The sequence below is a fragment of the Sminthopsis crassicaudata genome, chromosome X (assembly GCF_048593235.1).
Source record: "Sminthopsis crassicaudata isolate SCR6 chromosome X, ASM4859323v1, whole genome shotgun sequence".
In the NCBI taxonomy this organism is placed as follows: Eukaryota; Metazoa; Chordata; class Mammalia; order Dasyuromorphia; family Dasyuridae; genus Sminthopsis; species Sminthopsis crassicaudata.
In genome coordinates, this window is record NC_133623.1 from 36,245,403 (window position 1) to 36,352,931 (window position 107,529).

Below are 107,529 nucleotides of genomic sequence, written 5' to 3' on the forward strand. Positions count from 1 at the left end.
TTCCTTCTTTCTTTCTTTCTTTCTTTCTTTCTTTCTTTCTTTCTTTCTTTCTTTCTTTCTTCTTCTTTCTTTCTTTCTTTCTTTCTTTCTTTCTTTCTTTCTTTCTTCTTTCTTTCTTTCTTCTTCCTTCCTTCCTTCTTCCTTCCTTCCTTCCTTCTTCCTTCCTTCCTTCCTTCCTTCCTTCCTTCCTTCCTTCCTTCCTTCCTTCCTTCCTTCCTTCCTTCCTTCCTTCCTTCCTTCCTTCCTTTCTTCCTTCCTTCCTTTTTCTTTCTTTCTGGCTCTCTTTCTTAAAAACTGAAACAAATTAAATAGTGACATAATAAAATCAGAATTATTGGGTCATGTCTTATAGTGTCTTTGTGGATTTCTGTCTTCACTTGGTCCCCAGTAATACAGTGTCTTCCTAACCTTACAACATAGAATTCAGTGTCATTGGCCCATAGTGTGTATAATGCATGCTCCTTCTCAAATTAGGCAAAAAAAGAGTCTTTTATACTATTCTACCCCATTTTTGTTAATTTTCAGGGAGGACACTGATTAATCAACAGTTGGCTTTGGCTTGTTCTTATCCTTCATCTGAGATGTCAGTTAATTCAGGTCAGTTGATATCAATTCGTGAATTCTTTCAAGTTTTGTTTTTCTTTCTCTCTGTTTTCTCTCTTTCTGCCTCTCTTTCATTGTGAAATCCTTGAATAAATTGATGATCTACCCATGAGGATATTTACTTACCCGAACTGATAAAGTTCAGGACTCATAGTTTAAGAAAATGGGCCTTAGATAAGAAGACATGTCTTATAGGATGGTGGAGTGTATTTAAAGGCATAGGAGTAATGATTACTAAGGCCGATCTGCATTGACTCTTTATAGAATCGTTAAGTGCTCTTGGTATCCAACAACATTTTGTGCCCTAGAATTTTGGGACACAGAATTCAGGATCATTGGTTGGTAATGTGCACGATCTGAGCTTCTTCCCTCATTAAGAAAAGTGGACCTTTACCTGTATTCTACCCAAGGGGTAGGCCTTGCCACTCCCCGGGGGGTCCTCTGGGAGATCTCAGCCTGCCATTCACAGAACCACTGACCTGTCCTATCCTGGATGTGAGATGGCAGTGTATTCAACCAGATGATGTTGATTCTTCTGGTTCCCTGAAGTTCTTTTCTTGTTTTTATTCTGGTCTTTCTTTCTTTCTTTCTTTCTTTCTTTCTTTCTTTCTTTCTTTCTTTCTTTCTTTCTTTCTTCTTTCTTTCTTTCTTTTCTTTCTTTCTTTCTTCTTTCCTCCTTCTTCTCCTTCCTTCCTTCCTTCCTTCCTTCCTTCTTCCTTTCCTTCCTTTCCTTCTTTCCTTCCTTTCCTTCCTTTCCTTCCTTTCCTTCCTTCCTTCCTTTCCTTCCTTTCTTCCTTTCCTTCCTTTCCTTCCTTTCCTTCCTTTCCTTCCTTTCCTTCCTTTCCTTCCTTTCCTTCCTTTCCTTCCTTTCCTTCCTTTCCTTCCTTTCCTTCCTTTCCTTCCTTTCCTTCCTTTCCTTCCTTTCCTTCTCTTCCTTCCTTCCCTTCTTCCTTCCTTCCTTCCTTCCTTCCTGCCTTCCTGCCTTCTGCCTTCCTGCCTTCCTTCCTCTTCTTTCTTTCTTTCTTTCTTTCTTTCTTTCTTTCTTTCTTTCTTTCTTTCTTTCTTTCTTTCTTTCTTTCTTTCTTTCTTTCTTTCTTTCTTTCTTTCTTTCTTTCTTTCTTTCTTTCTTTCTTTCTTTCTTTCTTTCTTTCTTTCTTTCTTTCTTTCTTCCTTCTTCCTTCCTTCCTTCCTTCCTTCCTTCCTTCCTTCCTTCCTTCTTCCTTCCTTCCTTCCTTCCTTCCTTCCTTCCTTCCTTCCTTCCTTCCTTCCTTCCTTCCTTCCTTCCTTCCTTCCTTCCTTTCTTCCTTTCTTCCTTTTTCTTTCTTTCTGGCTCTCTTTCTTAAAAACTGAAACAAATTAAATAGTGACATAATAAAATCAGAATTATTGGGTCATGTCTTATAGTGTCTTTGTGGATTTCTGTCTTCACTTGGTCCCCAGTAATACAGTGTCTTCCTAAACCTTACAACATAGAATTCAGTGTCATTGGCCCATAGTGTGTATAATGCATGCTCCTTCTCAAATTAGGCAAAAAAGAGTCTTTTATACTATTCTACCCCATTTTTGTTAATTTTCAGGGAGGACACTGATTAATCAACAGTTGGCTTTGGCTTGTTCTTATCCTTCATTTGAGATGTCAGTTAATTCAGGTCAGTTGATATCAATTCAGTGAATTCTTTCAAGTTTTGTTTTTCTTTCTCTCTGTTTTCTCTCTTTCTGCCTCTCTTTCATTGTGAAATCCTTGAATAAATTGATGATCTACCCATGAGGATATTTACTTACCCGAACTGATAAAGTTCAGGACTCATAGTTTAAGAAAATGGGCCTTAGATAAGAAGACATGTCTTATAGGATGGTGGAGTGTATTTAAAGGCATAGGAGTAATGATTACTAAGGCCGATCTGCATTGACTCTTTATAGGAATCGTTAAGTGCTCTTGGTATCCAACAACATTTTGTGCCCTAGAATTTTGGGACACAGAATTCAGGATCATTGGTTGGTAATGTGCACGATCTGAGCTTCTTCCCTCATTAAGAAAAGTGGACCTTTACCTGTATTCTACCCAAGGGGTAGGCCTGCCACTCCCCGGGGGGTCCTCTGGGAGATCTCAGCCTGCCATTGGCTTTGCAGAACCACTAATCTGTCCCGTCCTAGATATGAGATGGGAGTTCATTCAGCCTGATGATATTGATTCTTCTAGTTCACTGAAGTTGTTTTCTTGTCTTTATTCTGGTCTTTCTTTCGTTCTATCTTTCTTTCTTAAAAACTGAAAGGAATTGCAGATTCACAGAATAAAATCAGAATTATTAGATTAGGAACCATACTATCTGTGTATTTCTGTCTTCACTTGGTGCCCAGTAATACAATATCTTCCTGAACCTTACGAAATAGAATCCAGGGTCATGGCCCATAATGTGAAGAATCCATGCTCCTTGTTAAATTAGGAAAAATGGGTCTTTTCCATTATTCTAACCCATTTTTTTCACTTTTGAGGTAGCGAGAAATTAGAGGCTCCCATTGACTTGTTGGAAACATTGGCCTATCCTATCCTTGACCTGAGATACCAGTTAATTCAGGCCTGTTGTTATCAGTTCCATGAATCCTTTCAAGTTCTTTCTTTCTGTCTCTCCTTTTTCTATCTGTCTCTCTTTCATTGTATGATTTAAAAAAATAATTATACAAATGAGGAATGATAGTTTCATGAGCATTTGTTTACTTGCCTGAACATATATGAATTAAAGACTCACAGTTTAAGACCCTGGGCCACAGACAAAGTATTTCTTACAATCACAGGAATACTGATCACTAAGGCATGATCCACATTGACTGTTTATAGGGATCCTTAACTGGCTCGGTATCCAACAACTTTTTGTGCTCTAGAATCTTGGGACACAGAATTCAAGATCATTAGCTGGTAATGTGCAGAATCTGAGTTTTTTCTCATCTTAATAAAAGTGTACTTTTACCTGCATTCTACCCAAGGGGCAGGTCTGCCACTCCCTGGGGGGTCCTCTGGGACATCTCAGGCTGCCATTGGCTTCACAGAACCACTGGCGTGTCCTATCCTGGATGTGAGATAGCAGTTAATTCAGTTAATGATATTGATTCTATGAGCTCCCTGATGTTCTTTTCTTGTCTTTATTTTAATCTTTCCTTCTTCCTTTCTTTTTCTGTCTCACTTTCTTAAAATCTGAAACAAATTAAAGTTTGACAAAATAAAATCAGAATTCCTAGGTCCGGACCCATACCCTCTATATGGATTCCTGTCTTCACTTGGTGCTCAATAATGCCACACCCTACGTGGTTCTCAAGGAGATTTTCAGGCTGGCACTTACTTGGATGAACCATTGGCCTGTCCTATCATTGACTAAGATAGCAGTTAAATCAAGCCAGATGATATTGATTCTGTGAGTTCCCTAAAGTTCTTTTCTTCTACATATGTTGGTCTTTCTGTTTCTCTCTCATTCCTTGTTAAAAATAAAAAAAAAATTAAAGATTGACAGAAAATATTATTTCATATCACATTTCTTTCCAGTACTCTTGAGGATTCAATTCTTACAATATGAAATATACAGTTATAGATCATGCCAACTACCATAGAGAAGGATGGAATATGTTTTATACACAAAAATCAGATGTACTTGGTCAGGACCAATTATAAGTGTCTATATGGATTTCTGTCTTCACTTTGTGGGCAATAATACAATGTCTTCCTGAACTTTAGGAAATAGAATTCAGCATCATTTGCTGAAAGTGTACAGAACCCATGCTCCTCCTACAATTCGCTAAAATGGGTCCATAACGTTATTCTAGCCGAGATACACTTTTGCAACTTATCATAGGTCCACTGAGAAATCACAAGCTAACTTTGGTTTTGGTTGAATCAGTAGCCAGTTTTTATCCTTCAACTGAGACAGCAGTTAATTCAGCTCAGTTGATATGCATTCAAGGAATTCTGTCAAGTTTTGTCTTTGCCTCCCTTTTTTCTCTCTTTCTGTCTCTTTTTCTTTCATTCTCAAATACTGGAACAAATTGGTGATTCACAGATAAGGAATGATAGTTTCCTGATCCTATATTTACTTACCTGAAGTGATATGTGTTCAAGACTCACAGTTTAAGACACTGGGCCACAGACAAGAAGACAATTCTTATAGGATATTGGACTATATCTTATAGCCACAGGAATGCTGATCACTAAGGCATGATCCACATTGTCTGTTCATAGGGATCCTTAAGTGCTCTTGGTATCCAACACCATATTGTGCTCTAAAATCTTGGGACACAGAATTCAAGTTCCTTGGCTGGTAATGTGCAGAATCTGAGCTTCTTCTCATATTAAGAAAACTGGACAAACCTTACCTGTATTCTAACATAGGGGTATCCTTGCCACTCCCCAGGAAATACTCTGAGAGATCTCATATTGGCATTGGCTTGGCTGAATCATTGGCCTGGCCTGTCCTTGACCTGAGATAGCAGTTAATTCAGCCTGATGATATTGATTCTATGAGTTCCCTGAAGTTCTTTTCTTGTCTTTATTCTAGTATGTCTTTCTTTCTCTCTCTCTCTCTCTCTCTCTCTCTCTCTCTCTCTCTCTCTCTTCTTTTTCTTCCTTCCTTCCTTCCTTCCTTCCTTCCTTCCTTCCTTCCTTCTTCCTCCTTCCTTCCTTCCTTCCTTCCCTCCCTCCCTCCCTCCCTCCCTCCCTCCTTCCTTCCTTCCTTCCTTCCTTCCTTCCTTCCTTCCTTCCTTCCTTCCTTCCTTCCTTCCTTCCTTCCTTCCTTCCTTCCTTCCTTCCTATCTATCTATCTTTCTTTCTCATTGGCCCCTTTGGGAGCACCATAAGTCTGGTGAAGTCTATAGGATGGATTCATCAGAATCAGTTTTATTGCTTTCAGTGATAATAGTATAACATGCTAAATTAATGGCAGAGGTAGTAAAAATAAAGATACAATTTTGTTACTCTCTCTCAATTCATGGACTCCTTGAAATTTGTCCACAAACTTTTTGGAAGGGTATCCTAAAGGGTTAAAAGCTCCTTCTTTTGTCTATCTCAGAGAAAGAATCAAGATGTTTGTTATAAAAGTCAGTTTTTATTAAAATTCTCAAGATTTCAGTAACTTTCTTTTATAAAAAAAAAGTTTTGTCATTACATTTATAGATCATTTTAGCATTTCTACTTTGAGAACTTATAATTTCTCTAGAGCCATTGTTCCTTTGGTGATAAATAAACCTTAAGTCTTTAATGATAGAATTATTTTTTATTATTTTTTTATTCATTTTTCCAAATTATCCCCTCCCTCCCTCCACTCCCTCCCCCCGATGGCAGGTAATCCCATACATTTTACATGTGTTACAATATAACCTAGATACAATATATGTGTGTAAATACCATTTTCTTGTTGCACGTTAAGTATTAGATTCCGAAGGTATAAGTAACCTGGGTAGATAGACAGTAGTGCTAACAATTTACATTGGCTTCCCAGTGTTCCTTCTCTGGGTATAGTTATCTCTGTCCATCATTGATCAACTGGAAGTGAGTTGGATCTTCTTTATGTTGAAGATTGATAGAATTATTTTTAAATTTTAAAACTAACTACTCATTACATTTTAATTAAATATGCATTAACCTGTTTAAATATATGTTTAATAAGACAAGACATTTAAATTGCTGTTAGTGGTTTGCTACCTATAGAAAGAATCCTCATATAGACATCTAAGAACAATCAAAGAATAATTTTATTAAATGGTCCAGGTTGCCCATTTAAAGCATGAGATATCGTTTGCTAAACAAAAAAGATGAAATTTTGGTGAAAATAACTCTAAAATCTCTTGTTTTATCCCATAATTTAAGTAACATTTATTAATAAAAAGTACCTTAGTGCTTATAAAAATGAAAAGCTACAAAATGAGATAGATGCAAGAGGGACTACAAATGACTATTATAAGAATCAAATCTTCTGAATTATTGTCACGACAAGAAAGCTGTTGAATGCACACATGATCAGATGCTGGAAAATTACAGTAATGATATGAGTCACTGGGTTTTCAACATGATGGCTGACAGATAATCTTATATTTGAAGAGAATAAAGAGAACTGGTGAAAATATTCCTTTAAACTTAGTTTGGAAGCATTATACTAAATACAGGTGAAAAGCATGACTTCTTAGGCCCTACTTAGAGAGCCAGTTTAATAACTGGATTGCTATTGGGGAGGATCTAATTCTATTAATTCACATCTTTCAGAAATTATTTCAATATAAGTGTGTTCACTGATACTAGAGCAAATTTACTAGGCTGGGGATGGTAAATGAATTGGTATGGGAGAATGGCTCAAATGAGACCAGTTACATCTATGCCAGTCACAACTAACTGGGGTTTTGGAAAGTTCAGAACAGAGAAGGAGGAAGGAGTGGGATAGAGAGAAGGAGAGATAGAACTTGGCAGTCTGGCATTGAACAGGTTTGAGCCATTTGTTACTTGCTCAAGATTATCAAGCAACATAAGGACTCTTCAAGGGGGAAGTTGTAACTTGTAATGGATTACATTTTATGGGTCAACCCTTCGATCTTATGTGAACAATTAAAAGAATATAAAAGTTTAGAGATTTTGTAGAAATTTATTTTAGAGAAAGGGAAACTAAGGCCTACAGCTCTGCATTCTGAAATGTTAACAATCATATAGGTAGAACTTATGTGGTATAGTGAATAGAAACTGGACCTAGAATCAAGAAGACCTGAGTTAAGACCTGCAGCCTTAGATACTTAACTACTTATGTGTCCCTGGGCATGTAATTTAATTTCTGCTTGCCTCAGTTTCCTGAACTATAAAATAGGGATCATATTCTAGTTCCCAGAGTTGTTGTAAGGATCAAATGAGATAATATTTGGAAAGTGTTTAGCAGAGAGCCTGGAGACATTATAGAAATGTTTTTGTTACTGTGTATCAACATATTTTCTTAATAGTAACTTTGGAGACAGAGAAGGTGTAGGTTGGAATAGAGGACTCTTGATGAAAGATACCTCTAAAGGTTTGTTGAATTTGATTACTAATCTTTTACTGCTTGCTTCCCAAAGAACAAGCAAAACCCTCTTTTCATGACAGCCTTTTGAATACTTCACCTGTCCAACTTTTACTTCTTTGACCACTTTCATAAATGGATTGTTTAGAGCTGGAAGGGACCTCAGAGGTCATTTGACAGGTTGAGTGACTAGGCCAAAGCCTCATAAATTGTTCAGAATCAAGTTGGAATTCAAACCCAATTCTTCTAATTTCACATTCACTGTTCTTTCTGCTACTTGTCTTCCTTTTACCCCATCTACCATTTTGTTCATTCCCCTCTGACGTCACTTCATGCTTGCTATTATTTATGCCTGGATTCTTTTGGGACACTGAATTTTAGAGAGTGCACTTTTTTCCTGAATGCAGTCTTCCATATGAAGTCTCCTCAGGGCAGTCCCAGTCCCTCCCTATTCCTAGACATAAGATCTAAAATTAGATTAGCTGTTTGGGCTGCCATGTTACATTGTTAACTCCCACTGAGTCATTGATTTAAAACCACAGATTCTTTTTCATTTACCTGACAGTCACGTCTCTCCTTAGAGATCAACTAATCAAATTTTATTATTTATTTTATTTTGCCAACAATCAGGAAACTGAGGCTTAGGAAGGAACTGAGTCATCTGATTTAACCAGAGGTATACAAAAGGCAGTAATCAGGATCCTTCGGATCTCTTTGGTCATGATGCCTGATTAATTACCAACCTAAGTTGCTTATTAAAGAGATATCACTTTTCTTCATTTATTTAGAAAATGTATTTATTTAAGTATGATCAGTAGAAATGAAACTCAAGGAAGAATAATGTATATGACACATCCAATGCTGGTTTTGGATGGGCTCAAACCATATATCTCTGAGGGTACAAGTATGATCCTAGTCATACCTTTCTGAACCTCAGTTTCTTCATTTATAAAATAGAAGTTAATTTTACTTCTGTTCCCTTCCTCCTGGACTTGTCCTGTGAAAATGATTATAAATGTGACTTATTAGCATTATTTCTACTAGATGCCATTTTGGAGAGTTACAAATTGCAAGGACATTTAGAGATGCTCAATGATGAAAAATATACAAACATAACAAAAGGAGAAGGGATATGAAAGGAGGATGGTAGGCGGGGAGGATGAAGATAGATTCCATAGGATCAGTAAGGGAAGTGACCACTCTTCCGTGGGCTAATGCAGCGTGTGAGAAGAAACACCAGAAAACCATGTTTTTAAATGAATGACATCCTAGAGAAAACTGCCTTCCTTCCTAAAAAAAAAAGAGTGCAATTCTGTGAGTTTGTGATTGCCAAAATACTCAGGCTAAATAGATGTACCCTCCACACACAATACAGTTTTTCTGCCGTAATGGAAAGTGACTCTACATTAAAATGTGCCCCCCCAAAAAATGTCACTTTATTTTGGAATAGTGGATTTTTCCCCTTCTGTTTAAAAAAAAATGAAAAAAATATAACCTTTGCAGCTATTTCTTCCATTCAGCAGGATGGTCAGGGACATGGGTGTGTAGAGTGTTTGGTGTGAAGTACCCTATTTACATAGATTTTGCTTCAGCCCAAGGAAAAGGCACCAAGGGAAGTGCTGAGAGCATCAATAACAGAAAATAGGCCAATCCAGCCTTCTGAGGGATAACTGTCATTCCCTGACTGGCTTATCAAAGAAGTGAAGTAATCACATCATAACTGCTGTACAGGCTTGACACATGAGTGACATCCATTTCATGATTTATTTTGCAGGAAATTAGGGATCGTATGCTGTTGTTTGGCCTTTGTTTTCAAAGAGAACTGATGAGATCACAGGTGATGTTTTGACTCGTGGGTGCACAAAGTCATCAGCCTTACCCTCTCTTCCCAAGTTGTTGAAATCCACTGGCAAGACAAAAAGACTGGTGATGGCCCAGAATGCAGTGTGAGACCTTAGCCTCTTCCATGTCTGATCAAGCTCTAAGTGCTTCATGGCATTTGCTTCAGGTATTTTTATGGCCCTTGGAACAAATTGTCCATTCCCCTAGGGGAAGTCTTTACATACTTGGGATAGACATCTCTTTAAATCACTGAGGGTTTGAGGCTTGTCAAATACTCTCAACCTAGTTTAGCCTGTCTGCCAAGACAGTTTGCCAGGGTGTGGATCCTGCATATGCAAAAGGTCTTTGAGGGCAGGGAGTATAGTGTAGGCACTAACACCTCATTTTTTTACAGAGGAGAAAATAAAACATAAGGCTCACAGATGTTGAGTTTGCATTAGTCATGGGGAAAAGGAGGGCTGGGCTTGCATGGTTTCCATGTCAGTGATATCGAATATGTTTTCTAAACTTTTTTTTTTTCCTGAGGCAATTGGAGTTGTGACTTGTCCAGGGTCACACAGCTAGGAAGTGTTAAATATCTGAGATCAGTTTCATGCTCAGGTCTTCCTGACTTCAGAGCTGGTGCTCTATCCACTGCACCACCTAGCTGCCCCTTAACTTAACTTTTTTTAAACCAAAGTAGAAAAGGACAGCTTCCTTCCCATCTGTCCTTCTTCCTGAAAGCTCTCTGAGCCCTTGCATACACATGTGCATTTAATACCTCTCAAACAAATATTTAATAATGACTACCTGTCATGCTAAATATCCACTTGAATTAAACTGGTGGGTTGTCCAGAGTTGATGAAGAGGTGAAGAGAAGGTAGAAGAGGGCATATCACATGACAAAGGAGAAATCTGTCCTCAGAGAAATGTATAATTGGAGAGCCATACTCTTGCAGTCTCTGGTAACCCTAAGTGTTACCATGGTGTTACCAGAGGTTACCTGAATGATTGTTGGTGATGGGTTGGCTTTGTTTGACCCTCTCATTTTTTGTTACATGAAAATTGTTTTTTTTAAATCATAAAATTTAGAGTAGGATAGTGGATGAACAATGGATTGAGGAAGACTTGTGGGAGAACATGGGCATTAATTGCCCAGGTTGGGCAGATATGGCTAAGTTACAATTATATTATTAGAGGGAATGTCTGCATCAGTGAGGTCACAAATTCATTAGAGTAATGAAATGAAATGAAATGAAATATATTATGGCATTAAAGGATCTTAAAGGTCATCTCAGTCAATTCTTTCATTTTACAGAGGAGGAAACTGAGGCACAGAAGAGGAAAGGGACTTAACAAACAGAATAAATGCAATAAATAATAGAGGAAGCAATCATACTCAGGTTCTTTGACTCATTATCACTTTGCTTCATTATAGCCTCACTAGCTAGGTTCTCAGTGTTCAAGCTGATTCCTCCTTATCCTTAAGGCTCCATTTGCTGCCAAGTATTTATCCCAGGCCACTGAATATTAGATTTTTTAAAAAGTTAAATTTTCTTATGAGTCAATTTCCTTGGCAACAAATTTGGCTTTTCTTGTAGGACAGGGAGCAATATGGGACAACAGACCAACTCCATGATGAAAGTCTACTTCAGCAAGTAGGGACTGAGTTTATCAGGGACAAGCACATTGAAAAATCTCAACTCCCTGTTAGCAAACCTATACTGTATATATTCAGCACTATTTTTAGCAGGTGAAACTTGTTCTTATGTAAAATAAAATTGGTAATCTCGTAATGAAGCTGTATTTATGTACATCCACAAAATGGAAAATGATTTGAGCATTAGAATGCAATTTGTCATGTATTTTAGTGTCTCATTTGCAGTAATATATTCATTCCCAAGAAAGTAAATTGCATATAAATATATTATTGCATTATGTATAAAGAAAATAAACTCTCTAATTGAAAATGTACTATATTTATTATTAATCATAAAATGAAGATGAAGTCATTTTTTACTTAGTGGGAATCAGATTTTTAAAACATATACATATATATGGAAGTTTTCTATTTGACCACCAGATAGATCTTTTAAAGAGAACCACCTCATTTGGTCCCTACAGTCCAATGGCAATTTCCTAGGTAGTAGGAGGTGGGTGGGAAATTTGGAGGGGTTCATTAGAGGTGAGATTTTCCTTAGGGATAATGGTTTTCAGAACGTTACATTAAATTTTGACAAAACTTATCTTCTCAATAGTTTTTCTGTCCCTTTCCATGGTGCTTTTTATCTGTTATCTCCATGGTTCATTGCTTCAGTATGGTACGGCAAACAACAAAGAACACTGTGCTATGACTAAATAGGAGAAAGAGGAGAATGAGCTGTACAGTGCTGCACATTCAACAAATTCATATGAGAAATGCCCTCTTTCGCCAGCCCCCATGGAGTGAAAAGAGCAATGGCCAGAGATTTAGTAGACCTTGGTTAGAAGGCTCATGTCTTGCCAGTAACTTATCCTCCTCATAAAACTCCCTTCTTCAGATGACCCTGTTTTTCTCATTGTCAACACCATCCTTTCAGTCACTCAGATTAGTAACCTTGGAGTTGGCCTTGATTTCTCCTCCCTCACTACCCATATTCCATCACTTGCCAAACAAATGTCATTTCTGTCCAAAGGCATGCTGGGAAATATTTAATAAAAAGCACTCCAAAAATAAATATATGTATTTTGGGACACTCTTATGTTTAATCTGCCTCATTAACATTTTCTTCATTATTTTATTAAGTCCAGACAATCAACAAAACAATAAATAAAGCTTGATTGGTAGCCTCTGGTGATTACAAAGTATAAATGCCTATGCTAAAAATTTAACAGTTGGCTCTCATGAACAGTTTTGAGCTGGCTCCAGCACACTCTAAATTCTCCCACAAAGTGTCTTTCATCTCTTCCCTTATTTCCATTTCCACGGCTATCCCTAAATCAGCTCCTCATCACAACTCACCTGGACTACTAAAGAGTTCCTTAATCCTTTTCCCCATCTTCCAAACAGTTGTCAAAATAATCTTTCTAAGGCTGTAAGTCTATTCATAACCTTCTTCTGCTCAAAAACCTCTAGGTTACAATGACACTTCCTTAAGCTCTCCACAGTTACATTAATCTTCACAAACCCCATTCCATCCTAACTAGACATGGGTTGTAGCACAATGGAAATAGGGCTGAATTTAGAGTCAAACGACCTGGGTTCAAATCTCAGCTCCATCACTAACTGTTTCTCTACATCTCAGTTTTCTCATCTCTAAAATGGAGAGGTCAGATCAGATGGCCCCTAAGGTCCATTGCAGTTCTACATTCCCCCACTTTTAAACCAGTTCCAATGCCCTTCTAATGTCTGTATTTCAAAAATTTCTCTTTTCAATGTCCAGCTCAGGTGCTTCATCTTTTATCACCCTTTCAATTTTTCCTAAAGCATTTTGCTCTCTCCCATGTCCTGTCACTCCCTTCCCTTGTATTTGCTGCCCTCTCTCCCATAGAAACTTAACTGTAGATGGAAGGGTCTAATTCACATTTATCTCTTTATCTCCCCAGGACTTGAAGATTGCCTTATTGAATTGAGCTTGCTGTGTGTCATTTCCCATCCATGGGTCCAAGTTTCCTCCTCTACAAAACGGGGAAGATGGTATGTTAGATTACCTATGCAGAGCCAGAGCATGATTCTGAGTATTTATTTAATGATTCTATATATAAATTTGGTTTTATGTAAGGAGTTCAGTTGGGCCCTTGGTTTTCTCCAAATGCAAACTAGTATGTATATAGCAAACAAACAAACAAAAAAGGCTTCCTCACCCTGAGTTTTAGAGGTCTTCACTTCTTGGTTTACCTCACTTGCCCAAAGCATGTGAGGCAACTCAGTTTTCAGTAAGTATTCCCCATGAGGAATCTCGAACCTAACTGTGACTATTACAGACTCCAGAACCCTGAATTGTTTCCAAATATGATTTAATATGTTCTTTTCCCAAATCACCAATTCCACATAGCAGAAATTGGTCCCTACTTGGGGTGGAGATGGCAAGAAGAGTCCAATGATGCCTTTTTAGGCTTAGGAATCAGTCGTTTACTGAGGTTTTGAAACTCTGGTCAGAGTAGTGACTTCCCTCTTTTATCCTCCCAGAGAATGGGCCTGGGATAATGCAAGGGCTTCTGGGAAAAATTACTTCAACCAATGAACTTGCTCCTCCTAAGCATGCAAGCTCTTCTCCAGAAATTCACAAGTAAAACTCCCAGTCATGGCTGGAACTAGAGAATTGTCAAGTACCGACTTAGCACTTAGTAAGAACCTAATATCTCATTATCTCATTAGCACTTAGTAAGAAACTAACAGAAGGGAATAAGCATTTATAGAGTACTATGTTCCAGGTACTGTGCTAAGCATTTTACAGATATTATTATATCATTTGATCTTCTTAACAACCTTGTGACATAAGTTCCATTACTATCTATATTTGATAGATGACTAAACTCAGGCAGATAGAAGTTGGTTGACTTAACAACAGTCACATAGCTAACAAGTGTGTGAGACTGGATTTGAACTTAGGTTTTCCTGAGTCCAAGCCCAACAGTGTCTACTAGACTGGGGCTTCTTGAATTTTTACACTTGTAACTCCTTTTTGCCTGAGAAAATTTTACACATTGGGTATTTAGGAATATAATATAGGTATACAAATCAAACACTTACTAATAAGAAATCATCATTTTGAGACCCCTACATTTATTGATGTGCCCCCATATGGAGGAGAGATGCACAATTTAAGAAGCTTTTTACTATACCACCTAGCTGTCTTTCATAGGAGTATACTTGTCTATGGTCCAATAAAAATATCATCAGCCTTCTCAACTCAAGGAAAAGTTAAATTGGGGATAGTGTAATAGGGATTCCTGATGAGATATGAGTTGGACTATGTGACCTTTGTAACAAAGAGGTGATAGAATAGAAGGAATTCTGAATTTAAAGGGAGATGTCTTAGTTTCAAATATTACCTCTGCTAGTTCTTATTTGTGTGACCTTTCAGAAATCACAGCCTTTCTGGATGTCAACTTCTTTGTCTGCAAAGTAAGGAGTTTATACTAGTGAGTTTATACTAGTTGACTTCTCTGACTACTTCTAGATCTAAATTGTATGATTGTAGAGGCCTCTCCTATGTCCCTTGACATATGAAAATAAGACTCAACCTGCAATATCTATTGGTGTGTTAATTGAAGTTACAAGAATTACAAAGATCAGTAAGATAACCTCTTCTTCTCTTCAAATTTAAGGCACTTATTCATAAAAAGTTGGTTGTTAATGACCAGACAAACAATTAGACTACCTCACTGATTTATGAGGCCAAGTCAGGCATCTTTGTTGTTTATTTTGCAAAGAGAATAGGGTTATTGCCTTGGAAAACAAGAGTGCTAGGAGGTCATCAGTCATTCAAAGTGAATTCAAAATAAATGTTTTGTACAGATAATCTTTCCTTATGAAATTCCTCAGAGGAGACACAGCCTTATAGACCACAGTAATCCTGTGCCTTTTTATGCTGTTATGGTTTATTAGATAAGATAATGGCTGTGTTCCTATATTTGTCACGATTTGAATCTCTCTATATTTTTTTGGTTAGGAATATCTCGGGAGATGCAAGCTATGAAGCAGTCAAAGCATTTGAAAGCCTAACTAACCTTTTTTCCTTGGCATCATCTCTACTCTTCCCACTCCTTTGCCAATAGAGAGTTGCCCCCTTCCCATTGAATTGGAAACAGTCTGTGTTTTCCTTTCTCCTGCTCACAGTTTGTCATTTTCTCTTTACTACTGCTAAATATGCTCTTCCAAAAAGGGGAGCCCAGTGTGGAGAGCCAATGTGGCCGGTCATCCCAGATGGCCTTGGCTGCTTCCTTTCACAGACCCCAACTAGCCATCAACTCTCTAGAGAGCTTTGGACCAGCTCTGCATGTGCATTTCTCTTTCTGGACCTGGGATCTCCTCTATATTGGCCACTCCCAGTATTAGTCAACCTCAAATGCAGATCAGCCAACAGCTTTGTAATATATAGTTAAAGACAATTGTCTTGGGGCATTGAGGGGCTAAGAAATCTTTTCAAGGTTACACAGAAGTAGGATTTGCATCAGGTCTTCTTGACTGCAAAACTGTTCTCACATATCTTCGTATATACGTATATATTCGTATATATGGTATTTCTCATATAAATGATATATATAAAGTAGTTAACATTTAGTACCACTAGGTGGTGCTGCAGTAGATAAAGTGCTGGATCTAGAGTCAGGAAGATCTGAGTTCAAATCCAGCCTCAGACACTTCCTAGCTGGGTGACCCTGGGCAAGTTACTTCACCCTGTTTGCCTCGGTTTCCCCATCTGTAAAATAAGTTGGAGAAGAAAATGGCAAATCACGCAAGTATTTTTTGCCAAGAGACCCTCACAAAGAGGCAAACATTACTAAAATGACTAAACAACAAAAATATGGTGTTTTATATGCAAGGCATTGTACTAAGCACTTTACAATGATTATTTCATTTTATCTTCACAACAATCCTGGGAGGTAGATGCTATTATTATCTCCATTTCATAGATGAGAAAACTGAGACAAACAAAAGTTAAATGACTCCCCTGCCTCCCAGAGTCACACAGTTAGTATCTGAGACCATATTTGACTCCAAGCCTTCCATTTATCAATCTCTTTCTCTCCACATGCATATACAGATATATCTATGGGTTTATGGGTAACCATGTGCTTAGTCCTAAGACTCTATGCCATGTTACTCTTATTAGACATTCATTTACAGGTAGATAACAAAACTGTTGTGAATCATGTCATCATAAAAGGAATAGATATTGACCCAATTCCCACCCATATCTACTGTCTCAAAGCTGTCAGTGACATTGTCACTTAACCAGACTCGAATCCTTAGGATCATTCTTGATACTTCTTTCCTCAAAGACTGACTGGATAGAAGGGCCATATCCTATCTAACCTCTCCAAGATGGTCTCCCGTAACACCCAAACCACTAGAATTTTAGTGTTTCCATTTCATATTAGTCCATAACCTAACACTTGAATTAGTACAACAACTGTGTACATATGATTGATTATTTTTAGTTGATTGGTTTTTGATGATGTTTTTATCTCCAGCCAACTCTACCAAATTTATCTTCTTAAAATACTACTTTCTCTAAGTCATCTGTTCAAAAATCTGCAGTGGCACACTCTTGTCTACAAGCCTAAACATATTTGACTGTTACTCTGCAGCCTTATTCTCCTGCTATCCCTTTATACAAAACTAAACTGGAGTCCTGACTAGCTATGTACACTGCTTCTTCTATTCCTTTGGTAAGCAAACCAAGTCTTGTCCCCTGCCTGAAAGACTTTGGTCACTTTCTACATTGGTCTGAGCCCTTGCCAATTTCAAGGCCCATTTCAAAATCTTCTTCATACAACCTTTTCTCATTTGTCCCATAAATTGGTGCTCTTCCTCCCTTGGGGTTCCTCAAGCACTTGTCTATTTGATTTGTTGCATATTTTAACCATGGTATGCCTTATCACTGTTGTTCATTCTGTTAGATTGTAAGGCCAGAAAAACCAAGTCATATACAGTCCCACTGCATAGACTCTAGGTAAGGCCCATACTTCTTCCTTCTGGAAAAGAGCATCTAGAACAAAGCTTCTTAAACTGTGTCATGACCCCATATGGGGTCTTGTAACTGAATGTGGGTGTTCACAAAATTATGACTTATTATTAGTAAATGTTTTATTTGTATATCTATTTTATATACCTGTATATCTGGGGTCACATAAAAATTTCTTGGGTGAAAAGGGGTCATTAATGGGAAAAGTTTAAGAAGACCTGGTCCAGAATAAGAAGAAGAATTAATTGCCTGATAAATTCAGACAGTACTCCCAGAATGCTTAGGAGGGGCAAAACGAGGGAATCCATATCTAGCACTCTGGATTACTGCGAATATCAATTCAGTTTCAGAATGGACAAGATAAGGAGGAGTGGGCTAGACACTAGTAGTTAGATGGATAAAGAGTTAGTTAATGTCCAAACAAAAAAGTCTCTAATTATTTGATGACAATTTTGAATTCTATAGTGCTGTACTTCAGAAACCTTTGCTAGGTCCTGTGCTATTTTTATCTTAGATAAAAGCAAGGCTAACTTGCTTGATAAATCGGAAGATTACACAGATCTAGGATTTGATGACGGAATCTAAAAAGAACTTGATATGATAGAATATTGAGCCATATTGAGCCTGATCTAATAATACGAAATTTAATAAAGGTCAATGTACATTATAAACTGGAGATTTTAAGAAAAAGCCTTTACAAGATAGGAGAGGTATAGATTGACAACAATTTGTCTGAAAAAAGATTGGAGGCTCTTAATGACCTCCAAGCTCAATATGAGTTAACTGTATGATGTGGCAGTCAGACAGATGAATGTGATTTTGGATCATATTTAAGAGTGGCATTGTACCCAGGTAATGGTTCTGTTGTGTTCTATCCTGGTTAGGCTACATCTGTGTGTTGCATTTCAAGATCACTGACAGGCTAGACAGAAGTCAGAGGAAGGAAATGGATGGGGGCAGGCTATGATATGCCATATTAAGGTCACACCTTGTAATGTTTTGCTTGGGCAAGGCTTATATTTAATGTGATTTGAGGGGCTCTCATGTGGATAAAAATTTGACTTGTTTTTCTTGGCTGTCCTGGGGAGAATGGGGGGCAGTGGATAGATGTAGAAGGGAAGATTAAAACTTGTTAATAGGAAAAATTTCCTAGTGGAGTTAACCAGAGTATAATTGGCTGCTGCCCCTCCTCCTCAACCTGCAAGTCTTCATGTCAAGGCTTTGTGACCATTTTTAGGTACATCATAGAAGAGATTCTTGTTCAAGTTTGGGTTGAGCAACGTGACTTCTGGGATTCCTTCCAATTCTGCATTTCTGTGATTATAACAGGAAAGGAGTATTGATTTCATACTACAGAATCCTTTTTTGTTAGAAGGGCGAATGTGCCCCTATTGCCATAATTAGTTCTAAAGCCAAGGTAAGCAGCCAATGGTAAATGCCAAAAGTAGCCATGGTGGATGGTGTAAGGAATGAATCAGTAGTATATAGTAGCATATGATTCTCATAGGGCATGCTTCCCCTATCTTCATCATGGGTACCATATGGTTTTCATTCTCACCTCTCATTCTTATCTGAACCCATTAGAAGGTTGACTAGCATTTCATTTTTATAATCAACTGCTCTGATTCTAGATTCATAAAGAAAATAAAATATGTTATCAGATGCTGAAATGTCTCTAGAGTATGCAACACAAGGACAGGGAGAAGGCACCAGGGATTTTTGGCTCAGAAAACTGAACATAAAGGAGAGACAAGAGAGGGTATCTTTAATTATTTGAAAGGCTGACACTTAGAAGAGGGATTAGATTTATTCCACTTGATTCCAGATTGTATAACCAGGAACAATAAGTGGAAGTTAGAAGCAAAATTGCCCTCATATTCTTAACACTTGAGTCAGGGATACTTATCTCATATATGCCATGGACTCCTTTGGCTGCCAGTCTGAGGAAGCCTATGGACTTTCTTCTCAGAATTGGATTTTTAAATGAATAAAACCAAATACATGGGATTACAAATGAAAGCAAGGGTTGGTGAAAATCAAAATCAAAATTCTGCCATTCAAATTCCCAGACTCCCAGAAATTTATCCACAGATACTGACTTAGAAAGAACTTCCTCAGAATAAAGTGCCTCTCTCCCTAGGAGATCTCCAAGCACTTGTCTGACCATGTTCTAGAATGAGTTTTAAATCAGGGAAGGGCCAGACTAGGTGGCCTCTGAGTATTCTTCCATTTCTTCTATTCTGGTATAGGGAAAATGAAGTGGGCTAATTACTCAGCTGGAAGGACAGCTGAATAAAGTGTTGTATTTGATATAACCAGAAGAGTGCAACAAATCTAAAAGGAAACTGGGTGGCTAGGATGGGGATGGGGAGGATGGACAGAATTCAGTTATACAAATAAGCACCTCTGGGCTTCACTTTAATTGGGGATTAGATATGGATGAAACAGCCTCACAAAAAGTACATCTCCAACATTATAAGTTACTTCATAACATCAGTGATTTCATGCATGGAATTATTGTTTGTACATTATAGACTAGATCTGTACAGTCCCCTTCTATTCATCATTTTGATTTCCCAATCACTCAGGAAGCCAAGCTCTCTCATGTGGGTTCCAAGATGGGCAGGCCTATTACATAGCCGCTTTTCCCCCCACCTCCCACCCTCCACCACCACTTTTCACCTGTAGTCTTATGCTGAAAACATGTGACTACATCCATCTCTTTGGTATCCCATAGTAACAGGAAGAGATTGGAGTTCTCAGCTGATTGGCTAAAGCTAGAAAAGTTCTTGCTCTGTAAGCTCAGTCCTTCCTAAAAGGGAGAGTCAAAAATAGACGCTGATGGAGTCTTAACTACATTGCAGCAGTGCATCCATCAGGATTATTCACTGAAATTATCCTTCATTGCCTGGGCAGTAAAGTTTGAAACTATGATAATTTTGATTTCCAGCTGCCTTGAGATATGGCAAATCATGCAGAGGAAAATAAGCATCATTTCCTCTCAATCTACAGTTGTAGTGAAAGCCACAGTAAAAATCGAGAGGAGCAAGGGAAAAGTACACTAATAATACATCCGGGGTGTCATTTTCGATGGCTCCTGTAAGACCTGAACTCTAGAAGCCAATTCTACAGAGCTGAGGGGCTCTTATGGTTTCCTGAATGTCTTCTTTGGCTGCAGCGACCCCTACAGGAAAATAGGAGAAACTTCTTTAACTAGCCCTATCAAATCAGTTACAAGGGTTTTGGCTTCCTTCACCCCCTTTTTTAGGGGGATTGGAAGTTTGAGAGCAAGAGCATTAATGCTTGATAGTTGGAAAAAATATTTAAGGAATATCACAGTATGATTTGTTTCTAGTTCCTCTATGGGGTATTCTGTTTTCTTGCAAGCAGTTCAGGCTAACAAGTCATCAGGTACACAAACTGGGCAAAAAGCATGGAGGATTCTGTGATGTATCTCCAAGAATTTTTTTTGAGCGTTTGTCTTCTGAGAGGGCATCTCAGTGTTAAGCAACTCATTCATTGCAGGAACTGCACTTTCTTAATTCATGAATACCTTCTCAAGGACCTTACATTCACCTTTTCCCTATACAACAGTATGCCAAGTGTTTCAAGGATGCCCTCTTCCCAGGGCATTCATTCACCAATGAACAGTCCTTGCTGATAATCTAGCGATTCATCACTGGGAACATGACCTCCTATATGTTGGCAACCCCTCCATCATCATCATTCCCTGACACAGTCATAGGACATCCCCACTTTGTTGGCATTTGGGGGATCTAGCACTCACTGTGGGTCAAGCAACAGCAAAATCAGACCCAATAAGATCTCAAAATGTCAATAGTGATCTATTATTGAAGCTCCAGACTCACACAAAGCAAGTGTTGTCTTGGCTTTCAGGCTCAGAAACAACTCAGTGAGCCATTTTGCCCTGCCCAACTCCCACCCCTCGCCCCCAGCTTCTCCCTGCCTTGAAGTCTCTCAGGGAACTTCAGATTCTTAATTGTTTCTATGCTCTCCTAGTCCTGTAGTACTTCTGCAAGTACTCCAGGCCAAAAAGACCCAGGATCCAGATGGGAAGGGGGATGATTATAGCCCATCTTTTGGTGAGTATTATCCCTTCTTCAACTTAAGGATCCAGTCACAAAGTCTCTACCTAACCCATGATACCAACTAGTTAAGGCCTTGCAAATGGCCATTGTAGCTCCCAGAACTACAGCTTATTTCTGCTCTTGACTTACAAACATCAATGGGACAAAACACATCAAAATCATATGCAACTAGGAAAGTAGATAGGCTGGTTAAAAGTGAGCAATGACTAGATAGCTGCAGTACAATGCCCTCCTTTGAGGTAGGGCTGATAGATTTTATTTATAATGGGAAAAAAGCATGCATGATGTAGCCAAGAGGCTTGCCCATAAGACACTGCCAATAAATGTCAGGAACAAAATCTGAACCCAAGTCTCTCTCAAGGTCTGTTTTCTCTCTGTAATCTACTACCTAAGAAATGAAATTCTAAGGACACAGGAAAATAATTACCATGAGCAAGGGAAAGGGCAAGGTCTTTGAAGGGATCTAGTTAGCTGCACAGAGAAATTATCATGGTTTTCCTATTTAGAACTGGAAGGACCCTCATTAAGTCCAATTTTCCATTTTATGAGAAAACTGAAGAGAGAACTAGTAAGTGGCTTGCCTAATGCCCCACAGATAGTAATAGCTGGGTCTCTGCAAATTCTGAGCTCTTTTCACATATCCCAAACAAATCACGACTGAATTGAGATTTTAAAGGGACTTGTGCAAAAGATGGAAGCATGGGCAAAAGAAAAAAATAAATACAAAAGTATATAAGAATGATGACAAAAGGGCTGCAGCTCAAAATAAACTGAAGCTAGAAAAAAGGTATTTTTTATTTGTTTTTAAACCATACTGGGGACAAAAGGAGAGTCAATGAAGGGATAGACCTATTGCTCAGAGTGTGCAGAATTGATAACAGATGATAAAGAGAAGAAAGAAGGGTTTAACTTTTATTTTGATTCTGTTTTCTCTGCCAGAGAGAATGATCTATCAACTGGAAAGTATATAATGAAAATGCTAATAGGGAGATGAAACCTAAGACAAATAAGAAGATAGTAAACACATACCTAGATACTCTTGATGAGTTCAATTTTCCAGACTCAGATAAACTTCAGCCTGGGGAACTGAAAGAACCAATAGACATAATTCCTAAGTCACTGTTAGTGATCTTAGAAAGGATGTGGAGAAGAGGAGAGGCACCACAGAACTGGGAAAAGACAAGGATGGTTCCAACTTTCAACAAAGAGAAGGGAGTGAAGTCTTCAAATCAGAAGTAAATGAAACTTTGGCTATAAGGGGAAAGTTTCTGATTGTTACAAGAGAGATAATGGTTAACAATTAAAAATGGAAGCAGGGTTGTCATATATACATATATGACATATATATGTCAACCCTGCTTCCATTTTAATTTATATTATATATAATATATATTTATGTATATGTAATCAACTCTGTTTCTGCTTTTCATTGTTCACCTGATTTGTACACACACACACACACATATGTATATATATATATATATAATGTGTGTATGTGCTTTCATCAAAAGAGAGGTTTTGTGACTTCTGCTTAGCATAAAGAAATGAAAGGTCATAAGGAACAACCTGGCTCTCTCACAAAATTCTATAAAGGGTACCAGATTAAATAATGATAAAAAATCCAAAGAAAAATGTCCACAGACTCCTCCATTCAAGCCAGTAAAACAACAATAGCCAGATGCCTGAAGACCCTAAGAAAAAGTTACTAGCTAGGAAGCTTAGGTAACTCTAGAAACCTGCCAGTGTTCTGACTGGGGACATTTCAAAGGGCAAGAGGTGGGAACAGAAGGCCACAGCATGCTCTGAGAAGGGTTGTTACAGAGGCACTGAAGCTTGTAGCCCTCTGACCAGAATGCTCATGGGATCCCTGAAGCTACAACATAACTGGCTAGGGTAGGTCTAAGGTTTTCCAGCAAAATAAGCACAAATACTCTAGGGGAAGTGGAAACCAGCTACAGCAGTGTCACAAATCATGAATGAGGTAAAAAAAAATTCATGGACAGGGTCAAACAGGGGCCTGACCAGTCAATCTAAGGATGTGAGGAAGGGGATTGGGAGCTGCCCTGGCACAAAGTCCTAGAACAGGAGCTGAGGCTAAAGTTATAAGTAAAGAGAAGAAAGCTTAAACACAATGAAAAAAATATTAAGAATCACTTGGATGTTAACCTCCAAAAATACAAGTAGAGCCTGACAATGGTATGGTCACCCGGAGATGATCTGGACAAAAGGAATCCAAAACTAAGAAGTCAAATTAAAAACTAAGTTCAGAAGGAGAATAGATAGTTTACAACAGGAGGCTGAAAATGTTAAGCAAACAATGAAGTCTCTGAAAACAAGGAAGAAACAAACAGAATGCAATGACTCTAGGGGACAAGAAACATTAGAACAAAAATCAAAGGATTGCAAAAAAAAAAAAAGAAAGAAATACAAGAAAATATATGGGTGTAAAGGTCCGGAATTGTAAAGGTCTGGTCGTCTTTAAGTTATCCTTGGGGACTGCCGTCTCAACTCAATCTCCCAGCCAGACTCTCTCTTTCCAGCCTGCCATCCCAACTCTGTCCCAGACTCGACTAACTCCTTGCCCTCCTGCCCTCCTCTTTTATCCTCACAGAGATTGTAGTGAGAATTCAGAGGCTTGTTGGAAAATTACTTCAACCAATGAACTTGCTCCTTTCAAAGGTTGTGTAAACTCCTTTTCAGAAGTTCAAAGGTGTAAACTCCCCCTAAAGGCCAGAACTAAAGGTGTGAATTCTGAGCTAGAGGATTGCCCAGACAATCTGAGTTCTCACCTTGTAATCCTAACATATGGGTACCTAATATTTTTTAAAGAATGACTTGGAAAACAGATTGAGGAGAGAAAATATAAGAATCAATAGATTCTCTGAAAACAAAGACCAAAAAACAACCATGAAAAAGACAACCTAGACAACATGTTTCCAGATATCATAAAAGAAAACTGCCCAGCTTTAATGGAACCAAAGGGCCTAGTGAAAATAGAAAGAATCTACCCTTCATCTCCTTAAAAAAAGCCCTACAAAATAAAAACTTCCAGGAATGGTGGAGCCTAAATCCAGAGTTTTCAGGTCAAAAAAGGAATACTACCTTCAGCTAAAAACCAGAGGGGATTCCAATCCTAGAGAACTGTAGTCAAAATAACAAAATGTTAGCTTGCATTTTCCATGAAGGGAAGAAATATTTGAATATGGTATTCCAAAAGGCAAAAACCAAACCCTTATATTCATGAGTAACTTACCTTTGTGAGACTGAGTATGATCCAACACAAAAAAGGATAGATAATAGAGAATCTTCAAACATTCCTGATAAAGAGATCAAAACTGAGTAGAAACTTTGACAGCTAAACATCAGAGTCAAGAACGATCCAGAAAGAGAAATACTTCTGAGCAATAGAGGAGGACAAAATGTTGATGAACTCTTTATATTTTAAAAGGGGGGAAGAGGCAGGTGTCCCTTCAGAGCTCCACTGTTCTCAAGGATCACAGAGGGAATAAAGAAAGACAAAGATAGTACCTTGGGGGAGCTTTTGTTCTGTTTTGATAGTTTTAAGAGAGGAAGGAAAAGAGACAGAAAAAAGAGACCAAAAAGGAAGAATTTTTTTATTTCACACAATTGAGATATTAGAGAACAATATACAAACATGGAAGAAGGGGTTAAAGTAGCAGTCATCTCATGAACCTTAGTTTTCTCTTATCTGAACAAAGGAGGGTTGAATACATGGATGTGCACTTATACAGACACATAGTGTAATATAGAAATACATGAGACTCAGTAAGTGTACACAAGAGCATAGGAAGGGGGAAGAAGATGATTCAAGAGGAATGGCAGAATCAATGAAGGAGTATCCGTAAATGTAACAACTTTTAAACTTAGGAGAGATCATAAGGAGATGATTAAAAGGAAATTAAAGTCTAAAAACAAGTTAATGGGGTCAAAAGAAGGTGGAGAGATGATGGAGTGGGAGTAAAAAATATCAATTACAGATTTCTAGTAATGGAATACTATTCTTCCTGCTTGGGGGATAGGGGTAGAGAGGAGAAGAGAGCAAATAAATGCTTACTAATTAGAAGAAAAAGAAAATTTAATTTAAAATTATGGATTACTAGAGTAGCTCATCTTTCCTTTATTGTGCCATCTTCCACTTCTTTGTAAAGAATGGAGCAGGGCAGCTAGGTGGCGCAGTGGATAGAGCACCAGTCCTGAAGTTAGGAGGACCTGAGTTCAAATTTGACCTCAGACGCTAAACACTTCCTAGCTGTGTGACCCTTAACCCCAATTGCCTCAGCAAAAAAAAAAAAAAAAAAAAAAAAAGTAAAGAAGGGAGTAGTAGGAAGACATAAATATATGAAGTACTGTGAAAGTGAATAGGATAAAGTCACCTATAAGACAAAAGAGGGCAGATAATAGATGAAAAGAAGAATACAACACTGTATTGTTTATAAGAAACACACTTGAAATACTAATAGTCACACATGTTGTGAATGAAGAGGTAGTGCAGAATTTGTTATGAAAAAAAAGCAGGAATAGCAACTGTGATCTTAGATAAGGCAAAAGTAAAAATGAATGAAATTGAGTAAAAGAAATAAACACAGAAATAAGATCATGCTTCAAATTAGCATAGATAAGAAGATAATATAAATATTTAATGTGTGAAAAAATATATATAACATACACACACACACCCATACACCAAATAACATAAGATCTAAGTAGTTAAAGGAAAAGCTGATCAAAGGAGAAATAAATAGTAAAACTGTAACAGGGATCTCAAAGTTCCTCTGTTAGTATAGGCAGTGGTCCTCAAACTTTTTAAATAGGGGGCAAGGTCACTGTCCCTCAGACTGTGGGAGGGCGGAACTATAGTAAAAACAAAAACTCACACTCTGTCTCCGCCCCTCAGCACATTTGCCATAGGGGGGAGGGGGGAGTTGTGCATAAACATTCTCAGGCCCCATGTGGCCCGCAGGCCTAGTTCGAGAACCCCTGGATAGTGGATATAGCTGGGTCTGGAGTCAAGAGAACCTGGATTCAAATCTAGCCTAAGACACTAACTACACAGCTAGGTAATCCTGGTAAGTCACTTAACTTCTGTCTACCTTGGTTTCTTCATCTGTATTATAAGGATAATAAAGCTACCTATCTCCCAGGGGCACTGTGAGGATAAAGTGAGACATTTGTAAAGTACTTTGAAAACCTTAAAGAGCTGTAAAAATGGTAGCTATTGATAGTATACCAGGCCTGGAGTCAGGTGGACTGGAGTTCAAATCTGGATTGACACTAGCTGTTTGCCTCAGTTTCCTCATTTGTAAAATGAGCTAGAGAAGAAAGTAGAAAACCATTCCAGTATCTTTGCCAAGGAAACTCCAAATAGGGTCATGAACAGTCAGACATCGCTGACCCACCACATTGTAAAATCACCACACTATTATTTCCTAGACAGCTGTCCTGGAGCAGAGAAGTACTAGGTCTGCTGCTCTTTGCCTCTTTCAGACAATGTCTACAGTACTGTATTCATTTCTGAGCATCATATTATAGGAAGAATATTGATAAGCCATACAGCATCCAGTGAAAAATGGGTATTTAAGAGACTGAAATAGAAGGATCATTTAAAGAAATCAGGATGGGTAGAGTGTGTTTTAGCCTGAAAGAGAGAAATGAAGGTTGGTTAATGATAGCTATCTTCAAATATGTGATGGGCTTTCATGGACAAGAGAGTTTCAACTCCTGCTTATTAGTAGAAGGAAGAGCTAAGAATGAAAAGCAAAAGTTCCACATACAGTTTAGTTATCATGGCACAAAAATACTCTCACAATTAAAATACTCCTAAAATGAATTGGGCTGCCTCAGGAGGTAGCGCATTTCCTTTTCCTACTAGGAGCCTTTAAGCAAAGTTTGCATTACTGCTTTTCAGGAATCCTGCAGAAGGGTATTCTTGTTCAGTTATGGGTTGAACTAGAAGGTTGTTTTTATTCTGGAACCTATTCTATAGGAAGGTATAAAATATGCTTCAATAGCCTAATGATTTTGGGTATCAACAGCATTTTTTTTCTAAAATGGAATTTGAAAAAGAGGAGACAAATCGTTCCTATTTGAGTATAGAATGTCATTTTAGTCAGTCATTTTTTTTTCCTTGCTCAGTCTGATACTGTTTTGTTGAAGTTTTTGGCAAGGTAGTCAGGATTAAGTGACTTGACAAGGGTCACACAGCTAATAAGTGTCAAATGTCTGAGGTTGGATTTGAAATCTGGTCCTCCTGACTCCAGGGCTGTTGCTCTCTATCCATTGCTGCACCTAGCTTCCCCTGACACTTGTTATAAAGGAGCTGGATATCCAGTCTTAGGCTTAACATTCTCTTTGATCTTTAGACTGAAAAGTTTGAATTCTCCAGCTAAGTGCTTTTCTATCACACAACAATTATACATAGGCTAAGCATGGTGATGAGCCTAAAAACATGGTGCCCTCATTGCAAGTATGATGTAATCAGGAAAAACACATTTATAGCCATTTTTCATTAAGGGACAAAGAAATAATAGGCCCAAACATTATTGCTTTTGAAGAAATCATCAGATTTCTCATACATAGTAGGTGCTCAAATAAATGTGTTGAACCATTCATATGACTGATTGACATTTATATAACACTTTATGGTATACAAGGTATGAGAAATTTAGAGAAATTGAGTTGAAAAGTCTCATAGCTAGTAAGTGATAGAGCTGTGATTCACAGCCAGTCAAAGGCAAAGACGCTTAAAGACCAGCACCCTTTATACAATCCAAAGGAAGGATAAATAAATATTTCTTTAGGACTTTAAAGTTTACAAAGCACTGTGCACATATTATCTCATCTGAGACTCAGAACAATCTTATCTGAGAGGTCAGATACTACAGGCATTATCATAATTATAATAAGGAAACAGGCTCAGATGGATTAATTTCCTTGTTTTTGGTTAAGTGGTTACTAATATTTAAGGCAGGATAGAACTCACTCTTCCTCAGTCCAAGTCCAGTGCTCTATCCATGGTGCTATGCTGGCTCTCAATAAGAAAAGTGAAGTTATTTACTTCTGGAGTCTGAACACTTGGGTGTGGCTAATATCCTGTTATAGGATATAGCCATCATTCTGTCTGGCTCTATCTCTCTTTTTAATTCTCACTGCTATCCCAGTTTTATCATTAATGTTTAAGTAAAATTGAAAAGATCAGTTCACACTAGTTATCATAGGAATGTATGAGGAATGTATGATCATACACTAGAGTCAAAGGGATATGAGAAGTTATACGTTCACTTTAAGTTTTAAATCTATTATCTAACCCTATTCTTATTTTTAGATGAGGAAACAGAGACCTAGAGTACTTAAGCAACTTGCCCAAGATCACACAAGTAGTAAAAGATTACTAAGTTAGAGCAAAGCTTCTTAAACTGTGGCGCATGACTCCATATGGGATTGTGTAACTGAATGTGGGAGTTACAAAATTATAATTTATTATCATTATATCTTTGATTTATATCTATTTTATATAGCTATATATCTGGGGTCATATAAAACTTTCTCAGGATAAAAGGGATCACAAGCGGAAAAAGTTTAATAAGCCCTGAATTAGAGGGCCACTATTTTAACCCAAATCCTCTCACTGCAAATCCAGCACCATTTCAATCACACCAAGCTCCTTTTTCAAACAGCATATTTGCCAGTCATTTGGTGCAGGGGCAGCAATATTCCTGTGTATATGACTCACACTCAGTTTGACATGCTTTTTTAAAAATAGCTTTTTATTTTTCCAAATACATGCAAAGATAGTTTTCAACATCACCCTTGCAAAACCTTGAGTTCCATATTTTCCCCTCTCTCCCTCTTTTTCCCCCTCCCCTAGACAGCAAACAATCCAATATAGATTAATCATTGATGTGTCTTTTGATATTTTTCTCATCACATTAGATGCCTCCACTACCTACCCTCTCTCACCTCTCATGTAAAAATAATAGCACATGGGCTGATAGATGATGTCTCTCTGGCCATAGTATCTGACCATAACCTCATTAATTTAGCCCAATACTCAAGTGAGGTAACCATCCACAAATGTTCATAGCGGGATAATATAAAGGGATGGCCCTAAGTCAATCTGTGTTCCAATATCTGAGAGTCTGAGTTAAAACTATCAGATTAAATAAATAATATATCCCTCAAAAACCTCTTGTTAAACATTTTGAAATGAATAGTAACACTTTTTATTTGTGTAATGGGTATTCATTTTATAGATAAAGAACTTAGGGTCCAGTAAGATTAATTTGCTTCAAGTCTAGTGACAGAATTGGGATTAGAACTTAGATTTTGAGATTCCTAATTGATATGATTACTTTTAAAAGGAAAAAAAAAGGTGTGTTTTCTCCTATACTAAGATAATGAGTAATTTAGTCTCCTTTGATAGAGAAGATTTCACAGACCAACCAATGCTGTATTTCAGATCCCTTGATACAGTTTTTATAATTCTACTTTCGTCAACAGGGGACCCTATAGCAATAAAGCGTATTAACTTAGCTAGGAAAGATGGCATGACTCACCTTATCGTGAATACTGAAAATACTTAATTTTTATTTGGAAGTACTAGGGACAAGTTAGGGAAGGGATGAGCACTTTTTCCAAGCTATGTTTACAAACAGAAAAATTGCTTTGTTTCCCCAATATGGGACTGTTTAAACTACATAGAAACAATAGTAATGGACATCTGGGAAGCATTTAATATTCATGGAAAGCACTGACATTTATCATTTTATGGACAGAGACAGAGACATCTGATCAGAAATATTCCCTGGGGAACAGAAAATACTAGTAGAGTATAATTTTTCACCTTATTCCTTTGGCCTGAAAATTCTAATACCTGGAGCCTAAATATTGATACCTACCATAAGGGAACAAGCACTATTCATTGTTTGGCCTACCAAGCTCCATAAGATGTATTGCTAAATATCAATTAGCTATGTAAAAACATGTCAGGTGAAACACCATTACAAGGGGCAATTAGTTCTTTAGGAATAATGCTTATTCAATGAATGATATAGAGACAACATTTTCTCTTCTGGCTCTCAGTTTGCTCCCTTTCCCTGGCTTCTTTTTCCATAATGTGGGGATAAATATAGGACAAAGACTCCAAAACTGAGTTCAAATGAAACTTCTTTCTTGTTGCAAGTTTTTTTTTTTTTTGCATCTCCATTATCCCTTCTCTCTTAACTATTATTCTGCCACAATTCCTCATCCTGTTTCCATTGACTTTTGGCTTCCTTTTTTCTCTCTCATTTCTGCCATTATTGGTTGGCAAGATCCTGGTGCTCCCATCTCTCCCTTCACCTTCAGTTCTTTCTTCAGTGGTTCTTTTTCAGTACCAACTTTCTTCTTTTTTATTTTTTTCTTTGGGGGGATTGAGGCAGTTGGGGGGTTAAGTGACTTGCCCAGGGTCACACAGTAAATGTGAAGCATCTGAGGCCGGATTTGAACTCAGGTCCTCCTGATTTTAGGGCCACTGCTCTATCCACTGATCTATCTAGCTGCCCCCTAACTTGCTTTTCTTAAGCTTAGCATTGTTCCTCTTCCCTCTTTCTCACTCAGATTCAACTTCTTGTTCCTCTAGAATATCCCCTAATGTTGAATATCCCCTAATGTTTCATCTTCATTCAGTTCAGTTACTGCTGGAAACTGCTAAAGAACACTCCCAAGGACCATATAAAGTTATCTGAAGTTAACCAATAAAGCAGCCCTGATCTTCACTCTTTGGGGTTTGACTTGATGTTACATTGATTTTTCTTAACTCAAGTTGAATACTAATAACATCTTCCTTCCAATGGTCTAGGACTTTATGTACTTCTAGAGTAACAACAGTAGGCATATCTGAACCACTCTTCTGAGCCTTATCTGGAAGAGGGACATTGCTCTGAACTAAAGTTTATATGCTGAGTGAGTAACCATGGCAATAGACTGGGAGGAAGACTAGAGTTACATCAGTGAGCCAAATACTCCAGAAACCATCATCCAAAATAGAAGCTTGGCCTAACCTAAAATGACACTCTTGTAAACTGAGTCCTTTATGTGACCCTTCCCACCACTGTCTCTCCCTACATAAGCTATATGTCATCTAGTCTTCATCTCAGAAAGTCCTGGTATTATCTAAGTTGTTTCAGGATGAATTGTAATAACAATGATCATCTCACATCTTGTTTCCTATCATGGGTTCTGGATCCTCTTCTTTAGGCAAAGATGCTGAACCCTAAGCTTCCAAATAAGTATTGAAAGTTGACATACCTCTTTCCCTAAACTAAATTCTGTCAGCTTAGTTCAAGCAAAGCAGGTCCTTCAACAGGTTGGCCACATAGCAATAAAACTTCAACAATCACAACTCACAAATACTATCTGTCTACTAAGGTGTAAAGATGTTGCCATCTAAACTGACTGTGCCCTTAATGACTAATGCACAAATTATTATATTATTGAAGTAAATACCAGGCTGAAAGAAAAGTAGAGAAAGGCCAGCCTGGGCAATGTGGTGGTAAAGGTCATCATCATGTCTCTAATCACAGACCAAGACAGATGGGAGAACCCAATATAAAATCAGGGTCATTGGCAGCAACTGAGAGGCAGATGGGGGCAGTGTGACCTAGGAGTGGCCAGATGATGGCTTTTTATAAGGGGCCCCCCTGGCCATGTTTCCAAGCTCACCCCCCAAGCCTTTCCATTTAACAGTATAAATTCAGTAGAAAGAAAGAATAATGCTTTAAAGAGACTCAGCTAGAGTGTGCTTAAATGGATGCCTAGTAACTCTAGCTACTATATTATACTTAAAAAAGGACAACTAAGAATACTAGAAAACATAAGCATCTATATTAGTTAGTAAGGGGAAAGGAATCTGATTCCTGACAGATTCTCCTTGAGAATTAAGTCATCCAGTTGCCACTATGACCATGCTGATGCATCAATATGAAAATTGAACATGAATTAAATTACTTTAACAAAAGTGTGTAGTGAGAAACCTTTAATAGATGTGAACGTTTCACAAGCTGACAAAATTGGAAAGCTGGATTTTGAAGCATTTGAATTCCAGTTGCCATTCCCCAAAAAAATTGTGTTTTTTTCCTTTCATAAAGGGAGACACCTTCCCCTTTTCTGCAGCTACTACTTAAGGAATTGTCTAGGAGCACTGAGAGATGAAATGATTTGCATCAGATTCCATAGCCAGTATATGGCACAGACAAGACCTGACTCCAGTTTTTCCTGACTCCAAGGTCAGCTCTTTCCTGTAGGCCAAGATGCCTCTCATTAAATGTTATATTTACTTGAAAAGAAAAGATTTCCTACAGTTGTTAAGTTTTGCAAACTGGAAGATGGCTGCTTAGTGATTTTTCAGTTTATCTAAAATGGAAATGTGTTACAAAGGGGAAAAATAATTCATATGATTCACATCGATTCAGGACTCATCTATGACCTAAAGTCTTAGTGTTGTTTGGCCCACAGAACCACTAAGTGATTTGCCCAAATTCACCAGCTAGTACATGTTGGAGGAAGGAATTGAAGCTCAGTCTTCCTACCCAAAGGCTAGCCCTCAATCTGTATCATGCTCTCCTCCTCATCCTTGGCACATAGTGCCTACATAAGCAAATGGCCATTAAATGGATGTCTGATTAAGGAACTTATTAAGCCAAATCCCACAATGATGAAATTTACTCTACTCTTTCATGTTATTAATTCTTGAGATGAAATTACAGGCAGAGGGAATTTGGATTGAATTTCAAGCTCTGTGTTTGCAGCTCAGTAGGAGAAATAGTGCCTAAAAAACTCTTTGAAAAACAAACAAAATGAGTTTTAAAAAACTCAGCTTTTTGTGTTTTAATTAATGTTTTAATTTTCACAACTACCAGTGAAGGAGAAAATAGAACTCATGCTAATGAAAGCAAATGAGTAAATTTCAATACAAGACAAAACATTCATAACTTTGGCCTTAATTCATTTCAAAAGACTATAATTAGCTAATTCTTCCTAATCTCTATGGAACAAAGCATCTGTGCTACAATGACACTGGTTCTGTATGATTCTCTGCTTTCCCAGGGGTACTCTGGATGATACTGTCTTGGAGAAATCCTCAATCTCATTTATAGATAAGCCTCTTGGTCCACGTCTCAATTTGTTTAACTTCAACCCAACCATTTGTACCCTGGATTATTTTACCTGACCTACAAGAAATCCTTCATATGCTCTCCACAAAGGATCTCTCAAGATATTATATATTCCATGGAGCAATATGAGCTACCTCATTTCTGATCATAAAGTTTTGGCTATCTTTTAGGCTTCTCCTGTCCTGTCACCATCTCACTACTTGCCAGATCTAGTCTATTAGGACCTATTCATATCTATATTTCATCTCTCCATCACCCATGTATGTAATGTAATAATAATATAATGAAATAATGATTCTTAATATAGTATCTTCTATGTTCAAGGCCATATGCTAAATGCTTTACAAATATTAAATATATTATTTGATCCTTACAACTCTGGGAGAACATTTTACAACTGAAGAAACAGAGGCAAACAGAGGTTGTCCAAGACCCCACAACTACTAAGCCTCTGATGCCCCATTTAAACTGAGCTTTTCCTTACTCCAGACCAATGCTTTATCCACTGCACCCCCAAGCTGCCTCCTCATGTTATTTCTGCAAGTGTCATATGACATAATTTGTAGCCATATGCCAGAGGACACTTGTGGAAAAAAATAAAAAATAGAATTTGGGGTCAAAGTTTGACTTGGGACAAGTGAAACCACAGTACCATTTCCCTTAGCAAACTAACTAATCCCCGATAGTTTTGGTCATTAATTTCTAGCATGAAACACAAGCTAGAATTGATATTATTTCCTCTAGTTACCGCTAGGGAAGAAATTGTGTCCATTGGGTAGTAAAGAAATACTCAAGAGAAAACAATCACACAGATGTAGGAAAGGTAGAAAGGTAAAAGGAATCAACTGAAGTATAATTATGGAATAGAAGGAAGATAAAGATCAACAACTAAGCCCTGAGGTAAGACACTTAGCCATATAACTTATAGATTTCATATGTGTGTATATGTATGCATATACACATATAATACATATATACATTCATACAACTATACACACACACACACACACACATATATATATATATATATATATATATATATATATATATGTATATATATATATATATATATATATATATATATATATATATAATTGTTGCTCTCCCTTTTTGATGACACAGTTTTGCCATAGCTGCATTCAATAAGCAATCATTAAGTGCTTACTACACACTAAGAACCAGTACTAAGTACTGGGGATACAAGTACAAGCAAAAAGAAATATTAGGACCTAACCTCAAGGGGCTTGCATTCTAAAAGGAGGAGGGAGAGACAACACATAAATGAGAAGCTGACAAGGGAGTGAGAAGGAGGGTACCTAGCTAGGCAAGATCACAGGACCAAAGTCTGGAAAATGAGAGATGGTTGGAATAGGACCCTTATACAAAATGGAGGGTCCAAGAAAAATTCACCAGTGGGAAAAGGGGACCACAGAGGCAGTATAAGGAGGCAGCTGAGGTAAAGGGGCTAAATTTGGAGAATGAAGAATGATTAGTCTGGGGTTCTTTCATAGATATGTTAAATGTGGACCCTTGGGCCACATGCAGCCTGCAACATTTCTGAGTGTAGCCCAACTGAATTAAAATGTCATTAGGAAATATTTAACAAAGTCAAAATATCATAAAACAAACAGAATATTAATATGTAGTTTTCTACATTAATATGTGGCCAGCAGGAATCCTTACATATGGTCTTTTGGCCCACATTTGTTCATGAGTTTGATCCTACTTCTGTTTCAAACCATGTTGCTGTTCTATATACCATCATTTCAAGTTAGTCTTTTCCTCAGGAGATTGGAAAAGCTAGAAGAAATCACCTTTAATTTTAAGGCAATATGGCGAGCACAGCTTTCTCTGAAAGCACAGACTTGTTGCAAGGCATAAACCAAGAAAAATGATAATGAAAAGGCAGAGAAAAATTCTAACCTAATCAGAGGCTGAAAGGAAGAAAAATGGGATACAAAAACAAGAGGCACATAAGATTTGGAACTAAGTAAGAAGTATGAGGCTTGTTCAATGTAGGGTGGGGAGCTCACCCTTTAGAGGAGAAAACAGCTTCTTATAGTATAAATAACTATGTCCTTCACAGGTACCTAGTAATCTTGGCGACAGAAAGGATACAGTACTGAACTTGGGGTCAGGAAGACTGAAGTGTCATTTCTGCCTCACACACTTCCTAGCTTATGGGCAGATCATTTAACCTGTCTTTGCCTCAACTTCCTCAACTGTAAAATGTGATTAATAATACCATCTACCTACTGAGATCTATTGAACACATATTCCTTGTGACTCAGGAAGGAACAAAAATACTAGCACTAGAAGAAATGTAAAAAGCTTTGCTAAGAGTCAACAAAAACATATTCCTCAGTCTGTAAATCTGATTATGGATATTTTAACTTGAAAATAGAGAATGAAAAAGAAAACCCTAAGCTATACATCCCAGAGGAGCAGGAAAGATAGCACAAGCCAATGAAGAATTAATATAAGACAAAATTCTAAGATCTAGATCATCAATTTAAAAAATGCACTCCCAACAAAAGCTTCGATATACCTTGGATAGGTATATACAAATCCATGAAATATATATATATATATATATATATATATATATATATATATATATATATATATATATATATATATATATATATATATATATGTCAAGATGAGCTAGAACTAATCCAAACTATGATCTCATGGCTATCACTGAGATTTAGCATGATGGGACTCCCAGTGAGAGTATGGCTCAAGGAAACTTATTCAAAAAATTAAGTAGATAACACAACAATTCAGTATCCTTTTTGTATTCTGCTAGCATCATATGAACAAGTCTGAGAAACATGGTAGGAAGAATGTGAATCAAAATGAATGAGGTAAACTAAACAGTTTCCTATAGAAACAAGGATGAATTAGACCAATGCAGGGGGTACAGGGGAGGAAGTTAGAAGCTTGGCCCAAATGTCATATTTTAGTCTTAGTCAATTAATTACTATGCCTAAGGTCTCTGAAAAAAAATAAGACATTGGACAAATTTGTGATCTGACTTAGATATTTTCATCCTAATAATAAATAGCAGAAACAAGCATAACTTCTACTTTCAATTTATTCTGATCAACAAGAAGATTCTGATTGCTAAAGTCACAGTGATGGGAACCCTAAAGGCAAATGACCAATCATCTTAGAAGTTCTGGTAGAGAAGAGGAAAGACAAGTATTATTTGCCATCCTAGATTTGGAGAGAGTAATTTGCAGAGTTCAAGGAATGGAGAGATAGGATTAATAGGGCAATAACCTATAGGGCAAGTTGGCTGCAGAGGAATAAGCCCTTGAGAAGGAATTTTCAAGACCAATAGAAGTATAAAGGAGGGAGAAGGAGGGACAATAAGATCCACCTAAAGAGAATGATCTCACTAAATGAGAATAATTGTCTAGGCCTGACTATAGCCCTACTTAGAAAGACCGAGCAAGAACAGATAACTAAGGTGCACAAATGTAATTCTATAGGAATATTCTTAGGAATATAGTCAAACCCTGAAAAAGTAACAACTATCAGGGAATACTGAAGACAATATACACAAAAATGTTGAGGCAAAGAAGTGGAAGGGAAAAAATCCTTCTTTAGGAAGCTTGTGGATATATCATAAAAATGAAAAGGCTCAACTTTCTAACTCTTCTTTTTCTTCTGTCTTCTCTTTCCCTCCAATATATTTGGACTTGATACAAAAAATAAATGAAGTAATAAGAGATGAGCCAGCTCTCTTTGGTGAGCTGGATCCAAAGGATAACCTGGCTCCGTGAGGGTCTGTTAAATGATTACTGGACTAGTGTCTTCTGTGAAAGGTGATTCAGTATGAAAGGCAATACTAGGATCTAGAAGAGCAAATGTTGCCCTGATTTTTGACAGAGCGTATATCCTTGAAACTATAAGCTTGGGGGGGTATGGATTCCTATTTCTAGTCAAGTTCATTAAGATTTTTTAAGAAAAATAATTTGTGGGTATTTAGAAAAGAAAGTTAGAAAGTTTTACTAAAAGTTTTGTGGATAGAATATACTTCGACACAAGAAAAATATATTAGTCTGTGAAACTAATCAAGACATTTTAATTTAAAAATAGAAGCAGAAAATGATGGCCAAGAACCAGCATAACTTGATGAAAAATATGGTATACCAGACTAATTTATTTTCTTTGAAATGGTATGACTCTACTGGCAGATAAGGCAAATACTACCATTATTTTATACTTTTGTTTCAGAAAAATTGACAAATTCTCATGCTATTCTTGTGTATAAGCTTGAGGTATGAGCTAACTGTTAAAATTCCATGGATTTGGGGACTGGTTCAATGACTCCATCCAAAGAACAATCAGTAATTTATAGATATCGGCTTCAGTAACATGATAACTAACTATGGGAGGGATTGGATATGTCCAGCTTTCTACTCACTTTGCCACCTGGTTGCTCCCTAGGCATCTGTTCTTGACTGGTACTGTTTAATGGTTTTATTAATTATCTTGACCAAGCCATAGGCAGCATGCTTGCCAGATCTGCAGATGGGAAAGTCAGTAAGGATAGGCAACATAATGGATGACAGGCAGAGTCCAAGAACATTTCTACAAGCTATAACTTGGGTTCATTCTTGTATAGTTAAGATTAAAGAGGTATTATTTTATACTTATACTTTATATTTATATTTATATATTTATGCTTTAAAAATCACCTTCACAAGTAAAGAATGATGGAAGAGAGCCAGAGAATAGTTTGGTGTGTTTTGGGATGATTTTGGACAGTCATGTGGAGGCAAGAGATCAATTAGGAGACTACTGAAGTAGTCCAGAGTGAGAGGTAATAAGGAAGATGGAGAGGGACAAACATTTATTATTTGTCCACTGTGTGCCAGGCACTGTATTGAGTGCTTTACAAATACTACAAGGGCAACTAAAGTATTTGGCTAAACAATGGCGTAAGCCTCTTCTCTATTTCTATCACATCACTGGGACAGCTAGATCTTGCAATGGGTAAAAAATGTCACATGGAGTCAGGAAGATTTGTGTTTAAATATGGCTTCAGGCCCTGAGCATATCATTTAACTTCTGTTTGTCTCAGGTTCCTCTTGTGAAAAAAATGGGGATAATAATAATAGTACCTACCTCCTCTGGATTGTTGTGAGAACCAAACAAAGCAATATTTATAAATTGTTTAGGTACAGTTCCTCGCACATCGTAAATGCTCCTGTTATTGTCATTTAGACTGCTGTTTGCAGTTCTGGGAATCAAATTTTAGGAAGGCTCTAGACAGCAAGAGAATGCTCAGAAGAGGTGAACAAGATGAGAGAGGCAGGGAAAGATGTTACACCAGGCTCAGCTGAAGAACTTGGGGATGTTTAATCTTGGGAAGGAGGCTTTGGGGAAATAGAGTTGTCTTCCATTACTTCTATTACTTTGCCCCTGGATTCTGGGGCAATCAAAGGATAGCAAAGATAAAATGTTTAAGGCAGGAATTAGAACCATTTACTGGTGGTATTGGCTTGCTAACGTTAAAGAAGCAAGATTCTTGTGCAGGGTAAGGTTCAGATCAAATGGGCCCTTAGATCTCTTCTGACTCTGAGAATATTAACCTACGATTCCTGTGATCTAAGCCAGTCATATACTCAAATAGAAACAGGAGTACACAGATCAGTGAAGTAAAACACATATTAACATTATCTATATTCTCCTGCATTTTGATTTATTTTATTAAATATTTGCCAATTACATTTCAGTCTGGTTTGGCTTTTTGACTCCTCTGATCTAAGCTGTATACATCTTGGTTAATAGGTCAGCTTTCCCCATTGCCAAGCAATTTCAAAGAGTCTGCCCTCTCACCCTACTTTCTCCCCTTTCTCCTCCCCCCAAAAAACTCAAGTTTTGAGATTATCGTAACTCCATGTAGATTTAGTGTTTAAATTGCTTCACAATTTGATTTTTTTCCTAGAATGTTATTTTAAATCTTTTTCAAACCAATATACCTGATTACTGAGTTCTCATTCCACTGATTTATTTTCATTTCCTTTTTAGAATACATATATTGTAGGATCATTTGCAGCTCGATTTAGGGAGCATCGATTTATAGAATAGTATATATCAATTGCTATATTTTATTTAGGTATGCTTTATAGAAGTATTTTTAAGAATTTCTCCTTAATTTATATTCCTAAGTGCAGATCTGACCAGATGAAGGCTAGACTTAAGGAAGAAAAACTCACAAACCAATTCAGTGCCGAGATAAGCAATTCTGGCATACTTGAAGGTATTTGACAAAATGACTATTTGCATCAAGTACAATTGCAGTATAAAGAACATGATATTGAAACTCTATGAAACACCCAGAGTATCTCCAAACCAGATAAGGTGGCATTGAGTTCTATTTGCCACTTACTAGGAAGTCATTAGGCTTCTGGAAAATGAGGAGTTGGCCTGGAAGATTTCTCCAGTCCCTTCTATATTAGATAGTATGATTCTGTGACATTTATACAATTAAAGACTTTAATAGCTTCATTACGAATAACAAACATTTTAAAAATATGGAAGATTTCTGTTTTGAGTTGCATTGTAACTCATGTTTACGTGACACAGTAATTTACAGGGGTCAGTCCCATTAGTTGACAACCATTTGATGCAAGGGTTCTTTACTTTTTGTGTGTCTTAGACCCCTCTGGCAGACTAGAGAAGACATTGGACCCCTTCTCAGAATAATGAGTTTGAATACAGAAAGCCAATTATATTGAAATAGAGTTATCAAAATATATTGTTTAAAAAAAAACAAGGTTATGGACCCCCCACTTAAGTATCACTGCTCTAAGACAAGGAAATTGAGGCTTGGGAAAAATGATGTACTCAAGGGCATAAAGCTAAGCCTACTTTGAAGCCAATATTCCAGATCTAACTCTTAAGTCCAGTGCCTTCCATAAGGCACGATATCTTTCTGGTTCCTGTAAACATATAATCAGAAGAGAACTACAGAGAATCTGACTTTTAAATTCCATTCTCTCCATTTTCAAGCTTACCATAATATAAACACTAGCTTACTAGTATGAGCCTTAGCCATATGAGAAGGGAGGTATAGGTAGATACAAGCACATAAGACCAGGCTAAGAGAAATTGAGTAGCATTAAGCGGGTTACAGTAGGAATGGGCAGCTGTTCTTTAAAGAGCTTCACTAGAAATTTGGCATGGAGAGGAAGGAGGACCTGGATTTTATAGAGAAAAAAAAAAATCCATTCTCTTGATACAGAATTGTTTGAAGCTTGTTCTCCAACACACTTTGTGATTAGATTATCCGTGGTCCAAAGTTTGTCCATCTGAATTCTTAAATCCTTATGGGTCTTCCTTAGTGTCTCTAGGCCTCAGTGTTATGTTGAATTATAAGTATTGGGGTTTTACTCTGCCCTCTCCTGAGGTGATAAGGATTATGGAGCTAACTATTCCTTAGTCATACATCTTCTTGCTGTTTGGCTAACAATTTTGTAGGTTTTACTGGTTCTTTACAACTCATCCATCCTGTCCTGCCCCTCCTGATCACCATACATAGAATCTCTTCAAGCCCCCACAATTTGTACATGACAAAGTCCTCAGGATTCTTTTCCTAACTCCTGAAACTTTTGCTCCTTGTAATGCCAGGAAAAAACTGAGGCAAGACAGAGATTGGTTTTTAATATTTTAACTGTGGAGAGTTTAGGTTAGCCAACTGGGATGAGACTCATGCAAAAATCATTCTGGCCCTGAATGACTGAAGCAGGGAATCTTTTTAGCTAATTAGGATTATAGGGGAACTGCTTATAGGGGAAACAAAGGCAGATAAGGGGGGCGTGCAGGACACTGGGCGAGTAGACAAGCCATAATTTCAGGAAAGGATCATAACTTAGTCCTGACAGGATAAGGGTCAAGATAAGAAGGTTGAAGGCAGGAGACAGCAAGATGAGGGACAATACTCAAAAGAAAGGGGAATTATCCCAGTAAGGATTGAGATAAAGCATCTGGATTTTATGATACAATAGAATGTAAAATGGCCAGGATTTCAAGGTTTTTCCTGACTCAGTTCTCCAAGTCCAATTGGCAAAGAAAAAGGTGGGGGAGGCTATAATAATTTTATTTAGGGCATAGCAATTCAGGGCATAATATTCTGTTTTTTGTTTGTTTGAGTTCTTTGGGTTCTTAATAGAACAACAGGGTTATGGGATACCATCTTTTAATTTATCCCAGACCCATGCCCAACAAAAAACTACTTCTTTGACTCAGCCAAAATTAAACACGCTTTCCTTTTCATTCAGTTTTAGAATTTAAATCCAACATCTTCAACCTGCAATCAGTTATTCTCCAACAATTTCCCTCATCTAAAATTGAGACCTATAATGAGAATCTAATTAAACATAAGGTAGAACTTTCCTTGTTTCCCAGCTACCATCCAATACAGATGCACAAATCACCTCTCTAGAGAAGAACAAGTAGATCATTAATTAACAGCCCCCATTTTTGCTTTTACCTCCAAAAGATATATTTTATTTTAGAATCAGAGAGGGAGGTGTCTATCTCTTTCATTCTCATTTCATTTTATTCCCCTTATTCTTCCCCCTGTTTCTGGGATGATATGCTGATCAGATCTGAGCTGAATAGCTAGCCAAGCTATTCGCAAAATTCAGACCACTTCCTGGGAGGCAGTATGAGACAAGAAAGCCAACCATAATTTGGTACTGAAGAGAGATGAGGACCATCTGCCTGATAAGACATTGACCTTTCCATTAAGAAAATAGAATCATTGGAGGTAAAATGCTTTTAAGATCAACAAGTGGCTTCTATGAAGAATTTTGATCTTTTTGTCCTATTAAATTATATTAAATATTAAAAATTCTTTAAGATTATAGAGGACTCAATTGACTTACTTCTAAATCAGCAGCTCTTCCTATATCAGGGATTTTTATCAAATGAAAAAGTGGAATATTTTTCAAATATTAGTGGATAGTAGAAGTTAGTTAGCAGTTTACCACTGTGGATCTAGAAGTGGTAACTGGTAACAAATGATGGTGACAAGGGGATAAACCTAGGAGAGGGAGAATGTTACTATGTACAGAATGGAGAATAGCAAGGTAGCAGCAGCCCAGATCAGAGACCACCAGCTTATAGGGTTTTAGCTAACTAGGGTTTGCAAACAGAATACATAATTTTAGTATACAATCTTATAGGGGAAACAAAGGCAGATAAGGGGAGCAAGGACACTTGGAAGATGGACAAGCCTTAATTCCAGGAAAGGAGCATAACTTAATCCTGACAGGATAGGGGTCAAGATAAGAAAGTCAAGGACAGAGGACAGCGAGGCATGGAGCAATACTCAAAAGGAGGGGAAATTATCCTAATAAGACACAATAGTATGTAAAGGAGGTCAAAGCTTCAAAGTTTTTCTGGACTCTTTTCTTTTTTTTTAATTGTTAAAATTAATTTTATAATTATAACATTTTTGACAGTACATATGCATAGGTAATTTTTGGACTCTTTTCTAAACTACTCAATTTTCCCAGTCTAATGGCAAGGATAGAATGGCGGCTGTGGCTTATTATCCAGGGCTCAACAATTCATGACCTAGGAGATGTGGAGCAAATTGCTTAATCTTCCTGGGCCCCAGTTGACTTCTGGCTCTCATTGTCAAATGGCCAGGCCAGATCCCTAGCCAAGAAGGAGAGTGGAAAAAAAACACTGTTGTAATAGAGTTAAAGATGACAGGCTAAAAATGAAATTAACAGCTTCCCACAGTCTTCCTTTCATCTCCATATTTGTATAAAATTTCTAAGAGGGTTCAAATGCAATTAGAGAATTGGGCTTGGTACTCTATAAATACAAAGAATAGAAATACACAGGGCACCTTCAAACATCCCTTTAAACTAGAGGTTTTTCACCTGAGATCTATGGAAGGAGATTGTGAATAGATTTCAGTAAATTTATAAACTTGGATAAGGAAAAAAATGACATTTTGATTTATCTAGCCTCTAACTGAAATCGAGCATTTACTTCAATAATGAATGTCGGCAACAAACCATAGTAGTAATAGCAGGATTTGTGACCACTGGAAATCACTAATATTTTCATATCAATTATACTAGTTGTGGATATCACAATCTATCATTTATACTCATCAATATTTCAAAATTACTGGAGATATTCCAACAAGAGGAATTTGAGGCAAAATATTCAATGACATACCAGTCAGTCTTAAAGTAGGGGGATCCACTCACACTCTATACATAGATTTGAAGGGGGGCCTGGTCTTACCCCCCTGCTGTGAGTTAGTACTCTGTGGTATAGTTCATGCTATACATCCCTCTTCTCCATACCTGCATCTCCATTAAGGGAAGTGCTGTTCAAACCTCTGCTTTTCATCTAGACCACAGGATTGTTTTGGCTCTACAAAAATTCTATGTCTAGATTTGAGGTGGTCCTTACTGGAGGCCTAGTGGAGTCCATGCTATTCCACATTGCTCTATGGTTAGATTTCTTGCCCCAGACTCATCGTTTTCCTGGAGCTTCCTGGGAGGGATTCTATGTCATCTTCTGTTATTGCTCTAGTCCAAAGACCTTCTCAGGTACAGAAACAGCCTGTGAGTGGTTTCCAGAGGTCCTGTAGGAGAAGTACCATTTGGTATGTAGCTGATTGCACCATAGTTGGAGTTTTGATATAAGGTTGTTTTTCTCTTTAGCTGAGTTTATTATGTAGGGAATTCAATTCCTTGTACAACAAGGGACAGAAAAGCCATGGAACACAATCAGGGGACCTATAATATTACACTGTGTTAGCATGCTTATTGTAACCAATTTGCTCCATTTTAAATTTCCATGTGCCAGTTCCTCTTCAAGACTTATTTTTGTGCAATTCTGGCCTAGCTGCATCTGTTTTTCTTGATGAAGGGAATGCCGAATGTCCAAAGATTGGCTTAGCATGGATTATTAGCATGGATCTGGACTGGAATCCAAGTTAGGAATCCATTCTGTAAATCATTTTCCCATGAAGGGGGTTTGTTCTTGCAGATTTTTCCCCTCTCCCTGAACCTTGATTTTAGGGAATATGGATTTCTATTGCTGAGAATGACTGCCCCATGGTTGGTGGATAGGTTATATATAAATACTAGTCCTTGCCACAAGGCATATGATCAGAAATTCTGGTGCATAGTAGATTTTCTAGCAGATCTAAAGAAATCTGTATGTTCAATATGAATGTGGGGAGAGACCCACAAGGCCACTGGCATACATCTTGATGCCTTTTACTGGTATCAGTATCTTTCAAATTGAACTTTTGACTGTCCATTACCCTTTTCCTTCCCTGGAGCTTTCTCTGGAAACATTCAGTCTTAGTTCTTCCTTACCATTTCAACCAGGGAATAGAAGGGCATACTCTGATCCAAATCTCAATGCAGACCTCTAGCCATGATTGTAGAGCCCAGATTGATGCCCCACATTTTGGTCAAGAGCTGCCTATTTGGCTTTGTCCATGTCCATTTAACTTTTCTCTTCCCATGTTCTACATAGAAAGCATTGACCATGCTTTCTACAGGGGCATGTTTTCCCTCTGATTCTATTTCCCCTCTTCTACCACTGGACATACCAAGATCAGCAGAGTATGCAGTCATTGACTTTAGGAAAGCTGTACCACAGGCCAAAGCAGGCTCCCCTGCTGTGCAGGTTTACCCCATGTTTGCATTTTAAGTTACACTTACCTAATTTTTGTTTTATTTGGGACTATGTGATATGAGATTCTGGTCCATATCCAGCCTTCTTCAGAATCTGTGGGAATATATCTAATCCATAGGGGGGGAAGAAGGCTGGGGCATTTCATGAAGCCTAGCTAATGTTCTTTGCTTTGATCAAGAGCTTCTGTGTTAGCTTTATCCTTGTCAATTCCACTTTGCTTTCTCTGGAGCTTTCTGTAGAGACAATTTTCTTTCAGTCCATTTTCCTCTTCCGGACAGCGCAAGGTCTCCAGATTGTTTGAGCCCAGGTTCAGTAAAGCTTGACTCCACTCTAACAATGGCCGCCCTGTTGTGAATGACTATCTAGTGTTTGTCTAGTAAGGACCACCTCAAATCTAGACATAGAATTTTTGTAGAGCCCAAACAATCCTGTGGTCTAGATGAAAAGCAGAGGTTTGAACAGCACTTCCCTTAATGGAGACGCAGGTATGGAGAAGAGGAATGTATAGCATGAACTATATATCACAGAGTACTAACTCACAGCAGGGGGGGCAAGATCAGGCCCCCCTTCAAATCTATGTATAGAGTGTGAGTGGATCCCCCTACTTTAAGACTGACTTGGCTAGATTCCTCCTCTTTTAATCTGGGCCTACAATAAGAGGAATTATTATCCATGAACTGCTTTATCTAGAATCTATAGCAATATCGTTGATCTCTCTCTGTATGGGGAGAACTGGGAGGCATTTCATAGAGCACAACTTGATAACTTGATGCTCCTCCATTTGATCCAGAGGTTGGGACTTCAATTCAACTTCTCCATTCTGCTTTTTGTTTTTGACAAGGTTCATTTGGTTCTAGTTGTCCTTCCCCATTCCAACACAGGAGTTTTTTATAGTCTGCTAATAGTTTGAGTTGGCTTTTACCCCATCCAGATGATCGTCCAAAGCAGGACTCATACTGAGAATGGCATTTCCATAGTTCCATTGTGTGTTATATTTTCCCTTTCTCTTAAGGTGTACCCATAATATAAGAGCTTGTGGTCTATCTCCTGCCTTCTACAGAATCCAAAGAAATATCTCTGAACAAAATCTATGTGGGTCTCCATCCAGGACATCGCATTCAGGTAAGCTTGATTTCCATTAGTTTCACCTTGAACTTCTAAGTTGGATTTTTTTGTTGTCCACTCTACTGTTTGTTATCTGGGGCTTTATGTTAGCGCATATTGGGCCTAGTTGTTAGTGTGGTGTTGACTGCTGGACCATTGAAGGCCTGCAAATGTTTTGAGCATTAATTGTTGGGAATTTGGACTCCAAGCCAGTGCAGGAGCCCCTGCTGGGCACTCCCTTCCCACAGTTGGTGGATGTGTACTCTATTTGCCTTCTTTTTTCCTCAGGCCATAGGGTCAGACATTTTCAGGCATATCCATCTTCCTAGTATTTCCCCAAAAATCACATTAGTCCATATGAAGGTGGGAAGATCCCCAGAAGGTCACTGGCACACATCCTGATGCAACTCATTGCAATCAGTATCTTTCAAATTGGGTTTCCTGTTGACCATTTGACTTTTCTTTCTCTGGAGCTTTTTCATGGTATATTCTGGCCTCATTCTTCTTCCCATTTGAGGACAGGCTACATTTTAATGCCTGAAGAGTGTTTGTGGATCTGCTTCCTCCAATCCAGATCAAAGATCTGGTGGTCCCCTGCTGTGAAGGTGAGTCTCGGGACTGTATTATGTGCTGGAGATTTCTCTTGTCTGTCCTTGGGTCCTCAGGATGGGAGATTTTGCTCCATATCCTGCATCCTAGGCAAGAGATCAACAAACCTTTCATCCACATCTTTGTGGGTAGTCCTGTGTCCATGGTGCTGAGCCTAGCTTGATAGTCTAGTCTTTGATCAAGAACTATTTAGTTAGTTTCTCCTTGTCCATTTCACTTTTTTCCTCCCTGGAGTTGTCTGTGGGGAATATTGGTCCACCTTATTTAGTCCTTTTTCCATTTCCAGACCATGCAAGGTCTCCAGACTGTTTGAGCTCTGATTTCAGGAAGGCTTCCCTCCAATCCAGTGCTGGCCCCCCTGCTGTGAATGACTGTTCCATAATCACATTAGGTGTTAAGAGAGTCCTCTTCTCTTGACCTGGGCCTACAGGAAGAGGGATTCTTGTCCATAGCCTGCTTTTCAAGAATCTATAGCAATATCGTGGATCTATATCTGTATGTGTAGAACTGGGATGCATTTCAGGGCATCCAGCTTAATGGAACTTGCATTGTTCCTGCAATTGTGATTTGACATTCAACTTATCCATTTTGTGTGTGTGTGTGTGTGTGTGTGTGTGTGTGTGTGTGTGAGAGAGAGAGAGAGAGAGAGAGAGAGAGAGAGAGAGAGAGAGAGAGAGAGAGACAGAGACAGAGAGACAGAGAGAGACAGAGAGAGACAGAGAGAGAGAGACAGAGAGAGGAGATGGAGCAGCATGTTTCTAGTTCATCCTCTTCTTTCTACCTTTGGATGGTCCATGATCTCCTGAGTGTTTGAGTTTGGATTTTAGCCCACCCCCTCCCCCAGGATGATCTTCCTAAGCAGGACCCTTGCTGGGACTGGCACTTTCAGTATTCCATTATGTGCTACATTTTCCTTTCTCTATAAGTGGCCTACATTGTGAGAGATTCTGGTCCATCTTCTTCTGTCTATGGAATCTAAAGGAATATCCCTGATCTAAATCTATGTGGGTCTCCACCCAGAACATCCCATTCAGGTAAGCTTGCTATCCCTTGGTTTCATCTTGAACTTCTCAATTGGCACTGTTGTTATGCATTCCGCTGTTCTTTACCTGGGCTTCCTGTTGAGGCATGTTGGGCCTAGTTGTTAGTGTGGTATTCACTGCTGGAGTCTCTAAGGTCTGCAGAAGCTTTGAGCATTAATTGTTTGGAACATGGATTGCAGGGCAATCCTGGACCCCCTGCTGGGAACTATTGTCCCATGGTTGGTGGATGTGTCCTATGTTTGCCTTTTCTTTTCTTCAGGCCATAGGAGCAGAGTTTTGGGTGCATATTGTGCTTCCTAGTATTCCCAAGGGAATCACATTGGTCAATATAAAGGTGGGGAGATCCCTGAAAGGCTGCTGGGCCACATCCTGATGCAGCTTGCTGCAATCAGTGTTTTCTGAGTGGGATTTCTTTTTATACATTCCAATTTTCCTTTCCTAGAGTTTTCTCACGGTGCATTTAGGCCTAGTTCTAAGATCTTCCCCTTTTAGGCCAGGCCACTTTTTAATGCATGAAGATTGTTTGTGGATCCAGTTCATAGAATCCACATTAAAGGTCTGTAGGGTCACCTGATGTGAATGCTAGTCTAAGGTCTGTGTTATGTGTTAGAGATTTCTTTGGTATTTTCCTGGATCCCTGTGATTAGAGATTCTGATAAGAGAATTCCTTTCAATAGAAAATAAAATCTTTTGTACACATCTTTATGTTTAGACCTGTGTCCATGGTGTAGAAACCAGCTTAATGCCCCTTTCTTTGATCAAGAGCTATAGAGTTTCTTTCTCCCTGTCCGTTCCAATTTTCTTTCCCTGGAGCTTTCTCTGGGGGTAATCAGTGTGAGTTCTTTCAGTCCTTTTTCTGTTTCTGGACTGTGCAATGTCTCCAGAGTTTTTGACCCCAAGTTTCAGGAAAGCTGGACTGCAGGCCAACCCTGGCCCCACTGAATGAGTGTCTGGTGGTAGCATTAAATGTTAAGATTACTCTTTTCTTGACCTGGTCCCATATGAAAAGGTATTCTTGTCCATGAAATATCATTGATCTATATCCCTATGGGTAGAATCTAGAGGCACTCATGGAACCCACTTGATGCTCCTTGCTTTGATCCAAAGTTTGAGATTTTACTTTCTCCTTGTCCATTTTGTTTCTTTTTTTCAACATTGATTATTCTGTAAGGGTCATTCACTCCTAGTTCTTCCTCCTTTTTCTGCCCCTGGACTGTCCATGGATTCCTGACTGTTTTAGCTTGGATTTTTGGCCACTTGTATGACTTTCCAAAGGAGAACCCCTTCTGTGAATGACTGTCCCATGATTCCATTTTGTTCATTTTCCCTTCTCTTAATTTTTGCTTACATCATGAGATTGTGTTCCACCTCCTGGCTTCCACAGAATCTATAGGAATATTTCTGAGACATATCTTTGTTGGTACAGGTCCAGGACATCTTCAGTCTACTTAACTATTAGGTTAGTCCTTAATCCTGAGAATAATTATTCCACGAATGGATTTCCCCCTCTATTTCAGTTGATTGTGTTCCATCTCATTCTCTTCATATAGACCTGACAATTGTCTTGGTCTACAATGTAGTGTAGTAATATATTTTTGGGGTGTCTCCTAGAGCCCTGTCATAGCTTTCAAGTTCTGGGTGTTTGCTTACTGGTTAGATTTCTTGTTGCCCTTTTCTTTCCTCTCTGTAATGGACTTCCTTTTCAGTGATTCTTGGCCAGGTTCCTGACTAAGAGCATATCCAAGTTGCACAGATATCCAGGAATTGATCTTTGAAAGTCCATTGTACATTCCATATCCAGTCCCCTTCCTGTGAATGTTTTCTGGGATAGTTTGTTTTTTTGTTTTGTTTTGTTTTTTACTTCAAATTCATTATCATTCTGACTTGGTGGTCCTTAGTTGTGATTCTGCCATTGTTCTTATTCTCCATTCACTCCAAGGGATTTGCCTAGTTTCAAAAGAACTTCTTCTATAAATCTCAAAGATTTATTCCGAGAATCTTTTTTAGTTCCTCCCTCCCCATCCCTTGTCATGATGGCTTACATCATGGTTAGAGTTTTCCCTGCAGATTTTTCTTGTCTTTACCTAGATGTTCTTTAAGAGTGATTCTGACTCAGTATCTCTTTTCCCTCTAGACTTAGTGATTGTTTGGGGGCCACAAGCAGTCTGTGAATACATTTCTTAGGTCTCTGATTGAGGTCTTCTTCATCCCCTCTTCTTTGACTAGTTGCTAGTCTTTACTGGTCTTCTTGCACAATCCATTTCTTTCTACCTAGGGCTTCTTTTGGGGGGGTATTCTGGCCTAGTCTCTGAAGGCTCTCTTGATCAAGACAATATCTTATGTCCACTGACATCCACAGGTATATTTGAGTACATCTGCACTAGAATTCATGTTAAGCCCCTTTCTGGGACTGATTTCTTTATAATGGGATTTTTTTCCTTCAGATTAATTTTCTTTTTATTGGGTCAAACTTAGGAGTGAACCACCTTCTTCTTCTTCTTCTTCTTCTTCTTCTTCTTCTTCTTCTTCTTCTTCTTCTTCTTCTTCTTCTTCTTCTTCTTCTTTCTTCTTCTTCTTCTTCTTTTTCTTCTTCTTCTTCTTCTTCTTCTTCTTCATCTTCTTCTTCTTCCTTCTTCTTCTTCTTCTTCTTCATCTTCTTCTTCTTCCTTCTTCTTCTTCTTCTTCTTCTTCTTCTTCTTCTTCTTCTTCTTCTTCTTCTTCTTCTTCTTCTTCTTCTTCTTCTTCTTCTTCTTCTTCTTCTTCTTTTCTCTCTCTACTTTAAGGGACTTTTCCATATTCAGAAAAATTCTTGGCTAAAATACAAGGTTTCACTACTAGAGTCACATTTAGGTCCCCTTGATATGATGAATTACATACACAATGATTGGATTTTTGCATTTGATTCCTTTTGTCTTTACCCAGGTTTCCTTTATTGAGGATTCTACCCAGCTTTTTCTCTGTAGACATTTACTTCATGTACTAGCTTGAGGTGACAGATATATTTACCGGAGTCCATGTTAGGATACCTTGCTTTAACTGCTTCGTGATTGAATTTCTTACTACAGATTCCTTTGCTCTTTAACTGGGTCTCCCTTATGATTTATTCTTGACAGCCTCTTGCATTTCCTCTAGAACAATGGCCTGTCTTGGTTCCCCAGACTATCTGTGGATATATTCCAGGTCATCTTTACCAGAGACCCTGTTTGGTCCCTTGGCTCTTACTGATTTTTCCTTCTTCATTTTCTTACTGCACATATTTATTTCCTTTACTTGAAAAGAGTTTTGGCCCAGCTCCAGCTTTTGCTGTAAAATAAGGGCCTATCTCCAGTCCATCCCAAAGTAGTTCCTGTGTAGATTTCAGGTGTTCTTCCATTTTAGGCCCCCTGCTGTGACCATTTGCTTCATTTTGTATTTCTTGGTGCAGATTTCCTCTTCTCTGTTTCTTCTAATGGAAGGTACTGCTCCAGCTTCTACTTTCTGTTTATTCTAAAGGACGTTCTCAGGCCCATTTCTTTCCTGGATGGTTCACAGCTTCTGGAAATTTGTTCAGCCCCATTGCTGTGACTATACCATTATTGGATTTTTTGGCCTCAGATTCTTCTTGTCTTTACCAAGGTAGAATTATGGCTGGGATGTAGCAAAATTTCCAGGCATCTGTACCAGGTACTTCTTTGATTGGTGTAAGGGATGAATTTTGTAATTGAGCATTCCTTTTGTCTTTACCCAAGGATCCTTCATCAGTTATTCTGGCCAAGTTTTGCATTCCTTTTGTACTAAGTGATGTGCTAAGTTACACAGGGAGTCTATTGATAGAGTATTGCAGATCTATATTAGAGTTCATGGAAGGACCAGCCTGCTATACATGATTGTTCTGTGTTTGGATCATATCCCTCCTTTATTTTTGAATTAGGAATTGGAACATTAGAACTTGATTTTCCATTTTCTAATATTTTATTAGCTAGATATCATCTATCTATTAATATCTAGGACAGAAGGCAGAGGCACTGTACTCATTTTAGGTGAAAATAAAAACAAACAAAAAAATCTCTCACTCAGATTCAGGGATTGTGATGTCACCCACTTCATTATATTCTAGTCAAATTCTATTTCATAGCATTTAACAGGATGAAGTGTAAAAAATCCAATTTATTTAAATAAAAAAATACTTCTCTGGGACCCATGAAATAGGGTTATATGCTTTTATTTTATTCATTACAGTTAACAGGCATAATGACTCCTACTGCATTAAACATGCATATGGGCTACAAAGTAATTTAAATGTAATTAGATTTCTATTAGGATGATGTAAGCATCCCTGCCTAGTAATGTGTTCTCCCTTCATTAAAGTCCTATTCCAGTGCCTACTCATGGTATAGAGGTGACCCTGGGTTCTTAGAAGCTGGAAAAAACCATCAAGCATGGGCTTGCCTGTGTGTCTCTAGTTCAAAGACCAGCTTGGCTAAAGTCAGAAAGGCTCGACACTGGAAGGTTCTCCATGACCATGGGTTTCTGGGAGGTTTTTTGTGTGTTTTTGTGTGTTTTGCTAGAGTCTTTCACAAAATCTGTTTACTGGAACAGTAGGTATATGGGTAGAAGGGTTGTATCCACACCAGTGAAATTTAACTGATCCCTGCAGTTTTCAGGTAATAGAGAATGGAAAATCAGAGCAAAGCTATTGGCTCACGTCAAAGATGGATGGTATATAAGGTAATTCATTAGATGATAACATTCATGGCCATTCCTCAGGCAAGTCCCTATTTATCTAATTTAACAGTTGAATTTGACCTGCATTTATCAAGCACATACACACATGCTGGGGATAGAGAGACCAAAAATAAATTATTCCTTTGCCTCAAAGAGCAACCCTATTGGAGTTCCTTAGATGGGGCTGGGGGGGGGGGGAAGAGAACATGCATCCATACTGAGAAGAACGTGTGAAAGAAATACAAAGTAATTTTAATTGGGTAAGAGCAATGATGCCTGGAAAGGAGATCAGACTCATGTAGGATGTGGAACCCAATATATGCTTTGGAGGAAGATGGAAACCATTTTTCAGTGTTGTGTCCCTGGGATCTTGTAGTCTATTTTTTTTTTAATTTTTTGCTGAGGCAATTGGGATTAAGTGACTTGCCCAGGGTCACATAACTAGGAAGTATTAAGTGTTTGAGGTCACATTTGAACTCGGGTCCTCCTGACTTCAAGGCTGGTGTTCTCTCCACTACAACCAACTTGCTGCCCCTTGTAGTCTTAAAAAAAAAAAAAAAAAAAAGTTTGGAAGTTATTTGGACAAGCCTTATTCTAAAAAGTTTATTAAATTATATAGCATAAAAGGGAATATAGTGTAGTCTTGGGATTCAGGGAGCCTCAGTACTGTGTGATACTAGGCAAGCCATTTAACTTCTGTGCCTCATTTTCTTTATCTTTTAACCTTAATGTCCTTTGAGGAGTCTTTCCAGTTCTACCACTGTGATCCTGCGATTCTGATGTAAATGTGTTACTTAAACAGGAAATTTTAAGGCTTCCCTCCTCTGTAAATCCAGCATTTCAGTAATGTTTTTTTTTTCTCTTTTCCTTAAGAAATTAATGTAAAAAAATTCCACAGAAGTTGAAGTCATTTCTCTTCAAAGATTCCAAGAACTCCGTAACTGCTCCACATGGGTCCCCGCCCCCACCTCCACCTTAACTGTTACTAGGAGAGTTCTATTCGCCCCTGTGTCATCAACGGATTGTTGGATGCCCTGCCTCCCTAGCCCCACCCCCACCCACAAGCCCCCTCCCTGCTTTGTTTGGTTCTGTTGCCAGCATCAGCTGTAAATCGGCTACTGGCTCTCTAGAACCATGCTCCCCGGTCTCCCGAGTAAAACTCCTTGGGATCCAAAGATTCTGGAGACACAAAAAACCAAGGAGGGCCTGAAGCACATGGCAACCGCTGCTAACCACCTCCATACTGGATTTCTAAAAAGGAAGCCAGATTATGACAAGGCGGCTGTGGAGTACGCCAGGGCGGCCTTAGCCTTCCGCACCGCCAGGCAACTGGACTGGGCTGCGGAAGCTTTTATGAAGGAGGCGGAGGTCCACGAAAAGAAACAAGCCTTATTCTATGCTGCCAGGGCCCATGAGCAAGCAGGTCTGCTCCTGAGGGAATTGAAGAAGCTCCCAGAAGCGGCCCAGGCAGCCTGGAAGGCGGTCTCTTTGTACCTGGAAGGCAAAAATGCTGAGCTCACAGCGGCCACCTTGAGACGCTTCAGCCACATCCTTGAGGAGCAGATGCCCACCCAAGTGGTGCACCTGTACCAGGGGACAGCCGAGCTGTTTGAGAATGAAGATCGGCTCCTGCAGGCTCTGGGCTTCACATGCCAAGCTTCCAAATTGCTGGTGCTTGCCAAACGCTATGGAGAAGCAGCCGTCTCCCTCAACAAAGAAAAGTATTTTTACCAGGAGTTTGAGAGTTTTTCATCCTGCTACAAAAGAACTGTTGCCCAGTGTCTGGCTTACCTTCATAATTCTGATTTCCTGGCTGCAACTAAGTGTGTTAATGACAGTTGTAGTATGCCAGGTTTCAAAAGTAGCCTGGAGTACGATGCCCTGGTACAACTGTTGGAGAGTTATGACAAAAAAGATCAAAATGGACTGGACGAGATCTGCCATGGGCCCATCTTCAAACTCCTGGATGACAACTACCGCAAGATGGTCAAGAAACTGAAGGTACCTCCACTCGAAGAACTGAGTGAAACAATCATGCCATCACCATCAGTGACTGTGTGGCCACCTATCCCTGAAGAAGGAGGAGGAGGAAGAGGAGAAGGAGCAGGAACAGAAGAAAAATCCTCAGATTTGGAGGAGGAGGAAGTGACCACTCCAGAATAATTAAACTGTACTTCCCAGAATAAAGCACTAATTAAAGCTAATTAGTTAAAAATAAAAGTTGCCAGACCTGTCCTGTGTATCTTGTGTGACTTATTGCACATCATGCCTATTCTCAAACCCCTTTTTTTCATACTTGCTTAGAAGCCTTTGGGTTACTCCCCCTCCTCCCCAGTTATTTCTCTGTCCAAATACTCCCAATGAATTACATACTCATATGCCAGTTGCCTCCCTGTCCTATCCTCCCAGAGTTCCTCTTCCATGGTTAATTATTTTGTTCTTTTCTGATGGGTAATTACAGCCTAAAAATGATGGGTTCAGGTAGTTACTTCAGTAGGTTACCCTCCCCTCCCCAGTCTTAATTGTTTCATTTCCCCATGGTCCTCCAGTTCCTACATTTATAGATATTTAACCAGTAAAAAACCTCGAGATGATAGAACACCTAAGAGTTCTGTGAGACTTGCTTCCTGATTCCTCCATGGAGGCAGTTCTAGGAAATACTGCCTGGACCTTGAACTCTGCAAATGACTTGGCTTCTTCTCTAGACGGCCCCAATTAACTTAATAAAATCAGCTTGAGCTCAAGGCTCAGGTATTGGATAAGGAATAGGATCAATGTCAAACTGGATGATACTTTAGGTCTACTCAGTTTAATTCCCGTGGCCCAAAGAAGATATCTTGCTCAGGAATTCACAGGTGACAAGCCACAAGTAACAGTGACAGTCAGCATTTGCATTCTGGGTCTTCTGATACCAAATAAAATGAAAAGGTGAAACAAAGGTATTGAAGAAATCGGACAAGACAGAGAAAGAGATATGACAAGGGAGCTATCACTATCATTACTTCCATGGAAAGGTAAGCTTTAAGTAATCTCCATCTCTAGCCTCCCCCAGAAAAGACATCAGTGCCTTTGGCAGACCCTACCTTTGACATCTTTCTTCAGACCCATCTCTGTTCTTCTGTTTTTTCCCTTGTCCATATTTTCTTTTCTTTTTCAAAATTAATCAATATTTAAATCACCAAAATAAATGGGAGCCAGACTGAGGAAGGTTCCAGGCTACAGAATAACCATCTAAATTTATTGACACATCCAAAGTTCTCAAGGTAAGTTAGAAAGAAGGTAGAACAGCAGATTGAAGTTTGACTTAAGAGAAAGTTTCCTAATAATTAGAACTGTTCAAAAGTATAAAGTATTGTCTCAAGACAAAATGGTTCCCCAGTCACAGGAACTCTTCCGCCAAAGATCAAAGAGGAGGTGATTCTTTGCCTGATTTACTGCAGTGGAGATCTTTGGTTAGGAGTTGGATTTAAACGGCTTCTGTATTCCCCTCCATCCTACTAATTCTGTTATCACTTTTAGTCCATTACTATATAATATACAATAGTATATCGTTTGAAAAATGTGGCGATAACTGATTGAACTCATCTGGAAATTTCTACCATGTTCCCTACATGAGGGGGTATGACTGTGTATATAGCACCTAAAAGAAAATTTCCTCTGGAGACGTGTTCTCTCTCATGGTAATGAGAACCCAAGGAAAACCTTTAATAGTCATTCTCAAAAGAAAACTTCACGTGGAACAAGTTCCCATCAATATGACTACCTCCCCACCAATATACAAATGCAAATTCATTTTGGGGAGGGGCATCTTCAAGTTTTCTTTGTATCCTGGACCCTTCTGGCAGCTTGGCGAATTCTGTGAACACTTTCTCAGAAAAATGTACTTCAATGCCTAAAATATACATGATTACAAAGGAAATCAGTTATGTTGAAATAGATATATTTCCCCCCAAGCAATTTAATGGACCCCCTGAAATTCATCAGACTGTTGCTATGCTAGGAAATGCTGTGTTTCAAGGTAAATGATGTCTTAAAGATTTCATTAGTGCATCTTTTATACTGAGCTTCAGGCTTTTTTATGATGTGGAAGCCCCTGTTGAGTGCCCATCAGAAAGATTCTTATCCATCTTTCCTTCTGCCCCCTGTCTCTGTCCCTGCCAGAGTATAGCAGCACTTTAAAGACATAAGAGTCTACATTTACTGTCTATTTTTTACAGAAGTGGAAATCAAACTCTTACATCATTTCTACTTTTAAAAAATCCAGAAATAATTAATTAATTTATTGAAAGTTGCATAGTAAGCTTTCAAAGTGAATATTTCTTCACTAGGCCTTTTCTTTCCCTTTTTTGTAGTTTGGATCTGTGATTTCATTGATGTGAACTCTCAGTGAGGAAACTTAATCTATAGATGAACATCAGAAAGCCTGTAGCTTTTTAGCTGGAGACTTGCCTCTTCTAGGTGCTGCTTAAAATCTAAACTTTAAGTCATTTTTCTTTGTCTGTTTGGAAGGCTGATGACCTCTCTGTCTACTATGCCACATTGCTTCTGTTTTCTCTTTGTAGTATGTATTTTAAACAAAAAATAAAGTGTTGGTGTCAAAATGATCATTTTTGTGCTCTGATACAGTAGCTCATTTAAAATTATTAATTTATGAGAACAAACACCAAAGTAGAAAGCAGTGGTTTTATATTAAAGGGACAAAACTGGAGCTCTAGAAAATGTTTTCCATTGCTTTCCGCTTTTGTCTCTGTTTTCATGATTTAATTTTAAAAAGATTATGTATTACATATGGGCTGCTAATTTCAATGGATCTGCTTGAAACATGTCATTTGCGAGAACATTACACAGAATATAGAATTCCATGGAAAAGAAATTCTAGGCCTGACAGTTATTTGACAGCATAACCTTCCCTGCCAGAGTTGCTTTCCATCTACATAAAATTTGAAGTTTAAAAGAAAATCCTGCAAATTACAGGATGTAATTAACTTTGTTAAAAGGTGCAGTAAGATGAGAAGACTCAAAATGTGAAGAAAAGCCCCAACAGTTGGCAAAATGAGAACCACTAATGATAGAGCAGAAAGTGATCAGTTCACTTCTCTAGAAGTGAGGCTGGAGTGAATGCCTTGCAAATTCTTAATGGAGACATATTCATTTCTTTGTGGGAAAATCATCAGAGGGGTCATTTAGATAAATTACTGAGTAAGAAGAAGAAGCTCACTTTCCACAATAACTATTCTGAACCTTCAGGACCCTGGGGACCCAACCCTAGAGAGACAGGGCCAAATTTGGAAGAGGAGGAGAAGAAGGAGGAGGAAGAGGAGGAGGAGGAAGAGGAAGAGGAAGAGGAGGAGGAGGAGGAGGAGGAGGAGGAGGAGGAGGAGGAGAATGCTATACAAACTCTAATTGGGTTGAAGCAGTTTAATAGGCATCTCAGCTAACATAATCTCACATCTCTGTACCCTTATATCAATTGTCTTTCTTCTTTGTTCCCAGATTTTTCTCCTCGCTTCTTCTCCTTCAAGAATTCTTGGGTTATCTCAAGAACATCTCAAGCATCACTTTTTAGAAGACTTAGCTTTCCTTGATGGTGGATGTTTTTTCAGGCTTCTAAATCTGTCCAACAGCAGAGTGGGTTCGATATCATCAAGCTAATTAGAAAATGGCATGTTTTATTCCTTACAAGTTGTTTTAGCCAGCTGTGATATATGTTTCATTGGTGGGGGGATTATGCTCACTTCTTGTCTATACTGGAGCTCTCTCCCAGCATTTCATTTTTTTCCATCATGAAACTGAGTCACAAGCTTAATTCCACTGTGATTTCCTTGTAACTCCTTGTTTGGAGGCTTGGAGAAAAGGTGTCTGTTTTAATGGGCTCTCACATTACATGCAATCGAATTTTAGTAATGATATGAGGAAGTCCCAGAGGATATTTATTTATCTTTAGGGCACAAGGAAGCAACTAATTTGGAAAAAAGAGAAGGGCTTTGAGTTTGTTTTAAACCTTGCATATCATTTAATTTAACTAGGTGAAAAGCAACTTATTGCAAGTGTTCTCTGTTATTCATCAAAAATTCATCAAGAGTGATTTTGGGAGCAGGACTACATAGGATAAACTGAGTTTGTCATAGTTACTTCTCTAAAATATGAGTGTCTGGACTTAAAGAAATGAGAGGGTTGATGGAGATCTTGAGTTGGAGATTGTTGCAACTATAGACATGGATATACTAGATATATTTGAAAGCAGAGTTCCAGGGATGGAAGCTCGAGGCTCTTAGACTGACCTTGGGGGGAGCAAAGAGAGCATCAAGTGTTGTACTACAGTTCTCTTTAATTGTCCTGACTCAGTTCCCCTAACTGGTTCTGCCTCCGTTTCCCTAAATTGTTCTGCCTCAGTTTCCTTAACTGTTCTGCCTCAATCCTCTTAGTTGTAAAACCCCCCTCTGGTTCATTAAGGACCATTTGCTCTAAGGTTATAACTTGTCAATGTGAGACTCAAGATGAGGTAGAGCTCAGACTTCCTGGCTCCTAGCTCCTTCTTCCCTCCAGAATTTATGGCTCTACCCCCCTAAATTTTCTAAAAGATAAGACTATCTGGAATACCTCATTGACATCTTTACTTCTGTTTATTCAGACATCCTGACTCTGGCTTCCAGTTACCCCGATCCTGCTAGGACCAAATTTATGGTCCTGAAACTTCCCACTCTCGGTGTTCTGACTCCGTCCCTGCCTTGGTCTACCCCTGTAGCTGAGCCATGTGGGTACATGAGTCATTGAGAACTCACATTCACCACTGGATACTTTGAGACTAGAGTCCTGTCCAGTCAATTATACTCTCCAATTAATAAAATATTAAAAACTCTCTAATCTCTATCTTCCCTCAGTTTCTCCGGCATTACACAAGGACTTTAGAAATGGCACTGGAGACCTGGAATAAGGCTGAGCTCTAATACCTGTATGCTATGTAGTTTGATGCTTCAATTACTTCATCTCAAAATGGCAACAATAATATTTGCACCATGTCCCTATCTCACATGGTTGTTGAAAAGAGAAAGTACTTCCTTAGCTTTAGACTTGTATAAATTTGTGTAAAAAAACCCTTCCATGAATACATTTAATATGAATATACATGTATAACTGTTATCAGATTGCTTGCCGTTTTGGGGAGAGGGAAAGGACGGGAAAAAAAAAGGGAAAATCTTATGAAAGTGAATGTTGAAAACTATTTTTACATGTAATTGGAAAAGTAAAATACTATTCTGTGGGGGACAATAATTTGAAACATTTTTGTAAAAAGCCATTACATAGGTTCCTTGGGAAGCAGTTGTGTTGTGGAGACCAAAGCACTGGCCAAGGAAGAAGGAAATCTAGGTACTAATTTCAGCTTTGTCTTGAAGTTCCTGTGTAACTGTGGGCAGATTGCTTTGTTTCCCTTTGTTCTTGAACAAATGAAGGGGCTAGGAACAATGTTTGCTCTATGTTTAGAAATTCTAAGGTGATATATAATGTAAAAGTAATGACTGAAGATAATGAAATGTCTCTCTCTTCTACAAAGCTACAATTGCAAGAAAGAAATTCCTTTTGCCAAATACTAAATGTGGTTGTTTTATGTGACTGGGCACTTTGTTGTCTCTGACACCTTTTCAACATGTTATCTAGCCTTCCAAATTTCAATTCAAAAATTGTCTCCCTAATTAGCAACGGAAAAAAAAGTAAAAGGAGAAAAAGAATAATTTCATTACAAAGAAGGTAAGATAAAGTTTTCTTTTGTCAAGGGCTAACACTAGCTTTAATAAAAGGAAGGGAAGAAGGAAGCAAGAAAGGGAAGGAAAAGAGAGAGACGGGGGGAGACAGAGGAAGGAAAGAAGAAAGAGGAAAGAAAAAAAACTTGACAGAACTCAGTAAATACATATGAGGAGACATAAGTAAAATCCCTTCTCAGGTAAATCGAAGAGCAGGAATATGGTTCAACCAAGTAACTGACAGCTTGAGATTTCTTAGTACACCCCCTGGTGAGTGGCAAAAGTAAACCTGAGCCAGAATCCTGTAAAAGGTCAAATTTCCCAAAATGGGTAGAAGGTAAACATTCAGTTGTTAAGCCAGTTGCTTTGACTTCTCTTTGCCAAGATTCTAGAATACATTTGAAGAGTTATGGAAAATACTGGTTAATAAAGGAGCTAAGTATACTCATTTATTAAGCGTGTTTCAAACTAGAATAATCATGTACTACCTAGCTTCAGGTATATAAAAAATTATTTCTTCTGCAAAAACATTTCATCACTGTTATTATCTAAGGAATATAATAACTTTCAAGATCTTAAATTTGTAACTGGCTTGAGAGAGACACTAAGAGCTAGGTAGAAAATGGGGAAGAATGGAGATCAAGGAAGAAGGGAAGAGAGAAGAGAGATGATGGTGGAAAAGAGAGAGAGGTAGAAACAAAGAGTGTGAAAGACAGGAAGAGTACAGAAGAGGTATGGGTGGAATAGAGAGACTGGGAAAAAGAGGAGAAAATGAGAGGAAGCAAAAAAAGATAGAAGCATAAGCAGAGTGAAATACAGGGAAAAATAGAGAATAGAGGTAAGAGAGAGAAGGAGTTGAAGGGGAGAATAGAGTGTAAGAAAGATGTAAGAGTGCTTAAGAAGGAGAGGTTGGGTAGAAAAGTCAGGGGAAAAGAGAGGAAGAAAGAGTAAGAAAGAAAAGGAGACAGATATGGATACAAGGATTACAGAAGGATGTCAGGGAAAATGAAGAGGGAGATAGAAAAAGCACGGACAGGATGGTGAGTTTGAGGCTTGAGACTCTGGTTACCTATCTCTGAAAGCAGCATCCAACTACACAATTAACATTTCCTCCCTTTCTTTCTTTTCTTCCAGGACCATTGTATTCTTGCAGCCATTTAGTCCAGTTGTCCTGCTTCTAAACCTGAAAGCTTCCTCAAGGGAAACATTGGTCAGTATGAAAGGCAGCCATGGGCTACATATACTGCAAAAAGGCCCATTTTTCCTGAAATGGGAAGGAGTGTAAATTCTGGATATTACAGGCCAATGATCTTGAATTCTCTGGCTCCCAAGAGTTTAGAACACTTTCTAATACTGGCCACCAAGTGCAGAAAACAATTCTATTTCCTAAGATTCAATAACACATTGAATTATTGAGCAGCCAGTGAAAGCAAGAATCAGCATGGACAGTTAGGAAAATCCTGACCTAGTAATCCTGATTTCTGTTGTGAAAATATAACGGAAAATTCTACATGAAAGTTCTCATTACCTATAACCCTAAATTTAAAATTGTAACACTTGAATCCATATGAGGATAGAAACTAGATGTACTACCAATGCCAGCCAGTGATTTCTCAGTGGACACCATGGGGAGTGGCAAAAGTGTACCTGGGCTAGAATAAGGTTAAAGAACCTTTCCTAATATAAGAAGGAGCATGGATTATAGACACTATGAGCCAAAGACCCTGAATTCTATTTCCTAAGGTTCAGAACAATATTGTACTATTGGGCACCAATGGAAGACAGAAATCCACATGAACAGTTAGTTTGGTTCATGGCCAAGTAGTTCTGATTTCTGTGGTTTAAAATATATATATCCTTCTACATGACAATTCTCACAATCTATAAACCTGAATTTCAAATTGTAAGACTTGAATCCATAGGAGGACAGGAAATAAATGTGATATCATGAAATAGTATTTTATGGTGTCAATCTTAAATTTGTTTCAGTTTTTAAGAATGAAAGAGAGAGACAGAAAGAACGACCACAATAAAGGACAAGAAAAGAACTTCAGGGAACTCATAGAATCAATATCATCCAGGTTGAATTAAGTGCTATCTAAGGTCAAGGATAGTACAGGCCAATGGTTCAGACAAGCCAATGCCAGCCTGAGATCTCCCACTGTGGAGTGGCAAGCCAGCGCCTTGGATAGAATGCAGGTAAAGATCCACTATTACTAATATGAGGAGAAGCACAGATTCTGGACATTACCAGACAAGGATCTTGAATTCCCTTTGCCAAGAATCTAGAGCACAATATATTGCTGAATACCAAGAGCAGTTAAGGATGCCTATTAAAACAGTCAATATGGAACATCCCTTAGTGATCAGTATTCTTGTGCTTGTAAGATGTACTCCAACATTCTCTAAAAACAGTCTTCTTGTCTGTGACCTGGTGTCTTCAGGTGTAAGTCTTGGCCCCATATCAGTTCAGGAAAGTAAATATTGAGTCATGAAACTATCATTGTTCATGTGTCAATCATCAGGTTGTTCAAGTACTTTGAAATGAAAAATAGAAAGAGAAAAAAGAGAGAGAGAAAGAAAGACAGACCTTGAAAGAATTTATTGGATTGATCTCAACTGACCTGAATTCACTAATATGTCAGTGGAAGGATAAGAAGAAGCCAAAACCAACTTGTGATTTCTCAGTGAAGCCCCTGAAAAGTGACAAAAATAGGATAGAATACAATAAAAGACCCATTTTTGCCTAATTTAAGAAGGAGCATGTGTTATTCACACTATGGGCCAATGACCCTGAATTCTATTTTGTAAAGTTCAGGAAGACACTGTATTACTGGGCACCAAATGAAGACAGAAATCCACACTGACAGTATGGTTCCTGACCTAATAATTGTGATTTTATTATGTCAATCTTCAATTTGTTTCAGTTTTTAAGAAAGAGAGGCAGACAGAGAGAAAGAAAGAAAGACCAGAATAAAGACAAGAAAAGAACTTCAGGGAACTCAAAGAATTAATATCATCAGGCTGAATTAACTGCTATCTCATATCTAGGATAGGACAGATCACTGGTTCTGTGAAGTCAATGGCAGGCTGAGATCTCCCAGAGGACCCTCTGAGGTATGGTAAGCCTGCCCCTTAGATAGAATGCAGGTAAAGATCAACTTTTCCTAATATGAAAAGAAGCTCAGATTCTGCACATTACCAGCTAAGGATCTTAAATTCTGATTCTGAAGAATTTAGAGCACAATATATTGTTGAATACCAAGAGCAGCTGAGGATGCCTATTAAAACAGTCAATATGAATCCTCCCTTAGAGATCAGAATTCCTGTGCTTGTAAGATATACACCAACATTCTATAAGAACTGTCATCTTGTCTGGGACCCAGTGTCTTAAACTGTGAATCTTGGAAACATATCATTTCAGGGAAGTAAATATTGGTTCATGAAACTATCATTCCTCAAGTGTAAATCATCAGGTTGTTCAAGTATTTTAAAATGAAAAATGGACAGAAAGAGAGAGAGAGAGAGAAAGAGAGAGAGAGAGAGAGAGAGAGACAAAGAGACAGAGGGGGGGAGGGAGAGAGAGAAAGAGAGGGAGAGAGAGAGAACTTAAAAGAATTCATTGAATTGATATCAACTAACCTGAATTAATTAATATCTCAATTGAAGGCTAAGAAGCCAAAGCCAACTTGTGATTTCTCAGTGAACCCGCTGAAAAGTGACAAAAATGGGATAGAATACTATAAAAGACCCATTTTTTTCCTAATTTAAGAGGGAGCATGTAGTATTCACACTATGGGCCAATGACACTGAATTCTATTTTATAAGGTTGAGAAAGCCACTGTATTACTGAGCACCAAGTGAAGACAGAAATCCACACAGACAGTATGGTTCCTGACCTAATAATTCTGATTTTTTTGTGTCAATTTTTAATTTGTTTCAGTTTCCAAGAAAGGGAGACAGAGGGAAAGAAAGAAAGAAAGAAAGAAAGAAAGAAAGAAAGAAAGAAAGAAAGAAAGAAAGAAAGAAAGAAAGAAAGAAAGAAAGAAAGAAAGAAAGAAAGAAAGAAAGAAAGAAAGAAGGGAGGGAGGGAGGGAGGGAGGGAGGGAGGGAGGGAGGGAGGAAGGAAGGAAGGAAGGAAGGAAGGAAGGAAGGAAGGAAGGAAGGAAGGAAGGAAGGAAGAAAAAGAAAGAAAAGCAAGAAAGAAAACACTGGAATAAAGACAAGAAAAGAACTTCAGGGAACTCAAAGAAATAATATGATCAGGCTGAATTAACTGCTATCTCACATCCAGGACAGGACAGGTCAATGGTTTTGTGAAGCCAAAGGCCTGCTGAGATCTCCCAGAGGACCCCCCCCAGGGAGTGGCAAGCCTGCCCCTTGGATAGAATGCAGGTAAATGTTGACTTTTCTTAATATGAGAAGAAGCACTTTACCAGCCAATGATCTTGAATTCTACTTCCCAAGATTCTAGAGCACAATATGTTGTTGGATACTAAGAGCAGTTAAGGACCCCTATGAACAGTCAATGTGGATCATGCCTTAGTGATTGGTAATCCTATGACTTTAAAATACACTTCACCATCCTGTAAGATATGTCTTCTTATCTATGGCCTAGTGTCTTAAACTATGAGTCTTGGACCCTTATCAGTTCTGGTAAGTAAAAATCCTCATGTGTAAAGCATCAATTTTTTCAAGAATTTTACAATGAAATAGAGGTAGAAAGAGAGAAAATAGAGAGAAAGGAACATAGAACTTGAAAGAATTCATTGAATTGATATCAACTGACCTGAATTAACTGACATCTCAGTTGAAGGATAAGAACAAGCCAAAGCCAACTTGTGATTTCCCAGTGCAACCCCTGGAAAGTGATAAAAATGAGGTAGAATAGTATAAAAGACCCCTTTTTGCCTAATTTAAGAAGGAGCATGTGTTATGGGCCAATGACCCTGCGTTCTGTTTTATAAGATTGAGGAAGACACTGTATTATTAGGCGCCAAGTGAAGACAGAAATCCACACAGACAGTATGGTTTCTGACCTAATAATTCTGATTTTATTGTGTTAATCTTCAATTTCTTTCAGTTTTTAAGAAAGAGAGACAGACAGAAAGACCAGAATAAAGACAAGAAAAGAACTTCAGGGAACTCATAGAATCAACATCATCAGGCTGAATTAACTGCTATCTCACATCCAGGACAGGAGAGGTTAGTGGTTCTGTGAAGCCAATGGCAGGCTGAGATCTCCCAGAGGACCCCCCAGGGAGTGGCAAGCCTGCCCCTTAGATAGAATGCAGGTAAAGGGCCACTTTTCTTGATATGGGAAGAAGCTCAGATTCTGCACATTACCAGCAAATGATCTTGAATTCTGTGTCCCAGGATTCTAGAGCATAATATGTTGTTGGATACCAAGAGCAGTGAAGGATCCCTACGAATAGTCAATGTGGATCTGGCTTTAGAAATCAGAATTCCTGTGTCTGTAAGGTATTCTCCAACATCCCATAAGAGCTGTCTTCTTGTCTGTGGCCCAGTGTCTTAAACTGTGAGTCTTGAATTCATATCAGTTCAGTTAAGTAAATATAGGGTCAGGAAACTATCATGCCTCATGTGTAAATCATTAATTTCTTCAAGTATTTTAGAATGAAATAGAGACAGAAACCAAGAAAAAAGAGAGAGAAAAACAACACTTGAAAGAATTCATTGAATTAATATCAACTGACCTGAATTAACTGCTGTCTCAGGTGAAACATAAGAACAGGCCAGTGGTTTAACCAAGCCAATGGCATCCTGTCATTTCTCAGTCGAACCCCTGAAAAGTGACAAAAATGGGCTAGAATAATGTGATGGACCCATTTTAGCAATGTTAGGAGGAGCATGGATTCTTTATACTACGGGCCCATGACCCTGAAGTCTATTTCTTAAGTTTCAGGAAGGCACTGTATTATCGGGCTCCAAGAGAAGACAGAACTCCATATAGGCAGTTAGTATGGTTCCTGACATAGCAACTCTGATTTTATTTTTCAAACTTTGATTTGTTTTACTTTTTAAGAGAGTGAGACAGAAAAAGAAAGGAAGAAGGAACGATTAAGATAAATACAATAAAAGAACTAAAGGGAACTCATAGAATCAAAATCATCAGGCTGAATTCACTGCCATCTCACATCTAGAATAGTGGTCAGATAGATAGATAAGTCAGTGGTTCTGTGAAGCCAATGGCAGGCTGAGATCTCCCAGAGGACCCCCCAGGGAGTGGCAAGCCTGCCCCTTGGGTAGAATGCAGGTAAAGGTCCCCTTTTCTTAATATGAGAAGAAGCTCAGATTCTGCACTTTACCAGCCAATGATCTTGAGTTCTGTGTCCCAAGATTCTAGAGCACAATATGTTGTTGGATACCAAGAGCAGTTAAGGATCCCTATGAATAGTCAATGTTTATCCAGCCTTAGAGATCAGAACCTGTGCCTGTAAGATATACTGCAACATTCTATAAGAACTGTCATCTTGTCTGTGACCCAGCGTCTTAAACTGTGAGTCTTGGACCCATAGCAGTTCAGATATGTAAACAAAGGCTCATAAAACTATCATTCCTCATTTGTAAACCATCAGGTTGTTCAAGTATTTTAGAATGAAAGATAGAAAGGGAGAAAAAAGAGAGAAAGTCAGACCTTGAAAGAATTCATTGAATTGATGTCAACTGACCTGAATTAATTAATATCTCAATTGAAGGATAAGGAGAAGCCAAAACCAACTTGTGATTTCTCAGTGGACTTCCTGAAAAGTCACAAAATGGGGCAAAATACTATAAAAGATCCATTTTTGCTTAATTTAAGAATGAGCATGTATGACTCACACTATGGGCCAGTGACCCTGAATTCCATATTGTAAGGTTCAGGAAGGCACTGTATTACTGGGCACCAAGTGAAGACAGAAATCCACACAGACTGTATGTTTCCTGACCTAATAATTCTGATTTTATTTTGTCAATCTTTAATTTATTTCTTTCAGTTTTTAAGAAAGGGAGACTAAAAGAAAGAAAGACGAGAATAAAGACAAGGAAAAACTTCAGGGAACTCAAATATCAATATCATCAGGCTGAATTGACTGCTATCTCAGGTCAAGGAGAGGACAGGACAATGGTTCCACCAAGCCAAGGCCAGCCTGAGATCTTGCAGAGGACCCCCCAGAGAGTGGCAAGCCTGCCCCTTGGATAGAATGCAGGTTAAAATCCACTTTTCTTAACGTTAGAAGAAGCTCAGATCCTGTACATTACCAGCCAATGATCTTGAATTCTGCTTCCCAAGATTCTAGAGCACAATATGGTATTGGATACCAAGAGCAGTTAAGGGTCCCTATGAATAGTCAATGTGGATCTGGCTTTAGAGATCAGAATTCCTGTGCCTGTAAGATATACTGCAACATTCTATAAGAACTGTCTTCTTGTCTGTGGCCCAGTGTCTTAAACTGTGAGTCTTGAACCCATATGCATTCAAGGAAGTATAAAGAGGGTCATGAACGTATCATTCCTCATTTGTAAATAATTAATTTGTTCAAGTATTTTAGAATGAAAGGTAGACAGAAACAGGCAAAACAGAGAAAGAGAAAGGCAGAACTTGAAAGAATTCACTGACCTGAATTAACTGACATCTCAGTTGAAGGATAAGAACAAGCCAAAGTCAACTGGTGATTTCTTAGTGGACCCCCTGAAAAGAGACGAAAATGGTGCAGAATAATGTAAAAGACCCTTTTTTCTCTAATTTAAGAAGGAGCATGTAATATTCTCACTATAGGCCAATGACCCTGAGTTCTATTATGTAATTTTCAGGAAGCCACTGTATTACTGCACACCAAGTGAAGACAGAAATCCACAATTCCTGACCCAATAATTCTGATTTTATTTTGTCAATCTTCAATTTGTTTCAGGTTTTCAGAAAGAGACAAAGAAAGAGAGAAAGAAAAAAAGAAAGAAAAACCAGGAAAAAAGACAAGAAAAGAACTTCAGGCAACTCATAGAATTAACATCATCAGGCTGAATTAACTGCTATCTCACATCTAGGATAGGACTGGTCAGTGGTTCTGTGAAGCTAATGGCAGTCTGAGATCTCCCAGAGGACCCCCCAGGGAGTGGCAAGCCTGCCCCTTAGATAGAATGCAGGTAAAGGGCCACTTTTCTTAATATGAGAAGAAGCTCAGATTCTGCACTTTACCAGCCAATGATCTTGAGTTCTGTGTCCCAAGATTCTAGAGCACAATATGTTGTTGGATACCAAGAGCAGTGAAGGATCCCTATGAATAGTCAATGTTTATCCAGCCTTAGAGATCAGAACCTGTGCCTGTAAGATATACTGCAACATTCTATAAGTACTGTCATCTTGTCTATGACCCAGTGTCTTAAACTGTGAGTCTTGGACCTATAGCAGTTCAGGTATGTAAACAAAGGCTCATAAAACTATCATTCCTCATTTGTAAACCATCAGGTTGTTCAAGTATTTTAGAATGAAAGATAGAAAGGGAGAAAAAAGAGAGAAAGGCAGACCTTGAAAGAATTCATTGAATTGATGTCAACTGACCTGAATTAATTAATATCTCAATTGAAGGATAAGGAGAAATCAAAACCAACTTTTGATTTCTCAGTGGACTTCCTGAAAAGTCACAAAAATGCGGTAAAATACTATAATAGACCTACTTTTGCTTAATTTAAGAATGAGCATGTATGACTCACACTGTGGGCCAGTGACCCTGAATTCCATATTGTAAGGTTCAGGAAGGCACTGTATTACTGGGCACCAAGTGAAGACAGAAATCCACACAGACTGTATGTTTCCTGACCTAATAATTCTGATTTTATTTTGTCAATCTTTAATTTATTTCTTTCAGTTTTTAAGAAAGGGAGACTAAAAGAAAGAAAGACGAGAATAAAGACAAGGAAAAACTTCAGGGAACTCAAATATCAATATCATCAGGCTGAATTGACTGCTATCTCAGGTCAAGGAGAGGACAGGACAATGGTTCCACCAAGCCAAGGCCAGCCTGAGATCTTGCAGAGGACCCCCCAGAGAGTGGCAAGCCTGCCCCTTGGATAGAATGCAGGTTAAAATCCACTTTTCTTAATGTTAGAAGAAGCTCAGATCCTGCACATTACCAGCCAATGATCTTGAATTCTGCTTCCCAAGATTCTAGAGCACAATATGTTGTTGGATACCAAGAGCAGTGAAGGATCCCTATGAACAGTCAATGTGGATCTGGCTTTAGAAATCAGAATTCCTGTGTCTGTAAGGTATTCTCCAACATCCCATAAGAGCTGTCTTCTTGTCTGTGGCCCAGTGTCTTAAACTGTGAGTCTTGAATTCATATCAGTTCAGTTAAGTAAATATAGGGTCAGGAAACTATCATTCCTCATGTGTAAATCATTAATTTCTTCAAGTATTTTAGAATGAAATAGAGACAGAAACCAAGAAAAAAGAGAGAGAAAAACAACACTTGAAAGAATTCATTGAATTAATATCAACTGACCTGAATTAACTGCTGTCTCAGGTGAAACATAAGAACAGGCCAGTGGTTTAACCAAGCCAATGGCATCCTGTCATTTCTCAGTCGAACCCCTGAAAAGTGACAAAAATGGGCTAGAATAATGTGATGGACCCATTTTAGCAATGTTAGGAGGAGCATGGATTCTTTATACTACGGGCCCATGACCCTGAAGTCTATTTCTTAAGTTTCAGGAAGGCACTGTATTATCGGGCTCCAAGAGAAGACAGAACTCCATATAGGCAGTTAGTATGGTTCCTGACATAGCAACTCTGATTTTATTTTTCAAACTTTGATTTGTTTTACTTTTTAAGAGAGTGAGACAGAAAAAGAAAGGAAGAAGGAACGATTAAGATAAATACAATAAAAGAACTAAAGGGAACTCATAGAATCAAAATCATCAGGCTGAATTAACTGCTACCATAGGTCAAAGATAGGACAGGTCAGTGGTTCTGTGAAACTATGGCAGGCTGATATCTCCTAGAGGACCCCCCAGGGAGTGGCAAGCCTGCCCCTTGGGTAGAATGCAGGTAAAGGTCCCCTTTTCTTAATATGAGAAGAAGCTCAGATTCTGCACATTACCAGCCAATGATCTTGAGTTCTGTGTCCCAAGATTCTAGAGCACAATATATTGTTGGATACCAAGAGCAGTTAAGGATCTCTATGAAAAGTCAATGTGGATTCTGCCTTAGAGATCAGTATTCCTGTGCTTGTAAGAAATACTTTGTCCGTGGCCCAGTGTCTTAAACTGTGAGTCTTGAACCCATATAAGTTCAGGCAAGTAAACAAAGGCTCATGAAACTACCATTCCTCATTTGTAAATAATTATTTTTTAAAATAATTGTAGAATGAAAGAGAGACAGAAAAAAGAACTTGAAAGGATTCATTGAACTGATTATAACAGCCCTGAATTAACTGGTATCTCAGATTAAGAATAGGATAGGTCTATGTATCCATCAAGGCAATGGCAGCCTCTCATTTCTCAGTGGAGTTCCTAAAATGTGACAAAAATAGCCTAGAATAATGTAAAAGACCCATTTTTTCCTAATTTAAGGAGAAGCATGGACTCTTCACACTGTGGGAAAAAGACCCTGGATTATATTTTGTAAGGTTCAGGAAGACATTGTATTAATGAGCACCAAGTGAAGATAGAAATCCACAAGACAGTATGGTTCCTTACCTGATAATTCTGATTTTATTGTGTCGATATTCTATTTGTTTCAGTTTTTAAGAAAGGGAGACAGAAAGAAAGAAAGAAAGACCAGAATAAAGACAAGAAAAGAACTTCAAAATCAACATCATCTGGCTGAATGAACTGCTATCTCACATCTAAGACAGGACAGGTCAGTGGTTCTGTGAATGGCAAACTGAGATCTCCCAGAGGACCCCCCAGGGAGTGGCAAGCCCGACCCTTGGGTAGAATGCAGGTAAAGGTCCACTTTTCTTAATATGAGGAGAAGCTCAGATTCTGCGCATTATCAGACAATGATCCTGAATTCTGATTCCCAACATTCTAGACCACAATATGTTGTTGGATACCAAGAGCAGTGAAGGATCCCTATAAATAGTCAATGTGGATCTGGCCTTAGAGACCAGAATTCCTGTGCCTGTAAGATATACTCCAACATTCTATAAGAACTGTCATCTTGTCTGTGACCCAGTGTCTTAAACTGTGAGTCTTGGACCCATAGCAGTTCAGAAAAGTAAATATTGGGTCATGAAACTATCATGCCTCATATGTTGTTCAAGTATTTTAGAATGAAAGAAAGAGGGAAAAGAGAGAGAAAGGCAGAACTTGAAATAATTCATTGAATTGATATCAACTAACCTGAATTAACTGACATCTCGCTTGAAAGATAAGAAGCAGCCAAAGCCAACTTGTGATTTCTCAGTGGACCCTCTAAAAAGTGACAAAAATAAGGTAGAATACCATAATAGAACCATTTTTTCCTAATTTAAGAAGGAGCATGTGTTATTCACACTATGGGCCAATGACCCTGAATTCTATATTGTAAGGTTCAGGAAGACATTGTATTACTGTGCACCAAGTGAAGACAGAAATCCACACAGACAGTATGTTTCCTGACCTAATAATTCTGATTTCATTGTGGCAATCTTCAATTTCTTTCAGTTTTTGAGAAAGAGAGAGAGAGAGAGAGAGAGAGAGAGAGAGAGAGAGAGAGAGAGAGAGAGAGAGAGAGAGAGAGAAAGAAAGAAAGAAAGAAAGAAAGAAAGAAAGAAAGAAAGAAAGAAAGAAAGAAAGAAAGAAAGAAAGAAAGAAAGAAAGAAAGAAAGAAAGAAAGAAAGAAAGAAAAGAATAAAGATAAGACAAGAACTTCAGGGAACTCAAAGGATCAATTTCATCAGGCTGAGTTAACTTATCTCAGGTCAAGGAGAGGATAGGCCAATGGTTCCACCAAGCCAATGCCAGCCTGAGATCTCTTGGAGTACTTCATGGTAGGTGGTAAGGCTACCCCTTTGTTAGAATACAGGTAAGGTTTGTCCAGTTTTCTTAATATGAGAAGAAGCTCAGATTCTGCACATTACCAGCCAAGGAACTTAAATTCTGTGTCCCAAGATTCTAGAGCACAGTATGGTGTTGGATACCAAGAGCAGTTAAGGATCCCTATGAATAGTCAATGTGGATCATGCCTTAGTGATCAGTATTCCTGTGATTGTAAGAAATACTCCAATATCCTATAATAACTATCTTCTTGTCTGTGGCCCAGTGTCTTAAACTATGAGCCTTGTACATATATCACTTCAGGTAAGTAAATATAGGATCAGGAAACTATCATTCCTCATTTGTGGATCATCAGTTTGTTCCAGTATTTGAGAATGAAAGAAATAGAAACAGAGAGAAAAAAAGAGAGACAAAGACTATTTGAAAGAATTCCTTGAATTCATATCAACTGAGCTGAATTAACTGCTGTCTCAGTTGAAGGATAAGAACAGGCCAGTGGTTCAACCAAACCAATGTCAACTTGTGATTTCCCAGTGGACCTATGGGATGTGGCAAAAGTGTATCTTGTCTAGAATAATGTTATGGACCAATTTTAGCAAATTTTAGGAGAACTATGTGTTCTGTACCCTTTTGTCGAATGACCCTGAGTTCTATTTCCTAATGTTCAGGAAGACATTACATTATTGCCCACAAAGTGAAAATAGAAATCCATATAGACAGTATTGTTACTGAAACAAGTACTTCTGATTTTTGTGGTTTAAAATATAATCTATAACCATATATTTCAAATTGTAAGACTTGAGTCCTTACTGGAAATAAATGTGTTATGAAATATTTTATTGTGTCTATCTTTAATTTTTTTTTCAATTTTTCACAATGAATGAAAGAGAGACAGAAAGACAGACCAACATATGGAGAAGAAAAAACTTCAGGGAACTCACAGAATCAATATCATCTAGCCTGAATTAACTGCTATCTCAGGTCAACGATAGGACAGGCCAATGGTTCAACTAAGTTAAGTGCCAGCCTGAAATCTCCTTGAGAACCACCTAGGCAGTGGCACCAAGTGAAGATAGAAATCCATATAGAGAGTTAGTATGGTTCCTGACCTAGTAGTTCTGATTTTATTGTGTCAATCTTTAATTTGTTTCAGTTTTTAAGAAAGCAAGACAGACTGAAAGAAAGAAAGAACAAAATAAAGACAAGAAAAGAACTTCAGGGAACTCATAGAATCACTATCATATGTCTTGAATTAACTACTATCTTGAGTCAAGGATAGGACAGTCCAGTGGTTCAGCCAAGCCAATGGCAGCCTGAGATCTCCCAGAGGACCCCCCCAGGGAGTGGCAAGCCTGCCCCTTGGATAGAATGCAGGTAAAGGTCCCCCTTTTCCTAATATGAGAAGCTCAGATCCTACACATTACCAGCCAATGATCTTGAATTCTGTGTCCCAAGATTCTAGAACACAATATGTTGTTGCATACTAAGACCAGTTAAGGATCCCTACAAATAGTCAATGTGGATCCGGCCTTAGAGACCAGAATTCCTGTGCCTGTAAGATATACTCCAACATTCTATAAGAACTGTCTTCTTGTCTGTGGCCCAGTGTCTTAAACTGTGAGTCTTGAACCCATATCCATTCAAGGAAGTATATAAAGGGTCATGAAAGTATCATTCCTTATTTGTAAATAATTAATTTGTTCAAGTATTTTAGAATGATAGAAAAAAGAGAGAGAAAGAAAGACAGAACTCGAAAGAAGTCATTGAATTGATTTCAAGTAAACTGAATTAACTGCTATCTCAGCTGAAGGATAAGGACAGGTAATAGTTCAACCAAGCAAATGTCAGCTTATGATTTCTCAGTGGAGCCGCTGAAAAGTGACAAAAATGGGGAAGAATAATATAAAAGACCCATTTTTCCTAATTTAAGAATTCTAATTCTTCCTAATTCCTAATTTTTCCTAATTTAAGAATTCGATTCTGCACACTATGGGCCAATGACCCTGAATTCTATTTCGTAAGGTTCAGGAAGACACTGTATTGTTGGTCATCAAGTAGAGACAGAAATCCATATAGTTAGTATGGTTCCTGATGTAATAATTCTGATTTTATTGTGTCAAATTTAATTTGTTTCAGTTTTTAACAATGACTGAGAGACAGACAGAAAGCCCAAAATAAAGACAAGAAAAGAACTTCAGGGAATTCACAAATCAGTATCATCTAGTTGAATTAATTATCTCTAGTCAAGGATAGGACAGGCCAATGGTTCAATCAACCCAATGCCAGCCTGAGATCTCCTGGAGGACCCTCTGAGGAGTGGCAAGTGTAACCTTTCTTTAGAATACAGGTAAAGTTTATACAGTTTTCTTAATATGAGAAGGACAGTTTCTGCACATTACCAGTCACTGATTTTGATTTTTGTTTCCCAAGAATCTAGAGCACAATATATTGTTGGGTACCAAGAACAGTTAAGGGTCCCTATAAACAGTCAATGTGGATCATGCCTTAGTGATTGGTATTCCTATGCCTTTAAGATATTCTCCAATATCCTGTTAAGAACTGTTTTCTTTTTTACAGCCCAGTGTCTTAAAACTGTGAGTCTTGATCCCATATCAGTTCAGGTAAGTAAATAAAGGGTTATGAAACTATCATTCCTTATGTGTAAATATCCAGTTGTTTAAGTATGTTAGAATGAAAGAAAGAGAAACAGGAAGAGGGAAAAAAGACTGAGAAAGACAGAACTTTTTTAATTAATTAATTTATTTAATTTTTACAAAAATTTTATGCATAGGTAATTTTCCAGCATTGACAATTGCAAAACCTTTTGTTTCAACTTTTCCCCTACTTCCCCCAGATGGCAGGTTGACCAATACATGTTAAATATGTTAAAGTATAAGTTAAATACAATATATGAATACATGTCCAAAGACTTGTTTTGCTGTAGAAAAAGAATCGGACTTTGAAATATTGTACCATTAGCCTGTGAAGGAAATAAAAAATGCAGGCAGACAAAAATATAGGGATTGGGAATTCTATGTAGTGGTTCATAATCAACTCCCAGAGTTCAGAAACATAGAATTTGAAAGAATCCATTGAATTGATATCAACTGAGCTGAATTAACTGCTCTCTCAGATGAAGGATAAGAACAGGCCAGTGGTTCAAACAAGCCAGTGCCAGCCTGTGATTTCTCAGTGGACCTCCTTGGGAGTAGGAAAAATGTACCTGGGCTAGAATAATGTTAAAGACCTATTTTAGTTAACTTAAGGAGGAGCATGGATTCTGCACTCTATGGGCCAATGACCCTGAATACTATTTCCTAAAGTTTAGCAAGACGTATTACTGGTCACCAAGTGAAGACAGAAATCCATATAGCAGTTAGTATGGTTCTTGATCCAATAATTCTGATTTCTGTGGTTTAAAATATATTCTAACCTTCTACATGATTGTTCTCATGATCAGTAACTCTGTTTCAAATTGTAAGACTCGAATCTATATGAGGACAGGAAATAACTATGATATCATAAAATATTTAATTGTGTCAATCTTTAATTTGTTTCAGTTTTCAAGAATGAGATCTAGAAAGAAAGAAAGATTAAAATAAAGACAGAAAAAAACTTCAGGGAACTCACAGAATCAATATCAAATGGCTTCAATTAATTGCTATCTCAAGGCAAGTATAGGACAGGTCATTGATTCAGCCAATTTAAAGATAGTCTGGGACTTTCCAATGGGGTACTTGGGGACTTGCAAAAGTGTACCGTGGTTAGAATAACGGTAAAGACCCATTATTATTTTTTACTAAAGAAGGAGAATAGTTTCTGGATGTTAAAAGGCAATGACCATAAATTCTGTTTTCCAAGGTTTTAGTATACAATGTATTTTGGGTCACCAAGGGATGACACAAATATAGGCAGTTATTATGTTTCCAAATCTAGTAATCCTAACTTCTCTGTATTTAAATACATTCTAACTTTCTACATGAGAGTGCTCATGATCTATAACCCTGTACTTTAATTTGTAAAACTTGTATCCATAGGAGAACAAGAATTAAAAGTGGTGTTATAAAATTAATTTTAAAACTTTTGAATCTTTGATTTCTTTAACTACTTTACAATTAAAGGATTAGAGAAAGAAAGACAAAATTAAATAACAATCCAAAAGGGAATAGAAAAAAAAATCAGACACAAAATTAAAGAAACAGGAATAAAGAAGGAATGGATGAGTAAAGAAAACAAAGCAAAAAACTAAAAAAGAAAAGGAAGGATAGAAGGAAAAGTAAAAGGCAGAAAAGAATGAAAAAGTCAAAGAAAATGAACTTGGAAGAACTCATTTTTGAATGAAGAGATGGCCTGAGAGAACTTCCACATCATTTTAAGGATGGAAATAACAAATGCCTTCACACCAGCCAATCCCAGCTTGTGATATGTCAGTGGGACTCCTGGTGAGTCACAAAGGTGCCCCTGGGGTAGAATGTAGTTTGTAAAGGCCCATTTTCTTGCTATAAAAAGAAACATAGATTCTGTTAAGGGCCCGTCCATATGAACAGTCAATATGGGTCATGGCCTAGTCGTCAGGATTCCTATGGCTTTCAGATATATCCCAACATTCCATGAGAACTTTGTCTTTGTTCATGGCCAAGATTCTTAAACTGTCAGACTTGTACATATATGAGGTCAGGTAAGTAAATGTGGGGTCATGAAGCTACAATTCCTCATCCATAAATCTTGATTGGTATATTTATTTTAGACTGAAAAAAATAATAGAGACAAAAAGAAAGAGAAATAAAAGAGAGAACTTGAGAGAACTCCTTCATTTGACAGCAAGTGTCTTGAATTAACTGCTATCTCATCTCCAGGATAGAACAAACCAATGGTTCAGGCAAGTCAATGCCAGCTTGCAATTGTCTCAGTGAACTCCCCGGGGAGTCGCAAAAATGTACTGGGGCTAAATAATTTTCAAGACCCATTGTTCCTAATTTCAGAAGGAGCATAGATTCTGGTCATTATATGCCAATGACCCTAGTGTCTATTTCCTAAGGTTAAGAGCACACTGTATTTTTTGGGCATCCACTGAAGACAAAAACCTATATAGACAGTTAGTATGGTTCCTGACCTGGAAATCCTTATGTTTGTGGTATAAAATATATTCTAACCTTCTCCATGGTAGCTCTCATTGTTGTGCTACAGTTCCCTTTTATTGTCCTGACTCAGTTTCCCTAATTGATCCTTCCTCAGTTTCCTTAACTGTTCTGCCTCAGTTTCCTTAATTGTTCTGCCTCAATCCCCTTAATTGCAAACCTCCTCTCACTCTGGTTCATTAAGACTGGTATAACTCAGAGGTTATAAATTGTCAATGTGTAAACTCAAAAAGGAGCAGTCCAGGCTTTCTGTCTCTAGCCAGACATTTTCTTACCTCCCCATTAGCAAGAATTTATGGTCCTAACTCCCAGCCAGTTAGAACCGGATTAATGGTTCCTGCCTAGAGATTCCAGCTCACCAGAGTTTGGACTCCACTCCCTGCCTTTGTTTAGCTACTGTGTATAAATGTCATTGAGAACTCACATTCTCTGCTGAATGCTGGATTCTTGGAGATGATAGTGTCATTCAGTCCTGGGACCAAACCATGGATCCATTTGGTCCCAGTAAATCTCTCCCTTTTAAATAAAATATTAAAAACTCTCTTATCTCCATCTTGCCTCAGTTTCTCTGGCATTACATCATGATCTATAAACCTGTCCTTTAAATTGTAAGACTTGTATCCCTCTAAGGATAGGAACTAAAAGTTTCATATGAAATTTTATTTTATTGTGTGCAAATCTTTGATTGCTATAATTCCTTTAGAATGACAGGAGAAAATAATACAGAATGAAATAACTAACCAAAGAAAAAGAGGGAAAAAAACAGACACAAAAAGAGGGAAACAGAAATGAAAAAGGAATAAAAGAATGAAAAGGAAAGAAAACAAAAAATGTATAAGCAAAATAAAAAATGAAAGGGAATGGAAAGAAGGAAGAAAGAAAGAAAAATAGAAAGAAAAAAAGGCAAAAAAAAATGAAATTGGAAGAAAACATTAAACGGAAAACAGATAACCTGAGTGAACTTACATGTCATTTTAATGACGGAAAAAGCAGATGCCATCAGGCAAGCCAGTCCCAGCCTGTGATGTGTCAGTGGCACTCCTGGTGAGCAAGAAAAGTCCCCCTAGGGTGGAATGTTGGTAAAGGCTCATTTTTTCCTCCTGGGAAAAGGAGCATAGATTCTGTTAAGGTTCCATATGAAGTCAATATGGGTTATGCCCTGGTAACTGGAATTCCTGTAGCTTTTAAATATATCCCAGTTTTCCTTTAGAACTTTAGCTTTATTTAGGGTTCAGAGTCTTAAACTATCAAGATTTGAACATATATGTGGTCAGGTAAGTACATGTGGTATCTTGAAACTGCAATTACCTTTTAGAATGAAAAAAAAATGGAGAAAGAGAGAAAAAAGAAAGAACTTGAGAGAACCCATTAATTTGATATCTAGTGGCCTGAATTAATTGCTATCTCAGCTCAAAGATAGAACAGGCCAGTGGTTCAGCCAAGTCAATGACATCCTAGGATTTCTTAGTGGACCACCTGGGGACTTGCAAAAGTGTTCCAGGGTTAGAATAATGGTAAAGACCCTTTGTACCTGATTTCAGAAAGAGCGTAGAATCACAACAGTATATGCCATAGACCCTAATGTTTATTTCCTTAATTTCAAGAACACATTGTATTTTTAGGCACCAAGTCAAGACAAGAATCCACATAGACAGCTAGTATGGTTCCTTACATAGTAAACCTGATTTGTGTACTTTATAACATATTCTATCTTTCTACACGATAGCTCTCATGATCTATAACCCTGTATGTGAAAGTGAAAGATGTGTATCCATATGACAATAAGAATTAAAAAGGTGGTATGAAATAATATTTTATTGCATATAAATTTTGGATTTCTGTAACTTTAGAATGAAAAAAAGAGACAATGAAATTATGAACCAAAGAGAAAGAGAAAATGTGACACAAAAAGAGAGAAGCAGAAATAAAGCAGGAATAAAAGAGTGAAAAGGATAGAAAGCCAAAAAAGGAAAGAAAGAAATAAAAAAATAAAGAAAAAATGAAAGAAAAATAGTAAGAAATAAAAAAAGTCAAGGAAAATGAACCAATGAGAAGGAGAAATAATCAAACACAAAAAGGGAGAACCAGAAATAAACAAAGAATAAAAGAATGAAAAGGATGGAAAGCAAAAAAAAAAAAAAAAAAAGGAGAGAAATTACAAACAAAAGAAAAAGGAAGAAAGAAAGAAGAAAAGAAAGTAAGAAAAGGAAAAAATGAAAGAAAAACAGTAATAAAGAAAACAAGGCAAAAAAAAAAAATGAACTTGGGAGAACTAATTGTTTAATAGAAAAGAGGTGTCCTGGTTAACTTCCATTGTCATTTTAATGATGGAAAAAGCTATTGCCTTCAGCCAAGCCAATTCCTGCTTGTAGAGTGTCAATGGGACTCCTGGTGTCTACATTAGAATGTAGGTAAAGGCCCATTTTTCCTCCCATGAAAAGGAGCCTAGATTATTTTAAGTGTCCATATGAACAGTCAGTATGGGTCATACCCTAGACATCTGGATTCCTGTGGCTTTCAGCTATATCCCAACATTCCATGCGATCTTTTTCTTTGTTTATGGCCCAGAGTCTTAAACTGTCAGACTTGAACATATATGAGGTCAGGTAAGTAAATGTGGTATCATGAAATTACAATTCCTCTTGTGCAAATCTTTATTTGTATATTTATTTTAGAATGAAAAAAACAATAGCGAAAGAGAAAGAGAGAATTTAAGAGAACTCATTGATTTGATAAGTTGCATGAATTAACTGCTATCTCAGTTCAAGGAAAGAACTGGACAATGGTTCAGGCTAGTCAGTGAAACCCTGGGATTTCTCAGTGGACTACCTGGGGAGTGGCAAAAGTGTACGTGGGCTAGAACAATGTTAAATGCCCATTGTTCCAAATTAGAGAAGGAAAATAGATTCTGGATAGCATAAGTTAATGATCCTAAATTCTGTTTCCTAAGGGTCAAGTACACGTTGTATTTTGGGGCACCAAGTGATGGCAAGAATCCATATATGCAGTTAATATGTTCCAGGATGTAGTAATCCTGATTACTGTGTTTTAAAATATATTCTAACTTTCTACACGACAGTTTTCATGATCCATAATGCTGTACTTTAAATTGTAAAACTTATATCCCTAGACAGACAGGAATTAAAAGTGGTGGTATGAAATTGCATTTTATCACATGTAAATCTTTGATTTCTATAACTTCTTTAGAATGAAAGGAGCAGAGAAAGAATCACACAATGAAATAATTCAAAGAGAAATACAAAAAATTAGGCACCAAATATGAGAAACAGAAATAAAGAAGGAATGAATGAATGAAAAGCAAAGAAAGCAAAACAAACAAACAAAAAGGAGAGAAATAAAAAAAAAACAAAGAGAAAGAAAAGGAAGAAAGAAAGTAAAATAGTACGAATTTAAAAAGGTAAAGGAAATTAAATTGAGGAACTCATTGAATGGAAAAGAGATGGCACAAGTGGACTCCCATGTCATATTAATGATATAAAAAGCAGAGACTTCGGCCAACTCAATGCCAGCCTGTAATCTGTCAGCGGGCCTCCTGGTGAGTGTCAAATTTGTCTCTGCAATTATAATGTAGGTAAAACCCATTTATCCTCCTATAAAAATGAGCCTAGATTCTATTAAGGAAAATATGAAGATTGTTGGTCATGCCCTGGTCATTGGGATTCCTATGATTTTCAGATACTTCCCAGTATTCCATATGAACTTTGTCTTTTTTATGGTCCATTGTCTTAAACTGTCAGTCTTGAGTATATATGAGGTCAGGTAAGTAAATATGGGATCATGAAACTACAATTCCTTATGCGTAAATCTTGACTGGTATATTTATTTTAGATTGAAAAAATAAAATAAAATAAAATAGAGAATATATGTTCCTTCTGAAATAAGGAACAATAGCCCTTTAACATTATTCTAGTGCCAGTACATTTTTGCCACTCCCCAGTAGGTTGACAGAGAAATCCCAGACTACCATTGACTTTACTGAACCATTATTCTTGATTTATTTATTTTTTAAATTAAAGCTTTTTATTTATAAAGTATATGCATGGGTAATTTTTCCAACATTGACCCTTACATAACCTTTTGTTCCAAATGTTCCCCTCCTTCCTCCTTTCCCGTCCCCTGGCTGGCAGGTAGTCTCATACATGTTAAATATGTTGAAATACATGTTAGATTCAATATATATATATATATATATATATATATATATATACATATTTATACACTTATCTTATTGCACAAGAAAAATCAAGAAGGAAGAAAAAGAAAAACTGAGAAAGAAAACAATATGCAAGCAAGTAACAACAGAGAGAATGTAAATGCTATGTTGTGTTCCACACTCTGTTCCCACAGTTTTCTCTCTGGGTGTAGACGGCTCTCTTCATCACTGAACAAGTGGAACTTGTTTGAATCTCACTGTTGAAGAGAGCCATGTCCATCAGAATTGATTGTTGTATAATCTTCTTGTTGCTATGCACAATGATCTCCTGGTTTTACTCATTTCATTTGGCATCAGTTCATATCGGTTCTCTTCAAGCCTCTCTGAAATCATCCTGCTGGTTGTTTCTTACAGAACATCTATTCTCAACATATGCCAATGACACTAATTTTCTATGATTCAAGAACACATTGTATTTTGGGGGCATCAATTGAAGACAAGAATCCACATAGACAGTATGGTTCCTGATCTAGTAATTCTGATTTGTGTACTTTAAAACATAATCTGTTTTTCTACATGATAGTTCTCATGATCTGTAATTCTCTACATTGTAAGACTTGTGTCCATATGAGGACAGGAACTCAAAAGTTTTGGTATGAAATGATATTTTCTTGCCTGTAAATCTTGGATTTTTGTCACTCTTTAGAATGAAAAAAGCCAGAAAAAAGAGAATGAAATAATGAACCAAAGAGAAAGACAAAAAAATCAGAAAAAGAAACAAAAATAAAGAAGGAATAAAAAGTATAAAGGAAAAAAAATTAAAAGGAAGGAAAGAAATAAAAAAAAACTAAAGAAAAAGAAAAGAATGAATAAAAGAAAGAAAATAGTAAAGAAAAAAGGTAAAAAAAAACTCATTATTGAATTGAAAAGAGATGGCCTGAGTGAACTGCCATGTCATTTTAATGATGGAAATAGCAGTGTGTTAAACTATCAGTTTTGAACATATATGAGGTCAGGTAAGTAAATGTGGGAACATGAATTTACAATTTGTCATGTGTAGATCTTTGATTTGTATATATATTTAATGGAAAAAAAGAGGCAGAAAGAGAAAAAAAAACTTGAGAGAATTCATTGATTTGATACCAAGTGGCCTGCATTAACTGCTATCTCAACTCGAGGATAGAACAGGCCAATGGTTCAGCCAAGTCAATGTCAGCCAGGGATTTTTCAGTGGACCTCTTAGGGAGTGGCAAAAGGGTACAGGGGCTAGAATAATGTTAAAGAACATTCTTCCTAATTTCAGAAGGAGCATAGATTCTGGTCATTATAAGCCAGTGACCCTAAAGTTTATTTCCTAAGGTTCAAGAGCACATTGTATTTTTAGGTACCAAGTGAAGACAAGAATCCATCTAGACAGTATCTTTCCTGAACTAGTAATCCTGAATTCTGTGGTGTAAAATACATTCTAACCTTCTTACTGGCAGTTCTCAATCTACAGACCTGTACTTTATATTGTAAGACTTGTTTCCATATGAGGAAATGAACTAAAACTGTTGATATGAAACTATATTTTATTGTGTATAAATCTTTGATTTCTGTAACTTCTTTAGAATGAAAGGAGCAGATAAAAAATAGAAAATGAAATAATGAACCAAATGGAAAGAGAAAAAAAAACACAAGATAAAAAGAGCAAAGCAGAAATAAAGAAGGAATAAAAGAATGAAAAGGAAAGAATGCAAAAAACCTAAAAGATTAGGAAAGAAATGAGAGAAAGAAAAGATGAAAGAAACAAAGAAAAATAGCAAGAGAAAAAAAAAAGAAAGAAAATGAACTTGGGAAAACTAGTTGTTGAATGGACAATAGATGCTCTACTGGAAGTCCCATGTCCTATTAATGATGGAAAAAACAAATGGTTCTACCAAGTCAATGCCATGCTGTGATATGTCAATGGGCCTCCTGGTAAGTGATAAAAATGCCCCTGGGGTGGAATGTAGGTAAAGGCCAATTTTTCCTCCTATAAAAAGGAACATAGATTCTTTTAAGTGTCCATATAGATAGTAAATATGGGTCATGCCCTAGTAATCAGAATTCCTGCGGCTTTCAGATATATCCTAACATTCCATGAGAACTTTGTCTTGGTTTATGGCCTAGAGTCTTAAACTGCCCAACTTGACCATATATGAGCTCAGGGAAAATGTGGGGTCAGGAAACTACAATCCCCCTATGTAAATATTTTAATTGCATATTTATTGTAGAATGAAAATTTGTTAGAGACAGAAATAGAAAAAAAAGAAAGAACTTGAGAGAACTCATCAATTTGATATCAAGTGGCTTGAATTAACTGTTATCTCAGATCAAGGATAAAACAGGCCAATGGTTCAACCAAGTCAATGCCAGGCTGGGATTTCTCAATGGACACCGTGGGGAGTCACAAAATTGTACCAGGGGTAGAATTATGTTAATTATTCTAGGGAAAAGGAAAGGAAAGGAAAGGAAAAAAAATGGAAGGAAAAAAAGCAAAGGGGAAAGGAAAGGAACAGGAACAGAACATAATGGAATGGTAAAGAAAGGAAAGGAAAGGAAAGATAGGACAGGACAAGAAAGGAAATTATAGGAAAGGAAATGAAAATAAAGGATAGGACAGGACAGAAAATGATAGTACAGGAAAGGAAAGGAGAAGGGAGGGGAGAGGAATAGAGAGGAGAAGGAGAGGAAAGGAAAGGGGAAAGGAAGGAAGGAAAGGAAACGAAAGGTAAGGAAAGGGCAAAGCAAGGAAAGAAAAAGGACAGGACAGCAGAGGAAAGAAAAGAAAAGGACAGGACCATGTTAGGAAGAGAAAGGAGCAGTAAGGAAAGGAAAACAGAGGAACAAAAAGGAAATGAGACAGGAAAGAACAACTTGAGAGGACAAGAAAGGATAGGAAGGAAAAGGAAAAGAAAGGAAAGGGGAAAGAGGAAATAGGAAGGAAAGGGAAAAGGGAAAAGGAGAAAAGGACAGGCAAAGCAAAGAAAGGAAAGGACAGAACAGGATAGCAAAGGAAAAGAAAGGAAAGGACAAGACCATGTTAGGAAAAGAAAGGAGCAGTAAGGAGAGGAAAACAGGAATAAAAAAGGAAAGGAAAGGAAAGCATATGAGAGGACAGGATGAGACAGGATAGGAAGGGAAAGGAAAAATTAAATTAAAAGGAAAGGAATGGAAAGGCAAGGACAGGAAAGGGAAGGAAAGAAAAGGGAGGCCAAGCCAAGAGTGCTGAGAGTAGACACATCTCTATGTGACCTCCTCCAAGCTTCCCTCAAATCAACCTTAAATTAAGCCTCTAAACTGGTTTTAGAGTGACAGAACCCACAAGTATTTGGAGTACAAGAAATTTCTAGAAAAAGATACTTTGGAAGAACTTCAGAAAAAGTCTGTTTGAATCAGGCAGTGGGAGAAGCTGCCAATCCTAGACCACAGTGCAGGGAGTCTGGGTCAGGGGTCCAGTGTGTTTCGACTTACATATACCAGGGAATCTATTATTAGACTCTTAGGCTACTGTCCTGATTACAAGTTCAGCAGATTTGTTGTGAGGAACTCAAAGCAAATGCAAAAAGCAAATTGTGAGCCTCTGTGGACCCCAGAAAACTGAGGGACCTGGCCACAGCTACCCAGCACTGGAAGTCAGTCATTAACACTGGCCCTAGGGCAAACATGAATAATAAATAAAACTAAGAGTTGGTCTTATGGAAAAAAACCAACAAAATAAATAAAACTTTAGTTAATTTTATTAGAAAAAGGAAAGAAGGAAATCAAATTGTAAGTCTCAAAAATGAAAAGGGAGAACTTTCCACCAATGAAGAAGAAATTGGAACAATAATTAGGTGTTATTTTGCCCAACTATATGTCAATAAATTTGATAATCTAAGTGAAATGGAGGATTAACAGAAGAGGAAATAAATTATATAGTCTCATTTTAGAAAAAGAAATAGAATAAGCTATTAATCAACTAAAGAAAAAATCTCCAGGACCAGATGGATTTACATGTGAATTCTACCAAACATTTAAAGAACAGTTAATTCCAATACTATCTAAACTATTTGAAAAATTAGGTAACAAAGGATTCCTACCAAATTCCTTTTATGACACAGAGATGGTACTGCTATCTAAACCAGGTAGGATGAAAACAGAGAAAAATATTATAGACCAATCTCCCTAATGAATATAGATGCAAAAATTTTAAATAAAATATTAGCAAAGAGATTACAGAAAATCATGACCAAGTAGGATTTATACCAGGAATGCAGGGCTGGTTCAATATTAGGAAACCTATTTGCATAATTGACTATCAATAACCAAATTAACAAAACACATATGATTATCTCAATAGATGTAGAAAAAGCATTTGATAAAATCCAACATCCATGCCTATTAAAAACACTAGAGAGTATAGGAATAAATGGACTTTTCCTTAAAATGATCAGTATCGTCTATTTAAAACCACCAGCAAGCATTATATATAATGATGACAAATTAGAATCATTCCCAATAAGATCAAGGGTGCAACAAAGTTGCCCATTATCACCATAATTATTCAATATTGTATTTGAAATTCTAGCTTTGGCAATAAGAGAAGAAAAGGAGATTCAAGTAATTAGAGTAGGTAATGAGGAAACTAAATTATCTTTGCAGATGACATGATGGTGTATTTAGAGAACCCTAGAAAATCAACTAAATACTAAAAACAATTCACAACATTAGCAAAGTTGCAGGATACAAAATAAATCCATATAAATCATCAGCATTTTTATATATCTCCAAGAAAATCCAACAGCAAGAGATACAAAGAGACATTCCATTTTTAAAAAAATTTTTAGAGACATTCCATTTTAAAATAACTGTATATAATATAAAATATTTGGGAATCTACCTGCCAAGTCAAAGTCAGGAACTATATGAACACAAATATAAAACACTTTCCACACAAAGTCAGATCTAATAATTTGGGAAAATATCAAGTGGTCAAGGGTAGGTCGAGCTAATATAATAAAAATGACAGTACTAACTGAATTAATTTACAGGAAAAGGAAAATGAGAAAAAGAAAAGGAAAGGAAAGGAAAAGGAATAGAGATAGAGGGAGGGGGAGAGGAGGAGAAGGAGGAGGAAGAGGGAGGAAAGAAGGGAGAAAGGAAGAAGAAAGGAAATTTGAGAACTAACTGAATTACATCAGCTAGCTTAGGTGAACTCACTTTTTAGGTTAATGATAGAAGAGGCTAATGGATCAGCCAAGTCAGTTCTATCCGGGTGTTTCTCAGTGGAGCCCCTGATGAGTTTGAAAAGTGTTCCTTCCAAATGGCCCATTTTTTTCTAAAGTGGGAAGGAGCATAGATTCAGGACATTATATATGACCTTGATTTCTCTGTCTTCCAGTATTTTAGAACACATATTAATATTTGCTACCAAGTGTGGATATGGATATATACCATCAGTAATTATGGGTCATGCCATAGTATTCCTGCTCTTGGTGGTTTTAAGTCTCTTCTGAAATCCAACCTTCTATAAGAAACTTTCCATCAAGGTTATTTTCTTGCCTCAGCTGCTTAAAGTGGGAATCATGACTCAATATGGGTTCAGATAACTCAACATGAATGTCATGAAATTATAATTATTAGTAAATATTCTAAATATTCTATTTGTATAATAACTATTGTATATATTGTACACCCAGGGTCATGTAAAAATCTCTCAGGAGAAATGGAGTTGCCAGGGAAAAGAGTTTAAAAATCCCACTATCTATGTAACTTACTACAGGTTTTATCATTTATAAGTCAATTTTCTAAGAGAGAGAGAGAGAGAAAAGAGAGAGAAAGAGAGAGAGAAGAGAGCGAGACAGAGAGAGAGAGAGAGAGAAAGAGAGAGAATGAGAATGAGAGGCATAGTATGTAGGCCCAGGGAGGAAAATAGGGGGCTGATGAAAAGATAGTGATGGGAAAAAAGAAGGGAGAAAAGGAGAGGAGAGAAGAAAAGAGGGAGAAGGAAGTGAAAACGGAATGGAGAGGGAGGAATACAAGTGAGAGGAGGGAGAAGTAGAAGAGACAGAGGTGGAGAGAAAGGAAGGAAGAGAGGAAGATGAAAAAGATGAGAGGGGAAGAGAAATCTATCACTTCCTTCTCAGGTTAATGAAAGAACAGGCCAATGAGACAGCTGTCACTGCCAGCAAGGAACCAATCACAGTGAGGGATCAACCACTGAACCCCACCTGGTGAGTAGGAAAGAGAAGCAGAAGAATAGAGAGGGATAGAGAGACAGAGGGAGAAGAGGACTCGGTAAATTAAAGTCACCAACCACACCACTTACTTCCTCACTGACCTTGTATGAGTAAATTGATTGGGAGGAGAGACCATGACAGGGGAACAGAGGAAGAAGAAAAGTGAAGGAAAAGGAAGGGCAGGAGAGAGAGAGTACAGAATAGATAATGGAAGGAACAGTTGGAATGGGAGAAAGGGGAGAAGAGAGGAGGAGGATAGGGAGAAGGATGGAGAGAGGGAAGACAAGAAAAAGCTAGTGACATGACTCAATGACATCACGTCACCAGGCCTGAGAGAACTCAGTCTCAGGGAAGGTTCCACTTCCAAAACATGACAGCCTTTTAATGATCCTCCCCTTGTACAAAATAACTAATTGTATAGAAAATGTAGTAGTGAAATTGGAGGTAGAGATAAAGAAAGGAGGGGAGAGAGAGAGGAAGAGGGAAGGGATAGAGAGGAAAGGAGGGGAAGAAAGAGGGCTCAAAGAGAGGAGTGAAAGAAGGGGAAGAAAAAGGGAAATAGGAGAGAGAGGGTAATAGAGTGTTAGGTGGGAAGAGAGGATAGTGAGATGAAGGGAAAAGGTAAAGAACAAGAGGGATGAGAAAAAGGGAGAGTTGGAAGAGAGGAGTGAAAGAAGGGGAAGAAAAAGGGAAATAGGAGAGAGAGGGTAATAGAGTGTTAGGTGGGAAGAGAGGATAGTGAGATGAAGGGAAAAGGTAAAGAACAAGAGGGATGAGAAAAAGGGAGAGTTGGAAGAAGGGAAGTAAGAGAGAGAGAGAGAGAGAGAAAGAGAGAGAGAGAGAGAGAGAGAGAGAGAGAGAGAGAGAGAGAGAGAGAGAGAGAGAGAGGAAAAAATAGAGGGGGAGTGAAAAAGAACAAAGGAAGAAGAGAAGGAAAAAGGAAGGAAGGAAGAAAGGAAAAACTGACAAGACTCATTTAATTCCCCTCAGCAGGGCTGGATTAACTCACTTCTCAGATTAATGAAAGAACAAACAGATGGGACAGACAAGTCACTGCCAGTCAGGGATCTCTCAATGAGTGAGAAAGGTGGCCCTGGACTGGAAAAGGCCCATTTTTCCCAAAACAAGAAAGAGGAGTAGAATTCAGATATTATAAGCCAATGGGCCTAACTTCTCCCTCTCTTTCTCTGCCAAGATTCTAGAACACACTAACAGAGATCTGGAAAATATGGGTTTCCCCAGCAGGGTTACATTCTTTAAGCACAGTTCATGCCAAAATATCCCTGCCTTCCCTTCTTGACCATAAAATAGCCTTGGGCTAGTCTGTCTTGTGCTCCATGCACCTATAAGGGATATGAGAACAGAGACCCAGTTGATGAATAGGTCTCTAGCAATAGACTTCTCTCTGCAAAAAGTAAGGCACACTTGGGAATGCCAATCCTGGTATGATTTTTCTGTTAGCATCTGTAGCTATAAAATGCAATTAGTGTTGGGATAGGTCACCTGTTGCTGAGGACGATCAAATTCGCTTGTCTCTTTGACCCTTTCTGATTTGGGAAGGACTGCTAGAACACATCAGAGGGGAGGTGCCATGCCCATCCACTGATCCATTGCAAAGCAACTAATTAGTAATTAATGCTGGAGCAATCCCATCAACCATCCATTTAGAACATTTTGGAGGCTTCCCTATAGGAAATAAGCAGTGTGATTAATATCTGTGAAACACAAGGATCTTATTCAAAGATATTATTTCTGTTGGATAGAACCAATTATAGCAAATTAATTTTTATTGCTGATTTATTAGCAAAAATAACTTTTTGTAATAATACTTGCTTTCCTAGATGGAAAATAATAGCTTCCCATCATAGGCATTTCATCTCTTAGAAGCTTCAATGATTCGATTTATTTTCAGATGTTTCTTCAGTCCAGACATTTGAGTTATGTGTGTCTAGATTTCCAAAGTCAGATCATTTAAAAATATCTCAGTAATTGAGCTTTAACTTTCAGGTTGGACCAAGGTGGACCAAGAGTCATAAAAGTACAGCTTGTAATATGAAATAGATGGACTAGATGTCTTTCTAAGGCCTTAATATAAGTCCCTGATCTAGAAGTTGTAGTGGTCTCTGCTGTCTTTCAGATTTGGCTCCAGCTTGCCTTTTTAAGTCCGTTTCACATAACTGCATCATATATTTCATATTCTAACCAAAGTAAGCTGCTTTCTGGTCCCAGATTCAACATCCATCTCCCTCTTTGTGTTTTGTCTTGTGTTTAATACATGGCCATTTTCTTTCACATATTAGAGTCCTTATTTTCTTCCAGGCTTAGCTTGCTGGTTGACTCCTGTGAAGGAAAGTCTTGATTCCTTTAGATCTTCCTGTTCTCTCCTTCCTTGGACTAGATTTTATTTACTTTTTCTGTGCTGTTAGTATTAAATCTAGGAATTCTTCTTCCATATGGGATTTACTAGAGTAGAAAAGTTTCACATAGAGTGAGATTAAGGTCCCTTGAGTTCCTAAACAATGTATTTTGATAAAACCCAAGGGAGGAAAAATGTCAGAACTTCAAACACAATAAAGTTTTATGAGTAAGAAGGAAACCATAACAATATAGCTTTATTACCCAATGATTGTACCAAGCAAAACAGTTTTGACTGACTGCTGACAATGTGTAATTTGACCTGCATATCTCTTTCTTCTGTGACTAAAATTGGGATTGAGAGTTTCTATACAATTACAGAAAACAAATATGACTTACCTATAGTCTGTTTAAAACAGATGAATGCAAAGGAATCAACACGACATGATAGACAACAAGACTCAGAGGGTCGTACAAGTCCCAAAGGGATGGACTCACAATTACATATAAATCAGACTTTAGGGGAGGTTCAAGGCGCTCGGCAGTATTCTAAATGTCTCAGTAGAACAAAAGGAACTGAAGATATGAAACAGAAAGTGTTGCCCATATCGAATGAATGGGGAAGAAAGCATTTATTAGACGTTTGCTATGTACTCAACATTTCTTTAATGGAAAATGGGCTAGTTTAGTTGGCTGTTTCACAAATAAAATATCAATGGGCTGAGTCTAAACTCCTTATTTTACAGATGAGGAAACTGAGGCCCAGAGAGGTTAACACAGGGTCACACACCTAGCTTGTGTCTGTCTATTGCAGGATTTGAAACTACGTCTTCCAGATTCCAAGTAATTGTGCCATACTACATAATGCTAAAATGGACATTCATTGAAAAAACTCATTTTATAAGAGGGAGAGAAGGCAGCAAAGAAAAAAAATAGATTCTTAAATAACTTAGACTAGTTACCTATAGGTATTTTAGATCCAGGGCCGGCATCCATTTAGACAACAATAGGACACCAATATGTCAGGTCTTATTGATTTTATACCCTAGTATATCTTTAAAATCTGTCTATTTCCAAGTCATAGAGTTTCCAACCTAGTTTGGGTCATTATCACTTGGAAATTGGACTTTAGCTTCCTAATTGGCTTCCCTGCCCCTAACTCAGTCCATCCTCCTGTGACTTCCCATTGCCTCCAGGATGAAGTACAAGTATCTTTTCTTGGCTTTTAAAGCCTCTTCTAGTCAGTCTCCAACCCATCTTTCTTTTCTTTTTTTTTTAAATAAAGCTTTTTATTTTCAAAGCATATACACAGATAATTTGACAACATTGACCCTTGTATGGCCTTGTGTTTCAGATTTTTCTCCTCCTTCCCCTCACCCCCTCCCCAGATGGCAAGCAATATGTTATACACATTAAAATATATGTTTAATCCAATATGGGGGGCAGCTAGGTGGCACAGTGGATAGAGCACCAGCCCTGAATTCAGGAGGATCCGAGTTCAAATCTGGTCTCAGACACTTAACACTTCCTAGCTGTGTGACCCTGGGCAAGTCACTTAACCCCAGCCTCAGGGGAGGAAAAAATCCAATATGTATGAACATATTTATACAATTCCCTTGCTGCACAAGAAAAATCAGATCAAAAAAAGAGAAAGTAAATGAATAAGAAAACAAAATGGAAGTGAACAAAAACAAAAAGAGTGAGAATGCTATGTTGTGATTCACATTCAGTTCCCACAGTCCTCTCTCTGGGTGTAGATGGCTCTCTTCATCACAAGATCATTGAACTGACATCAGTCATCTTATTGTTGGAAAGAGTCACATTCATCAGAATTGATCATCATATAATATTAATGTTGCCATATACAATGACCTCCTGGTTCTGCTCATTTCACTCAGTATCAGTTCATGTAAGTTTCTCCAGCCCTTTCTGAAATCATCCTCCGGATATTTCTTATAGAACAGTAACATTCCATAACATTCATATACCATAACTCATTCAGCCATTCTCTAACTGATGGGCATCCACTCAGTTTCTAGTTTCTGGCCACTATGCAAAGGGCTGCCACAAACATTTTTGCACATACAGGTCCCTTTCCCTCCTTTAAGATATCTTTGGGATATAGGCCCATTAGAAACACTGCTGGGTCAAAGGGTTTGCACAGTTTGATAACTTTTTTTTAACATATTTCCAAATTGCTCTCCAGAAGGGCTGGATCCAATCACAATTTTACCAACAATGCATTAATGTCCCAGTTTTCCAACATCCCCTGTAACATTCGACCTTGTCTTTCCCTGTCATCTTAGCCAATCTGAGAGGTGTCTAGTGTTATCTCAGAGTTGTCTTAATTTGCATTTTTTGATCAATAATGATTTAGAACACCTTCTAATATGATTTGAAATAGTTTTAATTTCTTCATCTGAAAATTGTCTGTTCATATGCTTTGACCATTTATCAATTTGAGAATGGCTTGGATTCTTATAAATCTGAGTCAATTCTCTATTTTAGAAATGAGGCCTTTATCAGAAACTTTGCATGTAAAAATGATTTCCCATTGTATTGCTTCCCTTCTAATCTTGTCTACATTACTTTCTTTGGTACTACAACTTTTTAACTTAATACAATCAGAATTACTTATTTGGTGTTCAGTAATGAGTTCCAGTTCTTCTTTGGTCACAAATTCCTTCCTTCTCCACAGATTTGAGAGGTAAACTAGCCTATATTCTTCCAGTTTGCTTATAATATCACTATGTCTAAATCATGAACCCATTTAGATCTTATCATGGTATGTGGTGTCAGGTGTGGGGTGAGCCCTAATTTCTTCCATACTAGTTTCCAATTTTCCCAGCAGTTTTTGTCAAATAGTGACTTCTTATCCCAGAAGCTGGGGCCTTTGGGTTTGTCAAACACTAGATTGCTATAGTTATTGCATATTTTGTCCTATGATTCTAACATATTCCACTGATAGATTACTCTATTCCTTAGCCAGTACTGAATGGTTTTGATGAACACTACTTTATAATATAGTTTTAGATCTGGCACAGCTGGGCCATCTTCATTGGCATTTTTTTGTTCATTAATTCCCTTAAAATTATTGACCTTTTGCTGTTCCAGATGAACTTTGTTACTATTTTTTCTAGATCTGTAAAAAAAAATTTCTTGGGAGTTTGATTGGTATGGCACTAAATAACTAGAATAATTAGGTAGTATTGTAATTTTTATTATATTCGCTCGGCCTATCCATGAGCACTTGATATTTTTCCAACTGATTAGGTCTGACTTTATTTGTGTAGCAAGTGTTTTGTAGTTCATATAGTTCTTGACTTTGCCTTGGCAGATAGATTCCCAAATATTTTATACTATTGACAGTTATTTTGAATGGAATTTCTCTTTGTATCTCTTGGCTGTTGGATTTTGTTAATGATGTATAAGAATGCTGATGATTTATGTAGATTTATTTTGTATCCTGCAACTTTGCTGAAGTTGTGGATTCTTTCTTTTTTTTTTTTAATCTATTTATTTATTTATTTATTGCTTTTTATTTACAAGATATATGCATGGGTAATTTTTCAGCATTGACAATTGCAAAATCTTTTGTTTGTGGATTATTTCTAATAGCTTGATTTTAGTGATTCTCTGGGGTTCTCTAAGTATACCATCATATCTGCAAAGAGCGATAATTTGGTTACCTCATGACCTACTTTAAATCCTTTAATCTCTTTTTCTTCTTTCTATTGCTAAAGCTAACATTTCGAATACAATATTGAATAGTAATGGTGATAGGGGGCAACTGTGTTTCACTCCTGATCTGGAAATGGTTCTAGTTCCAACCTACCTTTCCAGGCTTATCACCTATTATGCTCTTCCTCCTCATATTCCAGTCAACTGGCCAGAGTGGCATTTCTTTTTTAATAGTTTTTTATAAAGTGTAAAAACAATTATGTTGCACTTTAAGGTATACAGAGCACTTTATATACATTGTCTCATTTGAAACTCAATCATGGGAGGTAGATGCTTTAACTCTCTTCTTAATTCACATTTGAAGAAACTAGATACTGAGTGGCAAAGTCACTTGTTCATGCATCTCACAGCTACTTAACATTAGAGATGGAATGTGAAACCTAGTTTTCCTGACTCCTGTTCATCCTGATCCCTCTTCATCTCTGAGCTGAGAACTTCTGAAGCTTCTACTGCCGCTACATGTATGGGTTCTGGAGAGGTGTCTACCCTGCTGTTACCAACTTCTCCTGTTGACTTACTTTTCCTAGATTGGAAAAAGTCTCATCCTGAACTTTTGTTGGCTCTGCCACTCCAAAATTTGATTTGTGGTGTTATTTTTAAGCTGTTTGGTGGAGAATATTGAGAGAGTTCAGTTCTGTTGCCCCTAATCTGCCATTTTTGCTCTGATGTATTGATTTTTTTTTTATTGAGATTAAAGCTAGTGTTTAGATTTCTGCTGTACAAATGATAAAAGGTATCCTTAGCAGCTGCTCTTGGAGAAGGGGGAACTGATCAAATCAACAAACATCAGTTAAGCATCTACTATGGATACCTTCCATATCCTTAGACACAGAAAGATGAAAAATGGTCCCCAACCTTAAGGATCTTCTTATCCACTGGCAACCATGGGGGGATGTTACAATTTATTGAGTTTGTATGAGAAGTCAAACAAAAGTCATTGACACTTCTTAAGCAAAGAAGGGACATGATCAGCCCTGAACCTTAGGTTAATTTTGGGAGCATATGAGAGGCTGATGAGGGAGAACAACATAAGCAGGAAGATCAATCAGGAGACAATTTCATTTGTCCTTTTGAGAGATGGCATAGTGATTTAGTGTAATGATTATGTGAATGGAAATAAGTGTACAGAGAGGAGAGATATTGTCAAGTTACAATAGACAGAATTGTCATTTCAATGAATTTGGGGATATGGGAGAAAACAGAGAAATGAATGATGTAGGTTCTAGCTTTTGAAGATCTGGCATATAAAAGAAATCAGTGGCACAGTGTCTTTGCCAAGGCTATATCTACCATTGAAAAAAGAGGATCATTTAGTGGCCAACGGGATTCTTGTTGTTGAATGTCCTTTGTCTTTGCCCTGAGGATGTAATGAGACTCAGGTATGGATTGTTTAAACATAAGCTAAGCCCTAAAAGACTCGAGTCTGGAAAGAAGCAAACAACTATTTTAGCCAAGTCTTAGCTGGAACCCCCGTAAGGCAAATTTCATTCTCAAGAAAATGTTGCATCTGAATCATAAAGAGAAGAAAATAGAATATTATAATGCAAATGCTGACAAACCCCAAAGATGAGCAGTGAGAATAGGATTGTGGTAGGACTAAAAGTTTTACACTGTTCCTTTAAAGAGAAAGGAATGGTAAAGCATCAAAATGCCATCCAACCCTGAGTGAGGCAGCATTTCCTAGGTATGCAACACATGCATCCTTCTGACAGTCCCTAATTTTTTCAAAGCCTTTTTTGCTTATAATATAGGAGAGAAAGAGACAGAGTCAGAGAGACAAAGTCACACAGAGACACACATACAAAGACAGACAGACAGACACAGAGAAAGGAGAGAGAGAGAAAGGAAAGAGAAAGGTAGAAAGGGAGAGGGGGGGAAGGCTAATGGGAAGAGATAGACAGTATTCTCCCCAAAGGACCCTGTGATTGGCTAGGCTTATTTTCAGAGCAACATGTGTTTATGCCTAGAAGTCTTTCATGTTCAAGTTGTTTTTATCTCCTTAGAGGAGTACTAGACAGTAAACCCCATGAAGCAATGTATCTTGGGGGAAAAAAAAGTAGATGGTATCTTCACTTGGCATATCGAGTCAGATTTCTAAGGATAGTTTATTAGTTTCTTGTTAGAGTGAGTGGATTATTTTATTGCTGTTGTTCTGCTGTTGTTTGTTTTAGTATGTATATGTGTATGTGTGTTTAACCACATCTAGTACCTCCAGAGTTGAATCCAGAGTTGTGAAGAAAGAGGGAAAGAATGCATCTGAATGTCTTGAGGTGCATTGCACAGTGTTTGTAATGATTCTGGAGACACCAACATCGTTTTTTAATATGCATCTTGAAGAATCTATATTGCTATAACTCATGGAGCAGCATAATCCTGGGAGAATCAAAATGGCAGGGAACCAAAGGCCAGTAGAATGACTCATGGTAGCATAAGAAGTCTGTAGCAGATTCTCAGAAGTATAAAAATGCTACCAAAGACATGTAATAGCATAAAAGACAGTCCTAGACTAGGTGGCCTCTATGGTTCTTTCTAGATCTGGGTCTGTGATTTCATGATCCTAAGTTGTCTTACGTTTCCCTCCTTAGATGGCAATGGCCTTTCCTTACCTTATGTAGCAAGTTGTTTTTATCTCCTTAGAGTATTACTAGACAAGTAAACTCCATGAAGCAGGGCCCCATGTTCTCAAGTTTGTATCACCCTTAGCACTCCCCTACATATCATGCACAATAAATACTTTGTAAGTATTATCTTCGTTTTCTAAAATTGGTTGTTCTCTATAGAAACCTAATCAGATATTTAAAGGCAGGCTGGCCAACTGTTTGATTCACTTATTTTTTTATTCCCCTAGGAAATTGAACAGTGTCTAGGTGCAGTGGAAAGAAAGCCCAATTTGTAGTCTAAAGGATGGATTTGAATTCTGGTTCTACTGCTTTCTCTTTCTCTGATTTTTTGTCAAATCACCTCTCTTGCCCTTAGTTCCTTATATATGAAATGATGGGATTGAACTAGGTGATCGCTAATAAATTTATGATGCCATGATGTAGGATTTCAGAGAGCCAACATTTAAGCACTCCCTCCTCCAGGCCAGAAAACCCCACCCTTCAAAGAGAATTTCTAATAGAATGGATGCTTTGATGTTAGCAGGAAGGAGAAACAGCTAGTTGAAATGGTGGCTAAGTGATGCATCCATTCTTTCTCTGTGTAATCATTAAGGAAGCCAGAGGTGTTTCCCATTTTAAATTTCCAAGATGGTTTCTCTGAATAACCTGGCCTTGTCCCTGACTTTGATCTGTACTTGTTAGTGTACTTGAATCTCACAGTTCCACTTCCAGTGTCTTATGTATTGATCCTTGCTCAGCTTTAACGATTGATCCTTTGCCTTCCTAGCATCAGGCCTCCATTTGTGATGGATATTTTGGTTAAGGGTCCATCAGCAATGTTCATTAGCAATCCTGATTTTCAGGGCTTCGTAAATAAGCAATGCATAGTTCCTGCAGGTCACAGGCTTGTTTTTATTCCATTTTGCATATCCATATCACCATTATCCTGGCTCCCCGCTGTGGTTTCCATCTATCATCAGCAGAATCATTTTCCTCACTTGGAGGTGGTTCCCCACAGAAACTATTTTAAGGGCTGCCTAGTGAGAAAACAGTCTAATTAGGGGGCATCTCATATTTTCCTGGCTCACTCTACTTGCTGCCATACCAAGGAGGGATGTGCATGGCTGGGCCTGTCTGTCATGTATACCTCACATTCATGCTCATCATATTGAGTATGATATCACAAAAAAGAACTTGGTCCTTACAGCCAGATGGTTGAAATTTCAGTACCAACTTTGCCTTTTACTTGCTATGTGACTTTGGTAAGTCATACTCTCTGTAATCCTCCATTTCCTTATCTTTAAAATGGGATAAATATCAGTGCTTCAGCCTCTTCCACTGGAATATTCTAAGTGCCAAATCAAATGAAATAGATATTGCATATATGAAAATATATATATTGTAAAAAGTAATGTTCTTAAAGCACCTTACCACATGTACCATTTTTGTGCAAGATATTGGAGAAAATAAAACATAGAGTATAAAACTGGTCCTACATTGACAGAGCTCACAGTCCAGAAAGGGACATAATCAAGAAAAAGGTCAATCAATGCATTAATTTATCGAAGTAATGCAATCACAGAACTTGGGAGTTGGAAGGGACCTTAGCAACCCTCTAGTTCAACTCACACAAAAAGCAACTCCTACTTTAACATGCTCAACTTGTCAGCAGCTTGAAGACCATCAAGGAGAGAGACCCCACCCCTTCTCCAAGGTAATCCGTATCACTTTGGGACAGCATTCATTGATAGGAAGAGAAATCATTTTGTCCTGTAGTAAGCAGAGAAAGTTTGATGGAAAGGGAAACTTCCAATATGAACCTTAAAAGGCAAGAACAAGCTATGGGAAGCCTTGGCAACTCCAGAAATGCTAGGAAAGACAGAAAAAATGAGGGAGGAATGGACCATGAGGAAACTCATATGAGGCTCAATTGAAAGCGCTGGGGATGTTTAGCCTAAAGATGAAAAGACTTAGAAAGGGACATGATAAGTGTCAAGTATTAGGAGGTTTGTCATGTGGAAAAGAGATTAGATTTGTTCTGATTGGCCCCAGAGGGCAGGACTAAGAGTAATAAGTCATAGGATCACAGGATGATTTAGAGGTGGAGAAAGTGACAGAGAGGCAGATTTAGGCCAGAAAAGCTTCTGAAATGTTAATAGATATTCAAAAGTGGAATGAGATACCCTTCTCTAGAGATTTTCCAACATATAGGTATATTATTGCAAGTGCATTATGGGGGTGCTGGGGATGGGGTGGGCAATCATGATTATATAGCAAGAAGTCTTTTCTGGTCTGTTAAAATAGAACATATTTCACTTTTGAGATTTTCACTCACCATGCTCACTATCTACTAATTCTTTTATCAAAGTATTCATGATATAAAAGCATGAGGCTTTAGTATACACATGTTTGGTTTAGGCTCTCTCATTCTTTTTTGTCAGTTATGTTTTCCCTTTCTCACTTTTTTCCACCTTGGCACTGAAGTCTAATTTCAGAATGTAGGGAAATTTCATTTGGAAGTTCTTAGTGAGTATTTGGTGTTTTTCTTTGGATCATGCATTGCCAGTGGCCAAAAAATTCTTTACAAAGTGGCCAGCTTATTGTCAATGAGTTTTTGTGAATGTAGACAGATTGGTCTGCAGAAAGTTCTATCCTTGAAATCCTTTCACCATGGCAGAATGTTCCAAGGCTTATATTCTCCAGGAATAGATTTCAAGAGCCCAGGATCATTTCCACCTCACAGTAAAGTATGAATAGAAAAAACTTTGTGTGTGTGTGTGTGTGTGTGTGTGTGTGTGTATGTGTGTGTATTTCACTATTGAACAGATTTTTTTTCTCAACTGAAACTGATTTTTGTTGGGATAAGGTAAACTGCTTTTACTAGTGTAAGTTATTGTGTTAGAGGGATGCTTGGAGGTACTGAGAATCACTTGAGAAAGGTGAAAACCAAGGCTTGCTCTTTGTTCTGCACTAAATTGCCCCTCAGTGTAGTATATATGTATATATACAAATAGATATATCTATCTCTAGATACATACACACATATGTCCGGCCTCCAATACTAGTGTGAATGTGCATAAGATTCTTAACCTCTTACATGTATTTAACCTATATCAAATTGCTTGCTGTTTTGAGGAGAAAGGAGGTAAGAAGGGGAGGGAGAAACATTTGGAACACAAAAATCTTACAAATATGAAGGTTGAAAACTATCTCTTCATGTATTTGGAAAAATAAAATACTATTGAGAAACAAAAAAGACAACCTTTCTAAAAAAAATTTTAAAAAAGACAACCTTTCTGAATATGTTTCATCTGCAAAATGGAGGAAAATGATAAATGTTGAAGAAGATGTGAAAAATTGGGACAGTAATGCAGTGTTGGTTGAACTGTGAATGATCTAACCATTCTGGAGAGCAATATGGAACTATGCCCAAAGAGCAACCAAACTATACGTACTTGGATCCAGTAAAACTACTACTAGGTCTGTATTCCAAAGAGATCGTATTTCCATATTAGTCAATAGTTGTGAAAAAATAAAGTGAAAAATAAGCTTTAATCTTCATTCAGAATCCATCCGTTCTTTATCTGAATGTGGATACCATTTTCCTTCTTGAGTCCTTTGCACTTCTCACATCCTCTTCAACATTTCTCATTTTCCTTTTCTGTCAAATCAGCCAATCAACCCAATAGGTGGGAGGTGGTACTTCAGAGTTGTTTTAATTTGCATTTCTCTAATCAAAAGCGATTTAGAGCAAGAAGCATGTATTTTCTTTAGGCAAAAATTGATTTTAGGGGAGTGGCCTGCAATCTGACTAGTATAGACTATTGTATATGATTGCCCAGGATCCCATCAACTTTCTTATCTGCAGCAGGTAGCCCAAGGCAACATGAAACAAGATTTGTATAGATCCCGAGAAGCTAGTGATACTTCCTTACTTTAAGATCCGAGATTTAGAACTGGAAAGGACCTTAGAGGATATTATGTCCAATTTATTCCTCTCATTTTATAGATAAGGAAATTCCGGTTCAGAGAGGTTAAATAATCTGTCCAGGGTCACACAGCCATGTTTCAAACTGGGATTCAAACTGGGATCTTCCTGATTCTGTGTCCAATAGTCTAACTTCTATACCATGTAGTCTCAGGAGCCCATAAGGTAATCATTATGCCACAAGGAAATGGGCTGATGTAACTCTTGATCCCCAAATTTTCTCTTCGATTTAGTTTTCTTATTGAATCATTGAATCGGTAACGTGTTCATCTAATGGTTTAACTGTCAAATTAAAGTCAAATTAATTTAAAAAGTCAAATTAAAGAGTCAAAGACTCTTTTCCCAAGGTATAAAAGAAAGCAAATTTCTGGAGTCCTGTTATGCATCACAAATGTCTTGTCAGTAAGAAAGAGATTTTCTCCATCCCACACAATTTAGTAAAGATTCCCCAAGTGTGTATTTCAATAAAATCAATTTGGGGAACTACCATATTTGTTAGATATTTTTAAACTTTATGTTTGGCTTGGGGCAAAGAGGAATTACTTTTTTGGCAGATGATATAGCTCATGCTTCTCTATTACATAGATTATGATGATAAGTGTGATTAAGAAAAATTATGGAACTCTAGTAAGTATACTGAACCTACAGTAAAGGAACACAGTTGACTTCCTAGGAATTCCCTTTTTTCATTTTCTTTTACCTACTGGAATGTTTTGTTTTAAAAACATATAATCCCTTTGAAGATCTGCCCTTCATTACTCTTCAGTGATGCTCCATTCTTCTAAGGTTCTCTGTCATCATTTTCTGGTTTCAGTTTAATCCACCAAACATGTATTAAAGCCCCTTCTGTGTGTTAATTACAAAAACTAAACCAAACCCTTCCTGTCCTTGGTGAGCTTGCATTGTGCTGTGAGAAGAGATACACACAGATAAGTGGATATAAACTATATCAAGCAAATTCGAGTCAGCTTGTTTCTGTGCTCCCTCATCTCAGGTTCCTTCCTGCCTCCTTAGGAATGACTCTGATGCATGCTGTTAACTCTTAACACAAGCTTATTTTCTGGAGGAGATCTATTTTTAAAAAGTCTTTTTTTAGAGCAGAGAAAGAAGTATACTGCAAGATAAGCTAGGAAATTATATTTTCAGGCGAGGGCTACTCCATGGAAGTCACATCCAATTTCTTTTAAGATGAGGAGGTGAGACTACATGATCATCCAAGTCTCCTATCCCACATCCATGCATGAGATGAATGAGACCGCTCCAATCTTGTAGAGCTTCTATAGTAAGGATCCTCTTGGTGAAGGAACAATAGCATGCTAACCTCCTCCATTCTCAAAGGATATTGCCTCATCTATACATTGGAACAGGCAGCCTTGTGCAGAGTAGGTATTATAGGCCCAACACTACTAGGTCATCAAGAGAATAAAAAGGAATGCTAGGAATGGCTGCTGCTCTCAAAGAGTTTTTCAAGAAAGGCTAAGATTCCCATTGAAAACAAATTCCATTTTCTGGTAGTTCTGCTCATTCTTTTACGAGCAGAGCCCCTGCCATAAAGATAGTTCTATAGACCTGTCGTTCCCTTACCTCTTTGAGCCTTTAAGCCTCGATTATTATCCTCCTTTTTCACTTTCACTGTTGTTCAGTCATTTTCAGTCATGTCCAACTCTTTGTGACCCCATTTGGGGATTTTCTTGCCCAACAAAATTACTCTAGTTTTTTTGCCAAGAAAATCCCAAATGGAGTCACAAAGAGTCAGACACAATTGAAACCACTGAACAACTAGCAAAGATGCTAGAGTAATTTGATATTTCCTTCTACAGCTCTTTTTAGAGATGAGGAAACTGAAGCAAATAGAACACTTGCCCAGCATCACAAGGCTTGTAAGTGTCCGAGGACAGATTTGAACTCAGGAAGATCAGTCTTATTGACGCCAGGCCTGGCGCTCTATCCACTATGGGGGCACCTAAGCTGCCTGAGACACTACAGTTTGTGGGTCAAATGTAGCATTCCACCTGTTTTTGAAGGACAAGAGCTAAGGATAGTTTTTTACATTTTAAATAAACTTTTATAGTATTTAAAAACATGAAAACCATCCTTACATTACTGTATACAAAAACAGGCAGGGTCAAATTTATACCCTGGGCCATAATTAGCCTATTCTCCTATTTAAAATTGTTGTTAATGAACATATTTGAGGTTCCTAGGTTTAAAATACTTATTTTGTCATAGAAGCAACCAGAAGCTGCCCTCTATGTAATACCTTCTTTGTACCTTAAGTACCATTTTAGAATGAACCTATTGAGGGGAAATAACACGCATATATATATGAACAAATAGTGATAGACAAGGCAAATCAAGTCACTTTCAGAGTGGAGAGGCATTAGCAGCTGGCAGGATCAGGAAAGGCTCAATGTATGAAAGGCACTTGAATTGAACCTTGGAGGAAGATGGAAATTCTCTTTGAGGTGGAGGTAAAGGAAGCATGTCAAATATGGGGCAATGACCTATGCAAAGGTCCAGAGACTAGAACTATCATGTATGGAAAGCAGCAAGTAGGAAAGTCTGGCTGGAAGATAGAGTAAAAGAGAGTCTAGTTGAATAAGCCTGAATTAAGAATGTTAAAGGTTTTAAATGCCAAATAGAGTCACCAATGGTTCTTGAGCAGAGGAGGAGTGACTTGGTCAGCCTGTGTTTTAGGGATATCACAGCTGTGTGGTAATGGATTAGAGACTCATCATCATCAGGCTGGCCATAGAAAAATGATATTTTCAGCCACGACAGATCTCAAATCATTTACTGAATTTTCTAGAGGCCACAATCAATATTTACTGAATTTTCAAGGGGCCACAATCGATTGACATCTGCAGAAGAGAGAATAACCCCCACCACCAAATCCCAGCTCCTTGCAGACTGAAGAAGTATCGAGAGGTATGGTGGTAAAACTGGAGTTGGAGTGGGGCTTATTATAAGTCTATTTGCCTGACTGAGTAGCAGATTCAGGCCTTCACTAAAGTGAGGGGCTCGAGTTCTGGAACTCTATTTTAGGAGGCTGCAATATTTAGGAGGAATTGGAAGGCTCAATTCATTGCAGTGTCCTTCAGAAACCCGTCAGGAAATCATCAATCAGTACCTACCAAATGGCCCCAATACTCCAGGCACTCTACAAAAACCCTGCCTTCTAGAAACATGCATCATATTAAGAGATGTGGGCCTCGAGCTGCCTGGAGTTTTAAGTAATAGGAAAATAATCTTCCTCCAGCTCTCAGACTCTAGGAGCATTGAGGTACTTCAGCGATAGCTGTAGCACTCACTCATGTTGGCATTTAATTATCGACTGCCTTGCCTTGTTGTTTAACTGTTTCATGTGCGTATGTATATCTCATCTCCTAGAGGAGAAGGCCACCTTCCCAAAGGCCGGGAGCATACCTTAAACAGTTCATTGCACATGAGAGGAGCAAAAGAAATATGTTTTTAATTTAATTCTAAGCTTGATATTTTAAACTCTCCATTATCTAGTCCCCAACTATCCCTCAAAGCTTATTTCTTATTGTGCTCCTTCATGTACAAGTTGATCCGGATCAAAGTGGCCCACTAATGTCCCCAGGTTTAGTCCATCTCCAGCCTCCATGCATCTGTAGAAGTATTCTTCCATGTCTGGAATGTACTCCCACATTCTTCTTATCTTACCTGGACCTCTTTCCAAGTGCCATCCGACCAGCTTTTTAGATGATCCTGCATCAGAAAATTCACCCTCTTGCAATTATTTTTCCTGACTTTTTATCTCCTTTGCATTTATTTGTGTGCATGACTTCTCTGTATTATTGAATTAAGCTCCTCAAGGGCAGAGGTTCTTTTGGTTCTATATTGGCATAACCTAGCAAAATCTATGGAGCAAAGAAGTCGCTTATTAAAAATTTGCTAAATTGCATTGCATTGATAAAGAGATATAGGAAGAAATAGGGTGGATGCTCACACATGACTCATCACTCACTTCCTTTCGCTTGATGAAACCTTCCACAAAAGGGTCCCAATTAAAGTTGTTTTCCAACGATAATTGGATCGATCCCCACCACTAATTGACAAAATTCTCCGGGGACATTGTTCTACCAATCAATCATTTATACCACATAAAACTATTCTTATGGGGAAAAGTCAGTGCCTGTGATATATTTTTGTAGGATAATTTAGTGACCCCAGGCAGGGGTTGCCTGGTCTTTCTTAAAAGACCTTGAAAGAGTCATAATTAACCATCTTTTAATTTGATTCAGTAAACATTTATTAAACATTTGCATGCAAGGTTCAGTGTTTAATGTTAGAACTTTGAAGACAAATGAGCAATAGTCCCTGTCCTCAAGGAGGTTCCATTCTACTAGAGGGACACTTTGATGGTCCTGTGGTTTTGTTAGTGTGGGGTTTATGGCTCCTTATCCTGTGCGTGAAGATACATTTCTCCATATTGCATTTGATTTTTATGATAAGTTTCCATCTTGACATACTAGGTTAGCCTGGAACATTTTTTTGGATGAGGGGAAGCAAAAAAAGACATCAGTAGCCACAATCACCATGTTATTTAGAACTGGCTGACAATGTCGTCGTTGATCTCGGGAAGCTAGAAATGCTTTTAAGAGCTTACTTGCATGCTTTTATCTGCTTTTTCCCTAACACATGTGATTGTTAGTTTGAGGAGAGAAAAGGTCCAAAGAGGTGTTAACATTTGAAATGCATCTATTTAAGATCTGTTACTATCCTTGTTAGTTAAGGGACTCTCATTTTCAGTGGTGTTTTCAGAGAAAATAATCTTCATTCCTGACTACATTATTTATGGTCCAATTTGTCTATACATGTGTGTGTGTGTGTGTGTGTGTGTGTGTGTGTGTGTGTGTGTGTGTGTGTGAAGAGAATCTAAGAGTTCATATAGAGCCTAGATATGGTATCAAAAGACCTACCTGAATTTGAGTTCTAACTTCAGCAGTCATTAATCAATTTGTGTGTATGTTTATGTTTGTGTATGTGTTTATGTGTGTGCTGGATTTAAAATCAATAAGACCCTCGCTTATATCTTGTTTCAGATACTTACTAATTGTATGATCATGAGCAAGTAAAATAAACTTTCTAGGGCTCATTTTCTTCATTTAAAAACAATTCCTTGGGGCAGCTAGGTAGCACAGTGCATAGAGCACCAGCCTTGAATTCAGGAGGACCCGAGTTCAAATCTGGTCTCAGACACTTAACACTTCCTAGCTGTGTGACCGTGGGCAAGTCACTTAACCCCAGCCTCAGGGGAAAAAAAATAAATACAATTCATTAAAAAAAAATTTAATCTCTAGAAGATGAAACAGAGAAAACCATAGGCCAGTATTGTTAATGAACATTACCAGACACAAATTAAATCCTCAAAACTCAACAGCATTTGTAGGAAGCAAGTAGGAAACTTACTTGATTAAAAAAAAAAACTGTTGGAAAATCTGGAAAATAGTATAAAAATTCAAGGCTTAGAACAATATTTAATACCATATTCCATTATGCATTTTAAATGAATACATAACTTTAATATTAAACATATTATTAAAATATCAGAAGAGAAAAAGATCACCTACCTCTCATAGCTATAGGTAGGAGACAGATTCTTAACAATACAAGAAATAGAGGCAATTATAAAAGATGAAATAGGTAACTTTGATCACTTGAAACTGAAAGCTTCCACACAGACAACATTAATGCATCTAAGATAAGAAGGGAAGTAATTGAATAAGGAAAAGAATCTTTGTAACAAATTTCTCTTCTAAGTGTTTAATATTGAAAATATAGAAATTATATATAAGAATAAATATGAGACAATACCCCCAACCTATCCCTTCTTGGAGGCAGAAGATGCATATGTGTTTGCACACTATGTATTTTCAGACTTTTTCAACATGTTGATCAGTTGTGCTAAATTTTCTTTCCTTCTCCCACAATGCTATTTGTTATATGAGATGGCTCTCTGGGAAAGGGAAGGAGAAAGATACATGATCTCATGTGGTGATGTAAGAAATAGCATATATTTGATAAAATGTATTTAAAAGAAAAAATAAACTTTGCTTGGTCAGACTGCACTCTGAGCATGTATATTCCCATTGAGATCTTGCCACCAAACACAGCTCTCATGTGAATGGCCTTGGCCCTACGTGGCTAACCTTTGTCTGTGTTGCCACATGTTGTGTGCTTTTGTGTTTGACTGCTTTCTGTGCTACATAGTAATAAAATGCATGCTTATACACACACACACATAATACCTGTCTTAGTTATTTCACAGGATTGTTGGAAGAATCTAATTAGAAAATGTTCATATAATTTTGAAAGGCTATACAGCATTAATAACATGCTGGACTTGCAGTGAGGAAGATGGGGGCTGAATCCTACCTTAGACACTTGGAGGTTGTGTAGCCATTGGCAGGTCACTTAATATCTCTGAGTTTCAATTTCCTCAACTATAAAATGAGTATCATAATCCCTTATTGTACTTTCCTCATAAGATTATTGAGAGTTTCAGATGAGAATGGTATGCATTAAAAAACTGCAGATTTTAAAGGTGCTACCTAAACATCTATTATTTTCCTATTTTGCAGAAAGGAAATAATTACAATATTATGTATTGATGAAATTCTAACACAGAATGAAATGGCATCAACTTATCCCTCCTGCTTTTTCTTATCATCCTTTCTCTACCCCTAAAGGTAATTGTCTATTTAGTAACCCACTAGAATTATTTAAAAAAACAGTATAAAATTATTTGGATGAATGTTCAGTTCATCCAACTCACATTATAGTTTATCATGAAAAGAGAATGAAATTGAAATGTTATCAAGGACTGATCATTTAAAATCCCTTTGGTGCTGTTTAAGCTGTTGATGTAGCTACCAGGGTCTGATGAAGGTCACTCTCCACTTCCTTTCCCCCATTGGAGGCATTTCACATATGAAGTTATGATCTGTGTCAGGACTGAGAGAATACAAGGGATAGCTAGGTGATGCTG

At 37.7% G+C, this 107,529-nt stretch overlaps 1 pseudogene; it reads left to right on the forward strand.

The window, feature by feature from the left end:
• The first annotated feature begins 9,411 nt into the window (after positions 1 to 9,411).
• LOC141549140 (gamma-soluble NSF attachment protein pseudogene) lies at positions 9,412 to 64,683 on the forward strand (annotated as a pseudogene).
• The last annotated feature ends 42,846 nt before the right edge of the window (positions 64,684 to 107,529 follow it).